Here is a 144179-nt window from a genome sequence, read left to right on the forward strand (position 1 = left end):
TCAACATTCACAAATATACATTTCTGACATTCAAAAACAAAACAAAAACAAATCAGTGACCAATATAGCCACCTTTCTTTGCAAGGACACTCAAAAGCCTGCCATCCATGGATTCTGTCAGTGTTTTGATCTGTTCACCATCAACATTGCGTGCAGCAGCAACCACAGCCTCCCAGACACTGTTCAGAGAGGTGTACTGTTTTCCCTCCTTGTAAATCTCACATTTGATGATGGACCACAGGTTCTCAATGGGGTTCAGATCAGGTGAACAAGGAGGCCATGTCATTAGATTTTCTTCTTTTATACCCTTTCTTGCCAGCCACGTTGTGGAGTACTTGGACGCGTGTGATGGAGCATTGTCCTGCATGAAAATCATGTTTTTCTTACCTTGCAGACTTCTTCCTGTACCACTGCTTGAAGAAGGTGTCTTCCAGAAACTGGCAGTAGGACTGGGAGTTGAGCTTGACTCCATCCTCAACCCAAAAAGGCCCCACAAGCTCATCTTTGATGATACCAGCCCAAACCAGTACTCCACCTCCACCTTGCTGGCGTCTGAGTCGGACTGGAGCTCTCTGCCCTTTACCAATCCAGCCATCTGGCCCATCAAGACTCACTCTCATTTCATCAGTCCATAAAACCTTAGAAAAATCAGTCTTGAGATATTTCTTGGCCCAGTCTTGACGTTTCAGCTTGTGTGTCTTGTTCAGTGGTGGTCGTCTTTCAGCCTTTCTTACCTTGGCCATGTCTCTGAGTATTGCACACCTTGTGCTTTTGGGCACTCCAGTGATGTTGCAGCTCTGAAATATGGCCAAACTGGTGGCAAGTGGCATCTTGGCAGCTGCACGCTTGACTTTTCTCAGTTCATGGGCAGTTATTTTGCGCCTTGGTTTTTCCACACGCTTCTTGCGACCCTGTTGACTATTTTGAATGAAACGCTTGATTGTTCGATGATCACGCTTCAGAAGCTTTGCAATTTTAAGAGTGCTGCATCCCTCTGCAAGATATCTCACTATTTTTGACTTTTCTGAGCCTGTCAAGTCCTTCTTTTGACCCATTTTGCCAAAGGAAAGGAAGTTGCCTAATAATTATGCACACCTGATATAGGGTTTTGATGTCATTAGACCACACCCCTTCTCATTACAGAGATGCACATCACCTAATATGCTTAATTGGTAGTAGGCTTTCGAGCCTATATAGCTTGGAGTAAGACAACATGCATAAAGAGGATGATGTGGTCAAAATACTCATTTGCCTAATAATTCTGCACGTAGTGTACAAGAGTAGAGCTCACTCAGACACGACCGTTCATGTCCGTGGCTGGCCACGCCCACTAGGAAATCAGTTAACTTTCTTTCTGCCTCTCCCCACTCCTCTAAAATGATTTCTTTTAAATTAGCATTGACCGGAAATAATTTTCTTTTCTTGGCTCTTAAACCGCAAAACATCTTGTCCTGAAGAGATCTAGATGGCTGCACATCCTCTATCTCCATAGTCTCTCTTACTGCATAAAGTAAGGAATCCAGATCCTCCAAAGAAAATAAATACTTTTTAGTATCATCTGAAGTAACAGGAGGTTGATCTGCTTCATCAATTTTGCCTTCAGAATAACACGGATCTTCCATGCAGATCTGAATCTGATTCTACCTCCATTCGCATTCTCTTTGGGGCGGGAGTGGAGAGTGGAGGAGGAGGAGAAGGGGTTAAAGAAGATACTGTCGCTTGCACTTCTTCGCGAACCATGCTTCTAAGATCCGTTAGGAAGGACGGTTGCTCTTCCATAAGAAGTCTGGCTATACAGTCTGAACATAGCTGTTTCCTGTATGCCTCCTGCAATTTTTTACCGCAGGTTGCAAATTTCTTCGGTCTTTTCTTAGGTTCAGAGAGGGATTTTTGAAGAAAGAACCGAAGATGCCATACTTTTAATAAATGTTAAAAACCGAGTAACTACACAGGTAGCAGAAGTAACACTTACATGCCCCTGGGCAGAGGTGTCAGAGACTGTTTCTGTCTTGGACGACATCAGGGCCTCTATAGTAGGAATCACAGCCTAACCTGGAGAGGTTTCTTCCCCTTTTATGTGACTTACCTTACTTGCCCCTCCTCTGCAGCCATGACGCCTCTCCTTCTTTTCTAGGGGACTCAACCCCCCAGGGGGGACAACCCAGATGCGAGACCGCATCAGCCGGGTCTCCAGCATCTACAGGGTGCCGCTATCTTACTTCTGCCGATGCCGGAAGGGACGTTAGCTCTAGCCCCACAGATCCCCAGGGGGGTAGCTTTCTTTATCTTCTTATCTCCATATATGGGAGCTCACTCCCTATCCCTGTAGGGACAGGAAGACACTGGAGACGGGGAGTGGGGGAGGGACCTTTTAAACTTATCTCACTTACTGTCCCTACAGAGATGGGGATGGACATCTGCCCATGTGCTGTCATGGGGGACGTCCTGGAAAGTGGGGATAAGAAAGACACCAAGTAGTGTTATATAGGAGGGGCATTGTGGAAAAATGGGACATGGGGTCACAGAGACCCAAACATTTAACTGGACCTGTTTCTGTGCTCCCTGTCCCCCACCAACAGTTTACCATGTGAGAATCAGTCACTGTCACTAGAGCTTCTAAAGCTCCTCTTGCACCTGCTGCACACTGCTGGTCTTCTGGTGGGCTGACACTTCCCTCCACCTTATGATTTATACTGGTGGTTCATCATTACAAACAATAATTTGAAGACCGTCAGCCTACTCAGTCAACATTGGCCATGGGTCACCTTTTTTGTCAGCATCACTTCTCTGAAGCTGTAGAATACAGGACATTTTATTGTCCTTCAGCAGAGGTTCTGTTCAGAATAGTGTGCAGTCAGAGCTAGAAGTGACCACGTGTTTGCATAATGAGATCTCCTTTTTGCGGAGGTGGTGATCTACTAGGGGAGCAGAGACAGGTACACATAACAGATGGTGAATGCTGCTGCATGCTCCTTTTTGAGATGCTCATAACCATGAGTCAGTTACCTTTGCACTTGCCCCACAGCCAGGTCTTCCTTATATATAGCCATGCTGCTGTGGCTAAAATGTACATTAGCCACCAGAGATTTTGTGAGACTCACACGTGATTGAGTCTTGAAATACGGTAACTGTTTTTGCTGTGAATATTTTGCTACAAAATGGTGAGAATGACGCCCATGAAAGGTTGAAACAAGGCAAATGTTTGATGAATAAAAAACCCTTCTGGTTTTTGTATACTCTGATACGGTGCTGCAGTCCCTTCGAAACGTTTTGATGACTTTCATCAAATTATGGATTTATTAGTTAAAATTGCATTTTTGTGGTTTTAATAATGAAGATTACATGTAAACACACTTAACATTACATGGTCAGCATTACAGGTACTATGCGCACTGAATATACGTTATGGAGCCGTCACTATGTCCGGAACTGGAAGACCTTTAAGGATGTCAGACGCACTTTGTACAATTTTTTCACAAATTCTTCTTTTTGTCTGATATGTTGCATTTCCAATATGCGGTGTCACAATAATATTCTTTGCTGTCAGCAAAGGATGATTTCTGGAGAAAGAGATTTAAAACATTGTAACTCTCATACCTAATATTTTTGAACTTCCTCAGAAATAATCAGTGGTGGAAGGGTCCATGCACACAAGCGAATTTCACATGCAGGTGCCATTCGTGTTTGAAAGAGACAGCACCCACAATTAAAAGAAACCCATTAAAGATTGCCCTGCATGAAAAAACATGCAGCAAGTTCTTATTTTGCATTTCTCATATACAACTTCTGATTCAAATCAGTGGTTCAGTGAATAAAAACTGAATCACTCTGAAGGATGGTCAGTTTTTGGCCTCATGCACACGACCGTTGTGTGTTTTGCGGTCCACAAATTCGTATAACACGGAAGGCATCCGTGTGCGTTCCGCAATTTGCGGAACGGCACGGACAGCCATTGATATAACTGCCTATTCCTGTCCGCAAAACAGACAAGAATAGGACAGGTTATGTTTTTTTTTGAGGACCACGGAACAGAGCAACAGATGTGGACAGCACACAGGTGCTGTCCGCATCTTTTGCGGCCCCAATGAACTGAATGGGTCCGCATCCAAGCCGCAAAAACTGCGGCTCGGATTCGGACCAAAATAGCGGTCGTGTGCATGAGGCCTTTCAATGATGGTTTTTAGGACATGCTGTATGTTATGCCTCATGCACACGAACGTTGTTTTGGTCCGCATCCGAGCCGCAGTTTTTGCAGCTTGGATGCGGACCCGTTCACTTCAGTGAGGCCGCAAAAGGTGAGGACAGCATCTGTTGCCCGCAAAACAAATATAACCTGTCCTATTCTTGTCCGTTTTGGGGACAAGAATAGGTAGTTATATTAATGGCTGTCCATGCCGTTCCGCAAATTGCGGAACGCACACGAACGCCATCCGGTCGTGTGCATGAGGCCTTATTCTTCCGTTTTTTTCACACGCGGGAAAAATGTGTGAAAACTGAAGACAATCCACGTGAAAAATAAAAAATGCAAGAACCAGAATTGCAGAAAACACAGCTGCAAAACTGAGTCCAGTTTTCAGTAGCAGAACTTTCACAGATATAACATCACTCGTATGCATGAGCCCTAACTGTAAAACAAAAATAATAGTCACATATTTACACAGTGGCAAAAAAGATTGCGTTATCATCGTTGCCCATTATCCTTGCACTTCTGGTCGGATTACAGTTGGCTGATTTAAAAGTCATACCTTGGCAGTGGTTCTGGGTATGTGACATCTAAAGCGGCAGCCTTAATTACTCCTCTGTTTAAGGCATCTACCAGGGCATCTTGGTCAACTACCTGACCTGAAATACATTTGTAGAATATCAGTTCTGATTATTATAAATATTACATGTGGTCATTTATCTGCCTCACAATTGAAGAAACAAATTATTAGTAGGGGACATTTGATTTTGGTTATATATATATATATATTTTATATATACAGTATATATACACATACCTTTCCTCCTGCCTTATTTGCTAACAACTAGCAGATGCCTGTTTACACGATAGGATATGACATAGACAAGTTATAGTTTTAGGTCATCAGAACACTTATTTCACATGACCGATCTTTCCATCCCCATGCATTTAGTTTTTAAAACAGACAGCATCCGGACTGAACACTGACCTATTCATTTCAATAGTATACGCACCGTCTGTCCTTTTAGGAAATATTGCAGCATGTTCTATCGTTACCATTTTTTTCATACAGAACTGGTCCATTGAAGTCAATGGGTCAGGGAAAAAACCTGACTGCACACAAACGGGATCTGTGTGTGGTCTGCTTTTCACAGGTGTTTGCTAGGAGAAACTGTGTGTTATTCTTCAGTTTTTCTTCACATGCATGAAAAATGTGTGACAGATATTATAATGGCGGAAAAAGTAAAAACTGAAGGCAGTTGCAGACATAACCGATTCAACTTGCATGTAGAATCATCCATTTTTCACTGAACAGTCTTTAACCGCCTCTGGACCGCCTAACGCAGGATCGCATTCCGGAGGCGGCTCACTCAGGCACAGTCATGCATCTATGCGTCATCTCGCGAGACGCGAGATTACGCTCACAGCCGGCCCGCGCATGCGCATCGCAGGCTGGCAAAAGTTAAAGGACAAGTTCGTCATCAGCCTGCCAGCCAATGATCGTCGCTGGCAGGCTGATGATTTTCAAAAAAAACAATCAGAAGCCAGTTAACACATTATATTTATAAATATACCGTATTTTTCGCTTTATAAGACGCACTTTTTCCCCCCCAAAAGTGGGGGGAAAATGGCCGTGCGTCTTATAAAGCGAATACTTCGCTGGCCGCTATGCTGCACAGCGCGGCCAGCGAAGTATCAGTGACAGTGTGGAGGGAGGAGGCGGAGACACTCATGGCGGGGCCCGGTGCAGTGACTCTACTCTAATACACCGGGCCCCGCAACTGTTAAACATTCAATCTGATCTATATCTAATAGTATATGCTCTGTACGGCTCTTACTGTAGTACCGTAAGTATAGCGCAGACCGGCATCTCCCTCGGTCATGCGCCGCTTGCCGCACCTCCTTCCTCATGCGCCGTCTGCTCCAGCTCCCTCTGTCATGCGCCGCCTGCCCCAGCTCCCTCTGTCATGCGCCGCCTGCCTGTTCATTCATAAAGTGAGATAAGCAGGCAGGCGGCGCATGAGGAGGGAGCTGGGGCAGGCGGCGCATGACAGAGGGAGCTGGAGCAGACGGCGCATGAGGAGGGAGCTGCGGCAGGTGGCGCATGACCGATGGAGATGCCGGTCTGCGCTATACTTACGGTACTACATTAAGAGCCGTACAGAGCATATACTATTAGATATATATCAGAATGAATGTTTAACAGTTGCGGGGCCCGGTGTATTAGAGTAGAGTCACTGCACCGGGCCCCGCCATGAGTGTCTCCGCCTCCTCCCTCCACACTGATGCATCTGATGGGGGATCTGTAGATGACACTTAGGGGGATCTGTGGATGACATAAGTGTCATCCACAGAGCCCCATAAGTGTTATCCACAGATCCCCCCCCCCCCCCGTTTAATGCACAGATCCCCCCTCAGTGTCATGCACAGATCCCCCCTCAGTGTCATGCACAGATCCCCCCTCAGTGTCATGCACAGATCCCCCCTCAGTGTAATCTACAGATCCCCCATAACAGTGCGTCATCCACAGATCCCCCATAACAGTGCGTCATCCACAGATCCCCCCATAACAGTGCGTCATCCACAGATCCCCCCATAACAGTGCGTCATCCACAGATCCCCCCATAACAGTGCGTCATCCACAGATCCCCCCATAACAGTGCGTCATCCACAGATCCCCATAACAGTGCGTCATCCCCAGATCCCCATAACAGTACATCATCCACAGACCACCTTTAGTTCAAAAGCTACCAAAAGCACACCTTTTGGTTCAAAATATTTTTTTCTTATTTTCCTCCTCAAAAACCTAGGTGCGTCTTATCATCAGGTGCGTCTTATAAAGCGAAAAATACGGTAATGTGTTAAATGGCTGCTGTGCTCCTCTGCTGGTCCTTTTCGTCGGTTGGTCTCAGCAGAGGAGCACAGATCACAGTGAGTACACAAGACACAACACTTAGCCCCCAGATCACCCCCCATCACCCCAATTAACCCCTTGATCGCCCCTGTCAATCACCCAGTGAAAGGGAAAAAGTGATCAGTGTACACTGTCACTTTTTTTTCACTGGTATTGACTGTTAGGTTTAGGATAGTTTAGGCCCCTTGGTTAGGTAGTTAGCGATCGTTTAGCGCCCAGCCCACCGCACCGCAGTCACTGATTCGCTGATTAGCGTATCGCTAATCAGCATTTGTACTTTTATAGTATCTGTAAGTGATCAGAACTGATCACAGTCAGATCTATAATAGTATTAGTGTCACCCTAGCTCGCCCTCCACCCAAAACGCAGTGTTTGCCCGATCAGGCCTGATCGGTCGCCCACACGTGCGTTCACCCACGCCCACCCCGCCGCAGTGACAAAAATTTTTTAATTTTTTGATCACTGCACAAACACTATACAAGCACTGCGGCGAAAAAAAAAAATCAGTTTTGATATTTTTTATCAATCGCAGCGGCCTCCGGTACTTCGCTAGCCTCCCATTTGTAAGACAGGCTTGCTTTTTTTCTTGGGTAGTCTCAGGGAATACCCCCTAAATTTAGTAGTCCAAGTGGCAAATAAGGGGTATTCTTCTAAAGAGGCCTACAGGCTTCTGACCCAGTGGGATGAGGAATGGGAACCCTCATCTGACGAATTCAGCGGGTCAGAATATGAACCTGTAGAAAGCAGTGGCAGTCTAACCCAAAGTTCGGACGAGGAGGTTGAGGTCCCTGATACCACCAGGCGTAACCGGCCCCGTGTTGCTAGACCACAGGTTGCGCAGGACCCGCTTGAAGGGCAGCAGAGTGGGGCTTGCGCTGTCGGATTACGTGGTAAGGCATACACCAGCAGCGCAGCACACCCTGGATCTAGTAGCAGCACAACATGGTGAAGTGGCGAGCACCAGAAGGGCAGTTGAAGCTGGTATGGTGGCACGTGCAGTAGTTCCCCTGCAGTTCGTCGCAGCCACCGCACAGACAGGCTTGTAGAGCCCCTAGAGTCCTTTAGGTGTTGGCAAACCCTGATTGGCAGCCCCCAACTTCAGCCACACCAGTAGTTCCCCCTTTCACCGCCCAGTCTGGAGTTTGGGTTGAGACAGCTCAGATCGGTATGGCACTGGGGTTTTTTGAGCTGTTCTTGACTGCGGAGCTGTTGGACTTAGTTGTGGCAGAAACAAATCGATATGCCACTCAATTTATAGCCGCCAACCCGGGAAGCTTTTATGCCCAGTAGAAACCCGTCCAAGTTTCCGAAATTAAAACTTTTCTGGGCCTTCTCCTCAACATGGGCCTAACCAAAAAGCATGAATTGCGGTCATATCCGTCCACGAACCCAATTCATCACATGCCCATGTTCTCTGCTGCCATGTCCAGGGCACGATTTGAAGCCATCCTGCGTTTCCTGCACTTTAGCGACAACACCACCTCCCGTCCTCTCTTGTTCTCTACAGTAAGGCTGGGAGAACAGGATCCTTCCTCAAATTTCAGGAAGAGATCATCGAGAACCTCCTGTATCCAGGAGGTTCCGTGGCCCCATCCACGAGTGTAGTGAGCCGTCTACACGAGCGACATTTCCCCAGTGTCGTTGCTGGTACCTCAACCCAACTGTCACCCCGAAAAAGATGTTGTGTCTGTAGCAGGAGTGGAATAAGGCGTGACACCCGCTATTTCTGTCCTGACCACCCTGCTCTATGCTTTGGGGAGTGTTTCCGGAAGTGCCACACAGAGGTACACTTAGCATAGGGATTGCGTTACACAGGACAGGCACACAGGGCTATTAGGGCCCTTTCACTCACAGCTGCTGTAAACCTCTCCTTTCACCTGGGACAAAGTGCATAATGTACTTCGCCACATCTTTGGGTGATTTGCACTTTGCACATTGTCCCATGGGGAAGGAGAGGTTTGTCCTATAAAGGTAAAAAAAAAATATCACAGGTAAGCAAAAAAGTTAACGTTCTGTTCAAAAAGTTAAATAAAGTTTATATGTTCTGTTCAAATGCTATTATAAAGTTAATAAATTTATTGTGTTGCGGCCTGTTTTTTTCTTTTTTGTTTAGTTTTTTTTTTTACCTTCCAGGTGGACCAACCGATCGACTAGTTGCAGCACTGATGTGCATTCTGACAGAAGCATTGCGCTGCTGTCAGATTACACAAAAGTCGGTGTATGCAGCGCTGCAAGACGAGATTTCTCCTCTGCAGTAAAAGAAACGTTTGCTGAGGCATATGAGCTGAGGAGGTGGCGGTGTTCATATGCTTTGGCAAACACTTTGTATATAAAAAAAATTAAAAATCCCGGCAATGTTTTATTCATCCACATCGATTGATGTAAATGGAGAAATCGGTTTTGCCAGGGCATACGAGCTAAGTGGGTATGGATGTTGGGCGGAGCTCCTATGTCCTGGCAGACGCCTTTCCCCTCCTTTTTTTTTTGGCAGAGATTTTTTCATCCACATTGATCGATGCGAATGAAGAAATCTGTGCTGTTCATTTTTTCTTTCAGCCCAGAGGCTGAACAGAAAAAAAAAATCTCATTACCCGTATGCTCAATATAAGGAGAATAGCAGACACTCCTAATGCTGGCCATAGATGTAATGATTGCGGAGACCCTCAAATGCCAGGGCAGTACAAACACCCCACAAATGACCCCATTTTGGAAAGAAGACACCCCAAGGTATTCGCTGAGGGGCATAATGAGTCCATGAAAGATTGAAATTTTTGTCCCAAGTTAGCGGAAAGGGAGACTTTGTGAGAAAAAAATAAATAAAATCAATTTCCGCGAACTTGTGCCAAAAAAAAAAAAATTCTATGAACTCGCCATGCCCCTCATTGAATACCTTGGGGTGTCTTCTTTCCAAAATGGGGTCACATGTGGGGTATTTATACTGCCCTGGCATTTTAGGGGCCCTAAAGCGTGAGAAGAAGCCTGGGATCTAAATGTCTAAAAATGCCCTCCTAAAAGGAATTTGGGCCCCTTTGCGCATCTAGGCTGCAAAAAAGTGTCACACATGTGGTATCGCCATACTCAGGAGAAGTTGGGCAATGTGTTTTGGGGTGTCATTTTACATATACCCATGCTGGGTGAGATACATATCTTGGTCAAATGCCAACTTTGTATACATTTTTTTTTAAAGTTGTCTTTTGCCGAGCTATTTCTCTCACCTAGCATGGGTATATGTAAAAAGACACCCCAAAACACATTGCCCTACTTCTTATGAGTACGGCGATACCACATGTGTGACACTTTTTTGCAGCCTAGGTGGGCAAAGGGGCCCACATTCCAAAGAGCACCTTTAGGATTTCACAGGGCATTTTTTACACATTTTGATTTCAAAATACTTCTCACGCATTAGGGCCCCATAAATGCCAGGGCAGTATAACTACCCCACAAGTGACCCCATTTTGAAAAGAAGACACCCCAAGGTATTCCGTGAGGGGCATGGCGAGTTCCTAGATTTATTTATTTTTTGTCAGTCACAAGTTAGCGGAAAATTATGATTTTTTTACTTTTTTTTTTCTTACAAAGTCTCATACTCCACTTACTTGTGACAAAAAATAAAAACTTCCATGAACTCACTATGCCCATCACGAAATACCTTGGGGTGTCTTCTTTCAAAAATGGGGTCACTTGTGGGGTAGTTATACTGCCCTGGCATTTTAGGGGCCCTAATGTAAATGTGTAAAAAATGCCCTGTGAAATCCTAAAGGTGCTCTTTGGAATGTGGGCCCCTTTGCCCACCTAGGCTGCATGTGGTATCGCCGTACTCAGGAGAAGTTGGGCAATGTGTTTTGGGGTGTCATTTTACATATACCCATGCTGGGTGAGAGAAATATCTCGGCAAAAGACAACTTTTCCCATTTTCTTTTCATACAAAGTTGGCATTTGACCGAGATATTTATCTCACCCAGCATGGGTATATGTAAAATCTTAAAAATTTTTACACATTTTGATTTCAAACTACTTCTCACGCATTAGGGCCTCTAAAATGCCAGGGCAGTATAACTACCCCACAAGTGACCCCATTTTGGAAAGAAGACACCCCAAGGTATTTCAGGATGGGCATAGTGAGTTCATGGAAGTTTTTATTTTTTGTCACACGTTAGTGGAATATGAGACTTTGTAAGAAAAAAATCATCATTTTCCGCTAACTTGTGACAAAAAATAAAAAGTTCTATGAACTCACTATGCCCATCAGCGAATACCTTAGGGTGCCTACTTTCCGAAATGGGGTCATTTGTGGGGTTTTTCAACTGCCTGGGCATTGTAGAACAGCAGGAAACATGACAGGTGCTCAGAAAGTTAGAGCTACTTCAAAAAGCGGAAATTCACATTTTTGTACCATAGTTTGTAAACGCTATAACTTTTATCCAAACCATTTTTTTTTTACCCAAACATTTTTTTTTATCAAAGACATGTAGAACAATACATTTAGAGAAAAATTTATATATAGATGTCGTTGTTTTTTTTTTTTTTATTTTACAACTGAAAGTGAAAAATTTAATTTTTTAGCAAAAAAAAAAAAATCGGTAAATTTTGATTAATAACAAAAAAAGTTAAAATGTCACCAGCAATGAAATACCACCAAATGAAAGCTCTATTAGTGATAAGAAAAGGAGGTAAAATACATTTGGGTGGTAAGTTGCATGACCGAGCAATAAACGGTAAAAGTAGTGCAGAAGTGTAAAAATTGGTCTGGTCATTAAGGGTGTTTAAGCTAGGGGAGCTGAGGTGGTTAAAGGTCATCTCACTTCAGTAAGTGGCATTTATCATTTAGAGAAAGTTAATGCAAGACACTAATGTATTGTTATTATCCATATAGCTTCCTTTGCTGGCTGGATTTATTTTGCTTTTCTTTTTTTCCATCACATTATACACTGCTCTTTTCCATGGTTACAGAGCACCCTGCAATCCATCAGTGGTGGTCGTGCTTGCACAATATAGGAAAAAGCACTAGCCTATGTGCACTCCCATGGTCCCGGCCACACTTTTTCCTATAGTGTGCAAACACGACCACCACTGATGGATTGCAGGGTGGTCTGTAACCAAGGAAACGAGCAGTGTATAATGTGATGGAAAAATTAATCCAGCCAGCAAAGGAAGCAATATGGATAATAGCAATATATTAGTAAGTGGCTTGTATTAACTTTCTTCACATGATAAATGCAACTTACTAAAGTGAGGCAACCCCTTAGTGACCAGCCTGTTTTAGGCCTTACTGACCAAGGGTTTTTCTTCAGTTTTTTTATCATCGCGTTCCAAGAGCTAAAACTTTTTTTTCCCCGTTTATATAGCTTTATGAGGGTCTTGTTTTTTTGTGGGACAAGTTGTAGTTTTTAATGGCGCCATTTTGGGGTACACAACTTTCTGATTAACTTTTATTAACTCTTTCTGGGAGGAAGATGGGGAAAACTGAAATACTGCCACTGGGTTTTTAAGTTATACATTTTACGGTGTTCATTTTTCGGCATGAATAACATAATATCTTTATTCTCTGGGTCAGTACGATTACAGTGATAGCAAATACATATATATTCTTTTTTACATTTTACAACTTTTTTTGCAATAAAACCCCTTTGTTTAAAAGGAAAAAAAAGTTTTTGCATTGCCGCTTCCCAAGACCCATAACCTTTTTAATTATATTTCTATGGAGTTGTGTGAGGGCTTGATTATTGCAGGACAACTTGTATTTTTCATTGGTATTATTTTGGAGTAAATTGCGTTTTTTGATCGCTTGGTATTATGTTTTTTTCAGTGGCAACTAAGAATAAATGAGCAATTCAGTTTTTTTTTTTTATATGGCATTTATGGCATTCACCATAGGGGATAATTTACATGATATTTATGTAGTCCGAGTCGTTACGGATGCGGCAATGCCAAACATATTTGAAATTTATTTATATATATTTTTTTTCATTGAAAAGCGTTTTTTTTTAAATTGAATAAATGAGTTTTCTTTTTTTTACCACTTAATAGTCCCACAAGGGGACTATAACAGACAGCTTTTTCTTTGCTTTTAAAATGCAATGCACTATCCTTACAGGGAGTGCAGAATTATTAGGCAAGTTGTATTTTTGAGGATTAATTTTATTATTGAACAACAACCATGTTCTCAATGAACCCAAAAAACTCATTAATATCAAAGCTGAATATTTTTGGAAGTAGTTTTTAGTTTGTTTTTAGTTTTAGCTATTTTAGGGGGATATCTGTGTGTGCAGGTGACTATTACTGTGCATAATTATTAGGCAACTTAACAAAAAACAAATATATACCCATTTCAATTATTTATTTTTAGCAGTGAAACCCAATATAACATCTCAACATTCACAAATATACATTTCTGACATTCAAAAACAAAACAAAAACAAATCAGTGACCAATATAGCCACCTTTCTTTGCAAGGACACTCAAAAGCCTGCCATCCATGGATTCTGTCAGTGTTTTGATCTGTTCACCATCAACATTGCGTGCAGCAGAAACCACAGCCTCCCAGACACTGTTCAGAGAGGTGTACTGTTTTCCCTCATTGTAAATCTCACATTTGATGATGGACCACAGGTTCTCAATAGGGTTCAGATCAGGTGAACAATGAGGCCATGTCATTAGTTTTTCTTCTTTTATACCCTTTCTTGCCAGCCACGCTGTGGAGTACTTGGACGCGTGTGATGGAGCATTGTCCTGCATGAAAATCATGTTTTTCTTGAAGGATGCAGACTTCTTCCTGTACCACTGCTTGAAGAAGGTGTCTTCCAGAAACTGGCAGTAGGACTGGGAGTTGAGCTTGACTCCATCCTCAACCCGAAAAAGCCCCACAAGCTCATCTTTGATGATACCAGCCCAAACCAGTACTCCACCTCCACCTTGCTGGCGTCTGAGTCGGACTGGAGCTCTCTGCCCTTTACCAATCCAGCCACGGGCCCATCCATCTGGCCCATCAAGACTCACTCTCATTTCATCAGTCCATAAAACCTTAGAAAAATCAGTCTTGAGATATTTCTTGGCCCGGTCTTGACGTTTCAGCTTGTGTGTCTTGTTCAGTGGTGGTCGTCTTTCAGCCTTTCTTACCTTGGCCATGTCTCTGAGTATTGCACACCTTGTGCTTTTGGGCACTCCAGTGATGTTGCAGCTTTGAAATATGGCCAAACTGGTGGCTCTTGGCAGCTGCACGCTTGACTTTTCTCAGTTCATGGGCAGTTATTTTGCGCCTTGGTTTTTCCACACGCTTCTTGCGACCCTGTTGACTATTTTGAATGAAACGCTTGATTGTTCGATGATCACGCTTCAGAAGCTTTGCAATTTTAAGAGTGCTGCATCCCTCTGCAAGATATCTCACTATTTTTGACTTTTCTGAGCCTGTCAAGTCCTTCTTTTGACCCATTTTGCCAAAGGAAAGGAAGTTGCCTAATAATTATGCACACCTCATATAGGGTGTTGATGTCATTAGACCACACCCCTTCTCATTACAGAGATGCACATCACCTAATATGCTTAATTGGTAGTAGGCTTTCGAGCCTATACAGCTTGGAGTAAGACAACATGCATAAAGAGGATGATGTGGTCAAAATACTCATTTGCCTAATAATTCTGCACTCTCTGTATAGTGCATTGCATTTTAATGGCAATGCTATTCTGACATTGACCAGAAGGCTGAGCCAGAGAGGCAAAGCCTCCTGAAAATTCATGAAGGCTGGCCTGCAGCCTACATCAGACCCCAGGCAGCCTTCACACAAATATGATTGCGGGGTGCCGATGGGAGACAGAGGGAGTTTGCTCCCTCTGTCAGCACTTTACATGAGGCGGGCGCCATCTGCCAAATCGGGCTGTTAGAGCAGGGCCTCAGCTCTCATATGAGAGTCGGGTCCCTGCTGCATGGGGGACCTGTGCAGAGCTTAGACTGGGCCGCCGTAAAAAAGCGGCAGCTCAGCCTAAGGCCCCTTAGTGACCGCCGTAAAAACGCGTATGGGTGGTCACAAAGGGGTTGTCTTGCCATTTACTGTATATTGATGACCTATCGTCAATATCCTACACCAGGCACCCCTGACGATCAGTTGTTTGAAGTGGAGACGATGCCTCATGCGAGTGCTGCTTCCTGTTCATTACACTGCCCGTTGTTTCGGAAGTTAGGACGGTGTAGTGTAATGACAAGTACTCGCTCCATTCACTTGAATGGAGCAAGAACTTGTAATTACACTAGGGTTGTCCGATACCAAAATTTTGATTCAGTTTCAATACTCAATACCATGCGAAAAATATTTAAAAAACACCAAAGAAAGCTGCGCACATTCCGCATTTTATGGAATGTCCAGCTCATAATAGAACAGTTTTATTGATTTAGTTTTTTTTTTTTAAACGTTTTATTTAATAACGATTTCCCCCTTAGGGGCTAGAACCTGGGATATTTTAATCCCTTGTCCTATTCACCCTAATAGAGCTCTATTAGGTTGAATAGGATCTCACACGTTCCCTGCTGCCCTGTGCATAGTACACACAGCAGCAGGGAGATTACCATGGCAGCCAGGGCTTCAGTAGCATCCTGGCTGCCATGGTAACCTATCGGAGCCCCAGGATTACACTGCTGGGGCTCCGATCAAAAGCTGCCACTGAGGAGGAGGGGAGGGTACCCAGTGGAGGAGGAGGGGAGGGGACCCAGTGGCCACTGCCACCAATTATTTTAATACTGGGGGGGTGGGGGGAAGGGGGCGCACAGCGCCACCAATGATAATTAACATTTAATACAGGAGGCAGGTGCGGCACCTGAGGGGTTAACTGCCGCTGATCGCAGCTCCCTGCCAGCACCCGCTTCCTGGATTTGTATTAAACGTTTACTTACATTGGTGGCGCAGTGTGCACGCCCCTCTCTCCTCAGTGGTGGCAGCGGCATAGGGGGGAGGGAGAGAGTGCTTCCTTCTCCCCTGTGCTGCTGAGTAGAATACAGAACGCGCTGAGAGCAGAGCGCTCCATGTTCTCTGATACTAGACTGCGCAATAGCAAAGCCTAGTATCGGAAAAAAGGCAAATCCCGGTATCGAGGTCGATACCAGACAAAAGTATCGATTGGGTATCAAAAATTTGATACCCAAAACAACCCTAAATTACAATATGCTGCACTACAGGGGAGACAATGAGTAATATAATGAGCAGGAAGCAGTGCTTATATGGAGTGCCCTCTCCATGTCAAATAGCTGATCGGCAGTGGGCGCTGGGTGTTGGACCCCTGACGATCAGACATATATAGCCTGCACAACCCTTTTAACAGATTTGCAGAAAACAATGAAGCACACTAAAGCAAAACTTAGGAAAAATGTCTGTTTTGGATCAGTCATGTGAAAGGGGCCTGAGGCTAATTGTACTGGGTGATTATTTATTCCCTTTAGGCCGAATGCATACGGCCGTGTTCCGCGGCCGTGAGCGGTCCATGGTAACCCGGCCTGGATTCCTGCTGACAGCAGGAGGGCACGGCGTCATTGGTTGCTATGACTTCGTGCACTTCCTGCCGCCGCTACACTACAGTAATACACTCGTATGATCTAGATGAGTGTATTACTGTAGTGCGGCGGCAGCATGAAGCACACTGCGTCATAGCAACCAATGACGCCGTGTGCTCCTGCTGTCAGCAGGAATCCAGGTCGGCATACCTTGGACCGCTCACGGCCACGGAACACGGCCGTGTGCATTTGGCCTTAATAAAAAGTCTGATTTTTGAATGTCAGGTCTTCCTTCAGAAAATACTATGCATATATGTGCATGCATTTTACTTCAGCTGCCCATCTGGAAACCACAAGAAGCACATAAGATATACAGTGCTTTGAAAAAAGTATTCATACCCCTTGAACTTTCCACATTTTTTCACGTTACAAAATAGCAAGTACAGTATGTGTGAAGTAAAAAAAACATGGTTTTTAAAATCCAGCCTCCTGTACTCTGATACCCCTAAATAAAATCCAGTGTGACCAATTGCCTTCAAAAATTACTTAATTAGTAAATAAAGTCCACCTGTATGTACTGTAGTCTCACTATGACTACAGCTGTTCTGTGGAGGCCTCAGAGGTCCGTTAGTGAACATTAGTGATCAAACAGCTGTCACGGCAGACAGGATACAAGATACACAGGATATAAACAAACAAGTGTCTAGGCAAGAAGCTGAGGATAGAGGTCACCTCCTGACAAATCCCTACCAGCTCTCCCTAGACTTCTATGCCCACGTTCAGACCCTGAAGGTGGGAAAAAACATGTCCTCGTGCCTAGGCTGAAGATTCCCTAGGATCCCTAAGATGGTGAAAGGGGGAAAGAGGCAGCCTGCTCCCTCCGGACCTGGAGGGTGCAGGCGTCTCTCTAACAGCCTAGACAGACAACCACAAGAAAACAAAACCAACTTATCTTTACTGAGCAGGAACAGCAAATCCTTCCTTCCTTTCTCTGAGCCAGACAGAAGCTATAACCCACACAGGACACTGGGAGTGGGCATAATTTAAACTCAAACCAACGACCCCACCCAGTGCATCTAAAGGGAGGCGGCTATAGCTCAATTCCAAAACAAAAAGGCTACACACGTGCTGCTAACTTGGCAGACCTCCGCACATAGCCTGAGCAGGGCACAATGAAAACCAAGGAACACACCAGACAGGTCAGGGATAAAGTTGTGGAGAAGTGTAAAGCAGGGTTAGGCTACAGAAAAATATCCCACGCTCTGGACATCTCATAGAGCACTGAAAATGTAAGGAGTATGGCACAACTGCAAAACTACCAAGACATGGTCAGCCTCCTAAACTGACAGCCCAGGCAAGGAGAGCACTAATTAGAGAAGCAGCCAAGATGCCTATGGTCACTCTGGAGGATCTGCAGAAATGCACAGCTAAGGTGGGAGAATCTGAAAAAATCTGGTCCTATGTGTGGCATAAAACTAACACACCGTCCCCACCGTGAAACATGGTGGTGGCTGCAGGGACAGGGTAGCTGGTCAGAGTTGATGGGAGCTAAATGCAGGGCAATCCTGGAGGAAAACCTAGTAGGGGCTACAAAAGACTTGAGGTTCACCTTCCAAAATGGCTGTGTGAATAGCCACATAGACTTCAACTCGTACAACAAAAAGGGCTGTGTGATGGCCTTTACTTAAACGGCCATCAAACAGCCATTTTTTCCATTCGAGTGCATAAAGCCTTACTGTAGACAGTTGTCTGACATAATTGTGAAAAGAGGGAGGGGAATGGGGGATATCCTGGAACTCACACAGACATAATGTTCTATGTTGAAGTAAAGAAGGAAGGTCCTGGAGACAATTGAGATCCTCTTTTTAGCTCTTCTTTATTATTCAATGGATAAAAACGGACATTAACCACTTCTTACATGACAAAACGTTGACGCGTTTCGGGTGAGTACCCTTAGTCGTAACAATTTGTCAGACTGTGGCCCCACAATTTAAAAGGGCTTGAAGACCTCCTCCTCCAAAATCTGTGAGCGAGTCCTCAGTCCCATTGGTTGCCACACAATGACACACCTTTTACTTTCATTGCTTCAATCACAGGTGTGATGGAGAACACATTGAGCGACCATTCTCTAGATATATTAACCCTGGCATTGCCACAGTACATAATCATTGAACAGAAAAAGTCGCAGAATGTGAACACTCATCACTTTCCAAATTAAAAACATATGATAATAACAACGAATGGCCTTTTGTTCTATCGCAAGCTAAGAATCATAGCGTTGTAACACGTTACATTACATTTGGTTACAATACATTTGATGGTTACAGCCTATAAATACAGGTACTTGCTGTTAAACCGGACTTCGTTGTTATTATCATATGTTTTTAATTTGGAAAGTGATGAGTGTTCACATTCTGCGACTTTTTCTGTTCAATGATTATGTACTGTGGCAATGCCAGGGTTAATATATCTAGAGAATGGTCGCTCAATGTGTTCTCCATCACACCTGTGATTGAAGCAATGAAAGTAAAAGGTGTGTCATTGTGTGGCAACCAATGGGACTGAGGACTCGCTCCCAGATTTTGGAGGAGGAGGTCTTCAAGCCCTTTTAAATTGTGGGGCCACAGTCTGACAAATTGTTACGACTAAGGGTACTCACCCGAAACGCGTCAACGTTTTGTCATGTAAGAAGTGGTTAATGTCAGTTTTTATCCATTGAATAATAAAGAAGAGCTAAAAAGAGGATCTCAATTGTCTCCAGGACCTTCCTTCTTTACTTCAAGCCTGCCAAGGGAACACTCCCCTAGGGCCCCAGGAGCCGGGATTTCATTACATACCGGACAGGTGAGCTGGATTCAAGTTCCTTACAAATATAATGTTCTATGTATTACAGTAGGACACTACAGTGTAGCTGACAATGATGCTGCAAGGTTTGTTCAGCCTCATGGTATAGGTAAAAATGTCAGAATGCTTGACATTATGTCTCAAATAGCATTTGGATGCATTTTATGTGCATTATATTTGAGAAACAGACTTTCATACCTCTGCTAATGTTGATAAGAGTGGCTGTGGGCTTCATTAATTGAAATTCCTCTCGACCAATCAAATTGTGTGTGTCTGGTGTCAGCCTGACAACCACCATTACAAAGTCAGACTGCTGAAGCAAATCAGCCATGTTACTACAGTATTCAGCTCCGACTTCCGTTTCTTCTTCCACAGTTCTGTTTGAAAATCATAGTAGTACATTTATGTTAGTGCCAGGCACAAAAAATGATAATCAGGTCACGTTCACAGCCTGCCACAGTTCACCGGATCAGTCATTGCCGGATTCAACAGCAGATCACTATTGACTATAATGGAATCCGGTGGTTTCGGCTGGACAAAAACCTTTGCATGCAGCGGTTTTTGGTCCGACCGACAGCCGGTATTTGTGCCGGATCCTCTTGCTGCAGATGCAAACAAGACCTGAGGGTCCTTACACACATGAATTTGGCTCTGGCATTATGGAGGAATGAGAACAAGCAGGTTTTTCTAAGCACCTGTGTTTTTATGCTGTGGTTTTCGTGTTGTTTTATTGCTGCGTTTTTTCTGCACATAGCGTGGCTTACCACTAGTGTTTTTCGTCACAGTGTTTTTCCCTTATAGATAAGGTGTTGGAAAAGCGCCTGAAAAAACTCAAAGACCTACAGCATAATAAAGACAAAAACCTATTTAACAAAAATTCCAGGAAAAAAATAAAGCTTGTGTGTCCTGCATTTCATATTCCCCACAGATCTAGAGCTGGCTTTTTTAGAGCTGAAAAATGCTGCAAAAAATTCAGGTGCAAAAAAAACACCACTGAAAACGCACAAGTGCAGAAAAACACAGCTACAAAACTACTTGTGAAAGAGTTTTTTTTTTTTATATCATTTTTATAACTTTTTTTAACACACATTTTATAAATTACAATTCCCACCCCCCCCATAAACAATCCCGCTCCACTGTCCATGCACTAAGAGATTTCAGATGAACAAGAGATATAAGATACAGTTTAAGGTCCATTCACACGTCCGCAAATGGGTCCACATCCGTTCCGCAATATCGGGAACAGGTGCGGACCCATTCATTCTCTATGGGGCCAGAAGAGATGCGGAGAGCACACTATGTGCTCTCCGCAGCCGCATTTCCGGGGCGCGGCCCCGAACTTCCGGGCCGCGGCTCAGAAAAAAAAATAGAACATGGGGAGTGCCGGCCGGGTGTATTGAGGATGCACAATACACTACAGACGTGTGAATGGACCCTTACTGAATGCAGTATCCAATATAATTCAAACCGATACCAGTCAGATTCTACATCTTATGCTGATCAACTCTGTGGATCCACCCTAAATCTGACTAGGATTTGTGTTGTTAGTATTTTTCCCTTTGTGGTTCGCATTAGGACCATTTTTTTTACATCAGATATCTTTTAATTGAGTTTTATCCATAAACAAATAAAATGCACATCATGTTTACAGGGTCCAAAACAGTTCTGACATAGTAGGATAGAGTACTGACATGACAATAATTGTTGACTCAGAAGTGTTAATCAAGTGCAAGTCCACAACTAACTCCCCCCTTCCCCCATGAGACAACCACAGTAACAGCTGGCTGCCAAAAATCAAAGAATAGGAGAAATAAAAATTCAGGGTTGACTCCCTAAAGAGAAGAAGAATGAAGAGGCTCCCCCGGGGTAGCAGCAAGGAGCAGCCATCGGCATATACCCCTAATTGGATGTAGGTGGACACCACAATGTCATAACTTCAGGCTCCCTATTATCATACTACCCCTCAATTATGAATGTATAAGTCCCCTCGTAAGTGCCAACCACGGACTGCAGACACCGGATCCATCAATCCAGGGGCCCCATATAGCCTCAAATTTCGAGAGGCAGTTTCGATTGAGACAGACACCCCTTTCCAGTCTTATAACAGCATTCAGTCGTGCTATATACTCTGCTATAAAAGGAGGCAGTGGTTGTACCCACTTGGCTGCCAGCGTTCATGCCTGGTACAACATCTTATTTATTCCTATAATAATAGGCATCTGCAGTTGATCAGATACAAAAATGCCCAGTAGGCACATTTTAGGATCGAGAGGGAAATCTGCACTATATACTTTATTGATTAGCTGTATACCTCTCTCCAATATTTCTATTATTGCACAGCAGCTCCATAGCATATGTAACAAGTCAGCCTCTGACTCGCCACATTTTTGGCAACAGGAGTCTTCTCTATATCCAATTTTAAGCAGGAATAGCAGGGTTTTGTACACTCTATGGATAAAAAACTGCTGGGACAGTCTAGCAGCTTTACTCAGGGATAGTTTGGGGGTCAATGCAAGCATCTCCTCCCATGGAGTATCAGTAATACTCCCAACATCCTTTTCCCATTGTGCCTTTACCCTAAGAGGAAAGGCCTTCAGATACTCACCATGCAATGATGGGTAAATTCTCGAAATAGATCCCCTCGCAGATCCTACTGCCACTCAAGCGCCTGTAGTGGCGGTAGGATGTAGATTGCAGCGATAGTATTTTGGATTGGGCATCTAATGCGCATCTTAGCTATAGGTACCTTTAGAAATGATTGGAGGGTAGAGCAAACTCTGAGCACAATTGCTGAAATAGTTTCAGGAGGCCTTGGGGGTACAATTGTTCAATTTTCCAAATCCCTTTTCGTTCCCATATGGAAAATCCTTTCAGTTGGGAAAGTTCTCGTAAGACAGGATTGTTCCATATAGGAGACATATTTAGAAGTTCTGAGACCCCAAAAAGCACTTTAACCTTAGCCCACACTTTCCTCAGAAGTTGGGGCAGATCCTAGTTTTGAATCCACTCCCCCTTCCAAGGCCACCAGGGGCTGAGAGCGTCTCGATGCCCATTAAACTAATCTGCCACTTCTCCCTGTTCTTCCATCCCTTAAAATCCTGCAGCTGAGCAGATACAAAATATAATAATGGGTTGAACATTGCTAAATCTCCTGATTCCTTGTTTCTTTGCAGGGTTTCATATCTTATTTTACTTCTTTTAGTCTTCCACAGCAAAGAACTAAAAACTTGTTGGGTTTTGTAAAATTATTGCATAGAGATTGTGAGGGATAGAAGATCTTTTCTTGTCTTATGTCAGCTATCTTAAAAGGTTGAAGTGCTTGTGATTATTTTAAGATAATATTAAGGTTACATATTTCACATAGTTCCTCTTCTGTCTTTTTCATTTTTAAATGTCATTGCAGCTTTAGCTGTCTGCACCTGGTGTCGTTTCCTCTTATAATTTTCCGAGAAACTAGGTTCCTGATTTGTGGTAAGCTGATCTCTGCAATTCTGGTTTTCATATTTTCTGCTTATGTAAGCAAATGTGATCATGACCTTTATGAGACGTGTGTGGGTGGTTTTCTTCCTCCTTTCAAATCAGTATAATATTTTGTACATTTTGCTTTGAATAAACAGAGACTTGTTTGATCACTGAGTGTCAATCAATCCTCAATGGGTCCCATTACTAAATCTATAGGCAATGATGATTTGGAACTCAGCATAAATTAGAGTAAGGGGTCTTTGCCCCCACAATTTCTTTGGCGCCCAAACGTGGGGCTTGACCAGTGAACTCTGACCTTACGGTTCCGGCCGCAACAGGAGGAGACCCGGACTCACAGATACTACAAACAGCGCTGTAAGGTAAGAAGCTTATTCTTACAAAAATATATCTGTGTTTCCTGTGTCTTCACCTGGGGCCGGGACAGTGGGTCTATTGAAGTTTCTCCGACGGTCAAGCCTTTTAAAATGGTAAGAACCTATTTATGCTGAGATATGGACTTTCATTGGTCTTGGTCTTGGGAAACGTTTGGTTTGGTTATTGGTGTTGTGATTTATAAACTGGTTATTGTTTGGATTTTGTATCGTATCACAGAAAATGCCCGTAGAGGAAATAGTGAACCGTGGAGTCCTCTGAGAAAGTGAGAAGACACTATAGAGTTTTCCTACCTGTAGTATAGTTGATATATTAACAGGAGATTAAGGAGGAAGTCACTATAAGGAAGCAGATTAGGCGATTGCTGAAATTTAGTTTCAACTGTAGATATTTCAGACGTCTGGTAGAAAAATTCTTAACACATAGACATGGGCAATACACAGAGTATACCTGAGGGGGACAAATTAGCAAAACAGATAGTTGAAGATTCAGAAGGGAAGCAAGACAAGAAAAAGACACAGAAGATGTTACAGAAGGCAGGTATGAAACATGGTAACTTAGATTCTGAAGTTTGGGAAAGGTTCAAAAGAACACATAGTGGTTGGATGAAGGATCAGGAATGTGAGGAGGTTGTGGAATGTTGGTGTCGGGCAGCAGAGAAAGTGAAGAATGGAGAAATGGCCAAATGTAACATTTGGAGGAAATTAGCATTATGACACAAGTGTAAAACATGACAATGACAGTGAGACAGAAAAGAAAATATGTCCGCAATCTTCAGCTCCCCCACAGTCATATTCTGGGACGATGGATAGACCAGGCTGGACATGTACAATGTGTATAAACCAGAATCCTGACTGGACGGAAACTTGTAGAGTATGTGGGGCACCCTGACCTAGACTGCGTACAGGACTCTATCCGGTCACCATATGTACCGGATTCACCCCACAAGTCCCTCCACCAGTGGATGGAGGAGGGGGACCAGCAGACAGGAGAGATAATCAAGCCCCCCAGGCACCACCACCCGGTGGTCAAGTCCAATATGTGCAACAGCACATATTGCCTTACTCCCCATGGAGTCCAAAGGACCAAATGGGACTTTTAGGTAGAATTCCTGACCCATTGACAAGACCTATGCCTGCCCACCGTATGATACAACAGATACAAGCCACATATAAGGCGACATTGGCAGACTTAAATGACTTAGTGGCCTTAAAAATGGGAGAATCGCCATATAACCCTCTAAAAGAACAGTTACTGGCTGAAAGGGTAAAAACTGACCAGTCATCATGGTCTGACTGGAAAAAACTGACACATCAGGCATAGAATATTGCAGAATTTTTGGTAGATGGGCCAGGACAATAGAAGATGACAATGCCCATAGTTTAAAATACATAATACAGGAGACTAAAGAAGACGTAGTGGCATTTTAGTCTAGACTACCAACAGTGTGGACTGACATGGGTCAGGATACCACTGGACCCATGGGACAGAAGTTACTGCCATCTGCTTTCATGGAGGGACTGAGACCTGCCCTCCAGACAAAACTGAAGGCGTGTAAGCCTGAATGGAAGGCGACAGCACTACCTCAGTTGCTGTTGCTAAGGGTTTGGAACTAGACATGTCCACTACCAAATCCTAAAAAATCAATATGGTACAAGGACAACAGAGACCATGGTCTGGTCAACAGGGACAGACCAGACAGAGAGGAGCAGTGCCGAATGGGCAGGGACCCTAGGAAGTGTAATGAAAAATATGCCTACCCAGAGCCCTCTAATAAGACAGAAGAAGCCATTTCACAGGGAAGGTGATAAGGGAGGTGATAAGGGAGCCTTGGGGGTCACTCAGGTCTTTCACACAGTCTATCACCCACAGTCCAGTGGCCATGTGGAGAGACTCAACGGCACTATTAAATTAAAATCCAGAGGGGGCATGGCCAACTCCCGGCATGAGAGCACGCGTTTGAGAGCAGCTCCGCTTACCCTCTATAATCCTGCTCCATCCTGACAAACTGCCGACCCCAGGTACAGAGTGGACGGTGTGTAAACGCAGGAGAAGACCCCGCACAATGACGATGGGGCCTAGCAAAGCTCAGACTGCAGCGGAGAGGCTAAAAGAATTTGCCAGGTCTGAGGCCCAGAATGGCACCGTGACCGCATCACCATCGCGCGCGGCGGTCACCCGGGGATAGGCCGCTCAGCATGCAGAGACTGACGAACCCACCGAGCCTGAATTTACTCTCAAGGCTGCATATGATCAGCTGCTAGTGGCGATTTCATCATGTCAGTCCTCGCTGACCGGGAAGTTGGAGGTGTTGAGAGTGGATGTCAGCCTACTCCGCCATGATATGCAGCAGCTGCGGGATCGAGTTAAGACCACTGAGGACCGCGTATCAGCCCTGGAGGACTTGACCAGACCGATTGAAGGGAGAGTGCAAGACCTGGAAAGATCGTGGGTCAATGGCAGCAGAAATGCGACGACTTGGAAAATAGATCGCGTCGCAATAACGTGAGGATCTTGGGCCTACCTGAGAAAGCTGAGGGCAGAGATCCAGCAGCGTTCCTGGAGGCCTGGTTCAAGGAGCAGTTCCCTGAAGCACCGTTCACTCCAGCCTATGCAGTGGAGAGGGCACACCGTGTCCCTGCCAGACAACCACCACCAGGAGCCCCCCCAAGACCACTTCTGGCGCGTCTCCTGAACTGGAGGGATCGCGATCTTCTTCTTAGTCAAGCCAGGCACAAGCAAGACATAAGGCACGATAACGCGAGGATCTCCCACTTTCCGGATTTCTCGGCTGATCTCCAGAAGAGAAGGGCTACGTTTGTAGCAGTCAAGCGACGTCTCTGGGAGCTAAATTTGCAGTACTCCATGGCCTACCCAGCTCGCCTTAGAGTGATAGATGGTGACAAGACTATCTTCTTTAACGACCTCAGAGAGGCTGAGGACTGGGCCTCGAGAGTGGCTGTGCGCCCTCCTCCGCGCTGATTTGCCCCCTGTTCGCACAGCAAGTATTATCTGTTTCTTTATGTTCTCTTTGAGTGGGGCGTTCTTAGAGTTGCCATGACTTTTCTGCGAGTTATACTGATCCCATGCCATGTTATAAAGTCCATGATATTTTGTTGGCCTTAAAAGTTGGCAAGTCTTATATATAGGGGCTCTATGACTACATAGCGGGACACTGTGGTGTCAAGTTCTATTCCATTAAGCAAATGGTGGCAGTTTTCATGATCATGTTGCAACGAGGGAAAGGGGCATTACCTGTGTGGTATTACCAACCATCTACGCCATACAGGTCCCAGAGTTTAGGACCACTCAGTTAGCTGGTCCGGTACCTGACACACTCAGGTCTTTCATGTTATTGTTTGTTATATGTTATGTTGGTGCACGCTCATGTATACTCGTATCAAGTATGGCCAGACTTCTATAACCTTCTTGCAGGAACATTGCTATATTCGTGTGTTCAGATGCATGTACTGATGAGGCACGAATTGAATAAGGGGTTATATGTCCTAGATTCAGAAATTGCATCCTTATGGACCCCCTGAGAGTCATGTCATTGAATGTCAGGGGATTGGGAGACCCAAAGAAGAGGATTGCAGTATTCTCTCAGATTCAGTCTTTTAATCCTCACATTCTGGGACTTCAGTAAACCCATCTCACTCCGGAAACGGGAAATAGGCTTAAAAAACCCTGGGCCCAACACCTATTTAGCGCCTACGGCAGCGCACACTCTAGGGGAGTAGCACTCCTGTTTCATAGGAGCCTGAGATGTGAGATTCATCACTCCATGATTGACCCAGGAGGTCAATACATTTTCTTATTTGCACATATCGACTGTGTTCCTTATGTAATTGTCAATTTGTATAATTCTCCCCCTGCTTCTATCTCCCTGCTGCAGTCAGTTGTGGGCTTTGTGACTCATTACCCCAATGCTCGATTTTTATGTATGGGAGACTTTAATCAGGTCATGAGCGAGGACCTGGATAGATTTAGGTGCAGGGCTGATAGATTGGGGATGAGTGGTGAAGCTACGTCCCTTGCTAGGATCTCTCAGGAAATGGGATGGATAGACATGTAAAGGGCCAGGAACCCACATACCAGAGAATATTCTTGTTTCACACCCTCTAGAGGCGCTCTTTCTAGAATAGACTACCTGTTTGGCAACCCCATAGTCTACACAGACCTGGTAGACATACATCATGGTCCGCAGGGTCCCTCTGATCATGCCCCGGTGCTACCTGAGCTGGAATCCTCTAAATCTCCTGGAATAGGCAGTAAAATGCGCATTCACCCTTTCTGGCTCACCCTATTTGGCCCAACAGACAGAGTCCCTGATCAGCTAAAGGTGTTTTTTGAGGTCCAGGATGCTTCCACTGATCCCTTAATACTTTGGGAGACATTGAAGGCGTATCTTAGAGGTTGTCTCAAGTCTTCCATTTCATATGTCAAGAGAGAAGCGCAGCGTAAAGAGGAGGAATTACTTGCAAGCTGTAAGGTAGCTGAGAGGGTATTCACTGAGTCCCCCACGGAGGAGCATAGAGTTGAGTGGTTGACCAAAAGGTAGACAATATACGCTGCACTTAGAAGAGAAAAGTAAAAGAAAACTCCTCTTCCTTAAGCAACAGGAGTTTGAGATAGGCAATCAGGCAGGGAAATTACTGGCTCATATAGCGCGGGCTAACACTATGGCTCCACCAGTACTTCGCCTTCGGGAGACTGATGGTCGCATAGTGGAAACGATTCAAGATATATTAAAATGCCTCCATGCTTTCTATGCGGACCTATATAGGTCAGCGGTTAATTACACTGAGCAGGACTTGGCGATTTACCTTGCTGAGGTCTCATATCCCAGACTAAGTGATCTGGATAAGGGTATCATGGAAGAGGATATCACTTTGGAGGAAGTGGAAAGAGCTATTATGGACCTGCCCTCAGGGAAGGCCCCTGGACCTGACGGCATCCCGGTGGAAGTGTACTCTAGGTATAAGGAGGGTCTGGCTCCGCAGCTACTGAGGCTGTATGGGGCTGTGCACTTCAGGGGATCAATGCCAGATTCAATGTACGATGCTTCCATTGTTCTGATATTGAAACCTGGCAAGGACCCGCTGGACTGTGGATCTTATCGTCCAATCTCGCTTCTGAACTTGGATTATAAAATCCTGACTAGGATCTTAGCTAACAGATTGAATAAGGTGATAACATCCGTGATTCACTCTGATCAATCAGGTTTTATGCCGGGAAGGTCCACCTCGGATAACATCAGGAGAACGCAGGTGATTGCGCAAGTGGGCGCTGCAGGGAAAGAAAGGTGGGCCTTAGCTTCATTAGACACGGCCAAAGCATTTGATTCCCTAGAATGGCCCTTCTTAATAGCTGTACTGAGGAGCTTTGGCTTTGGTCCCAATTTTATTAGATGGATCACTATACTCTATAATGATCCCTCTGCAAGTATCCAGCTCAATGGCTCACACTTGGAAAAGATCTACACAGAGGAACCAGGCAGGGTTGTCCGTTCTCACCTCTTCTGTTCGCAATAGCGATAGAACACTTGGCAATAAGAATTAGACAGGATCCAGTATACACAGGGGTGTCAATGGGAAGCAGGGAGGAGAGAATAGGATTGTATGCGGTTGACCTGATACTATTTATGTCTAGTCCGGAGGTGTCCCTTCCAAGGGCGATTGAGGTCATTGCGTTGTTTGGGTGTTATTCAGGACTACACATAAACTGGGGTAAGTCTGCCATCATGCCTCTATGGGAACACGACTGGGCGGATTACCACCACAACTTACCAGTAGTTGATAGATTCAAATACCTTGGAGTAGTGATCACTAGAGTACCGCAGCTCTCCTATGTCCTGAATGTTGAGCCCCTGGAAACACTGTTCCAAGAAAAAATGAAAACGTGGGAGTCCCTTCCATTGTCAGCCATGGGCAGACTAAATTTGGTGAAAATGGTTCTGTTACCCAAAGGTCTATATTTATTGTCTCACGCCTACACCCAGATTCCCCAAGGTTTCTTTAAACGCATTCATGCCTTGGTCACTGCCTTTGTCTGGGGGAAGGCTAGAAGGAAACTTTCACTCCCGGTTCTTCAGAGGTCAAAGCTGCAAGGGGGTGCTGCCCTACCTGATTTTTTTTTTCTACTTTATCGCTAGCCAGCTGAGATTTCTGAAGAGTTGGGTTACCAAGGCTCCGAGGCCCAATGCAGAATATTACTTGCATGAGTATCTGCAGGTTACTACATTATGGCCCATACTGGAAGGTGTGGGACGCCTACAAAAGTGCACTCTTCCAATTCATAAATTAGCCCATCAGACATGGCAGGCCTCCAAGTTGAGTACGTATAAAGATCTTCCTAGTGGCATCCCCATTTGGGAGAACTGTATGTTTCCCCATCTGTCGGGACTAGACGGGGTAGTGGAGTGGAGAAGATACGGGATTCAAGCGCTGGGGGATATATACGAGGGCAATCAGCTGCTCACATTCTCTCAAATCCAAGACAAATTCTTGGTGCCGAGCACCTTTTTTTATAGGTACCTTCAGCTGCGTCATGCACTTCAAGCCCAGTTTAGGGGTGGAAGCAGATGTATATCCAAGTATCCTATCATTGGGATTCTGAAATCCCAAGGCCCTAGAGGAATAGTGTCAGTCCTCTACACTCACTTGCTCGATTGTCGCATGCTGGTAACCCCGTTGGCTGTTGAGGAAAGGTGGAAAAAGCTCATACCCTCCTTGACCTCTGAGGAGTGGGAGGAGGCTTTAATAGCTCCAACTAGAGTTTCCCCCTCTATTAATAACAGGATGATTCAGCTCTTTATTCTACACTACAGTTATTTAACTTCCACTAGGCTCCACAAGATGGGCAGGATGGATCACTCCAGGTGTCACAGATGTGGTGTGGAGGGTGCAGATTTTTGGCACATGATTTGGGATTGCCCATCTATTTATCAGTATTGGATATCGGTACTGGAGATTCTCAAGGCCCTGGTGCCTCCAACATTGCAGCTGTGCCCCAAGATGTGCAATCTAGGTATAGTGGATGAAGAGTCTTGGTCACATTATCACAGGATTTTCCTGGAAAGAACACTGTTTATGGCCAGAAAGGCGATTGCCCTGCGTTGGATGGGTGATACTCCCCCTACAAAGGGTCAGTGGCTTTCCTTAGTTAATAGCGCGGTCTCTATGGAGAATATAGTCTACAAGCATAGAGGATGCCCGCAAAAATTTGACAGGGTCTGGGGGGACTGGTGTTCGTCCCCACTTACCATGCATGAAACGCGCCAGTACTCGGCTGCCAGCAACCCTTACTAGCCCTCTCAAAGCAAGGGGTCGGGCTTGATGGATAGCTTTGTATGAACTATTTACGCTTAAGTGTTCACTTGTATGTGTTATGTACCTGTAAGTCTATGTTCCATAATAGTATCGTCTGTGCATCTATTGTGCATGTCGTGCCTAGGTGACTCTAGCTGATTGTTACCTTAGCCTCTAATGTGCATTGTATCTGCATTTATGAATGACTCCTGCGAGGGTCACTGTGATATTCTGTGTGCCATACTTGTCATATTACTCTTTAATAAAACGAGTTAAAAAAAAAAATTAAAATCCAGAAGGCTATGAAGAAAACCGGGAAGCCCTGGACAGAGTGCCTCCCCCTTGCCCTGTACTCCATCCGCACCACCCCAGGGAAAAGATCTGGCCTATCCCCATATGAAATCTTGTTTGGTTCTGTACCCAAACTGGGGCTGTATTTTCCTCAACAGTTGCAGCTCCAGACTGACAGCATGGTCAGTTACATGAAGGCCCTCACCCGCAGGTTGGAGCACAGTCATAAACAAGTGTTTGCTTCCATTCTAGATCCAGACTCAGTGGAAGGGACGCACCCCCTGGTGCCTGGTGAGTGGGTTGTCATAAAAAGGCACGCGAGAAAGATATTTGAGCACAGATTTGATGGTCCCTTCCAAGTTTTGTTAAAGACTGAGACTGATGAAAAAGTAAATGGAAAACTCAACTGGATACACACTTCTCACTGCAAGAAAGTCTTGTGCTTAAAGGCCATGTTTTATTATGCTGAAAAACTGTTGTTATATAAAAAGCATAGTATTGAGTATGTGCGGTCCAGATTCACTCTTACTTGTTATATTTATTCAAACAGTAGTACAAGTAGTGCTAATAATACTAGTCATTTACATTATAATCAAGCTTATGTGTATCAATAAAGTTTGTAAAAAGAAGAAGAAACAATATCGAGATTATTGAGAGTATCTGTGGTACTGTTTCTCCCATTGAAGGGATCCCAAAGGCCAGAATAGGATTAATTTGTTCTAAAGTACTTCTGGGCGGTGACAGTCCACTGATGTCTCAAAGATGGAGGGTCCATCTTGAATATTTGTATCAATGCTTGTTGTAATTTTGCTTGTAATAATGGTATATTGTATTCTGCCATGTATTAGAAGACTGCTTGAAAAGACTGTAGACAGAAGTAACTTTTTACCAATTCTGTAGTGAGACCATGGATGAGCTTGGAACCCTGGTTCAACTAAACTTTGCACGGCTGCCGGCAGATGTACATTTCATCCATGGGGTGAAACATCTGGGGTACGTCCGGCTAGAATTTACGGGCTCACCGTTGTCTCAAATGGGGGAAATGTGAGGGATAGGAGATATTTTCTTGTCTTATGTCAGCCATCTTAAAAGGTTGAGGACAAGAGATCTTTCCTTGTCTTATGTCAGCCATCTTAAAAGGTTGAAGTGCTTGTGATTATTTTAAGATAATGGTTACATATTATACATACTTCCTCTTCTGTCTTTTTCATTTTTAAATCTCATTGCAATTTTAGCTGTCTGCACCTGGTATTGTTTCCTCCTACAATTTTCTGAGAAACTAGGTTCCTAATTTGTGATTAAGTTGGTTTTTTCTGTAAGCAAATGTGATCATGACCTTTATGAGACGTGTGTAGGTGGTTTTCTTCCTCCCCCAAATCAGTATAGGATTATGTCAATTTTGCTTGCAATAAACAGAGACTTGTTCGATCACTGAGTGTCGGTCAATCAATCCTCAATGGGTATCCATTACTAAATCTATGGGCAATGATGATTTGGAACTCAGCATAAATTTGAGTAAAGGGTCTTTGCTCCGACAGGGATCTATACCGGTGAGTTAAGAAGTATATATAGGAGCTGCGGTATTAGCACCCTGCCTATTAGAGACAGTGGCAACTTATGCCAGGAAGCAGCTTTAAGCTTAAACTTAGCCAATAGCAGCACTACTTTGTCTTGTATGTATCTATGTGGATTAATAGATACCTCAACACCCAGATATTTAAAGGATGGCACAACTTTGAGATTAGCATGAAGAAGACAGAGACTCTGTGGAGGCGGGGACAATGGCAGTATCACTGACTTGCTCCAATTAATAAGCAACCCAGATTACTTGCCAAATTCAGAAATCAGAGATATGATAGGGTCTATTGATGAGGCCAAATCTCCTACATATAGCAGCACATCCCCTTTTAAAGCCAGCTATTAGTGTTGTAGTCCTGTGCAGACACGCTGGAGGCTCTATGGCAATGGCAAAAAGAAGGGACCCTTGCCTTCCCCTCTCTAAGGCCAGTGCCGGGGAAATGTCCCCATTGACCCGGATTTTAGCTCTTGGCTCATTATTAAGCAATTTCACCCACTTTAGGAAAATCGGGCCAAACCCTATTTTGGTCATAACTGCCCACAGTATTAATGACACTCAGTAACCTATTAGCTAGGACCTTGGCTAGTACTTTAATGTCCACTGTTAACAGGAAAATGGGCCGATAAAATCCACCTGTGTAGGAGCTTTACCAGGTTTTGGGATCACCACCACAAATTGCCTCTCTCATCGAACTGGGAAGGATGCCAGTCCGAAGAGAGTCATTTTAGACATCGAGGAGATGTGGGAGTAAAATCACTTAGAAAATTCTCCCGCCAAGCTGTCCCCACCAGGCGCCTTCTCAAGTTCCTCTAGCATTATCTCAAGTTCCTCCAGAGAAATTTCTATATCAAGCAGCTGTCTATGCTCCACAGAGAGAGTAGGCATGAAAATGGCTGATAAATAATCTCTGTCGAGTTAACTACTATAGTGCCTTAGACCTACTGTATATACATCCTTGAAATAAGCATGGAACACTCCCAAGATATCAGTAGCTCCAATAACCAATTCCCCCTCTACATTACTAATGGAGGTCACACAGTAAGTGACCAGCACTCTCCCCCTCAGTGAAAAACCTCTGGATCTTGAAAAATTGCTTATTTCCAGTTCTAACTTGAATGTTCTTTCAACAAGCCCTTGGCTTCCTTCCCGCTAGCTGCATTTTCCGGTGACGGACATTAAATAAATTTACACTCTGTGGACAAAACACTGTTGGAGAGCTCCACCATCAGAGCCTTGCATTTGGTCTTGTGCACACTAATACTTTTGATATATAATCCTCTGACATATGCCTTCATTGCGCCCCATACCATGGGTCCAGATGCAGACCCTATGTTGTGACTAAAAAAGTCTACAATGGCACTAGAAACTGTAGTAGCCATGTCCACTAGATGGAGCCAGAACGGGTTAAGACGCCATAGGGGTCTTGGACCTTGTCCCAAATTCCCTAGGCGCAGCTGTATCAGAACCAGGGAATGTTCAGAGATGCTGCGGGGAAGGTAAGTGACCTCCTGAGTTATAGCCATTAAGGATGGAGATCCAAACACCAGGTCTATTCTAGACCGCAAGTAATGTGAGGAGGAGTAGCATGAGTACTGTTGCTCCCCCTTATACATAACCCTCTATAGGTCATATAAAATCAATCTCTATCAGCAACCTAGCCAGTGGGGTGGGGGAGGTACCAGGGCCACGGGCAGCTGAATCAAACTCATCTAGGAACCTGTCCAAATACATATTAAAGAATCCTACCAACAGAATAGGTACATAAGGGCATTTAGCTGCGAATGCTATAAGTCTTTTCAGAATCTCACTAGAATACGGCGGGGAGATGTACACTGCCACCAATATCAGGTTAAAGTGGAGTATGGAGCATTTAACTCATACAAACCGTCCCTTACTATCAATACAGGTATCTCTAGCAACAAAGGGGAGAGTTCTATGTACCAGGATACTAACTTCCCGTGCATGTGTGCAGTAGGTAGAGTGAAACTCATGCGCCATCCACACCTTATGAATCAGATTGGTTTTGTCGAGAGTAAGATGTGTTTCAGAAAGAATATTGCCGATTGGTGTGTTTGCAAAGCGCGAAAGACAGCATGCCGTTTAGAGGTCTAGCCTAATCTCTGCCCATTCCAAGCAATAATCTTAAGGGAACCCATCATCAAACCATCTCCAGAAAAGAACTAGCCCAATGCTGCTTACCCCGAGAGAGCCATTGCACAGCCCAAAGTAAAACATATATAGTGTCTTGTCTGCCCCCCCAAACCCACCATTCCCACCCAAATAAACCCGCTAACAAAACAGACATTTCTCCATGCATTGGAGAAGCTGGGGTAAAAGAAATTCCTGATTCCTGATCCCTGAATGTAGATACAGACTAAGGGCTCTTTCACACTTGAGTTCTTTTCTTCCGGCATAGAGTTCCGTCGTCGGGGCTCTTCGCCGGAAGAATCCTGATCAGTTTTATCCTAATGCATTCTGAATGGAGAGAAATCCGTTCAGGATGTCTTCAGTTCCGTACCGTAACGTTTTTGGGCCGGAGAAAATACCGCAGCATGCTGCGCTTTTTGCTCCGGCCAAAAATCCTGAACACTTGCCGCAAGGCCGGATCCAGAATTAATGCCCATTGAAAGGCATCAATCCGGATCCGGCCTTAAGCTAAACGTTGTTTCGGCGCATTTCCGGATCCGACGTTTAGCTTTTTCTGAATGGTTACCATGGCTGCCAAGACGCTAAAGTCCTGGCAGCCATGGTAAAGTGTAGTGGGGAGCAGTATACTTACCGTCCGTGCGGCTCCCGGGGCACTCCAGAGTGACGTCAGGGCGCCCCACGTGCATGGATGACGTGATCGCATGGCACGTCATCCATGCGCATGGGGAGCTCTGACGTCAGAGCCGCACGGACTGTAAGTATACTGCTCCCCCGCTACCCACTACTACTATGGCAACCAGGACTTTAATAGCATCCTGGCTGCCATAGTAACACTGAATGCATTTTGAAGATCCGGCGTGTAATTCCGGCAAATGGAGTACACGCCGGATCCGGATAACGCAAGTGTGAAAGAGCCCTAACAGAAATAGCATAGTATATGCTCTAACAGTGCTACTACAGCATTGGGACCTGGCACAACTTAATGTTATGACTTTCCGCAGTACAGACTAAGGCTACTTTCACATCAGCGTTTTTGCAGGATCTGCATGGAAGGCAGCGCGATGCCTAAGGAAGGCATCGCGCTGCCTTCCGGTGAAGAGCCTGTGAGATCCAGCCCCCTGGATCTCACAGGCCGGAAGCTGTATGAGTAATACACACAGTATTACTCATACAGCCAATGCATTCCAATACAGAAGTATCGGAATGCATTGTAAAGGATTAGACCCCCAAAAGTTCAAGTCCCAAATTGGGACAAAAAATAAAGTGAAAACAAAGTTGAAAAAATAAAGTTTCCCCCCAAAAAATACTTCAATTACTCTTACCGGTAATATGTTTTCCATGAGCCCATGACAGCACCTGTGAGAGAGATCCTCCCCCCTCCAGACAGGAAACAGGAACTTCCCAGATCTTTAAATTGGTCCCTTGCCTTCCACTGCTCAGTATTTGACAAGATTCCTGGGACCAGCAATGCACCTATATATAGTGAAAACTAAAAACACAAGCGAGAAAGCATACCAGAAAAAAACTCTGCGCCAAATATATGCCAGTCATACCTCCTCTTTGGCACAATACTAAAGAATAGATTTCTCTCTTTTTTTATATTTTATTATTTAAGGGAGGGAATTATGTAGGTGCTGTCATGGGCTCATGGAAAACATATTACCGGTAAGAGTAATTGAAGTATTTCCATTACGCCCCATGACAGCACCTGTGAGAGACTAGACTAGATAACTATTAGGGAGGGACTACAGCCTGCAGTACCTTTCTCCCAAAAGACATATCCTGTACAGAAGAAAGGTCCAACCTATAGTGCTTGTAAAACGTAGAGGGGGAACTCCACGTTGCAGCCTTACAGATTTGTTCGATGGTAGCGCACCCTTTTTCTGCCCAGGAAGAGGCTACTGCCCTGGTGGAATGGGCTGAAAAATCTAAAGGGACCTGACAATCTGATAGTGAATATTCCAGACCTATCGCTCTCTTGATCCATCTGGCTAAGGTACGGCTTGTAACTTTCAAGCCCCTGTTCTGACCCTGAAACTAAACAAAGAGTTGCAGGGTTTTTCTAAAGCCCTTCGTAGACTCTAAATATGCACAGACACACCTTCTAACATCTAAAGTATGAAAAGATCTTTCTCCTTCATTCTTTGGGTCCTGACAAAAGGAAGGGAGAACTATTTCCTGAGACTTATGGAATACCAACACTACTTTGGGTAGGAATGCAGGATCCGGTTTGAAAACAATTCTATCCTCCAAAATCTGAGTATATGGTGGGGAAGAGGACAAAGCGGATAGTTCTCCTACTCGTCTGGCAGATGTAATGGCCACTAAAAATACGGTCTTATAGGACAGCATCTTTAAGGGGATGTCCCCCAGAGGCTCAAACAGGGCCTTGGTTAGAGCAGAAAGAACCAGGTTAAGGTCCCATGGGGCTGACTTAGATCTAACTATAAGACATAGTCTAGAGGATCCCCTAATGAACCTTTTGACCCAAGGATGAGTAGCCAATCGAAAGTCAAACAGGACACTCAGTGCCGAGACCTGTACTTTGAGAGTGCTGGGTTTAAGCCTTTTGTTAAGGCCTTCCTGTAAAAAGTCTAAAATTAACGGGATCTTGGGTGAGCTCAAGTCTAAGCCTGGACCTGCAAACCGAAGGAAGGTTTTCCATACCCTCAGATAGATTTCGGAGGTGACTTTTTTCCTACTAGCTAGGAGAGTCCATGACTTGTTCTGATAGGGCTCTAGACCTGAAGAATGTCCTCTCAAAATCCAAGCTGTCAGGTGGAGGTTCTTGACTTCCGGATAATGTAGAGGGCCCTGATATAATAGGTTCTGTCTCTCTGGAAGCACCCAGGGATCGGCTATTGATAGTCTCCTCAACCAAGCAAACCAGACTCTTCTTGGCCAGAATGGTGCTATTAGTATCACTGTTACCTGTTCCCCCCCTGATCTTCTGGATAACTCTGGGCAATAAGCTGATGGGAGGGAAAGCATAGACTAGGCCCTTCCCCCATGTCTGTGAAAAGCGCATCCGTGCCCATCGACTGATCCTCCCTGCTGAGAAAAAAGAACTTTTCGCACTTAGGCGAATAGATCTATCGTAGGGGATCCCCATAGGACCTGTATTTGGTGAAACACTTCCTGATTCAGACACCAATTCGCCTGACTGAATCTGTGTCTGCTGAGAAAGTCCACCTGGTGATTCTCTGAGCCTTTCAAATGAACCGCTGAGAGAGAAAGAGCTTTCCCCTGTATTAACAAGAAAATCCTGGATGCCAGCTGCATTAGTTGATAGGATCTTGTTCCCCCTTGTTTGTTTACATAAGCTACCACCGAGGCGTTGTCTGATAGGATCCGGACATGTTTTTGAGACAAAGATGGGAGACTTTCCTTTAGTGCGCACAGGACTGCTCTCAACTCCCTGGCATTTTGGGACTGAGCACTCTGGGTACTTGACCAAGGACCTCCGAAAAAAAAAAAAACTGAATGGGCCCCCCATCCCCAAGGACTTGCATCGGTGGTTATTATTAAGGGGTCGTGTCTCACCCACTCTACCCCCTGACTGAGGTTTGAGGTTCTTAGCCACCAAGCTAGGGACCAGGTTACTGACCCTGGGACCACAATCTTGTGATCCAGGGATAGCGACCTCCCGTCCCAATTGACTGGAACAAGGACTGCCTTTTCCAGGAGGTTGTTTATTTCCTCCGAAAGTGCCACATGTTTTGGAGAATTTTGGTTTAATGAAGTAATTTTGAATGTCCTGGGTGGTAGTCTCTTGAAGTCTAGGCAATAGCCTTCCTTTATAATATCCTTTACCCAGGCGCTTGCGGTAATATTTCACCAGGCCGGAAAAAATAAAGAAAGACGATCGCCTACTTGGGGTCTGGCGTCATTGTTGAGTGGAACTTGATGTTTGAGGTCTGGATTTAAACAGCACACTTTTTGATTTATCAGATTTCCACTCCCTCCTTTTCTTTTGATCCCCAAACCCTTTCCTTCTTTCATTACTCCGAAATGGCTTCCCCTGTTTAGGAAAGGACTGTGCTGGAAATCATTTTTTCTTATCAGATGCTTTATGTAAAATATCATCTAATGCTGACCCCAAACAAAAAATCTCCTTGGCAAGGGAGGGCACAAAGCTTAGATTTTGAAGCTACATCGCCCTTCCACCCCTTCAACCATAACGCCCTTCTGGCTGAATTGGACAGTGCAGCCGCCCTAGCGGAAAGCCTCAATGCGTCAGTGGAGGCATCAGAGATAAAGTCCACTGCACTGGACATAGTTGGTATAGCCTCCAGCAGCTGATCCCTAGGAGTCTTGTTTTCTACATGAGACTCTAATTCCTCCAACCAGAGCTTTAATGACCTTGTCACCGAGGTAGTCGCTATATTCGGTTTAAAGGCAGAAGTGGAAGCTTCCCAATTCTTCCTTAAGTATGCATCAGCCCTTTTGTCCATGGGATCTTTAAGGGACCCTAAATCCTCAAACGGGAGAGCTGACTTCTTATTTATCTTAGCTACGGGAGCGTCTACCCTCGGTACCTCCTGCCAAGCTGACACTGCCTGATCGTCAAAGGGGTACTTTCTCTTGACCGCTCTAGGGATAAAAAAAATTATATCGGGCTTCTCCCATTCACGTTTAATCAGGTCCTTGATACAGTCCTGAATAGGGAACACCCTAGACTTTTTAGGCTTTAGGCTCTCAAACATTAGCTCTGGTCTAGACCTGGACTCCTTTTCTTCCTCAAGCTCCATCGTGGATCTAACCGCCTTCAATAGTAGATCCGCATCTTCCGCTCTAAATAATGGCTTCCCTGTCAAATCCTCATAGGAGGAATCTGAGTCTGCAATAGCTCCCTCCTCAGACCCAGAGTCCATAGTATCCTCCACTATCGCCTGGGCCCTCTTATGTCTGGATGAGCTAGGCAGGGATTTTTTAAGCTCCTCCACAGAAGAACGGACTTCATTTTTAACTAAATCCTGGATACTTTGCAATAAAGATGGCGACTCCTCTGCCACTAACTTATCCAGACATGGTTGACAACATGTTTTGGGGTAAGACGGATCCAACTTCCGCTTGCAAATTCCACACTCCTTAGCTCTCGTTTTGTGTGAAGCTTTTCTTGGGGCTTCTTTAACCTGCATTTAATAAAACAGCCTAATCAGTCGGTCACTTCCGATGCGACGCGCACGCCCAGCTCAGCCAGCCTCAATGAGAGGAGAAGACGTACCTCCCCCCCTCACGCCGCAACTTCGCCGGCAGGCAGGGTCACAAGGCAGCTACAGGCATCCCCCCATGGCTCCGTAGAAGGGCTTCTCAGCGGCTCCTAGTGGAGACTTACGCCGACCGGTACCTCCACTAGGTTTCCCTTTTAACCCTAGAGGTCCTGCAGCCTGGAAAGAAATCCTCCTGTCCCTGGACAGGAAAGAGGAAAGAACTGAGCAGTGGAAGGAAAGGGACCAATTTAAAGATCTGGGAAGTTCCTGTTTCCTGTCCGGAGGGGGGAGGATCTCTCTCACAGGTGCTGTCATGGGGCATAATGGAAATTAAAAGTTTCAAGTAAAAATAAACAAAAACGTAATTTCCCCCAAATAAAGTAAAAAAAAATGTGGTAAAAAATAGGGGAAAAAAATAAATAAGTATATTAGGTATCGCCGAGTTCGTATAGACCGGCTCTATAAACATATCACCTAACCCCTCAGAGGAACACCGTAAAAAATAAAAAATGAAAACTGTGCTAAATAAACCATTTTTTTGTCACCTTACATCACAAAAAGTACAACAGCAAGCGATCAAAAAGGCATTTGCTCACCAAAATAGTACCAATCTAACCGTCACCTCATGCTGCAAAAAATGAGCCCCTACCTGAGACAATCGCCCAAAAAATAAAATAACTATGGCTCAGAATATGGAGACACAAAAATATATATATATATATATATTTTTTTTAAAGCTGTTATTGTGTAAAACTTACATAAATAAAAAAAAAGTATACATATTTGGTATTGCCGCGTTCGTATCAACTGGCTCTATAAAAATATCACCTAACCGCTCAGATGAACACCGTAAAAAAAAAAAAAATTCTCGCCCAGTTTCCTTGGGGGACACAGAAGACCTTGGGTATAGCTCATCTCCATAGGAGGCGTGACACTAAGTGAAAACTGTTAAGCCCCTCCTCCACAGCTATACCCTCAGCCTGGAGAGAGAGGCTGCCAGTTTTTTGCTTAGTGTCCAAGGAGGCAAGACACTCCCTGCTACTGCAGGGCTGTTTTCTCCTTGTTTTTAATTTTGATTTTTACTTTTTCTTTTCTTTTTGTTCCAGACATTACGGGACAACAGAGTCGCACTAGACTTCTCTGTTTCTCCCGGGGTTGAGCTGCGCCAGTGCCGGTCATCCGCACTGCTGCCTCCCCCACAGAAGGCAAGGTGGACCAGGGCAGCCCAGCTCCCCTGCATCCCGCCAGCGCAAGGGTCGCCCGCACGCCAAGTCCCTCTTCCAGCGTCCTGCCACTACGGTGCCAGTAGCTGAAGGGGCGACCCTGCTGGAACGGACCGAGGGTGAAGACGGCTGTGGTGAGAGAGTGGCTTCTCCAGCCCTACGACCCCCTCCCCCCACCCAGGTCTCCTGCGTGACTGACCCCCATATTGGTCCCTGCTGGTCCTAGGCTGGCCCCATCCTAGCTTGTTTTATTAGCTCCCTCTCCTCCCCTCCACAATAGGTGCCCACTGAGGGGTTATGCTGGCGTCCCTATCATGCCGCCCAGGGAGCTGCCTCTATACGGGCACCCAGTCACAGGGTTCCCCCCCCCCCCCCCCCCCTTATCGCCTTACCGGTGCGCTGCTCAGGGCCAGAGGCCCTCTCCTGACGGCTGCAGCGTAGGGCCCTTGTTTCCGGTCCGCGGGGTGGGCACCCGCGGCCGGAATGACTGGTGCGGTGTCCCAGCAGACCCTGGCCGACCACTGCTGCTCTCAGAGGCTGTCTTTCCGGTCGGCCGGGCGCCGCAGAAAGATTCTTTCCACAGGATTCCGGCTCCTTCCCGGGCCCCCTGACTGTTCCGGCCCGCGGGGTGGGCTCCCGCGGCCGGTATTATGCACGCGCCGCTCCGCTCCCTCCAGGTCCCGGCCGGTACCTCCGGGCACCGCGAAAATTTAGGCCCCGGCTTCGCGGCCGCGAAAATTTAGGCCCCGGCTTCGCGGCCTAGTAGGCCGCAAATTTCCGGCCTCGATTGGAGGGGGCGGGCACTCTCCAGGCGCGAATTCTTCCCGCCGGAGGTCCCCCCGCCCCCAGGGCATCGCTGCACCGCTCTCAGGTCGGATCCCTGTTAACCTCTTGGATGCCGACGGCTCCCATCTGGAGGAGACCCTAGGATGGCTAGCCTCTCAAAGAGGCTGTGCCCTTATATGGTGGCCCCTTCCTGCCTCAAAGAGGCTGTGTTTTAGAATAAAAAAATAAATAAAAAATATATAAAATAAAATAAATATATATATATTTTTAATAAAATTAAATAAAAAACAAATACAGAAATAATATAAGAATTAACAGTATGTGTGTGTTTATATATATATATATATATATATATATATATATATATATATATATATATGAGGTATCTGTATTTTTTTGTTGGCTGCGCAGGATGCTGCAGCCTGACCTTAGAGCGCTGGCCGTAGGCCTGCCCCTATTCCATAGGCGGCATGTTGCGCTCCGTGGCACTGGCCAGGTATACATGTTCCCCTTCTAGGCGGACCCTTGCCCTCTCCTGGGATACGGCGCTGGCCAGGTGCAGGCCGCCCTTTTCTATAGGCAGAATTAGTCGCCTTCTCCAGTCACGGTACTGGCCATGTGCATGACCCCCCCATTATAGGCGGCATACTGCACTCTCTCTGGCTGCGGGCTGGCCTTGTGCATGACCCCCTTCTGTAGGCGGAATACTGCCCTTTTACCGCATACGATGCTGACCATGTGCACGACCCCCTTCCTTAGGCGGAACGCTGCACTCTCGCTGGGTTTGCTACGGCCATATGCGTGACCCCCTTCCATAGACGGGACGCTGCACCCTCGCTGGATTCGCTACGGCCATATGCATGACCTCCTTCCATAGGCGGAACGCTGCACTCTCGCTGGGTTCGCTACGGCCATATGCATGACCTCCTTCCATAGGCGGAATGCTGTACTCTCGCTGGGTTCGCTACGGCCTTATGCATGACCTCCTTCCATAGGTGGAATGTTGCACTCTCTCTGGCTTCGCTGCTGGTCATACGCATGACCTCCGTCCAGAGGAGGGCTGCTGCGCTCCCTCTCTCTGGATTCGCTGCCGGCCATATGCATGACCTCCGTTCATGGGCAGAACGCTGCACTCTCGCTGGATTCGCTGCCGGCCATATGCATGAGCCGGCCATGTGCATTGCCTCCTTCCGTAGGCGGAATGCTGCACGTTTTGGATTCGCTGCCGGCCATACGCATGACCTCCGTCTGTAGGCGGAATGCTGCACTCTCTCTGGATTTGCTGCCGGCCATGTGCATGAACTCCTTCCATAGGTGGTTTGCTGCACTATCACTGGATTCGCTGCCGGCCATGTGCACGACACCTTCCTTGGGTGGTGTGCTGCACTCACTGGAATCGCTGCCAGCAATGAGCATGTATCCTTTCCTCAGGCGGCATATGCACAACGCCACTGACTGTGGTTGTTTTCTCGCCAGTGCGTTGCTGGCCATGTGCATGTCCCGCATCCTTGGCGGGGTGCTTGCATTTTTGCTGGATGCGATGACGGCCGTGTGCATTACCCGCCCCTTTCTGGGTGGAATACTGCTCTTTCGCCGGATATGTTGCGGGCCATACACGGCCCACCTCATCCATGGGCAAGAATTTGCACCCTCACGTGACCCATGGCTGTCCTTGAAATGCTGTGCGGGATTCTTGCTTGTTCTCCTTCGTTGTGGAGTAGTTGCACTCTCACAGTATTCGGTGTTAGGTGGGTTATTGCGCACTCGCTTTATGGTAAGATAACCCGTGCATGTCCCCCTTTCTCTGGGCGGACCTCCTGCGTTCCCGCTGGGTACTGTGCAGCCATGTGATTAGTCACCTTCTGGGCGAACTATGGTATGTTCTACTTCTCTGAAGTTGTTACTGGCCTTGGGCAACCCCCCTTTGGGACGGGCCTTTGCATTCTTACCAGCTGCAGTGTTGCCAGGTACATTTCCCCCTTTTCTGGGGGGCCTGCCTGCGTTCCCATCGCATGCCATACTGATGTCTTGTGCATCACTCCCTTTCAGGTTGCACTTTGCACTTCCGTTGATACTGTTGGGCTCTGTGGCTGATCCCCTTCACTGGGTGACTATTTTTTTGCAGTGAGCGGAATTTTCTGGTGCGCTCTGTCCGTTGTTTGGGCCGTGTATGCCTTCTCCTCCCATAGGTGGGTTGGCCTTCTCACTGCTTGCGGGGCTGTTCGTACGTATGCCTCACTTCCTCCTGCGACATACCCTTTTTTCTCTTGGGATGTGGTGCTGTCACGGGCCTTGCACTCTTCTCTAAAGAGATCATTCTGTCCACCTGTATGACCCTTGGGTGCTGTCATACAAGCATTACAAGTATGCCGTTGTATTCAAAGGTGTATTCTTTAGATATGAGTAGATGGGCTCTACTTGCTCTCTACTTCGCCGAGCTGGGTGGTGCTCGTTTTCTGGTTTGGCCTGTATATTGTGGTCCCGTTGTTTCGGCATCCACCATGTCCGTTGGCCTTTCCACTTGGGGAGTGTTCGTGGTTCTTTGATACGTACCCTTTCGTTCTCCCGTGCACTCGCTTCCCGGCGCAAGTGGTCACTGGGTCGAGAGTGCCGTTTGCAGTGCCACTCGATTTCTGCGTTAGCTCTGGCGGGACTGCTGTTCCCTCGCCTGCTACTGTTTTCCTCCTCTTCGGGTGTCGTGCAGTATGAGTTTTTTCTTTTGGCGCCCCCTCTGCGCTTTAGGCTGGTCCGCTACCGGGTTCGGGCCGCTTTTCTCGGGATGGTCACCCAGCTGCTCTTGGGTGCTCACTTACCCAGGTCCGTAGGACCTCCACCTTGGGTTCTTCAGGGTACTCGCCTTCTGCGTGGCAGTGAACCGGGCGTCTCGGTGAGCGGGGTTCTGCCTTTGAGCTGTCCTATGGCTTCCCTGTTGCCCACTCCTCCTTTCAGTTGTAGGGTGTTATGCCGGCCTCTGTCTCGACTGCCTTTTTTCGCCGGCTCTGCTTGGCTCCCACTCGGTTTGGCTCGGCTCCCTCCGATGTGGCTTTTGCCCCGGCCGCGCTTCAGTGGCTGTTCCTTCGCTGCCCTTCCCTCTGGGGAGAGCTTGGTTGTTCATGTGGATGGTTCTGATGTTCCTCTTGGCCTCGTACTGTCTCCCTTGGTCACTCTGGCTGTAACTTGGGAGGACCCCCATTCGGTCGAGATTGTCATTAGATCTCCCACACCGGGACTGTAGGACGTCTTCCTGTGGTGGCTACATCGGCATGGATTTTAGCCTGTCTTGTCCTGGCGGTTGCTGGGCGGACCCTTCGGTTCCTTTCCGTCTGTCCTTCTGCTCCCCCACTCCGGGTGGTTACAGGACTACGTTGCTCGGGGGCCGACGGGACCAGTTTTGCCGACCGTTCTGCCCGTGTTACTGGTCTGCGCCTGTTCGCATTGGGTTTCACCCGCTTGCCCAGGCGACTCTAGCGGGCTCGCTAGTGTTCGCTCCTGGCCGTGTTTTGTCCAGGATCTGTTGTAGGACTTAGGGGTTTTACCGGGGGTTCTGTGGGAAGCTGGGCGTTCCCCCACTCTGCCTTTCGGCGTTCCCCGGCCCTCTGGGCCTGTCAGGACCCTTTTCCGTGGAGCGGCTTTGGGGTTCCCTCGTACTGCCCCTGGGTACCGCCCTGGGCGTTGCATACTGGGCTCTTGGCGCTCCAATCTTTCCCTTGGAGCCGTTACAGGAGTTCTCTCTACTACTTCTGTCCTGTACGGTTATGTTTCCGTAGCCGTCGTGTCTCTGGCGGGTGCCTGGGTGGCGGCCCTTCTTGTTCCGAGCCTTCTCTTTCCTCGGGACGGGGCTGTTCTCCATCCCGTCTCTTCCTTCCTTCTGAAGGTGGTGTTTGTCTTTCATTTTAACGGGGCTTTCGTCCTCCCCTTCCCACCCCCGGGAACGGACACTTCACCGATTTGGGAGTTGTTTGGGCCTTGCGGTTTTTACTTGGAGATCTCCGACTCTTGTTGACGTTCGGTCTCTTGGTTTTCCAGGAGGTCCGCGCAACGGGTTGGTGGCCTCCGGGGGGGCTTTCCTCCGCTTTCTCACAGTGGTTGTTGCTGTGGTTACCGCGCCAGGGGCAGGGTTCTGCTTTTGGTGTCACCGTTCGTTTCACCGGAGCGGTCGGTGCCTTCTGGGCCGGTGGCATTTGGTTTCGGCCATGCGTCTGTGCGCGGCGGTCACTGGTCTGCCTTACAGCGTTCTACAGGGTGCATACTCTGGCTTCGGCAGATGCTGCCTTGGGCCGCCTGGTCTGCGGGCGGCGGTTTCTTGATGCCTTCGGGTGATTCGCCTTGGTGCTGTGGTCCCTCCCCCTTTTGGACTGCTTTTGAACGTCCCAAGGTCTTCTGTGTCCCCCAAGGAAACTGGGCGAGAAAACGAGATTTTTGTATAACTTACCAGTAAAATCTCTTTCTCGCTCTTTCCTTGGGGGACACAGCTCCCACCCATTCTTTGTTTTTTCTCTACACGGTTTCCGAGTTGTTTTACCCGTTGGGTAGTTGGCTTGTTGGTTCCACTTTTGGACTTTGCCTTTTTTTCACTACTTGGACACGCAACTGGCAGCCTCTCTCTCCAGGCTGAGGGTATAGCTGTGGAGGAGGGGCTTAACAGTTTTCACTTAGTGTCACGCCTCCTATGGAGATGAGCTATACCCAAGGTCTTCTGTGTCCCCCAAGGAAAGAGCGAGAAAGAGATTTTACTGGTAAGTTATACAAAAATCTCGTTTTAAAAACTGTGCTAAATAAACAATTTTTTGTCACCTTACATCACAAAAAGTGTAATAGCAATCGATCAAAAAGTCATATGCACCCCAAAATAGTGCCAATCAAACCGTCATCTCATCCCGCAAAAAATGAGACCCTACCTAAGATAATGGCCCAAAAACTGAAAAAAACTACTCTCAGAATATGGAGACACTAAAACATGTTTTTTTTTTGCTTCAAAAATTAAATCATTGTGTAAAACTTACATAAATAAAAAAAGTATACATATTAGGTATTGCCGCATCCGTGACAACCTGGTCTAAAAAAATAACACATGATCTAACCTGTCAGATGAATGTTGTAAATAACAAAAAATAAAAACTATGCCAAAACAGCTATTTCTTGTTATCTTGTCTCACAAAAAGTGTAATATAGAGCAACCAAAAATCATATGTACCCTAAACTAGTACCAACAATACTGCCACCCTATCCTGTAGTTTCTAAAATAGGGCCACTTTTTTGGAGTTTCTACTCTAGGGGTGCATCAGGGGGGCTTCAAATGGGACATGGTGTCAAAAAAAACAGTCCAGCAAAATCTGCCTTCCAAAAACCGTATGGCATTCCTTTCCTTCTGCGCCCTGCCGTGTGCCCGTACAGCTGTTTATGACCACATATGGGGTGTTTCTGTAAACTACAGAATCAGGGCCATAAATATTGAGTTTGGTTTGGCTGTTAACCCTTGCTTTGTAACTGGGAAAAATGGATTAAAATGGAAAATCTGCCAAAAAATTGAAATTCTGAAATTTCATCTCCATTTGCCAATAACTCTTGTGAAACACCTAAAGGGTTAACAACGTTTTTAAAATCAGTTTTGAATACCTTGAGGGGTGTAGTTTCTTAGATGGGGTCACTTTTATGGAGTTTCTACTCTAGGGGTGCATCAGGGGGGCTTCAAATGGGACATGGTGTAAAAAAAACAGTCCAGCAAAATCTGCTTTCCAAAAACCGTATGGCATTCCATTTATTCTTCGCCCTGCCGTGTGCCCGTACAGCAGTTTACGACCACATATGGGGTGTTTCTGTAAACTACAGAATCAGGGCCATAAATATTGAGTTTGGTTTGGTTGTTAATCCTTGCTTTGTAACTGGAAAAAAAAAATATTAAAATGGAAAATCTGCCAAAAAAGTGAAATTTAGAAATTGTATCTCTATTTTCCATTAATTCTTGTGGAACACCTAAAGGGTTAATAAAGTTTGTAAAATCAGTTTTGTACACCTTGAGGGGTGTAGTTTATAGAATAGGGTCATTTTTGGGTGGTTTCTATTATGTAAGCTTCGCAAAGTGACTTCAGACCTGAACTGGTCTCTAAAAATTGGGTTTTTGGACATTTCTGAAAAATTTCAAGATTTGCTTCCAAACACTTCTAAGCCTTGTAACATCCACAAAAAATAAAATATCATTCCCCAAATGATCCAAACATGAAGTAGACATATGGGGAATGTAAAGTAATAAATATTTTTGGAGGTATTACTATGTACAGTTGTATAAAAATATATTCCCCATACAGCAAACAGCAAAACGGAAAAAAGCGTTCAAATAGCCAATTCGCCGTTTTTGGTCGCTTGATTTTCTACCAAATTTTTTTTTTAATTGAGTTTGCCCCGCAAAAAAAAAGTTCAGATCGCCCCGCAAAAAATGAGCCCCGTACAGCTCCGTACACATAATTACAAAAAAGTTATAGGGGTCAAAATATGGCGACAAAAAAAAAAAAAAGATTCTTCCCACTTTTTAATTTTTTTATCGCTATCAAAACGCATGAAAAACTATACATACAATGTATCGCCGGATTCGTACTGACCTGTAGAATAAAGGGGTTAAAATAACCAAGACGGATCCGTCATGAACACCATTGAAAGTCAATGGGAGACGGATACATTATCTTTTGTGTCAGAGAAAACAAATGGTCCCCATTGACTTACATTGTGAGTCATGACATATCCGTCTTACTCTGCACCACATCGCGGACAGAAAAAAAATGCTTTCAGCGTTATTCTGTCCGCAATGGTGACGCACCAGAATGCATTCTGTTTAGTTTAGTTTAATTTTGTCCCCATTGACAATGAATGGGGACAAAACGGAAGCGTTTTCCCACGCTATTGAGATCCTATGATGGATCTCAATAACGGAAAGGGAAAGCGCAGATGTGAAAGTAATCTAAGGCTCCATTCACACATCCGTAATGTGATTTGCGGATCCACGGATCCGTAAAACACAGACACGGCAATGTGCATTCCACATTTTGCGAACCACACATCGCCGGCACTAATAGAATATGCCTATTCTTGTTCTATTTTTTTTCGGGAACGGAAATGCGGACCCGGAAGTGCGAAATGAATGAGTCCGCAATTCCGTTCCGCAAAATGCGGAACAAAATTGCGGACGTGTGAATGGGGCCTAATAGGAACTAACGACTGAAAAGAAGGTCATAATAAAACTCCCCCTGCCAAGTGCAACATTTATCTAACAGAGTCCTGCCAGGAACTGGTATGTAACCAGCTAACCCGCAAAGTATTGTACCCAGCGCAAATACCACATAGAGTCCAGACTGTCCTCAAGTGTTGCCACTCAGATCCTTCTCATGGGAGTCTAGCCACTGGCACGCTGCTGCTGGATTTTCAAACATATGCGTCGCATCTCCTGCCACCACACGCAGTCTGGCGGGATAGATCATGGAATAGGGTAGCTGTAGAACGTCGTCTTTTGACATGTAGGAAGTGTGCTCTTCTATTTTGTACCTCCGAAGAAAAATCAGGAAACAAGGATACACGATTGCCATTTATAGTAAGATCTGCACAGTCTCTTGCGCCTCTCAAAATTGCATCCTGATCTCTAAAATGCATAACTTTGATTAGAAGAGGTCTCAGCAGCGCAAATAGGGGAGATAGTCTCTCTCTCTCTTTCAATTTTATCAGGCAGCCATATCTCCATAAAAGTAACAGCATCAGCTCCTTCTGCATGTTCAGGCACACTAATTATTCAGACATTGTTATGTCTCAGTTTATTCTCAAGATCATCAGATTTAGATATAAGGAGGGAGACGTTATGTATTGCACACTGAAAGTCTCTTTTTACAGGCGGTACCTGATCTTTCATTGTACTTAGTTGGCCCTCCATCTCACCAATCCACTCATTCACTTGCATCATGTATTGTCTGATAAGTAGAATGTCCTAGACTCCCATATGCGTATTTAACGAGGTAAGCGGCCTGTTGCACTGCGGCATGTTACACTGCGCCACCGCCGCGAAGACATCCTTGATGGTGGGTTCTATCTCAGGAGCAGCTCCCATGTCTAGCACTGTACTGACCTCCGTCCCTGTGAGTGGTATAGGGCAAGGACAGTTATTCCCAGTGGCGTCTTTAAGTTCAGATACCTTTGTCCACCTCCAGATCTGGGATGCTTGCTGAGAGTGTCAAAGAGCGGGCAAACTTTTTTAGCCGCGAAGCCACCCCCACCAACCCCGCCACTGGGTTTTGGAGTGGCCTGTTTGCTAGCCTCTTGCCCCAGGATTATGGGCCCTCTCATCAACCAGGCTTCCTTTGTTCACAAAGGACTTGTACTAACTTGAACGCCTGGTCTAATTCGTGCCATTCACCTAATAATATGCACTCAGACTTGAGCTATCTGGGGATATGTTAAATGTCTGTGTTTACTGTAAAGGTTGTGACATTGTATGTTTAAATGGTGATTTCTGTCCTGTTGTCCCCACGTGTGTATTGGCGATTTCCCTTTGTCCTGAGAGATAATTGAATTGCTCCTCGGTTGTCTCCATGGCAGAGAGGAGGAAACCATGATGCATTGTAGGGATGTATTGTGTCTGTGTATCCTGAATTGCTGCATATCTGTCATGTGTCACAGTCTTCCATCTGGTCCCCTAGGGGAGTGTCCACCAGATGAGGACCTGCATAAATACGGGCGGGTAGCCCTCAGTAAAGGTGATTATGATTTACCCTCAACATAGAGCCTCGTCTCATGTGTGTTGGGATTGCTTTATGTGTATACTCCCCTGGCTATTACTTTTAGCTCTTGTAAGAGCTGTTCCTGGTTCCTGTGGTGGTATCGGTGTCGGGCGGAGTGCTTGGAGTCCTCGGGAGGCACTGGGAGCAGCCATTAACGGAGGTACCCGGTCGGGGTGCAAGGAGATCCTTTACACCGACATCTTCACAGCTTGCACGGCCCCATGTTGTTTGGTCAGCGCAGCAAGGCCGCATTCTTTCCCCTCCTTTTCTTTGGACTTTGGGAGCGTCATATTGCCGCTGACAGGTACTGGGTCGCAGGGGGAGCAGTTCCCCACGGGCTAGTTGTAAGTTGTCCAATAAAACAGCAGGTAAACAGAGAATATACAGGAGACTTAGCCAGAAGCTCCACACCATGCTTCTGCTTACATGCCCGCTCAGGCCATGCCCCCCGCATTAGGACCATTTTACTAGTATTCTTCTAAGTCCTAAAAGGCTTAGGCTGAGTTCATACTTCAGCTATTTGGTCAGTTATTTCCATCAGTTATTGTGAGCTAAAATTAGGTACGGATCAAACATACAGGACAGGTGCAAATCTTTCAATTATACCTTGTCACTGATTAGGCTCCACCACTAGTTTTGGCTCACAATAACTGATAGAAATAACTGACCAAATAACTGAAGTATGAACCAGGGGCGGACTAGGAACTTAAAGTGGCCCTGGAAAAAAAAACTAATAGGCCCCATATTGTAGACGAGTCCAAATTGACAGAAAGCGAGGCAACATAAGTAGGAAGGGACAACACAAGCCACAAGTAAGCAGGGACAAAAGAAGTAAGTGGGGCCAGTAATATTTTACTGCAATGCCATGGTGCAGCACAAAATACTGCTGTATCACCAGGACGATGATACAGTTGAATTCAGGAGGGCACCTGCAGATGATGGCCAGATACATAAGTATCTAATGCACCTAGCATTAATTAATGCCGAGAGCATCACGGTGTCATGTACCTGGCCAGTGGCCATGAGGAGGGCTTGGGTGGCCCCCTGGGCATCGGCCTACCGGGAAACTCAGCCTTACTTGGTCGTCACATGCTGTCACAACCTGTTGGCAGTAGTGTGAAAAACTCAAACCTGTGGTACCATATGTACACATAACCTAATTAAATTAATGAAATGAAAAAATAAATGGAAAATACTGAACTAGGCTTAGTTAGTTAGTCTAGACCAGTGTTCCTCAACTCCAGTCCTCAGGGTGCACCTGCCGGTCATGATTTGAGAATATCCCACAGAATGAATACCTGTGGTAGGTCCTGATGCATTTACATTAATTATATCACCTACTCAATACTAAGGAGATTCTAAAAACATGACCGGCAGGTGGGTCCTTAGGACTGGAGGTGAGAAACACTGGTCTAGACCGCTAGAAATAATGGGCTAGACTTAGTAATGGGCTAGAACTATGGCTCATACTGTCAGAATTCTGTCGCAAAGACCATGCCCCACATTTCACAGGCACTTATTTTGCTTTTGCCGACAAGGTGAAGGAGAGAAACCGTGACTTTACACGCACCAAAATTGTGCCAAAATTCAAGTGTACAATTCTGGCATAAAGTAAGCGACCTAATAGGTGGTAAAAACTGAGATAAGAAAGTCTTAGGCCTCGTTCACACTTCAGTGTTTGGTCAGTGATTTCCATCAGTGATTTGTGAGCCAAAACCAGAAGTGGAGCCACCACAGACAGAAGGGAGAAGGGAAAGATCTGCTCCTGTTCTGTGTTTAGAGCCGCACCTGGTTTTGGCTCACAAATCACTGATGGAAATCACTGACTAAACACTGAAGTGTGAACGAGGCCTTAGGCTACGTCTACACGACAACAATAAGTCTCGAATGGATTTTCTGCGACTGTTGCGTCGCAGTCACAGCATGTTGCAGTGAGACACCATAGACTGCCATTATAAAAATTGTTGTGCGACATTAGTGCAACAAAATGACGCGAGACAAATGTCGTCATGTAGACGTAACCTAAAGGTGCCCCAGATTTATTATCCAACATCAGCCATTGTGATAAATCTGGCTCATTTTCAGACTGTCTAGTCTGAATCTGGCCATTCACATTACCATCTAATGTGCATGGTGGCCTCTCGACTCTTCCCCAGTGGCTGATGTCAAGAGACATAAGGATCGGACATGCTGGATTTCAATGCCCGATCTTTTTGTTAATGGGGAGATAAGCTGCTAACAGAGGGGTCTGGTAAAGGCTTTCTGCCCCCTCTCATTCACTACACGTATAAGAGATGACCCCACCATGAATAAGTATTTCAGTTTGAATTTACGTTTACTCTTTTACGTGCCCATTAATCAATTAAATGGTTAAAGGGGTTATCCAATTTCAAGAAAATCCACCACATGTGCTGGGCCCCTCACCGGCAATATACTTACCCCGCTCCCCGTGCCGCTCCTGGTCCCCACACCGCTGCTACTGCTTCTCCCTGCACATGGAAGAAAACATCTGGTGTCGGGGAAAAGGAGGGAGGGTCAGCCAATGGCAGGCGAGTACAGGGACGAGCCTCCCTAGCATCGCAGGTGACACTAGGGAGGCTCGTCCCCGTTCACCATTGGCTGCTCCCCTCGATACGGAATGTTTTCATCCGTGTGCAGGGAGAAGCAGCAGCGGCGGTGCGGGGACCAGGAGCGGGGCAAGTATATTACAGGTGAGGGGTCCGGCACATGTGGGGGGTTTTCTTGAACTTGGATAACCCCTTTAACTTTTTGAAGCAAGACATTCAATAGGTAGCCCCGTTGACCTTACCTCCTGTTCCTATTGTGGTAGAGAATCTTCATCCTGAAACCTTTGGCTCTCTGAGCGATGCAATAGCCAATGCCTCCCATTCCAATGATGCCCAGTGTAGCCTCTGTGATATCATCACCCACCCAGTTGAAATCAAACTCTTTGGTGTCTGATGAACATGATATTCTGTTCCCTGTAGGAGAAAATTTTTACTGACAATAAAAATGGAGGCTTTTTAGGGCCTATCACTGACCACACTGCTGAATTCTAGTATTGAAGAGCAAGCCTGGTAAATAGTGTTGAGCAAACGTGTGGTTTCAAGATCAGTGTACAAGGTTCGGGTTATCTAAGAATTCTGTTATGGATTCCACTACCACGGACCATAACTTATGGTCCGTGGTAGAGAAATCCATAATGGAATTCTTAGATAACCTGAACTTTGTACGCTGAACTTGAAACACAAGTTCGCTTATCCCTACTGTTAAGTCTATTATGATCCACAAAGCTACACGTAGGTGACCCCCATGACCAAACAGATTTACTGAATTATAATGAGTTTAGCAGATAATGAATTCAGTTTAGTATATAGCAATAGATTGTTAGGACATATAATGAGGATGGCTGAAATATAAAACCACCATATACAAAAAAAAAACATTAAAAAAAAAAAACCTGGAGCAAAAAGTGTGGACCAGTTGCCGATTGCAACCAGTTAGGCCCCCTGCACACGAATGTGTGCTGCCCGTTGCCGTATTGCGGACCATATTTGCGAATCCGCAATACACGGGTGCCGTTCCGTGGGCATTCCGCATCCCGGATGCGGACCCATTCACTTGAATGGGACCGCAAATCTGGAGATGCCGAATGGTGCGGAACGGAAGCACGGAACGTAACCCTACGGAAGCACTACGGAGTGCTTCCGTGGGGTTTCGTCCCATACTTCTGTTCCGCAAAAAGATAGAACATGTCCTATCTTTTTGCGATCAGCTACGGCTGCCCCACGGACTGTGTTCGTGCATTGCGGCCAGCATTTTGCGGGACGCAGCTCAACCACGGAGTGCACACGTTCGTGTGCAGGGGGCCTAAGATTACAAGGTTACATTTTTTTCTGATGGAAAATCAACTTTTAGGTCAGTACCTTATGAGGACGGTCAAGCCATTTTTTTAAGACTATCCCCAGCGAGACACACTTGTATACCACTGCAATTACTTACCTTCTACTACATTTTTAGCAGATGCCAACATTAAAGCCATTCCCATATCTGCTGTGGCATTATCTCCTACACCAGGTGTATTTATGACTGTTATACCATAACTTCTGATCAACTTTAGGTCCAGGTGATCTACCCCTGCTCCAGAGTTTGCTATAACTTTAAGACTGGGAAGAGAATCCAGAAGTTCTTTGTCAACTACAGGCAGGTGCCACCACACTAAGAGAGCTTGTATGTTTGGAGCATACATATTCTTATTATTGGAAAATTCTTCCAGGTAGAGTAGTTGGAAATGCCTCTTTACAATAGCTTCAAAGATTTTTGGAAATCCATGGGACCCGCCACTGTATGACATCAGAGCATATGGAAGTTCCTCCATTTTTTTCTACAAAATAATTGAGTACATTGTTGGCATTATAAAACAAACATTGAAACAAGTGCAACAACTGATGGCATTGAGCTCTTTGAATCTTTAAAATTGCTAAGGCTTCGTTCACATCACCGTTCAGCCTTTCCGTTCTCCTGCTCCGTTTAGGGGCAGGAGAACGGAAAGGACGGATAAGCACATAAACTGACACCAAACTGTGTCAAACGGAGCCCTTAGGACCCCATAGACTATAATGGGGTCTGTTATGTTTCCGCTCAGAAGATGATTTTTAAGTGGAGACAAAAGTCCTGCACGCACAACTTTTGTCTCCACTTAAAAATCATCTTCTGAGTGGAAACATAACGGACCCCATTATAGTCTATGGGGTCCTCAGGCTCCGTTTGACTCAGTTTGGTGTCAGTTATGTGCTTATCCGTCCTTTCCGTTCTCCTGCCCCTAAACGGAGCAGGAGAACGGAAAGGCTGAACGGTGATATGAACGTAGCCTAAGAGTGCTGTTCAAAAATAAAAGTAATACTCGCCTCAGGGATCCCCCATTTCTCTCTACTTACTGGTCCAGCGATGATGCAGTCACAAGGGCCTGTGATCTCTGCAGTCAATCACTGGCAGAGTGGTGATCTGCTACAGCCATGATTAGCTGCAGCTAATCTATTTCTGATCTACATGTGCTTTAGGCCTCATGCACACGGTCGTTGTTTGGGTCCGCATCTGAGCCGCCGTTTTGGCGGCTCGGATGCGGACCCATTCACTTCAATCGGGCCGCAAAAGATGCGTACAGCACTCCATGTGCTGTCTGCATCCGTTGCTCCATTCCGTGGCCCCGTTAAAAAAATATAACTTGTCCTATTCTTGTCCGCACTTTGCGGACAAGAATAGGCATTTATATTGAAGGCTGTCCGTGATGTTCCGCAAATTCCGAAACGTGCACTGTAGCCATCCGTGTTTTGCGGACTGCAAAACACACCACGGTCGTGTGCATGAGGCCTTACAATGATATTTCTGGCATTTTTTTAAACCATCATAAAACACTACACAATAAACACAGGGGGTCAATTATTAAAAACGGATTTTAGACACCGGTCTTAATAACCCCTTGCGCTGGCCTCTACATAATTTCAGCGCATCCACCACCAGCTTCCTTGCTACCTTAAATTTAGACCATTTTCTATGCCTAAAACAGGCATAGAAAATGATAAATGAGAAGTGCCTACCGACCCGCCCTCACCACACCCCTGGTGTGAGAGGGAAACACTGGCCACCGAAAACTGACTTATATCTAATAGTAAATGACCCCCCCCACTGTTTTTTTTTAGGTATTTAACATTTTACCACTGGCCAACATGTAACATTTGGATGCAGTGTTTTTCACTTTATAAAAAAAATAAAAAATGCAGCTATGCGAACACCCTTTTTTTTTTTTTTTTTTTTTTTTTTTAGAGCCAAAACCAGAAATGGGTTGGAAGGGAATGAAAAGTATAAAGAAACACTTCTAGTTCCTGCTGCAGTTTCCTGGTGGGCCAACGTTCAGATGACTGCTTGAGCCCTCCTTATGCTCTCAGCATTAATTAACGTACGAGTATCAGGTACTTATGCACCTGACCAAAAGTTGCAGGTGCCCTTCTGAATTCAACTGCATCGCCATTCTCAGGGCAGTGATACCATTGAATACTATGGTGAATGTGGCAGTATTTTATACTGCACTGTAGTATTTGGTTCTGCTGAGGCAGTATTTTTTTCTGCACTATGGTATTTGTTTCTGCTGGGGCAGTATTTTGTGCTGCACTGTGGTATTTGGTTCTGCTGGGGCAGTAGTTTCTGCTGCACTATGGTATTTGATTCTGCTGGGGCAGTATTTTGTGCTGCACTGTGGTATTTGGTTCTGCTGGGGCAGTAGTTTCTGCTGCACTATGGTATTTGGTTCTGCTGGAGCAGTAGTTTCTTCTGCACTACAGTATTTGGTTCTGCTGAGGCAGTATTTTGTGCTGCACTACAGTATTTGTGTCACGAGGGTGTCAAGAGCCACGTCTGACTCCGTTATACCCGGGGTCAGGAAGTCGCAGCGAGTGGCTGCGCGCTCTATGTCTAAAGATCACGCTGTTTCTTAATGATAGTTTTCTGTGTTTGCCTTACTATCCTTTTTGGCTCACTCAGGGATCCGTAGCTTCTCCACCTCAGCTGTTTCTTGTCTGTCACTCCCAATCTCCTTATATTCTCCTCTCTCACTTCTCTGGTTGCCAGATATAGAGCTTCCTGCCTGGACTTCTATACTGACCCACTGGAGCTGTGAATCCTGGTTGTTGTTCCAGAGCGTTACCCTCCGGATCCCTGTTGGGCTTTTTGTTGTCGCCCACCTGGGATTATATGTTTTGTCTGTATTGTTTGTCCTCTCCTTGGTGTTTTCCTTTAGAGTTAGTGGTGCGGACTAGTGTTCCCACCGCCCTATTCACTATCTAGGGCTCATCTCAGGGAAAGCCAGGGTTTTAGGCACGCGATCGGCGTACGGGTGAGGAACCCGTCTAGGGACGTCAGGGCAGTCAGGTGCCAGCCTCAAGGTGAGATAGGGGTCACCACCTTTCCCTCTCCCTTGGACAGAGCCTTTTCCCTTTTCCCTCCCTTTGTATCACGTATATGATAGGCACGCCGGTTGTGATAATTTGGTTCTGCTGGGGCAGTAGTTTCTGCTGCACTATGGTATTTGGTTCTGCTGGGGCAGTAGTTTCTGCTGCACTATGGTATTGCTGGCCTCACCTACCTCTGCACTGTTCTGTGCAGAAATTGGCCTGCCGTGCAGATTTTAAAATCTGCAGCATATAAATTGTTTGTGTGATCAGGCACCTTATGTAGGGTGGGATTGTTAACATATACAGAAAATCCCCTTCAAAATCCACACAAAAATCTCCCCTGATTTTCTGCATACAAATCTTCAAACAAAAAAAGCAATAATTATCAAGTGTTTGGTGCATAAATGCACAAAAATATGCAGGGAAATTAGGGGGGATCCTCTGCATGTTCACCTTATGGTCACCTGCACACGTTGCGGAACACGTGCGGTTTTCTGCGTGGATTTTCTTGTGTAAAAACTGCAGCGCAGTACAGTACCAGCAGAGTGTATGCAATTACACAAATCTCATGTACTCTTTGCGGATTGTGTCCGTACGGAAAATGACCTGCCGTGCAAATTTCCAAATCTGCAGCATGTTAACTATGTTTGCAGTTTTAGCTGCCGATTTCACCCTTTTCAATGGAAGGTTGAGATCTGCGGCAAAACCGCATCTAATCCATACGAAAAACCACAATTAGACATTGCAGATTTTGGTGTGGATATGGTGCAGCAACACACATAAATCTGCACGGAAATTCATGCAGATCTTATGTGCGTTCGCTGGCAGCCGTGTGTAGGTGGCCTACGGGTACCCACACACCACTTCAGATTTCAAAGCAGAAAATCTGCATGTTATTTGTGCCGTCACTATGATTCTGTAACAGTAAAGTTATGCAGAGGCACAAAGCATTATAAATCGGTATAAGGCCTCATGCACACGACCGTTGTGTGCATCCGTGTCCGTTGTTCCGTTTTCTGCGGACCCATTGACTTTCAATGGGTCCGTTAAACTCGAAAAATGCACCGTTTGTCATCCGCGTCCGTGATCCGTGTTTCCTGTCCGTCAAAAAAAATGACCTGTCCTATTTTTTTATTTTTTTTTGGGACGGACAACGGTTCGCGGACCCGTTCAAGTCAACATGGAGGCACACAAGATTGTCATCCGTGTCCGTTTTTTTCCTATCATATTCAAGGCAAACTTTTTTTTTTCACTTTTCTGGTCTGGTGATCCTCCAAAAATCAAGGAAGACACACGGAAGAAAAAACTGACACGGAATAACGGAACCCCGTTTTGTGGACCGTGAAAAAATACTGTCGCATGCATGAGGCCTAATGCAGTGCGCTCCAGCAAGAAGAGCAGGGTCCAGAACAGAGAATCGCGCTCCCACATGGAGCGTGATTCCCAAAGAGGACTCGCTCGTGTGAAACAGCCCTGAGGGCTCATGCACACAACAGTATTTTGCGTTCAGTATACTGGCCGTTTTTTTTTTTTTTTTTTTTTTTTTTTTTTTTTTAGCAAAAAAAAGCCCAAAAAACTGAAGTGTCTCCGTGTGCATTCCGTTTTAGTACTTCTGTACCGTGAAAAGATAGAACATGTCCTATTCTTGTCCGCAAAAAACAGACCGCAAAACACTGAAAAAGCCATATGGTCGTGTGCATGAGCCCTAAGGCTTCTTTCACACTACAGTTTTTTTCTTTCCGTTTTGCAGGCCATTTTTTTGCGTTCAGTATACGGAACCATTCATTTCAATGGTTCTGCAAAAAAACTGAATGTACTCTGTATGCATTCTATTTCCGTTCCGTTGAAAGATAGAACATGTCCTATTATTGCCCACAAATCACGTTCCGTGGCTCCACTCAGGTCAATGGGTCCGCAAAAAAAAAACACATACGGAAATGCATCCATATCTCCTCCGTATCCATACCGTTTTTGCTGAACCATCTATTGAAAATGTTATGCCCAGCCCATTTTTTTCTATGTAATTACTGTATATGCCGAACGTTAAAAAAAACTGAACAACTGATCCGTTAAAAACGGACCGCAAAACGCTGAAATAGCCATACGGTAGTGTGAAAGAGGCCTTGGGTGAGGCCACACAGGGTTTCCTGGTGCGGTTCTGGAAGCTATAATCATGAATAAATAAAAAAAGGGATAAGTAGTATCCTTCCTCAGCTTTAGGCCTCATGCACACAACAGTTGTTTTTCTTGGTCCGCAAAATGGGGTTCCGTGGTCCGTTTCCGTGTGTCTTCCTTTATTTTTGGAGGATCACCAGACATGAAGGAAAGTAAAAAAAAAAAAAGTCAAGTTTGCCATGCAAATGATAGAAAAAAAAGTACGCGGACGACAATCTTTTGTGCCTCTGAGTTTTTTCACAGACCCATTGACTTGAATGGGTCAGTGAAAAAAATAGGACAGGTTATATTTTTTTGACGGACTGAAACCACGAATCACGGATGCAGATGACACAGTGCATTAGCCGAGTTTTCAATGGACCCATTGAAAGTCAATGGGTCCGCAGAAAATCACGAAAAACAGAACGGACACGGAATGAAATAACGGTCGTGTGCATGAGGCCTTAGGGCTCATTCAGATGGCCGTAAACGATCCGCAAAAAATGCGGATCCGTTTTTTGGCAGATTACATGCTGACCCATTCACTTCTATGGGGTCCTTTTCTATTCCACGGTTCCGCAAAACAAATGAATCATGTCCTATACTTGAATACCGTGAAAAACAGAACATGGCCCTATTGAAGTCTATGGGTCCGCAAAAATACTGAATGCAATCTGCAAAAAAAACGGATAGCATTCAGTATTTTTGCGGACAGCATACGGCCGTCTGAACGAGCCCTTTATACTTTATCTCCTTTTAAGATCTACTCCTGATTTTGGCTTCCAAAACTTCAGCAGGAAAGCTGACCATGTGGTCGTACACTAAGATGCAATCAGCTGTAAAAAGTTAGACACCCAGGTGAGCAGTACTTACCACACACTTGACTTTCGCTTCTCAGACACACTTGGACTTAGTGGTGAAAGTTGCTTGCTGGTGAATACGTTAAATACTAGCTTGAAGAAAGAACCAGTTTTATGGATTAACTTCTTGGAATGTGCATATGTCATCACATCTACAGATCTGCAAACGAAGTACAATCCTGCCGTCCTCCGGACTGTAGTAATTATGTCAGTGACTACTCCTTCAGCGGTCATGTGAGGTAGGTGGGTACATCACAGCTGGAACAAGAGTGATGATGTGTCCAAATACTACACATGACCTTAAGCAGGTTAGTAAGGGTGCCTGCACATGACACACGTTTTTCCCACGCTGATTCTGTGCAGAAATACCACAGCGTAATACATTACCAACAAAGGGCCATATTTATCATTACACCTACATCTTACTCCACTTTTATATATGTCCAAAGTCCCTTTTGGCCAAGTCAGATTTATTAATGGTCCTTTTATACTGTGATACATGTGGTTTGACGGTAGCAGTTTATCCTTCAGTAAGCGGCTTAACAAAAGTCACACGTCTTTACGAAAAAGTCGCATGTTCTATAAGGCTACTTTCACACTCGCGTTTGGTGCGGATCCGTCATGGATCTGCACAAACGCATCCGTTAAGATAAATACAACCGTCTGCATCCGTTCAGAACAGATCTGTTTGTATTATCTTTAACATAGCCAAACCGGATCCGTCTTGAACACCACTGAAAGTCAATGGGAGACGGGTCCTTTTTCTATTGTGCCAGATTGTGTCAGTGAAAATGGATCCATCCCCATTGACTTACATTGTGTGTCAGGACGGATCAGTTTGGCTCAGTTTCATCAGACGAACACCAAAACTCTGCAGGCAGCGTTTTGGTGTCCGCCTCCAAAGCGGAAAGGAGAGGGAACGGAGGCAAACTGATGCATTCTGAGAGGATCCTTATCCATTCAGAATGCATTAAGGGAAAAACTGATCCCTTTTGGACCGCTTGTGAGAGCCCTGAACGGATCTTGTAAACGGAAACCAAAACGCCGGTGTGAAAGTAGGTTTAGATAAGCATGGTCCTCACTGCAGTGAAATTGCGCAATTTTTTTTGCTACTTTTTAAAACTGTCGCAATAGTAAATCTGTCTAGATTAATTTACATAAGAAAATATGCCCACTTTCAGAAAACTGGCAAGCATAGCGCAGAACCAATAAAAGTCGCAAATTTTTGCGTGGTTTTAGAGATTGCACAAAAATTTGCGACATTTTCACTCCATTATTTTGACTTGAGCTAATGATAAATCTGGCCCAAAGTGTATGAGATTAGACTCTCATTTTAACTTTGCTATTTTTCTTAGGACATTAACCTGTCGTGCAGGTTTAGAAATCTGCGGCATGTCATAGACTTCATTGGAGCTGTTAAAGGGCATCTGTAAGCAGATTTGTACCTATGAAACTGGCTGACCTGTTACATGTGCACTTGGCAGCTGAAGGAATCTGTGCTGGTCCCATGTTCATATGTGCCTGCATTGCTGAGAAAAATGATGTTTTTATATAAGTAAATGAGCCTCTAGGAGCAATGGGGATTTTGCAGTTACTGCTAGAGGTTCTGCTGCTCCCTCTGTAATTGCCGTACCCTCTGCACTTCGATTGACAGGGCCAAGCGTGATGACATTTACACTGTCTGGTAATGCCAATCAGGGTGCAGCAGTGGCAGAGAGAACAGAGCCTCTAGGTGTAATGGCAATGCCCCCATTGCTCCTAGAGGCTCATTTGCATATATTAAAACATAATTTTTCTCAGCAATGTGGGAACATGGCAACATGGGACCAACACAGATGCCTTCAGCTGCCAAGTGCACGTGTAACAGGTCAGCCAGTGTCATAGGTACAAATCTGCACCAAAACTGCAATGAATAATTCTGTTTTTGTGTGGATTTCATGCGGATTTTCTGCACATAAATATGCAAGTGTGCAACCACCCTAAGCCTACTGGGAATGGTAAAAATAAAAAAAAAACTGCTAGGAATGGTATGTTTTAAGGCCAATATGTTGGCCTGTATTTGTGGTAGGGGCCTATTGCCCTTATAAACCAGCATCTTACCATGGGGGGGGGGGGGGGGGGGCAGCGCTTTGTTTCGAGCGTTCGCCTGTTTATCTGTACTTCCGGTCACGTGCTTGTGAGTAGCGGTGTGGTGCGCGTTCGGCGGTGAGCAGCCTTGGAGGTAAGTAGCCGGTGTGTAACATCCTTCGTTCCCTTAGTCCGGCCGGCAGTGTCGGCTCCTATGGTAAAGTGGAGCATCACTGCACTGGAGCGGCCGGTCTGGAAGTCTAGTCTTGTTCGGCTTCCCACGTGACCGACACCTTAGGGTGTAGGAGTCAGCGAGTCTCCGTGTCTAAGTTTAGGAAGGGGGGGGGGTCAGCTACAGAGGAATGAAAGTAACTCAGAGTACAGCTTATGAGCGTTTTGGTGTCCGTCTGACGAAACGGTTGTATTATCAGACAGTTGTATTATATGAACGGATGCCTTTGTGCAGATCCAATGTGAGTGTGAAAGTAGCCTTAGTCCTGCCCTCTCCATTCATGCACAACCCCTTTTCAGGGCTCATGCACACAACCACGGATACACAAAATACTGGTACCTTAGGTTTGCAATCCACATTTCTCTCATTCCCATCACTACAAATGACTATTCTAGTCCACAATGTGGACAATACGAGGACATGTTCTATAACTTGCGGAAAGGACACACTGATGTGGATGCACAGAGATGGCATTGGCGTGCTGTGTTTTGCGGACCCGTAAAAATGAATGAGTCCATGTGCTATACAGAAAAAAATGAAGATGGGACACAGATGCCAAATACAGTAGTGTGCATGAGCTCTTAGGTGCAGCTATAGAGCGTCACAGAATTCTGTGTATAATAATAACAATTCAGTTCTTAACCCCTTCAAACCTGGCCCTGTTTTCACCTTCCTGCCTAGGCCATTTTTTTTTGCACTTTATGTGATGATAACTTTAAAACGCTTTTACTTATACAGGCCATTCTGAGATTGTTTTCTCATCACATATTGTACTTCATGACAGTGGTAAAAATAAGTTAATAAAAATTATTCATAAAAAAAATACTAATTTTCCCCAAAAAGTTGAAAAATTAGCAAATTTCAATTTCTCTACTTTCTTAATAGATAATAAGTAATACCTTCAAAAATAGTCATTACTTTACATTCCCCATATGTCTACTTCATGTTTGGATCATTTTGAAAATGACATTTCAGAATTTCACTTTTTGGCAGATTTTACATTTTACTCCATTTTTTTCCAGTAGCAAAGCAAGGGTTAACAGTCAAAAAAAATCAATATTTATTACCCTGATTCTGCGGTTTACAGAAACACTCCACATGTGATCGTAAACTGCTGTACGGGCACACGACGGGGCGCAGAATGAAAGAAACGCCATATGGTTTTTGGAAGGAAAATTTAGCTGAATTGGTTTTTAGATGCCATGTCCCATTTGAAGCCCCCCTGATGCACCCCTACAGTAGAAACTCAAAAAAAGTGACCACATTTTGGAAACTACGGGATAAGGTGCCAGTTATATTGATACTATTTTGGGCTACATATGATTTTCTTAAGAAAAAGTAGACGCACGTGGCAATACCTAATATGTCTACTTTTTCTTATTTATTTAAGTTTTACACAATAATAGCATTTTTGAAACTGAAATTATGATATTTTAGTGTCTCCATAGCCTGAGAGCCATAGCTTTTTTATTTTTTGACCGATTCTCTTAGGTAGGGTCTCAATTTTTGCGGGCTGAGGTGACGGTCAGATTGGTACTATTCTGGACGGCATACTCCTTTTTTGATGAATTGCTGTGGCAATTTTTGTGATGTAATGTGACAAAAATAGCTTTTTTTTTTTTTTTTTTACGGTGTTCAGTGGTTAGGTCATGTGATATTTTTATAGAGCTGGTTGTTACAGACGTGGTGATACCTAATAAGTATACTTTAAAAAAAAAAATTCACTTTAGCACAATAATAGCTGTTTTAAAGCAAAAAATAATCATATTTTAGTGTCTCCATAGTCTGAGAGCCACAGCTTTTTTATTTTTTGACCGATTCTCTTAGGTAGGGTCTCATTTTTTGCGGGATGAGGTGATGGTCTGATTGGTACTATTTTGGGGGGCATACAGCTTTTTGATCACTTGCTGTTGCAATTTTTGTGATGTAATTTTTATTTATTTTTTTACGGTGTTCATCTGAGTGGTTAGGTCATGTAATATTTTTATAGAGCTGGTTGTTTCGTACGTGGCGAAACCTAATATGTATTTTTTTTTTTATGTATTTCACTTTAGCACAATAATAGCAGTTTAGAAACAAAAAAAATGATGTTTTAGTGTCTCCATGTTCTGAGAGCTATATTTTATTTTTATTTTTTGGGCGATTGTCTTAGCTAGGAGCTCATTTTTTGCGGGATGAGGTTACGGTTTTATTGATACGCCTTTTTTATGGCTTGGTGTTGCACTTTTTGTGATGTAAGGTGACAAAAATGGCTTTTTTTACACTGTTTTATTTCTTTTTTTTTAGGGTGTTTATCGGACAGGGTTGATCATGTGATATATTTATAGAGCTGGTCATTACGGACACGGCGATACCTAATATGTTTTTTTTTTTTATCTCCTCGGCTCCCTTAGAAGGCAGTTCCCGATGCCGTGCAAGGCATTGGGCAGCCTCTGCGTGGCATCGGGCTGCCTTGTGTCGCATCAGGTCCCTGCCACAGCAGTGCGGGGACTCGATGGGATCGTTCACCTGACACAAACCTCTTCTATGTTGCGGTCAGCGCGGACCGAGGCACTGAAGGGGTTAATCTGCCGGCATCGGCTTTTACAGCGATGCTACCACGGACTGCCGGGCCCCTGCAGTGATCGCGTGCACACCGCTCCAGTGATCGCGCGATCACTATCACGTACTATTACGTCAAATTGCGGGAACTCAGTGCAGTTGAGACCTTAAAATATCTATAATCTGATGATTTATGAGCTAATATTTAAATGGATATTGAAGTGCCAGAAAACAAATAAAGGAACTTATACTCACCTGACCGATCCCCAGCTACTGCATTTCTGACAGTCACTAATTATGCTTTGGGCGGAGTACGGGGTGTGGCCTAATATGGGGGAAAAAACATTCGCACCACGTATATCGTCCCTTTCGAAATTTTCAAAAGTTGAGTACACAATAAACTTTGAGCGAATCGACTTTGGATGTTTTATCTGAAGTCGATTTGTTCATCCCTAATTATATGTTAGTTTAGTAGATGGGTATGAAAGGCACACTCTCATATGTTGCTGCACGGAATAAATACAGAGACGGTGATAGTATTAAAATAGTGTGTGTGTATGTATATATATATATATATATATATATATATATATATGTAGATGGGGGTGGGGAGTCTTCTTTGTGTGTTGGATGACTGTTAGGATTTAGGACGGATATTCGGCTGGGATATATGGGAATAAGGTGTTTAGTTGCGATTATATGTCATTCACCTTCACTGAATACATCAAATACATAAAGTGCCAATTGCTCAATTAAGTGCTGGGTACATAGATAAGCTGAGTACATAGATATATCAAAGGTAAACTTGTGCTGAATAGATTTGGCGTGTATATATGGTGCTGAGTACATAGATTTTCTGGGTATATGGATATATATATGTTATACCGGATACATGTAGTGACAAATCTTGGCTGAGTATCAATAAAGTGCGTCGCATATGAAACAAAGAGTATTACATGCGCATGTCTGGTAAAGAGATCCATATCACAACACGAACATTTATGGTGGCGCATTTGAATTGTCCCCTTGCAAATATATAGCGACTATTTGTTTTTTTTATTGGGTATATTGCTATATGTATGGCTTTATGTATTTTATGCAATAAATGTGTGATTTGTGTTAGCCCAAGCCTGATGTTAGATTGCTCGCCCCAACACATACCTAATTTATTTTGAAGTTAGATATTTCTCCAAAGGTGGAAAAAAGATCCAAAATCAAAGGAAAGGCTTGTCTGGGGTTTGTGACTAGTAGAATTAAGTCGTCAGCAAATGCTGCACATTTATGTTCAGTAGGCCCAACCTGCAGACCTCTAATCAATGAGTTATAGCGAAATGCTTGTAGTAAAGTTTCCATAACCATTATGAACAGGGACGGGGATAATGGACATCCCTGAGTACATTGACTTGTACTCTGGCGCTGGGTGTGCTATAAAGAGACATTATCGCTTGTATGAACTCAGAGGGAACTCCAAACCTATAAAGGGTATGCCTGCTCGGCGTCTGTACTCAACATCACAAGAGGTTGTGATTTAAGTTTAGATCACAGGATGGCGTTAATGAGACGACATGATTGGAAGTGACCCTCTCTGCCCATCACGAAGCCTGCCTGTTCCTTATTAATAATCTTGGGTATCAAAGAGGACAGCCTGGAGGCTAGAAGTTTGGCCCAAATTTAACAACGAGATCGGCCTATAATTGCCACACTCTTTTGCGTCTTTACCTTCTTTATGAATGATTGTGATTGTGGCCTCTAGAGCCTGGTTAGGGAGAGGTACACCCTTCGCCAGCGCCTGACACCACTTTGTCAACTGGGGCAAAAGGGATGGGAGAAACTTCTTATAGTACCCTATCGGTAGACCATCAGGGCTTGGTGCTTTGCCCAAAGGCATTCCCTTGATCACCTTTTTTACTTCCTCTTCTGAAAAAGGTTCCATCAGACTGAGGCCATCATCCCTGCTTAGGACTGGAAGTTTCAAGGCTGTTAAAAATAATCCTATGTGGTGTACTCTTTCAGCCCCTCACAGCCCCTGTGAGGTTGTGTCACCACCAGATCTTTGAGAAGTTCTGTTAGACGTTCTTCAGTACCTTCTGCATGATCTTCTTTTGTTTTGACATCTCTCCTCCCTCTCCCAGCTGTCATCTATTAGCAGTGATTGCCTCCCTATATATCTCCTCCCCATACTCCCTTACCTTGCGGTTTATACAACTTCCTGGAGTGTGCTGATGCTAGAAGCTGTTACTGCTGCATCCACAAGATAAGTCTGTTTCTTTATTTCTGTTTTCCTGTGGGCTTGATCCTAGGTGACCCTGACTCCCTCCGTATTAAGTGTAGGGAGCCAGTGGTCATGTCCCCTCACTATTATAGGGTGTTCAGGTGTCATACAGTCGAGGAACGAGGGTATGCAATTTTCTACCATTGAAATTTTTGCATAGGCTGAGCAGTAAGAGAGGGAGCTAGGGCTGTTACAGGGCTTACCCTTTTGTTCCTTAGTTTTGGATCAAGTCAGTCGGATCTTCATTTGTGTTTTCAAGTTTTCTGTAACACCATCCGTGACAGGTTGTTCCCGAAGAGGTCCCAACTTAGATTGTATAGCTTTTTGTAAAAAGAGCAAAATTCTGCCGCTATTTTAGAAGTGTTGGAAACATACCCACCTCCCGAGGATTTAATGGAGGAGATGAATTGTGCATCTCTCTTTGATTTGGTGGGGCATAAGTTTGCCTCCCTTGTTTCCATGTAAGTATTGTTTAAATTTGGCATAAGGATACGCTTTTGCGCACTTAACGTTAAGTAGCTCCTTTAACTGCCTCCTTAAGGATTTGAGCTCATCTTGAGCATGGGTAAGTTTGGACTGTTTCTGAATAGATTCAATCGTCACTATTTGGCTTAACAGTGAATTCAGTTTCTTTTGTCTTTCTTTTTTAACTTTAGCACCTAATGTAATGAGTTCTCCGCGGATAAAGGCTTTGTGAGCCTCCCATATAATTGTCTGGGACGTATCGTTTACCCTGTTATAGTGGAAATAATGGGACAGTTTGATAGACAAGTCAGAAATGTGTGCGTCTGCATCAAGCAAAGTTTCGTTTAGGTGCCACAACCATTCCCTTACGGGGAGGTTGGCGAATGAAAGCGTATATATCTGTAAAGAATAAATCAAGGCAACTGGACGTACTGTAGATTTCTTGAAAACGTTTCACTCGTTCTTCCAACGAGCTTTCTCAATTCTGAGTGATTGTACAAAAAATTCTGGGAATAAATATGTAACTGAATCCACATCTGGTAATTAGACCCAGCATTGGGTCAAAGGTGTTGATTCCATTATCCTAATTGGAGTCAGTAGGTGATAAAGACTTCCCAGAAAAAGGTGTCAAGACAGCATTATACGTGGCAGACAATAGATGTCTAACCCCCCCCCCCCCCCCACCTCTATTCAAGCTTGGCTTCTCCATTTTTACGTAGAAGAACCAAAACCTCTGGTCAAGATTCAGCCGTGTACTTACATCTAAAAGGAACAGGTCACACCTTTGAAGACAGTCAAGTACGTGTTTTGGATAAGGAGGCCGATTGGTACAAACGAGGCGTGAAGGAGGCCATCTACGTAAAAATTGAGAAGCCAAGCTTGAATAGAGGTTGGGGGGTTAGACATCTATTGTCTGCCACGTATAATGCTGTCTTGACACCTTTTTCTGGGAAGTCTTTATCACCTACTGACTCCAATTAGGATAATGGAATCAACACTCACCGAGGGCACATCCGGGCTGAGCACACGACCACCATACGAATCACGTTGAGCAAAAATAAAACCATAAGCATATAAAAATAAAAGAATACGGCCAAGGTTATACACCAAGGCTGCAAGGTGGGGGGATAACTGTATGACCGGAGGAACATCCTAACCCGAAACCTCCCTCCCCCCACTTTAAAGGGTTAACTGAAACCTTACCTGGTACACAAGACCAGGACCGGTGTTAATAACTGGAATACACAATTTGAGAGTTATAAAAAGACATAAACTCTACAGATGGAGATATCTAAATCTCCTGAAGGCATGGTATAGAAATAAACAAACTCAGAAGGGACAACATGAAAGCTGAGAACAGCTAGCAGATGGAGCATTCAGAGTTAATCCTACTGGAAAAGAAAATTGGACACAGGAACTCCAGGGGTTAACGTGGGCTCTACAATCCGGCATCTTTCTGCTGGTAGAGGATCTCTTCCGCGACACTGCCTCTCAAGGGTCTGAAGACGGCAATTGAGGCAGAGATATCAATCACCAACCAGGAATCTATTTCCAGCGGAGCGATTTCCAGGACTTTCCATGCGGCCCGCAAGTCCTGGGGTGATCTAACTGAACATCTTCTGCCGTTCTTAGCAAATGTGATCCCAAAAGGGAATAGCCACTTATACATACATCACTTTCTGATTTCTCAGATGATCCGTGAGCGGCTTCAAGACTCTGCGTTTGGCCAATGTAGAGGAGGCTAAATCTTGATAAAGAGATATGGGTGAGTCCTCATAGGTTAAGGATGGCTTTTTCCTAGTGGCTTGAAGGATCACAGCCGTGTCCCTGTAGCTTAAGAGGCCACATATGACATCCCTCGGGGGGTCCTCATTTTTAGGCACTGGGCGTAATGAGCGATGGATCCTTTCTACAATAATGGCGGATGCCCTTTCATCTCCGAGCAGGTTTGAAAAAAGGGCTAAAGCAGTCCGGTCTAAGTCTTCATGTGTCACAGACTCTGGTAGTCCCTTCATACATATATTCTTTCTCCTGCTCCTATTTTCCCCCCTCGCCTATGACAGCACCCATGGATAGCATCTGCCCCCTTCCTCAGGACAGGAAACAGGAAGCACAGCTTCTTCAAAAGGGAGGTACAACCCCCATCATGCCAGTTCTGTTTCCTGTCTTAAGGGACAGGGTGGAATGCACAGCATGAAGAGACGGAGCTGCGGGAGCCCCTTGGTTTGTTACCCGTGGGAGGAGGGCCTACCTGAGCGGCGTAAGCCTTCTTCGGAAGCCGCTGCTGAAGCCTGGACCTCTGGACTCCCCTCTCGTTCTGATCACTCCCCCGTCGGGGCTTCCCTGTGTGTCCCCAGCACGGCGAACCTCTGCGGCCGTGCCGTAGGTTCGGCTGCGGTCTGGCGTTCGCGCAGGTTGCGCAGCGCCGTCACTTCCGGGTAGGTCAGGCCGGTGCTGACGTCATTAGTCAGCGCCGGATCCTGGCCTCCGGCTTTCAGCAGTGGGAGGAGGCGTGGCCTTGGACCGGAAGGGGAGGGTGCCAGTACGCGCCCGGCAAGTTCAAATCCAGCCAGCTCTCACTGCAGGCTGGTGTTTTGGCCTGCAGTGACCTCCATAGACGAAAGCCAGTGGCAGAAAATGGAGCTCACACAGCGCGCAGAACCCACTGAAACCACCAACGAATCCTCGGTACCAGTGGGGGTAAGAGGGGTGAATGCCCTGCCTTTTCCATTTAGCTCAGTATCCTGATGGAGGTCTTTGTTTTGTGTGTTTAGACTTCCAAAGAGAGAAGGGGGTCAAGGTCCAAGGAGCGGGGCTGCGCTATTTGCAAGAGAAAGCTACCGTCCGGTTGGGGTAAACCCGCCTGCCAGACCTGCGTGGGCAAATTATTGAAGGATGAGGCCCCTTCTCTCTTATCAAGCCTAAAAAAGATTATCAAGGGTGAGGTTAAAGAGTCAGTGAAGGAATCCTTGAGTAATCTGCTTGAAGATCGCCCTTGCACTTCCGCTGCTGTCTCTATTCCCGCTTCAAGTGATCAGGAGTTGTTATCGGGATTAGAGGAGGAGGGAGAACTTCCGTCCTCGGATCACTCCCAGGACGAGCAACTGGCAGGGAGACCTCTGTTCCTCCCAGAGAACATTAATTCCCTAGTCGGGATCGTCAGGGCAACTATGGGGCTTGATGATCAAGCAGAACCCCAGTCCATGAGGGATTCCATGTTCGAGGGCCTAGGTCCTAGGAGGCTGAAGTGTTTTGATGTACATGAAAACATAACTTCGGTAATTAAGAATGAATGGAGTAGGCCGGATAGAAAATTTTTCGTGCCCTCTGCCTTAAAAAGGAAGTATCCCTTCAAGGACAAAGCCTCAGCTGATTGGGACAGAGCCCTGAAACTAGATGCTCCGGTAGCGAAAATCTCCAAGAGAGCAGCCCTCCCGTTTGAAGACTCGGGAACTCTTAAAGACGCAATGGACAGAAGAGCCGAGGTCTATTTAAAAAAGAACTGGGAGGCGACGGCTGGCTCTTTCAGGCCCGCTATAGCCGCCACTTCTGTTGCCAGGTCTTTAAAGGTCTGGATGAAGGAGATGGAAGAGCAGATAAAGAAGGGAGCGCCCGTGGAACAATTGCTCTCGTCATTTCCAACTCTGTATAGTGCCATTGATTTTTTAGCAGATGCCTCAGTGGACTCCCTGAGGCTGTCAGCGAGAGCCGCAGCTCTTTCAAATTCCGCCCGCAGAGCGATTTGGTTAAAAGATTGTAAAGGAGATGCAGGTTCAAAAGTGAAATTGTGTGCTATTCCCTGTCAGGGGGAATTTCTCTTCGGGCCCACGTTAGACAATTTGCTGGAAAAGGCTTCTGACAGAAAAAAGGGTTTCCCTTCTATACATCAGCAGCTTCCTAAGAAGCCTTTTCGTTCTCAGTCATCTAGATTTAACTTCAAGAGAAGAGAAACTCCCAGACAGTCTGGTAATGCGGCCAGAAGGAACAAAGGTTTTCTTTTTTCAGGCGGAGAGGCCTCTAAAAAGCCTCCGCAATGACGCCAGATCCCCGGTTGGAGGTCGTCTCTCCCTCTTCACAGAGCAATGGCGGAAGATCTCGAACAGCCCCTGGATTCTTTCAGTCATGTCAGAGGGCTATTGCCTGAACTTCCTAAGAACTCCTCCAGAAAGGTTCGTTTTGACAGACTATCGCTCCAGCCCAGAGAAGCTAGAAGCATTACGTCTGGAGATTTCAGATTTGCTGAAGAAAAGGGTCCTGCAGGAGGTTCCAGCTCAAGAGAGGGAGACGGGCTATTATTCGACGCTTTTCCTTGTAAAGAAGCCGAATGGCACCTTCCGTACCATAATAAATCTGAAGCTGCTCAACAAATACCTGGTGTATGAGAGATTTCGTATGGAGACTATCAGTTCCATAGTCCCAAATTTATTCCCGGGCTGTTACATGGCGACCCTGGATCTCAGGGACGCTTATTACAACGTCCCAATCCATCCCAGTCACCAGAGGTACCTAAGAGTAGCAGTTCAGTTCCCGGACAGACTCCTACATGTACAGTTTCGGGCCCTGCCGTTTTGGGTTGTCTCAGGCACCCAGGCTTTTCACAAAGATTGTAGCAGAGATGATGGCTCATCTGAGGGAGAAGGATCTGATTGTCATTCCCTATCTAGACGATTTCCTCCTTCTCTCTCGGGAACCAGGTCAATTAATCAAATGGATTTCCTGGTTCAGGGAGGTGCTGGTAAAGTTGGGTTGGGAGTTAAATCTCCAGAAATCCAGTCTTGTGCCAAGCCAGATATGCACCTTTCTGGGGCTACTCCTGGACTCCCAGAAACAAATGTGTTTCCTTCCAACACAGAAAGTATCTCTACTAGTCTCCAGGGTTCAGGACATTATAGCTCGCCACTCCATCTCTCTAAGAGAAGCTATGTCAGTTCTAGGCCTAATGACGGCCGCAATCCCGGGGGTGGAATGGGCCCACTTCCACTCAAGGTCACTTCAGTTGCAGATCCTGGGGGTTTGGGACAAAGATCCCCACTCCTTGGATTCTCTCTTCTCCCTTTCAACTCAAACGTTAAAAGATCTAGAATGGTGGACGGTGCCTTCCAACCTTCGAAAAGGAGTCCCTTGGTCAAGGAAGGATCCCCTCTCTCTGACCACAGACGCAAGCCCTTGGGGTTGGGGAGCTCACACAGATTCTCTACTTCTGCAGGGGCAGTGGAATCAGGAGATAGTTCCAAAATCTCACAACTTCAAGGAACTTCTAGCGGTCCTCATGGCCTTGAAAAAGAGCCTCCACCTCTTAAAAGGCAGAAATATTTTGATCTACTCAGACAACATGACGGCAGTAGCTCATATCAATCGTCAAGGGGGGACCAGATTTCCAGACCTAATGTCTCTCACCAAAGGGATTTTCGAGCTAGCAGAGGGTTTCCTTCCATCAATCAGGGCAGTACACTTAAAGGGAAGGGAGAATGTGATGGCAGATTTTCTGAGCAGGCATTGTGTTCGGCAGGGGGAATGGTCCCTGAATCAACAGGTCTTCAACAACATTGTGGCTCTTTGGGGTCTCCCGGTGGTAGATCTCTTTGCCACAAGGGAAAACAGAAAAGTGAAAAGATTCTTCTCTCTATCCCCATTAGAGCAACCCACGGCGGTGGACGCATTGGCCCAATCATGGAGAGTAGGCCTCCTGTACGCCTTCCCTCCTATAAAGCTACTCCCGAGAGTCCTGAAGAAGATTTGGGAGGAGAAGGCCCTAGTAATTACTATAGCCCCCTTTTGGCCCAGGAGGGTCTGGTTTTCCTGGCTAAGGAGGATGTCAGTAGCAGATCCCTGGGTACTTCCTGTCTTCCTGGGGCTACTAGTGCAGGGGCCGATACTTCATCCACAGTTGGAGAGCCTGCACTTGACAGCTTGGCTGTTGAGAGGCAGATCCTAGAAATGAAGGGTCTTTCTGGGGAAGTGATAAACACCCTTTTGTCCAGTAGGAAAGCTGTTATCTCTAAGATCTATTTGAGGATTTGGAGGGCCTTCCTTAGATTTGCAAATAAGCCAGTTAATGTCTTGGAACCCCTGGAGTTGCCTCTAGTCCTTAGCTTCCTCCAGGAAGGCTGGAATAAGAAACTGAGGCCTAGTACTTTAAAGGTCCATATCTCTGCCTTAAGTGCTCTCTTTGAGTATAAGTTAGCAGACCACCCCTGGATTAAAAGATTTGTCATTGCAATTTCAAAACTTGCTCCCGTCCAGAAGTCCAGAGTTCCCCCCCTGGGATTTAAATCTAGTCTTGTCTGCCTTAACCAGGGATCCCTTTGAGCCCATTGAGGATATCCCAATTAAGATCTTAACCTATTAATTAGTTTTCTTGCTAGCCATTACTTCAGCTAGAAGAGTGAGTGAGATATCGGCCTTCTCAATCGAGAGACTGTATCTTAATATTTTAGAAGATAGGGTTATTTTATCTCCTGACCCTGCCTTCCTTCCAAAGGTTTCATCATCCTTTCACCGGTCTCAGGATATAGTTTTACCTTCCTTCTGTTCCTCACCCAAGAATCAGAAGGAAAGGGAATTCCATTGCCTCGATGTTAGAAGGTGTCTAATTCAATACCTTTCTGCCTCTCAGGACTGGAGGTCGTCCTCTAAGCTAGTGGTTTCCTTTCAGGGACAGAAGAAGGGCTCCCCTGCTTCCTCTCAGTGTTACGACCAGAGGATGTGGATCCTCTGTGTCAGCTGATAGAGGACTGGGAATTAGTCCAATACTGCTGACTGCTGACTCTCAGAGACAGGACCCTGGTGTCTGCACCTGTTACCTTGAATGCAGCTACCTGCAGTAGTGTGAACAGAGTCCAACAAAGGCAGAATAAAGGAACAGATGGTCTTTACTGGCAGACAGTATTCAAAAGTCACTTGATAGATACAGGCAACACAAAGTTCAGAGCAATATAGCATGCAGATATAAGCAGTCTCAGAGGCAGCGCAGGGTCTGGATCCAGGCAGACTTTACATGGACAGATGCATAATCAGGCAGTGCAGATATAAGCAGTCTCATAGGCAGCACAGGGTTTGGGTCCAGGCAGACTTACAGGAAGAGATGGACAGATGCGTTGTCAGGCAGTGCAGAGGTCTATAATCCAGGAGGTCCAATAAACAGACAGCAGGCAGATGCGTAGTCAAATGAAGCGGAGGTCAGAATCCAGGAAATCCAATAAACTGACACAGTGGAATACTTCAGCGGGAGTCAAGAGGTACAACAACCACGCTTGGGCACTTCATGATGAGTGAAGCTGCCTTAAATACAAGATAGTCCCGCCTCCGGGTGGGGATGGTAATCAGGAACCAGCTGCCTACTCCTATAAGAAAGGGAGAGGTGCACGCGCGCGTGCTATAGCTCATCAGATGACACCTGGCAAAGAGGACGGATGCGGCGGTATGCTGGCGGGCACCTGCGTCTCCTACAAGGTAAGCCAGTACTGGGACCCATAGTGCTGCAATGTGTAGACAGTGATCTGCCACCCTGCTGTGGAGATGCAGATCCCATACTGACACTCAGTCCATTGCCAGATATATAAAACAGGCTATTTATCTTGCATATTCCTCTAAAGGGGTTCCTCCTCCTGCCGGGTTTGGAGCACACTCAACGAGAGCGGTGTCTACATCCTGGGCAGAAAGAGCTTCCGCTTCTATTGACCAGATTTGCAGGGCTGCTACATGGAGTTCTTCTCATACCTTCTTTAAGCACTATAGGCTGCAGCTTCCTTCACAGGAAGGTTTAGGGTTTGGGCGTAAAGTCCTCCAAGCAGTTGTCCCACCCTAGATTATCTCACCTAGATATCCATGGGTGCTGTCATAGGCGAGGGGGGAAATATGGGATTACACTTACCGGTAATCGTTTTTCCTTGAGCCTATGACAGCACCCGCCTAATTCCCTCCCAAAAAAAAATATATAAAATGGTTAAAGGAAAATAAATAAATAAAAAAAGTTGAAAAAAATAATAATAATAATATAATAAAATTTATATATATATATATATATATATATATATAATTTTTTCAACTTTTTTTTATTTATTTATTTTCCTTTTTTAACCATTTTATATATTTTTTTTGGGAGGGAATTAGGCGGGTGCTGTCATAGGCTCAAGGAAAAAAAAAAAAATATATATATTTATATATATATATATATATATATATATAGAGAGAGAGAGTTATATACGTGTGTGTTTGTATATACATCTATATACACACGGATATAAGCGTTCTGTTGTAGATTTGTTGTGGTGTAGTCTGTTTTTTGTCTCCTTAGTTCTTGGGGGTTGTAGCTCCCTTTTGAAGAAGCTGTGCTTCCTGTTTCCTGTCCTGAGGGAGGGGGCGGATGCTATCCATTGGTGCTGTCATAGGCTCAAGGAAAAACGATTACCGGTAAGTGTAATCCCATATTTCCTGGTCCTCAATCATGAGGAAAGCATTTTTTAGGGCAGTAATTTGATCTTTTGAGATGTCTGATAGAGCTGTGCTGTGAGCTATTACTTGCTCTTGGCGGGACTCCAGCAGCTAACTCGGGATCCCAGGGCCCGCATGTCATGGTGCAAGTCTCTTACCTCCTGTAACAGAGGAGCCAGGGTCTGTGACAGCGACTCTGTGAGGAAGGACTTAGGGATGTGTTCGGCATCATTCTGTGGATTGACCTCCGCTGCATAGTCCAGTTCCTCATGGGCCTCTCCGCCTGACTCCTGCTCTTTGAGCTTGGGCGCCATCTTGGCTAGGCGTGCAGGAGACTGCATGGATCATTTGTGTACAAATTTATCCAGATCAGCTTGGATTTTCTTCCCCCTTGGGGTGTCAGGGGCCTCTCTGGAACGTTCTCTGCCGATCTTCCCCATTTTAGTGTGTCAAAGAGTGTGCAAAAGCTGTAAAGTGGGGTTTATGGAGGAGAGAGCTCTCACTCACAGCTCCGTCCTGCACAGCGGTTAGGCTCCGCCCCACCTTTAGGAAATATTTAAAGCATACTACCTCAAAAAGTCAAAGCAAATATAAATATAAATATATATATATATATATATATATATATATATTATTACTAAAGTCCAGTTATACTCAGCACTTTATTGATACTCAGCCAAGATTTGTCACTACATGTATCCGGCATATATATATATATATATATATATATATATCTCCATATACCCGGCAAATCTATGTACTCAGCACCATATTAAGCACTAGACATTTTATTCAGCGTATACACGCCAAATCTATTCAGAAATCTATTCAGCACAAGTTTACCTTTGATATAGCTATGTACTTAGCCTATCTATGTACCCAGCACTAAATTGAGCACTTGGCACTTTATGTATTTGATATATTCCGCGAAGGTGAATATGACATATAATTGCAACTAATCACCTTATTCCCCTATATCCCAGCCGAATATCCATCTTAAATCCTAACACAGTCATCCAACACACAAAGAAGACTCCCCACCCCTATCTACATTATCAACCAATTTTCTAAAATATATACAAATACACTATTTTAATACTATCTCCGTCTCTGTTTATTCCGTGCAGCAACATATGAGAGTGTGCCTTTCATACCTGTCTACAATTTCTTCTTTTACATTTAACAGCTTTTGGGTGTGCCGATAATAGAGAACCTCATTCCATAATACTAGACTGGTGAGCCACTGCATAAATATATGTTAGTTTAGTGCTCTCATTAAGGCCTCATGCACACGGACGCTGTTTTGGTGGCTCAGATGTAGACCCATTCACTTCAATGTGGCCCCAGAGACATGTTAACAGGGCAAATTTCCGTTATCCCCAAGCCAAATAAGGACCATTCACTCTGTTCAATCTATAGACCAATATCGCTTCTTAATAATTACCTTAAATTATATGCAAAAATGCTAGCTAACAGGTTAAAGGTATACTTGCTAGACTTTATATCAGCAGAGCAAGTCGGCTTCATACCTGGTAGAGAAGGGAAAAACAATATACAGTCCTGATCAAAAGTTTAAGACCACTTAAAAAATGGCAAAAAAATCCTATTTAGCATGGCTGGATCTTAACAAGGTTCCAAGTAGAGCTTCAAAGTGCAACAAGAAGAAATGAGAGAGACAAAAAAAATTTGAGCATTCAATTTAATGAAAACAACGAATAAACTGAAACGGGCTGTTTTTCAGCTGATCAAAAGTTTAGGACCACACCTTAAAAAAAAACTAAACCCCCCCCAAAACAGAAATCCAACTTCCAAACATGAACTCGGTAATGAGTAGCTTCGCCGTTATTGTTTATCACTTCCAAAATTCGTTTCGGCATGCTTGATGCAATCGTTTCCATGAGGTGAGTGGGAACATTTCTCCAAGTGGTGAAGACGGCCGCACAAAGGCCATCTACTGTCTGGAACTGTTGTCCATTTTTGTAAACTTCCCTTGCCATCCATCCCCAAAAATTCTCAATTGTATTTAGATCAGGGGAACACGCAGGATGGGCCAAAAGAGTGATGTTATTCTCCTGGAAGTCCCTTGTCCTGCGGGCATTGTGTACTGTAGCGTTGTCCTGTTGAAAAACCCAGTCGTTACCACATAGACGAGGGCCCTGGACATAGCCATTGGCCGTTTGACGCCCCTGCACTTCCTGAAGCTCCATTGTTCCACTGAAGGAAAAAGCACCTCAGACCATTATGGCGCCCCTTCCACTGTGGCGCGTAGAAAACATCTCAGGTGGGATCTGCTTGTCATGCCAGTAACGTTGGAAACCATCAGGACCATCAAGGTTAAATTTTTTCTCATCAGAGAATAAAACTTTCTTCCACCTTTGAATGTCCCATGTCTGGTGCTCTCGCATAGTCCAAACGGGCAGTTCTGTGGCGTTCAATGAGACGAGGTCTTTGAAGACGTTTTTTTGTTTTTGAAGCCCTTCAGTCTCAGATGCCGTCTGATGGTTATGGGGCTGCAGTCAGCACCAGTAAGGGCCTTAATTTGGGTCGAGGATCGTCCAGTGTCTTGACGGACAGCCAATTGGATCCTCCGACTCAGTGCTGATGACATTTTTTTGGGTCTTCCACTTGACTTTTTTTGTTCCATAACCCTCAGGATTCCAAATGACTGTCTTACTGCGTCCCACCTCAGCAGCGATGGCGCGTTGTGAGAGACCCTGTTTATGCAGTTCAACAACCCGACCACAAAAAGGCAGAGTTTTTTTGCCTTTGCCATCACATCGTGTGACTACCTGACAGAAAATGACAATGAATCCACATCTTTGCACAGATTTGGCCTTTTAAAGGCATGTGGTCCTAAAATCTTGATCAGCTGAAAAACAGCCTGTTTCAGTTTAATCGTTATTTTCAATTAATTTAATGCTCAAAAAATGTTTTGTCTCACTCTCATTTCTTCTTGTTGCATGTTGAAGCTCTACTTGGAACCTTGTCAAGATACAACAATGTAAAATATGATTTTTTGCCATTTTTCAAGTGGTCTTATGCCTCTTTCACACTTGCGTTGTCCGGATCCGGCGTGTACTCCACTTGCCGGAATTACACGCCGGATCCGGAAAAACGTAAGTGAACTGAAAGCATTTGAAGACGGATCCGTCTTCAAAATCTTTTCAGTATTACTATGGCAGCCAGGACGCTATTAAAGTCCTGGTTGCCATAGTAGTAGTGGGGATCAGGGGAGCGGTATACTTACAGTCCGTGCGGCTCCCGGGGCGCTCCAGAATGACGTCAGAGCGCCCCATGCGCATTGGATGACGTGCCATGCGATCACGTCATCCATGCGTGTGGGGCGCCCTGACGTCACTCTGGAGCACCCCGGGAGCCGCACGGACGGTAAGTATACTTCTCCCCTGCTCCCCACTACACTTTACCATGGCTGCCAGTACTTTAGCGTCCCAGAAGCCATGGTAACCATTCAGAAAAAGCTAAACGTCGGATCCGGCAATACGCCGAAACGACGTTTAGCTTAAGGCCGGATCTGGATCAATGCCTTTCAATGGGCATTAATTCCGGATCCGGCCTTGCGGCAAGTGTTCAGGATTTTTGACCGGAGCAAAAAGCGCAGCATGCTGCGGTATTTTCTCCGGCCAAAAAAACGTTCCGGTCCGGAACTGAAGACATCCTGATGCATCCTGAACGGATTTCACTCCATTCAGAATGCATTAGGATAAAACTGATCAGGATTCTTCCGGCATAGAGCCCCGACTACGGAACTCTATGCCGGAAGAAAAGAACGCAGGTGTGAAAGAGCCCTTAAACTTTTGATCAGGACTGTAGTTAGAATTGTAGTTAGAAGTATGGATGATGAAAAAGCATTCGACAGAGTGAATTGGTATTTATGTCTCATGCACTGACCAAATTTGGTATTCCACAAAAGTATATAGATGGGGTTATGGCGATGTACCATTCTCCAACAGCGTGAGTCCTGGTGAACGGCACTCTCTCTCCCTCATTCACTATATCAAACGGTACTCGTCAGGGCTGTCCTTTATCTCTCCTGCTATTTGTTCTGGTTATAGAAACTCTTCTGCAGACTTTTAGACATTATGCGGATTTAAAGGGAATGACTGTTGGGAATACAACACATCATACAGCTGCATTTTCAGATTATGTATTATTGATCATAACGAATGCAGCTAAAGCATTCCCGGAAGTCATGTCAAATCTTCAAACTTTCCATGCCCTATCTAATTTCTCAGTAAATTTCTCCAAATCCATAGTTTTAAATGTTTCCCTTCCACTAAGTGAGCAATCCGGTTTACAAGCTACTACTCCTTTTCAATGGATTGACCACTCTGTTACGTTTCTAGGTATAAAACTTACTCCTGAATTTACACATCTAGACAGTTGGAAGACTACTGGAAGAGCTGATAAGTTCCAGGGATATCCCCTTTGTTTCATGGTTTGGCCGTAGATCTCTCATCAAAACAATACTCTTGCCGACTGTCTTGTATCATCTTCAAGCCCTTCCTATTCCAATCCCCAAGACCTTTTTTAGGAGAATACAGAAAATATTCATAAAAATTTCTCTGGGGGGGGGGGGGGGGGACAAGCTAGAATACCTTCGAAATATATAACCTTACACTCCACTAAAGGAGGACTAGGTATTCCAGATCTATATAGTTATCACAGGGCTATTTTATGTCTTAGATGTCTGGAATGGTTGCAGCCATACACAGGTCGATTAGATATACTAGCGGAAGAAGCTATGGCTAATCTCCCGTTAAGATCCCTGATCTTTTTGGACCGCTCTCACAAAGACAAAATGCTAAAGACACACAGCTCTATAACCAGATACTCCATCGAACATTGGATCGACTCAAACCTTCTGGAGAACTTGATGCCCAATCGTTTAGCTCTCATACAAGTTAGAGATATACTATGCCATTCCTCTATTTACTTTTGGAAAACACTTCCTGAACAGGCAAAATTGATAGATACCCCGGTTCTGTCCCTATGCCCGGACGATGATACCCCTTCTTAAGCGGACTTAAGAAATCATCCGGAGTTAGCCAGTCTATCTACTTTTCAGGTTGCTCACTGCTTGCAATTTATCAAACATCTGAAAAATGTTCCTAGTCAAACTGATCACTCTGTGTTTAAAAAAATGATATTGCAAACAAGAGAACCGAAAAAGAAAATCTCTCAATTACAAACCGGATTCCAAAAAAGGTGGGACACTAAACAAATTGTGAATAAAAACTGAATGCAATGATGTGGAGATGGCAAATGTCAATATTTTATTTGCAATAGAACATAGATGACAGATCAAACGTTTAATCCGAGTAAATGTATCATTTTAAAGGAAAAATACGTTGATTCAAATTTTCACGGTGTCAACAAATCCCCAAAAAGTTGGGACAAGTAGCAATAAGAGGCTGGAAAAAGTAAATTTTAGCATAACGAAGAGCTGGAAGACCAATTAACACTAATTAGGCAACATGATTGGGTATAAAAAGAGCTTCTCAGAGTGGCAGTGTCCCTCAGAAGCCAAGATGGGTAGAGGATCACCAATTCCCACAATGTTGCGCAGAAAGATAGTGGAGCAATATCAGAAAGGTGTTACCCAGCGAAAAATTGCAAAGACTTTGCATCTATCATCATCAACTGTGCATAACATCATCCGGAGATTCAGAGAATCTGGAACAATCTCTGTGCGTAAGGGTCAAGGCCGTAAAACCATACTGGATGCCCGTGATCTCCGGGCCCTTAAACGACACTGCACCACAAACAGGAATGCTACTGTAAAGGAAATGACAGAATGGGCTCAGGAATACTTCCAGAAACCATTGTCAGTGAACACAATCCACCGTGCCATCCGCCGTTGCCAGCTGAAACTCTACAGTGCAAAGAAGAAGCCATTTCTAAGCAAGATCCCCAAGCTCAGGCGTTTTCACTGGGCCAGGGATCATTTAAAATGGAGTTGTGGCAAAATGGAAGACTGTTCTGTGGTCAGACGAGTCACGATTCGAAGTTCTTTTTGGAAATCTGGGACGCCATGTCATCCGGACCAAAGAGGACAAGGCATTCCCCCCCCCCCCCATGGCAAATTCTTGACCTAACCCCTTACCTTTAGCCAGAGGTGTAACTTGAATAGCATGCACTTTCTTTAATATCATTGTCTTCACATGCGGCACAAGGGTCTTTGGGGCCCCCTCAGGCTCCTGGGCCCGGTAGCGACTACTACCTCTGCACCCCTATATCTACGCCCCGGGACACAGAGCCATATATGGTGGACATGCTCAAAAATCAAACATATTGCCAAAGTGTCTGTAAGACTCTTTCAAATATATGCGTTTCACACATTCCAGTCTCTCCGAGAGTATGTCTATTTGGAGTCTTCGGGGATCTTAAAAGCTCTAAACAAACACAAAATCTATGTAAAATGCTATTTGCATCGGCTAGATTACTTGTTGCGGTGCACTGGAAACAACCGGAGCCCCCACCTATGCAACAATGGTTTCAGAGATGTGATCAACTCTATCGATTGGTACAAATTGCTCACTGAGATTCCAGAACACCCCAAACATTCTCAAGCATATGGAGTCCTTGGCAAAAATTTAGACGTTTCACTGTATGACGAGATCAACACTGACTATTAGTCCCTTGATTCACTTAGGTACTTTAAACATTGCAGTACATATGTTACATATGCGGTCATAATCTCTACTTGTACCAAGGTAGATGAAAGAAGGAGTTTCACAGCAGCATGTCCGGTGTGACTTTTTATTTGGGGACCAAAAGTGCACACCCAAAATGCACGACGTTTCGGCTACGCAGTAGCCTTTTTCAAGTATACTGGTACAAAATTCAACAGACATATAAATACTATAATAGGCCCCCCATGTGATAACTTAAGCCAATGAAAAATACATGTTACTTAATATCACCTGTGTATTAATTAAAATCATCCAAACTGCCAATAAAATGTTGCCTCAAACAATCAAGGGTACCTGTTATTCATTAGGTAATTCCTAATGTCATCATCATGTTGGTCATGACTGTCGGTGTCTCCACGATCCCACAGCGCATATCTGTGATGTCCTCACGTGACAATCACATGACACACGGAAGGTCCTACAGACACAGACAGGACATAAGAGTTGATCGAATGCATATTAGATGTCAATCTGTGCTAAAGCCGCACTTATGGTAATGTCATCACAACCTAAATACATCCCTATATCAAATACATATCAAGAGCGGATTACCTAAACAAACTAGGTAATCCGCTCTTGATATGTATTTGATATAGGGATGTATTTAGGTTGTGATGACATTACCAAGAGTGCGGCTCTAGCACAGATTGACATCTAATATGCATTGGATCAACTCTTATGTCCTGTCTGTGTCTCTAGGACCTTCCGTGTGTCATGTGATTGTCACATGATTTGTGATGCGCCGGACATGTGACCACTAACGGCGTTATGCATTGGCTCACATGCGGCGTCAGTCCCTGGAGAAGCGGCCATTCGGCTGACATTGAGGACTGCATACCGCCCTCTCTCCTTACGTGATGACATCACAGATATGCGCTGTGGGATTGTGGAGACGCCGACGGTCAGGACCAACATGGAGATGAGGTTAGGAATTACCTAATGAATAACAGGTACCCTTGATTGTTTGAGGCAACATTTCATTGGCAGTTTGGATGATTTTAGTTAATACACAGGTGATATTAAGTAACATGTCTTTTTCATTGGCTGTAAGTTATCACATGGGGGGCCTATTATAGTATTTATATGTCTGTTGAATTTTGCACAAGTATACTTGAAAAAGGCTACTGCGTAGTCGAAACGTTGTGTATTTTGGGGTGTGCACTTTTGGTCCCCAAATAGTCACACCGGACATGCTGCTGTGAAACTCTTTCTTTCATCTACCTATACTTATGGAATGGCGTTGTATTGGCGATTCCACCACGGCTGATGCATTCCGGACAGGTCAAGAGATCCATTATGTGCTGCTCTACAACTGCTTTTTGAAACTAGTTGTACCAAGGGTTCTGGTTAGCTTCTACAGTGGTCCAACCCCCTCGCCCCACCTCCTACCTTCCCCTCTGACTTCCCTCGTAATCCCTCTGTTCTTTTGTTCTACTATTACGATTTATTTTCAATGATATATGGCAAGTTATTACAGTGTAGACCTCATTTAATCCTGTATAAGATGATCACTGTACCAGCACTGTATACTTCTCTCCTTGGTTATGATGCCAATGTTTGAGCTCATGTACTATTGTTCCTTGTATATGTCTTCTAAAAGCATTAAAAACTAATTTTAAAACACACTTCAATGGGGCCCCAAAAGATGCGGACAGCACTCCGTGTGCTGTCCGCATCCGTTGCTCCGTTCCGTGGCCCTGCAAAAAAAAAAACTAAAAAACTGTCCTATTCTTGTCCGCGCTTTGCAGACAAGAATAGGCAGTTATATTAAAGGCTGTCTGTGCCGTTCCGCAAATTGCGGAACGCACACGGACGCCATCCGTGTTTTGCAGATCCGCAATTTGCGGACCGCAAAACACACCATGGTCGTGTGCATGTAGCCTAAGGGTACTTTCACATTTGCAGCAGGACGGATCCGACAGGCTGTTCACCCTGTCGGATCCGTCCTTCCGCTATTTTGCCATGCCGCTGCTCTGTCCCCATTGACTATAAAGGGGACCGGGGCAGGACTCCGGCGCAGTACGGCAGTGCACGGCGAAGGGCCGCCGGACTAAAAGTCCTGCATGTCCGACTTTTTAGTCCGGTGGCCTCTGACCGCCAACTGCCGTACTGCGCCGGCCCGTCCCCATTATAGTCAATGGGGACGGAGCAGTGGTCCAGCGGCACGGCGAAATAGCACAAGGACGGATCCGACAGGGTGAACAGCCTGCCGGATCCGTCCTGCCGCAAGTGTGAAAGTACCCTAAGAGAAACAAAATAAGAGTATTGCAGGTTTGCTAGCCATGTAACATGATTACTTCTATTTTTGTTAGCCATTAAAAGGTATCAAACCTGCAATACTCTTATTTTGTGTCTCTTACTTTGTTGTCTCTAAACTAGTTTTTGGCTATTGGCTAACACGGTACCAGACTTTTTCCTTTTATCCCTAATTATATGTAACGTTATTGCTCTAGTGCGCCATCTGCTGATCGTGAACGAAAGTAGCTTGTTTCTTCTGGTAAGGTCTGAACAGTCAAACCAGCCGATCGCCTATCTACAGGAGGGCTGCCATGAGGATGTCTGCTGTCGTTTTGTCCGGACTCCTCCGTGTCACTAACTGTAGGAAGGCATCACTGTGCCCCCGCTCACTCGCCAGGCCCGAGCGGCCATCCGCATGTTGGCACAGAAGAGGTGTTCACCTCTCGCCAGCCCTGTCCGCTAAGACCCTGCTCCATAAATTCACTACCAAATCCAAGTAAGCAGAGCGCCACCTGCCGGCGTCAGTGAGTTTTGCTGCGGTTGACATACTGTCCTTTACATCCGATGTCGTGTAACCCTTTGTTTTCTTCACCTCTGTCTGGACAGAAAGAAGCCTTGGTATGACAGTCCCTCGTTTCCCAGGCCGGTAAGTATTGTGTGGTTACATTTCTGCAGGGGCCACAATTACCAAAGTGTAACCCCCCCCCCCACAGTAAAGAAGGGTCGATGTGCTCTGTGTTTGCCCTATGCTTCCCAGTTGGTGCTTTTCTGACACAGTTGGTACTGTGTGGATTTCCAGTTGCAGATGGTCTTTATCAGAGTCTGTTCACATGGAGTGAATGCGCTGCAGTTTTTCTCTCTGGACTTGCAGCATGTTACAGTAGTAGCAAAGTGAATGAGATTTTAACCTGCGGTGCAATTCTTTCTGTGGACTTTGCAGTGCATAATGCGACATCCATGGTAATTCTGCCTGTAAAATTGGATTTTCCCTGAATTTCGTTACACATTGTTCTGCAAATTTGCGCAACAGGCACTGAAGCTCTAATTCGGCATTGGGAGCAGCGGCTGCACATACATAACTGTAGCAGCGCATGCGCAGCTGGTGCTCCTGAAGCTGAATTTGAGCAGCTTTGCAGGGTCCATATTGTCAAGGCCGTGGCGAGTCGTCCAGTTCTGTCAGTCAGGTGGGCGCTGTTTTACCGCGTGGACAGCCCCTTACAGGTGAAGACCTCTTAATGAGAGATTGAATCGATTCACTCATCCCTACTTTAAAGGTACGGCAATCTGTCAGCCTGATTTTGCATTATAATCTACAGTAATATGTGCGTAATACTGCAGAAAAGGAGTCCAGATCACTATTTTTATTTCCTTTCTTACTGCCCCCGGTTCCCCCACTGTCTGCGCTCCGAGCTGCACTGAAGTACACAGTCCGGACCGCTGTGCTGCTCTGACATTATGGAGAGGACTCGTGCGCATGCAGTCCTGACAACTCTGAGCAATGACAGCGGAGGATTGGGGGGGGGGGGGGGGGGGCTTAAAAAAATGACCTGGACTCCATATCTGCAGTACTACTCATGTATTGCTGTAGATAATAGTCCAAAATCGGGGTGACAGATTTCCTTTAAAGGCTATGTACACCTTCGGGCGCAGTTATTTTTTTTTATGATTGTATTTTACTCATTTTGGGCTAAAAATAATTTTTTCAGTTGGTCATTATTAAAAATATTCAGCCATACTGTCACAGAGGCTTAACTGTTTTTCTAGCAGTGTGAATTGTACTTTTTACTTTTACTTTGTGCTGGTCATGTAATAAATAAATCTCTAAACTACTAAGAGTTAGGCCTCTTTCACACGGGCGTCATGTTTTTTGCCCGGATAAGAGGCGGGTGCGTTGCGGGAAAATGCGCGATTTTTCCACGCGAGTGCAAAACATTGTCATGCGTTTTGCACTCGCGTGAGAAAAATCGCGCATGTTTGGTACCCAGACCCGAACTTCTTCACAGAAGTTTGGGCTTGGGATTGATGTTCTGAAGATTGTATTATTTTCCCTTATAACATGGTTATAAGGGAAAATAATAGCATTCTGAATACAGAATGCTTAGTATAATAGTGCTGGAAGGGTTAAAAATAATAAAAAAGTTAACTCACCTTCTCCTCTTGATCGCGTAGATGCCGGTCTGTTCTTTAGCTGTGGGCTTAATGACCTGAGGTGATGTCAGATCACATGTTCCAATCACATGGTCCATCACCGTGGTGATGGAGCATGTGATCTGACATCACCACAGGTCCTTTAGCCCACAGCTAAAGAACAGACCGGCCTCTACGCGAACAAGAGGAGAAGGTGAGTTAACTTTTTTATTATTTTTAACCCTTCCAGCACTATTATACTAAGCATTCTGTATTCAGAATGCTATTATTTTCCCTTATAACCATGTTATAAGGGAAAATAATACAGTGAATAGACTGTCACCTAGAACCCATGCGTGAAAATCGCACCGCATCCGCACTTGCTTGCGGATGCATGCGATTTTCACGCAACCCCATTCATTTCTATAGGGCCTGCGTTACGTGAAAAACGCACAAAGAGGAGCATGCTGCGATTTTCACGCAATGCACAAGTGATGCGTGAAAATCACCGCTCGTGTGCACAGTCTCATAGAAATGAATGGGTCAGGATTCAGTGCGGGTGCAGTGCGTTCACCGCACGCATCGCACCCGCACGGAAAACTCGCCCGTGTGAAAGGGGCCTTAGGCCTCTTTCACACGGCCATTTTTTTTTTTTTTTAGTTTATGGGCCTTTTTTTGCGTTCCGTATACGGAACCATTTATTTCAATGGTTCCGCAAAAAAACCCTGAATGTACTCCGTTTCCGTTTTTCCGTTATGTTGAAAGATAGAACATGTCCTAATATTGCCCGCAAATCACGTTCCGTGGCTCCATTCAAGTCAATAGGTCCGCAAAAAAAACAGAACACATACGGAAATGCATCCATATGTCTTCCATATCTATGTCTTCCAAACCATCTATTGAAAATGTTATGCCCAGCCCAATTTTTTCTATGTAATTACTGTATACTGTATATGCCGAACGGAAAAACGGAAACACAACGGATCCGTAAAAAATGGACCGCAAAACACTGAAAAAGCCATACGGTCATGTGAAAGCGGTCAGTGTTTTGCGGGACATATTATTCCAGATACGTTTTTCCGTTTTTTGTTTCCGTTTCGATTCAGTTTCTCCGTTCCGTTTTTCTGTATGGCATATACAGTAATTACATAGAAAAAATTGGGCTGGGCAGAACATTTTCAATAGATGGTTCCGCAAAAAACGGAACAGATACGGAAGACATACGGTGGCATTTCCGTATGTGTTCCATTTTTTTTTTGTGGACCATTTGACTTGAATGGAGCCACGGAACGTGATTTGCGGGCAATAATAGGACATGTTCTATCTTTCAACGAAACGGAAATACGGAAACGGAATGCATACAGAGTACATTCCGTATTTTTATTTTTTTACAGACCATATACAGAAAGCAAAAAACGGCCTGTAAACGGAAAAAAAAAAACGGTTGTGTGAAAGAGGCCTTATACTCTCCTCTACTTTCGCTATTTTAGTTGTTCTGCTCCTGTAACATAGCGGAACAACAGAAATAAGTAGCGGTGATGTAAATGGCGCCTTAGACTTGTAAAGTTGCATTTGTATTAATCTAATACTACAAGAATTTCAACTCCCCTTCTAGATATGGAAGGATAAGTGTGATTCTTTTTTCAGTGACATTTTTGCCCATCTGCAGGATTTTCCGATGGTGCTTTTCAGAGTCTGTAGAAGTTTTCTACCTGCTGGCTTTCTCCATAATCCGCTGTAGGGTTAAAGGGCTCTTTCAGCCATAGTAGATCATGTCCTATTGCTTGGACCCTCATGGATCGGTAGAAGTTCCATCTTATACTTCATTCATGTAATATAATTTATACTGCAATTTGTTTTCATTGGGTTGCTTTGCAGGATGATAGGCCGCATGGGTTAATGAGTTTGATGAAGGCACAACAGAAAGAAAATCGGGGAAATAATGCTCGTGTTAAGATTCTGAATTCAATCCTGTACAAAGCGTTGACCGGTCTGCTGAGCACGGCGGAAGTCAGCGAGGAGGTTTTTGATCTTCAAATTGAACTATCAAAGGTAAGCAGCTCCTTTTTTAACCCCCTTCCGCAATTTTATGTACATGTATACCATGGAATGTGGTTAGTTGCAGTATTGTCACATACATGTATGCCATGGAGATCCCCCGCAGAAGCCTGGCTATACTTGACAGATGGGGTCCTGCAGCAACAGCCGGGATTAGAGATAACCCATTAGATGCCGTTGATAACATCCACAATGACTGACCTCTCTGTTTCCCCCCCTACCCCCTGCACAATGTAGTCACAGAATGAATGGGTTGCTAAAGCAGCCAAAGGCCCAACATTGGCTTTCAGGCCTCCAAGGTGCCTGAGGCAGGGTCTATTTGGTTGCCCGTAGGCAGGGGCGTAGATAGAAATCATTGGGCCCCATAGCAAGAATTTAGATTGCCCGTTCCTAGTCCCTCCCACTATGCGGCCTGGCTCCCCTCTCTACCCTCTCTAACTTCTCCCCTGCCCCACCTCATGCAGCAGTATTTTGCTCTACAAAATGGCAGTACTAATGCCGGAACCCAACAGACCCATTATAGTAAATGGGATCTGGTAGGTTCTGGCGGTGTTCAGCATATTTTGACAAGAATCTGGGGCATTAGATGATGTAATACCACCCAACTTTCCTGCTGTCCAGCATGGCACATGCGCAGAGACATGAGAAAAGTGTGAGGAAGTGAGTGCCCCCCTTCCCCCATCCTCTATGTCATGCAGGACAGCTGGGAGACACTGACATTACTTGCTATCCTGTATGACACATGTGCAGAGACAGGAGTCTCTGGGAAAGCTGGGTGAACCCCTCAGTTACTATTAGACTGACTTACCCCATATTTAATAAGATTCAGCCCTTAGCAACCAGTCTGCATAAAACTGCAATTTCCCTTTTCAGTTAAGATGGCCGCCACTGCCCTCCCCCTGAGGCTAATCCCGTCTGCCCTCACTAGCCAGTAACAATAGCCCCCCAAAAGTGTCAGTAACCACAGGCCTCCCCCTAAAGGGTTAATCTCCTGCAGCACAAAGGGATATAGAAAAGGTAGGAGGCCACAGCAGCATATCCACGAAATCCTCTTTATTCAAACGAGCGCCTCACGACAAGGCATAAAATTAACAGCGACGTTTCGGCTATGACTAGCCTTTATCAAGCTTTATCTCACATGCTTGATAAAGGCTAGTCATAGCCGAAACGTCGCTGTTAATTTTATGCCTTGTCGTGAGGCGCTCGTTTGAATAAAGAGGATTTCGTGGATATGCTGCTGTGGCCTCCTACCTTTTCTATATACCTTTGGATCACGTTGGATCTGTGACCCCTTGCCCAGCTATTGCAAGACCACTAGATCGCCCTTTACAAGCCGTTTGCTGTGCTGCTCCTGACCCATTTTTCTTCACTGCAGCACAAAGGGGTCCTCTTACCACATGTTTCTTTCATTTATACACTGAGCAGATCTCCCTTCCCTGCTCTGCGCTGCTTCCACTCTGCATTGTCCCAGTCTGCTGAGTGAGGGAGCGTCTGCCAAGCGCAGGGACAGGGAGAAGTGCACACAGCCCAGGCACTGTTATCAGCTGCTGGGGAGGACCTGGCTTTAATCATTTACTTACAGTCCCTGGCTGTCAGTAATGTGACCTTGCACACTGCGTGCTCCCTATCAACACATAGACGGACCCTGCCTAGCAACCTGATTTTAAGCACCGGTAAAAGTAGGCAGTACAGGGAACAAAACTGTGGAATTAAGGGGTAATTGAATACACAGTGAAAAGTTTAAATAGGGCCACCAAGGAGATATTAATAACCACAATCCAATACTCCCAAAAAAAAAAAATATGACAGTTATACTTTAATAATTTTTATTTTTTTTTATAATTTCAGGTGTCTGTAACGGTGGACTTTTCAGTCTGTCGTGCCTATTGGTTAACCAGCGGCAATAAAGAAACTGATGCTGAGATTGAAACAGTTCTTCAGAAATGTGCTCCTTGTTTTCGGTACTGCATTTTTATTTTTTTTGCCTCCTTTGTATTTTTGTGCAGTATTTTATTTTAAAGGGAGTCTATCAGCAGTTTTGACCATGCAAAACTGCTGACAGCATTAGGTAGGGGCTGGGGAGTGCAGAACAAGCATATTATCAGGAGTAGTGTAAATATTAACTTTTATTCTGCCAGGCACTGCACCTGCAAGTGCACTGGAGGTGGTGCTTTGTTGGGCAGTGCTTTCTGCACTAAGCTGCTTCACAGCCCCTCCTACCTACTCTGAGTGACAGCTGTAGTCATCTCCTGGTTGAATGCCACAGCTGTCACTCAGAGCTGAGGGGAGGGGTGGTGAAGCGGCTTAATACAGAGAAGAGAGAGCACTTCACAGTGAAGCTGCACCTCCTGGACACTTGCCGGAGCAGAATCTGGCAGAATAAAATTCATATTCACACTACTACCTATAAAAAAGCTCCACAAAAGGTATTATATAGATAGTGGCTCACCCTTCCTGTTATCGCAGATAGGTGCTCTCACTATGCTGTGGTTCACCCCAACCACAATGGATTAAAGCAAGAATGTGTTGTATAGTGGGCACTCAATATCTGGCGCTACACATTGGGTACAATGTGGACAATCCACAAAAGATACGTTTGTCCTTCTCTCCCCAGCGGCCCTACTCCTCTTTAATTATATATGCATATATTATGACATCAGGCGGCCCACTAGGTATCGGCCCTTCGGGAAGTTTCTCAATGGCTTCTATGGCCAGTCAGCCCTGCCAGTGGTGAGGTAGCCATATACAGCCATATACATATACAGCAATCGGCCATCATATTAAAACCACAGAAAGATGAAGTGAATAACATTGTTTATCTTGTTACAATGGCACCTATCAAGGAGGGGAATTTATTACACAGAAAGTGAGAAGTTAGTTCTTGAAGTTGATGTTTTGAAAGCATGACATTTGGTCGAGCAAAGGGAAAATGGCTCTTTTCAAAGTCTATGGGGCTCACAGAAATGGCTGTGAATAGGAGTTAAATGTATTTGCTGGACAACCCAGTTATCCCTTTTCTGACCCCCTCATGCATATACAGGTCCTTCTCCAAAAATTTGCATATTGTGATAAAGTTCATTATTTTCTGTAATGTACTGATAAACATTAGACTTTCATATATTTTAGATTCATTACACACCAACTGAAGTAGTTCAAGCCTTTTATTGTTTTAATATTGATGATTTTGGCATACAGCTCATGAAAACCCAAAATTCCTATCTCAAAAAATTAGCATATCGTGAAAAGGTTCTCTAAACGAGCTATTAACCTAATCATCTGAATCAACTAATTAACTCTAAACACCTGCAAAAGATTCTTGAGGCTTTTAAAAACTCCCAGCCTGGTTCATTACTCAAAACCGCAATCATGGGTAAGACTGCCGACCTGACTGCTGTCCAGAAGGCCATCATTGACACCCTCAAGCAAGAGGGTAAGACACAGAAAGAAATTTCTGAACGAATAGGCTGTTCCCAGAGTGCTGTATCAAGGCACCTCAGTGGGAAGTCTGTGGGAAGGAAAAAGTGTGGCAGAAAACGCTGCACAACGAGAAGAGGTGACCGGACCCTGAGGAAGATTGTGGAGAAGGACCGATTCCAGACCTTGGGGGACCTGCGGAAGCAGTGGACTGAGTCTGGAGTAGAAACATCCAGAGCCACCATGTACAGGCGTGTGCAGGAAATGGGCTACAGGTGCCGCATTCCCCAGGTCAAGCCACTTTTGAACCAGAAACAGCGGCAGAAGCGCCTGACCTGGGCTACAGAGAAGCAGCACTGGACTGTTGCATGTCATTCGGAAATCAAGGTGCCAGAGTCTGGAGGAAGACTGGGGAGAGGGAAATGCCAAAATGCCTGAAGTCCAGTGTCAAGTACCCACAGTCAGTGATGGTCTGGGGTGCCATGTCAGCTGCTGGTGTTGGTCCACTGTGTTTTATCAAGGGCAGGGTCAATGCAGCTAGCTATCAGGAGATTTTGGAGCACTTCATGCTTCCATCTGCTGAAAAGCTTTATGGAGATGAAGATTTCATTTTTCAGCACGACCTGGCACCTGCTCACAGTGCCAAAACCACTGGTAAATGGTTTACTGACCATGGTATTACTGTGCTCAATTGGCCTGCCAACTCTCCTGACCTGAACCCCATAGAGAATCTGTGGGATATTGGGAAGAGAAAGTTGAGAGACGCAAGACCCAACACTCTGGATGAGCTTAAGGCCGCTATCGAAGCATCCTGGGCCTCCATAACGCCTCAGCAGTGCCACAGGCTGATTGCCTCCATGCCACGCCGCATTGAAGCAGTGATTTCTGCAAAAGGATTCCCGACCAAGTATTGAGTGCAGAACTGAACATAATTATTTGAAGGTTGACTTTTTTTGTATTAAAAACACTTTTCTTTTATTGGTCGGATGAAATATGCTAATTTTTTGAGATAGGAAATTTGGGTTTTCATGAGCTGTATGCCAAAATCATCAATATTAAAACAATAAAAGGCTTGAACTACTTCAGTTGTGTGTAATGAATCTAAAATATATGAAAGTCTAATATTTATCAGTACATTACAGAAAATAATGAACTTTATCACAATATGCTAATTTTTTGAGAAGGACCTGTATATGTCGGAGGTTGGCACTTCAAATATGCACGCAAGTTTTAAATGGGGTTGGGGGACGCTGCATAGCCTGACTCCAATGTATTGGAGTCTATCAGAAAAGGTATCTAATGATTTCTTGTTATAGTTCCCTAGGGGAGCTATTAAAAAAATAAAATAAAAATGTGTTTTATATATATTTCAAATCGCCTCCCTTTCCCCAAAATTTAAAATAAAAAAAGCATAATAAAAAAAAATAAACATGAGCATCACTGTGTGTGAAAACGCCTGTAACTATTAAAATATATTTTTAAAAATGTGATGGGGTACCAGTAAGGAGAGACTAGTTGGGACCTGGGAAATGTTGGAGCAGGGAATCAATGAGGTGAGTATCACTTTTATTTTATTTATTTTTTAACTCCATTATGACCTTTTTTATTTATTTTTTATATAAAAATAAAAAAATTACTGGCCAGACAAAACATTTGAATGTTTAAGTCTACTTTCACACTTGCGTTTTTCTTTTCCGGCATAGAGTTCCGTCCTAGGGGCTCTATACCGGAAAATAACTGATCAGGCATATCCCCATGCATTCTGAATCGAGAGTAATCCATTCAGGATGCATCAGGATGTCTTCAGTTCAGGCTTTTTGACTGATCAGGCAAAAGAGAAAACCGTAGCATGCTATAGTTTTATCTCCAGCCCAAAAAACTGAAGACTTGCCTGAATGCCAGATCCGGCATTTTTTCACATAGGAATGTATTAGTGCTGGATCCGTCCTTCCGGTCTGCGCATGCGCAGACCAAAATAAGGTGAAAAAAGTAAATGCTGGATCCGTTTTGCCGGATGACACCGGAAAGACGGATCCGGCATTTCAGTGCATTTTTTTTGACTGATCAGGAGCCTGATCAGTCTTACTAATGCCATCAGTTGGCATACGCTTTGCCGGATCTGGCAGGCAGTTCCGGCGACGGAACTGGTTGCCGGATCTCTCTGCCGCAAGTGTGAAAGTAGCCTAATGAAGCTATTTTGTATGCAAAGTACCGATACATTAAATACATCTGATTCATATTTTACAGACATCTTCTTATAACTCATTAAGTTCTTGGAAATGTTCCGACGATTGTGTTTTTAAAAGACCAAGAGGATGCAAAAAGACAAGAGGTATGTGTAATAATGTTTTCTGAACAAGGCCTATGGTGCCAGTGATAAGAAGTGTGAATTGTCCCTAATAAGATGCTTTTGCAAGACTTATTTAAAGAGGTATTCTGGTTAAATCCTGTGGCTAGGGGATAACTAATAGATCGGTGGAGGTCTGACTGCTCGGAGGTGCACCATTTGTGAGAACGTGGGCCCTCAAAATGAATGGAGCGACAAGCCTGTAAATAGGGGAAAATGTGATATAACCGGCTTTTTAAAGCAACTTTACAAACAGTCTAAATTGAAAATATCCTACCATTTAGAGTGTACACAACCTCAGCAAACCTATGTGTATCCATGGTAACAGACGGCAAACAAACCCTGTGTAGTCTGATCCTGCAGTCATCTCTTCATCTGTCCCCTGTTTTTCCTAACCTACATTTGGTAGATTAGAAAGAAGTAGGGGATAGATGGAAGAGAATGCTGATTCTTTGTTTCGATTGAATATTAGAAGGGGTCACAGAAGAGACTTATTCATGTTACCAAGACAGCCCCAGAACAAGCAGTAACTAATACACACATTACTGCAGCCCTATTTGAAATGTACATATAATTATTTTCTTTTATAACTTGCATCCTTTTATAGTTATAAATATGAAACCTTAAATGTTATTTTCAAATATAGATTGAAGACTTATTGGCAACTCTAGATTTTGGAGACAGTAATGACCCTGCAGTAAAAAGCAGTGATATATCCAGGTATTCTCATTTTTGTTTACTTCTTTATTTTTCAGATGCTTCTTAAGATAGAAGTAGAGAAATATGTGTATGTGACATTACATTTCCTTTTACATCATGTAAAATTGTGCCTGTGGCACCAACAGTGGGTGTCAGCCGCAATATATGGCCAATATCCCAGTGCAGCGGTCTGGATTTCCCTAAGTGGTTTTCCCATAACTAAAGCCCCAGGCTTGCAATGTCTTTGAGGGCATTAGGTATTCAGATCCACAAAAGTTTCCACGGTAAAAAAAAATAATTATAAAACGTTTTCTCTCCATAAAAAATGTCCTCATTGTGTGCAGTTTTCAGGCTACTTTCACACTAGCGTCTTCATTTCCGTTATTGAGGTTCGTCATAGGATCTCAATAGAGGAAGAAAACACTTCCGTTTGGTTGCGCTCCCATCGCTGTACGCAGCGTTTTTATGTCCGCGATGTGGTGCAGATCCGTTTTCTCTTACACAATAGAAAACTGATCCGTCCCCCATTGACTTTCAATGGTGTTCATGACGGATCCGTCATGGCTATAGAAGACATAATACAACCGGATCCGATCATGACAGATGCAAACGGTTGTATTATTGTAACGGAAGTGTTTTTGCAAAAAACTCCAGTGTAAAGTAGCCTTAATTTCCCACGCCGTCCCGAATACTAAACGGACTGCGCAGGCGCAGGATTTACTGGACAAAGGAGAACTCGCCATTCAATCAACTGGACCTGGGCGTGCCAAAGTGTGCGTAGACAGAGCCTCTAGGTGCTGAAGCAATGCCCTCATAGCACCTAGAGGCTCATTAGCATATTTTAAAAATCTTTATTTAAAGAGAACGCGACAGGCAGGGAGATATAAAGCACACTGTTATGTACTGCTGACATTAGCCCATCACTAATGTCAGTCAGCTGCATAACGTCATTTCTGAGGACAGAAACCCTTTAACCCCTTAAGGACACATGACGTACCGGTACGGCATGTTTCCCGAGTCCTTAAGGACACATGACGTACCGGTACGTCATGGCTTTAAATAGCGATGCCGGCGCCGCGGGGGTTAATCGGAACGGGATGCCGGCTGAAATCATTCAGCCGGCATCCTGTAACAATGCAGGGGGGGGTCATTTGACCCCCCCGCATCGACGATCACAGAAAACCGCAGGTCAATTCAGACCTGCGGTTTTCTGCGTTTCCGGTCCATTCGGGTGTCCTGTGACCCGATGAACCGGAAAAAGACTGCGATCGGTGGCGTAATTTTACACCACCAATCGCAGTCCGAGGATTTGCAGAGGCGGAGCTGGCCCTGGTGCTGAACGCCGCTGTCCAGGGTGCTGATTGGTGCAGGGGAGAGAGGCGCGAGATTCAAACTTCCTGCGCTCCTCTCTCCCCTCCTCTTCCTGTTCTGCACGAGCACCCGGCAGCATCGTCCAGCACCAGCTCCTGTGTCCCCCTAATCACCATCCATCACCCTCCTGCACCCATCGCCACCCAGGTAGGTTAGGGTCAGTGAGGGAGAGGCACCTTTAGGCAGGAATAGAAGGGAAAAGTTAGAAAAAAAAAATTAAAAAAAATCACATTTATTCCAAACTTTTTTTTTTCAGCTACCAGACCCCAGACCCCCCTGCCACTTGCCCCCCCCCACCACCAGCCCCCCCCCCCCCCCCACCAGACCCCCCCCACCACCACTTTTTTTTTTCTGCGTGCGCTGACTGGCCGGCACTTTTTAGCGTCCGTCCACTGTTAGCGCATCGCCCGCCCCACCGCCCCACCACCCCACCGACCGCTGATCAGCGTTGAACCGCTGATCAGCAAGTTTGAACTTTTTTTTTTTTTTTTTCTAACACTTGCCCATTTTTTTTGCCTGGACTTTTAGTACGTGAACACCCGTGCCCCCACACACACGCACATAGAATAAAGGTTTACACGCACGCACATACACACGCACACACACACACCCATGGCCCGCCGGGTGTTCTCGGCCGAGGAGGCATATGCCCAGATTGCCTCCGACTCTGAGAGCCCCAGTGAGGATGAGGATGACCCCACGTTCCTTTTGTCATCCGCATCCTCCTCATCATCATCGGATGACGATGAGCCACCAAGGCAGCGGAGACGCCGCCAGGCGGAGCCAGGGGCCACACATGCTAGGGATCCTGTGGCCCACCCTAGTACGAGCCGCCCTGGGGTTCGTACTGGTTTCCCGGCCCACCAAATAAGTTCACCGGAGCCCCCTGCCGATGAACTTAGCTGGTGTCCCCCAGTGGACTTTGAGCCTGAGATTCCGGATTTCGCTGGCAATCCTGGAATCCAGATTCCCACAGTGGGGTTTACTGAAATAGACTTTTTTAGTTTTTTTTTCAGTAACCCACTGGTGAATCTGATGGTGGAGCAGACGAATCTGTACGCCCAACAGTTCGTCGCTCAAAACCCGGGCTCATTTTTGGCTAGACCCGGTGGCTGGACGCCGGTCAGTGCAGCCGAGATGAGGACATTTTGGGGCCTCGTGCTGCATATGGGTCTAGTGCAAAAACCCAGTGTCAGGCTGTACTGGAGTGGGGACGTCCTATACCAGACCCCACTGTACAGTACGGCCATGACACGCTCCCGGTTTGAGGCCATCCGGAAATGTCTGCATTATTCCGATAATGCAGCATGTCCCCCCCGAAGTGATCCTGCCTATGACCGGCTGTACAAGATACGGCCGGTCATCGATCACTTTGGGGCCACATTTCAGCAGGCCTACGTACCTGGAAGGGAGGTCGCGGTTGATGAGTCTCTCGTTGCGTTCAAGGGGAGACTCAGTTTCCGCCAATACATTCCCACAAAGCGGGCGAGGTATGGCGTGAAGCTATACAAAATTTGTGAGAGTACCTCAGGGTACACTTACAAATTTCGTGTGTACGAGGGGCGAGATTCCCGGATTCAACCACCAGAATGTCCCCCCACTCTGGGTGTTACCGGGAAACTCGTGTGGGACCTTATGTACCCACTGCTGGATAAGGGTTACCACTTGTACGTGGACAACTTTTATACCAGCATTCCCTTGTTCAGGTCCCTTGCCGCCAGATCCACGTTCGCTTGTGGGACCGTGCGGAAAAATCAACGCGGCCTCCCTGCCCACCCCCTCCAGGTACCTATCCCCAGGGGTGAGACCCGTGCACTTACCAGTGGAAACCTGTTGCTGGTCAGGTATAAGGACAAGAGGGATGTCCTTATGCTGTCCACAATCCACGGTAACAGCACCACCCCAGTCTCTGTGCGAGGTACCACGGCAACGGTCCTCAAGCCCGATTGTATCGTCGCCTACAATCGGTATATGGGAGGAGTTGATCTCTCTGATCAAGTCCTCAAGCCATATAATGCCATGCGCAAAACCCGGGCATGGTACAAAAAAGTTGCGGTCTACATGGTGCAGGTTGCCATGTACAACTCTTTTGTACTATCCCGAAGCGCTGGCAGCACAGGGACATTCCTCCAATTCTATGAGGCAGTCCTCAAAGACCTGATCTTTTCGGACCGGGAAAGAGCAGGCCGGAGTACCTCGGGAACTGGAGGCGCCCGGATCGTCCCTGGCCAACACTTTCCAGGTGTGGTCCCCCATACTGGAAAGAAGGGACGAACCCAAAAAAGATGCAGAGTGTGTCACAAGAGGGGGATACGGAAGGACACCACTACTCAGTGTGACACTTGCCCCGATCATCCGGGCCTCTGCATTATCGATTGCTTCAGGGAGTATCACACTTCCATGGAGTACTAAATTTTTATAATCTCCAACAGTCCCCTAGAGAACATAAAACACTATGGCTCTCAGACTTTGGAGACACAGAAACAATTTTTTTTCCCCCAAAAAATATTAGTTTTAGTGCAGGCATCCTCAAACTGCGGCCCTCCAGATGTTGTAAAACTATAACTCCCAGCATGCCCAGACAACCTACAGCCATCAGCAGGGCATGGTGGGAATTGTAGTTTTACAACATCTGGAGGGCCGCAGTTTTAGGATGCCTGCTTAGTGTCTCCAAAGTCTGAGAGCCATACATATTGGGCATCGTCGCGTGCGTAAAAGTCGTCGCTATAAAAATAACATTTGACCAAACCCCTCGGATGAACGGTGTTAAAAATATAAAATAAAAACGGTGCCAAAACACCCATTTTTGGGCAAAATTTCCATTTGAATCCTTTTTTTCCAGTAATAAAGCAAGGGTTAACAGCCAAAAAAAACTCAATATTTATGGCCCTGATTCTGTAGTTTGCAGAAACACCCCATATGTGGTCGTAAATGGCTATATAGCCGCACGGCAGGGCATAGAACGAAGGGAACTCCATATGGTTTCTGGAAGGCAGATTTTGATGGACAGTTTTTTTTTTTGACACCATGTCCCATTAGAAGCCCCCCCTGATGTAGCCTAGACTAGAAACTCCAAAAAAGTGACCCCATCTAAGAAACTACACCCCTCAAGGTATTCAAAAGTTACTTTATAAACTTTGTTAACCCTTTAGGTGTTCCACAAAACTAAATAGCAAATGTAGAAAAATTTTAGAATTTAATTTTTTTGTTACCTTGCCTCAAAAAAGTGTAATATAGAGCAACCAAAAATCATATTTACCCCTAAAATAGTACCAAATCAACAACCACCTTATCCCGTAGTTTCCTAGATGGGGTCACTTTTATGGAGTTTCTACTCTAGGGGTGCATCAGGGGGCTTGAAAGGGTACATGGTGTAAATAAACCAGTCCAGCAAAATCTGCCTTCCAAAAACCGTATGGCGTTCCCCTTCTTCTATGTCCTGCCGTTTAGCCAAATAGTAGTTTACGACCACATTTGGGGTGTTTCTGCAAACTACAGAATCAGGGCAACCCATTTTGAGTTTTGTTTGGCTGTTAACCCTATTTATTTCAGTAATAAAGTAAGGGTTAAAATGGAAAATTTTCCAAAAAATAGAAATTTCTAAATTGTTTCTCCATCTGCCATTAACTCTTGTGGAACACCTAAAGGGTTAACAAAGTTTGTAAACCCAGTTTTGAATACCTTGAGGGGTGTACTTTCTTAGATGGAGTCACTTTTTTGAAATTTTATTCTAGGGGTACAACAGGGGGCTTCAAATGGGACATGGTATAAACAAAACCAGTCCTGCAAAATCTGCCTTCCAAAACCCATATGGTGTTCCCCTCCTTCTATGTCCTCCCGTTCGGCCAAACAGTAGTTTACGACCACATATGGGGTGTTTTTGCAAACTACAGAATCAGGGCAACCCATTTTGAGTTTTGTTTGGCAGTTAACCCTTGTTTTACTCCTGGAAAAAATTGATTATATTGGAAAATTTTCCAAAAAATAGAAATTTCTAAATTGTTTCTCCATCTGCCAATAACTCTTGTGGAACACCTAAAGGGTTAACAAAGTTTGTAAACCCAGTTTTGAATACCTTGAGGGGTGTACTTTCTTAGATGGAGTCACTTTTTTGAAATTTCTATTCTAGGGGTGCAACAGGGGGCTTCAAATGGGACATGGTATAAACAAAACCAGTCCTGCCAAATCTGCCTTCCAAAACCCATATGGTGTTCCCCTCCTTCTATGTCCTCCCGTTCGGCCAAACAGTAGTTTACGACCACATATGGGGTGTTTTTGCAAACTACAGAATCAGGGCAACCCATTTTGAGTTTTGTTTGGCAGTTAACCCTTGTTTTACTCCTGGAAAAAATTGATTATATTGGAAAATTTTCCAAAAAATAGAAATTTCTAAATTGTTTCTCCATCTGCCAATAACTCTTGTGGAACACCTAAAGGGTTAACAAAGTTTGTAAACCCAGTTTTGAATACCTTGAGGGGTGTACTTTCTTAGATGGAGTCACTTTTTTGAAATTTCTATTCTAGGGGTGCAACAGGGGGCTTCAAATGGGACATGGTATAAACAAAACCAGTCCTGCCAAATCTGCCTTCCAAAACCCATATGGTGTTCCCCTCCTTCTATGTCCTCCCGTTCGGCCAAACAGTAGTTTACGACCACATATGGGGTGTTTCTGCAAACTACAGAATCAGGGCAACCCATTTTGAGTTTTGTTTGGCAGTTAACCCTTGTTTTTTTCCAGGAAAAAATTGATTATATTGGAAAATTTTCCAAAAAATCTAAATTCTAAAAATGTATGTCCATTTGCCATGAAGTGTTGTGGAAGACCTAAAGGGTTAACAAAGTTTGTAAAAACAGTTTTGAATACCTTGAGGGGTGTAGTTTCTAGAATGGGGTCATTTTTGGGTGGTTTCTATTATGTAAGCCTCACAAAGTGACTTCAAACCTGAACTGGTCCATAAAAAGTGGGATTTTGAAGATTTCCGAAAATTTCAAAATTTGCTTCTAAACTTCTAAGCCTTGTAACATCCCCAAAAAATAAAATATCATTCCCAAAATGCTACAAACATGAAGTAGACATATGGGGAATGTAAAGTCATCACAATTTTTGGGGGTATTACTATGTATTACAGAAGTAGAGAAACTGAAACTTTGAAATTTGCAAATTTTTCAAAATTTTTGGTAAATATGGTATTTTTTTATGCAAAAAAATTAACTTTTTTGACCCAATTTTAGCAGTGTCATGAAGTACAATATGCGACGAAAAAACAATCTCAGAACGGCCTGGGTAAGTCAAAGCGTTTTAAAGTTATCAGCACTTAAAGTGACAGTGGTCAGATTTGCAAAAAATGGCCTGGTCCTTAAGGTGAAATAGGGCTGTGTCCTTAAGGGGTTAAGGCTGTAATGTAACAAAATACGGAATATATTTTTATACTATGGGCGTTTTTTTTTTTTTTATAGTTTCCATAGGGAACTATAACAAGCAATCATTAGATTGCTATTCCCATAGACCCCAATGCACTAGCATTGGAGTCTGTGAGAAAATTGCTCACTACTAGTTTCCTATGGAACCCTATTACAAGCAAGCTCCATAGGAAATACAATGCAGCAGCCTCCTGTCATTCACAAAGACAGGGGCTGCTGCATACAAGCTCCGGGCTCCTCCGATCGCCGCAAGGGGGAGCCGGAGCATTACCAGAAGCGCGCGCTTCTGGTGTTTCACGCGCTCAGATGCCTTGGTCAGGATTGACCACATCATCTGAGGGGTTAAATGTCCCCAATCGGCATTACTGTCGGTTACGGACATTAGCCGCAGGTGTTTGCTACAAGAAACAGCAGGCCTCCTGCGGCTTTGGCACCCTCTCCGCTCAGGAGTGGGCGCTATCTTTAGACCCAGCCAGCGCCGTACCATTACAGCACTGGTCGGGAAAGGGTTAAAGGGGGTTATACCATGATTAATGTAAAAAATGAAAATTGGACATCATACAGTACATTACTAACTCTTTCTAACAAAGCTAGAACCAGCCGTGTACCTCACATGGATCCAGAGATCTCCCCATTCATTGCTCTGCTAGATTTATATCAAGCTGACAGCTCAGGCTGTGTGTATTTTCTGCTGGAGCTAAGGGAGCGCTGAGACACGCCCCCTCTCACAGCTCAGGAGGCAAGTGAAGGATGAAACTGAGCATGTGCGGCCATCTCAGTGAGCGGGACAAAGAAATAAGAGGAAAACAAACAGCAGATAGCGTTATGCAGATACATTTCATTGGATAACTCGGTGGCTATGGTCAATTTTTTATTAAATTCAATTACAAAAGAATTCAGATCAAGGTGCTGGTTTAAAAACTATAGAATATTTTCTGTGGGACAACCCCTTTAATCACTATTTAATTCATCTTGGGTACAGCAGTTGACCATAATAAGAGAAGTCTCTAATGCATAAAACATTCTGTTTAATACTAAGACAATTTACTGCCTTGACCTTGTAAAATGATGGTTTCTGTTGTTTTCCATTAACATCTGGAACAATAGCATTTATTTTTTTCATGTCCATTAATCTTTTTTACATTTAATAAATCTTATTTGTTTCAGGAAGCATGATGCTACACCCCTTGCCGAATTGTCAGCGCCCTCAGCTCCTAGTATGTTTGGAATAGACCATAATGAATTTAACAAGAAAATTGCAGAGTACAAGAAAAGAGTGAAGGAGAAGCAAATCGAAAATGAAGCCACTGAATTCTCACAGCAGCAACAAGAACAGTTGGCAGAGATTAAAAAGCAAAAGATTCGAAAGAAAAAATTGAAAAAGCAAAGATGGACTGAGCTCAATAATGAGAACCCACAATACTATTTAATTGCCTCAGACAATGACTTGTCCTATGACGATCAGGAGGAGTATGATGCAGAACTTGAGGAGGACACTGAGGACAAAGATGATGGCAGCAGAAAGTTACACTAACCACTTTCCATTTGAACAGTGTATAAATAAAAGTATACATGTGTATAGATCTTCCACGCTATCCATATTGTCTGATTTATAGTAATAAAGTAATTGTTAACTAACTGAAAGTGGACTTCTAAGAACATTTAGTAAATTCCTTGTGGAAAGTGCTTAAAGAGGTTTTTCCAGGACTTGGATATCGATGATCTATCCTCAGGATAGGTCAACAATATTAGGTTGGTGTGGATCTGTCACCTGGAACCCCTGTCAATCAGCTCTTTTGGGACTGTGCTGGAAACTATACAGTGGATGGAGCCTTCTGCTTTTATTATTTCAGGCGGCTGCCTGGAACAGCTAATTGATAGAGGTGTTGGAACCCAACAATCTGGTATTGAAGACCTATCCTGAGTACAGGTCATCCATATCTAAGTCCTGGGAAATCACTTTAAGGGTCCATTCACACGTCCGTTGTTCTGCAATTTTGGGGTCGCAAAAGATGCGGACAGCACTCCGCGTGCTGTCCGCATCTGTAGTTCTACTCTGCGGCCCCGCAAAAAAGATAGAGCATGTCCTATTCTTGTCCGCAATAACGGACAAGAATAGGCATTTGTATCATTGGGTTGGCCATGTGCAGTCTGCAAAACCCAAGTCTAAGGCAAATCCCACAACACATTTGTCCACATCGTCCACAATGTCGCCCTATGAGTAAATATTATAGAATTATCAAATAGTAAATGTAAAATATCCATTAGCACTATACAAATTGCCACATTTCTTAATCCAGAAAACACTATTGGTAATCTATTCTACACATATACACATGCAGGCTTAAAGCAGGATGCTCTCAGACAGAAGTGGCCACTGAGTTTAGAGTGTCACTAAGTGTCATCAGCAGGTTGCAACAGAGAGACTGGAAGAGTCACAGAAAGGCATAGAAGGGGATGTCTTTTGGCCATATCCCACACTGATGACCACTTCATTGTAAACAAAAGGTATACATCTTAGGTATCGCCGCGTCCGTAACAACCAGCTCTATAAAAATATCACATGAGCTAACCCCTCAGTAATACACCTTAGAAAAATAAAAACAGTGCCAAAAAATGCATTTTTTTGTCACCTTACATTACAAAACTTGCAACACCAAACGATCAAAAAGGCATATGCTCCCCAAAATAGTACCAATCAGTCACCTCATCCCGCAAAAAATGAGAACTTGCCTAAGACAATCTGTCAAAAAAAAAAAAAAAACTGACTGAAAATGGAGACACTAAAATGTTTTTTTGTTTTCTTCAAAACTGCTATTATTGTGTTAAAGGGGTTGTCCAAGTTATATTTATTGATGACCTATCCTCAGGATAGGTCATCAATATCAGATCGGCGGGGGTCCGACACCCGGCACCCCCTCCGATCAGCTGTTTGAAGAGGAGACTCGCACGGTGTCAGCGCTGCCTCCTCTTCACTGTTTAACTTCTAGCCGTTGCATCTGCAGTGGTGAGCAGGTGTAATTACACCCAAGCTTTCCTATTGAAATGAATGGGACGGCTTGGGTGTAATTACACCTGCTCACCACTGCAGATGCAACGCCTAGAAGGTAAACAGTGAAGAGGAGGCAGCGCTGACACCGCGCACGCCTTCTCTTCAAACAGCTGATCGTCAGGGGTGTCGGACCCCCGCTGATCTGATATTGATGACCTATCCTGATAAAGGGTCATCAATAAATACAACTTGGACAACCCCTTTAACCACCTCCGGACCGCCTAACGCAGATGTGCGGTCCGGAGGTGGCAGTCCTGCGCACAGTCACGCATATATGCGTCATCTCGCGAGACGCGAGATTTCCTGTGAACGCGCGCACACAGACGCGCGCGCTCACAGGAACGGAAGGTAAGCGAGCTGATCTCCAGCCTGCCAGCGGCGATCGCTCGCTGGCAGGCTGGAGATCCGAATTTTTTAACCCCTAACAGGTATATTAGACGCTGTTTTCATAACAGCGTCTAATATACCTCCTACCTGGTCCTCTGGTGGTCCCTTTTGTTAGGATCGACCACCAGAGGACTCAGGTAGGTCAGTACAGTCGCACCAAACACCACACTACACTACACCCCCCCCCCCCATCACTTATTAACCCCTTATAAACCCCTGATCACCCATGATCACCCCATATAAACTCCTTGATCACCCCCCTGTCATTGATCACCCCCCTGTAAGGCTCCATTCAGACGTCCGCATGATATTTACGGATACATGGATCGGATCCGCAAAACACATGCGGACGTCTGAATGGAGCCTTACAGGGGGTGATCAATGACAGGCGGGTGATCACCCATATACACTCCCTGATCACCCCCCTGTCATTGATCACCCCCCTGTAAGGCTCCATTCAGACGTCCGCATGTGTTTTGTGGATCCGATCCATGTATCCATGGATCCGTAAAAAATCATGCGGATGTCTGAATGGAGCCTTACAGGGGGGGTGATCAGTGACAGGGGGGTGATTACCCTGATCACCCCCTGTCATTGATAACCCCCCTGTAAGGCTCCATTCAGACGTCCGCATGTGTTTTGTGGATCCGATCCATGTATCCATGGATCCGTAAAAAATCATGCGGATGTCTGAATGGAGCCTTACAGGGGGGGTGATCAGTGACAGGGGGGGTGATCACCCTGATCACCCCCTGTCATTGATAACCCCCCTGTAAGGCTCCATTCAGACGTCCGCATGTGTTTTGGGGTGTCATTTTACATATACCCATGCTGGATGAGAAAAATATCTTGGTCAAATGCCAACTTTGTATAAAAAAATTGGAAAAGTTGTCTTTTGCCAAGATATTTCTCTCATCCAGCATGGGTATATGTAAAATGACACCCCAAAACACATTCCCCAACTTCTCCTGAGTACGGCGATACCACATGTGTGACACTTTTTTGCTGCCAAGGTGGGCAAAGGGGCACATATTCCAAATTCCAAAGTGCACCTTTTGGATTTCACCGGTCATTTTTTACACATTTTGATTGCAAAGTTCTTCTCACACATTTGGGCCCCTAAATTGCCAGGGCAGTATAACTACGCCACAAGTGACCCCATTTTGGAAAGAAGACACCCCAAGGTATTCCGTGAGGGGCATGGCGAGTTCCTAGAATTTTTTATTTTTTGTCGCAAGTTAGTGGAATATGAGACTTTGTAAGGAAAAAAAAAAAAAAATCATCATTTTCCGCTAACTTGTGACAAAAAATAAAAAATTCCTGCTGATCTGACCATCTAAAACATTATGGGTGAGGGCCTGCTGCCACTATGGTGACTCTAGATAACCTGGGCCCGATGGCACGTCTCCGTGACGGCGACGATCCATTCGGATGTCTGCCCTATCAACTTTCTGTGTTATTTTCAGTGCAAACCACGGTGCCGATGGGTAACGGGGAATCAGGGTTTGATTCTGGAGAGGGAGCCTGAGAAACAGCTACAGTTACCACTTCCAAGCAAGGCAGCATGCGTGCAAATTACCTATCAGGTATAATAAGGTGAGGGCCTGCTGGTGAGCTAACCCTCTAAAAAATTACATGCGAGGGCCTGCTGCTGAGCTGACCCTCTAAAACATTATGGTTGAGGGCCTGCTGCTGAGCTGATCATTGAAAACATTTACAGTGTTCAAAGCAGGCTAAATACATTAGCTAGGAATAATGGAATAGGACTCTGGTTCTATTTTGTTGGTTTTCCCAACTGGGGCCATGATTGAGAGGGACGGCCGGGAACATCCGTATTGGGCCCCTAGAGGTGAAATTCTTGGACCGGTGCAAGACGTACCAAAGCGAAAGCATTTGCCAAGAATGTTTTCATTAATCAAAAATGAAAGTCGGAGGTTCTAAGACGATCAGATACCATCGTAGTTCTGACCATAAACGATGACGACCGGCGATCCGGCGGCGTTATTCCCATGACCCGCCAAGCAGCTTCCGGGATACCAAAGTCTTTGGGTTTCGGGGGGAGTATGGTTGCAAAGCTGAAACTTAAAGGAATTAATGGAAGGGCACCACCAGGAGTGGAGCCTGCGGCTTAATTTGACTCAATACGGAAACCTCACCCGACCCAGACACGGAAAAGGATTGACAGATTGATAGCTCTTTCTCGATTCTGTGGGTGGTGGTGCATGGACATTCTTAGTTGGTGGAGCGATTTGTCTGGTTAATTCCGATAACAAACGAGAATCCTCTGTGATAACTAGTTACGTGACCCCCGGCGGTGAGGATTGTGTTGACCAGACTCCTGGATAATGAGACTGGACTTGTAGGTGAGGGCCTGCTGGTGAGCTGACACTCTAAAAAATTATATGCGAGAGCCTGTAGGTGAGCTGACCCTATAAAACATTATATGCGTGGGCCTGCAGGCCAGCTGACCGTGTAAAAGATTGTAGGTGAGGGCCTGCTGGTGAGCTGACCATCTAAAAAATTATATGCAAGGGCCTTAAGGTGAGCTGACCCTGTAAAGGATTGTAGGTGAAGGCCTGCTGGTGAGCTGACCCTGTAAAACATTATATGCGAGGGCCTGCTGGTGAGCTTACCCTCTAAAAAATTATATGCGAGGGCTTGCTGGTGAGCTGGCCCTGTAAAACATAGAAACATAGAATGTGTCGGCAGATAAGAACCATTTGGCCCATCTAGTCTGCCCAATATATCTGAATCCTATGAATTGTCCCTGGCCCTATCTTATATGAAGGATAGCCTTATGCCTATCCCATGCATGCTTAAACTCCTTCACTGTATTTGCAGCTACCACTTCTGCAGGAAGGCTATTCCATGCATCCACTACTCTCTCAGTAAAGTAATACTTCCTTATATTACTTTTAAACCTTTGCCCCTCTAATTTAAAACTGTGTCCTCTTGTGGTAGTTTTTCTTCTTTTAAATATGCTCTCCTCCTTTACCGAGTTGATTCCCTTTATGTATTTAAAAGTTTCTATCATATCCCCTCTGTCTCTTCTTTCTTCCAAGCTATACATATTAAGGTCTTTTAACCTTTCCTGGTAAGTTTTATCCTGCAATCCATGTACTAGTTTAGTAGCTCTTCTCTGAACTCTCTCTAGAGTATCTATATCCTTCTGGAGATATGGTCTCCAGTACTGAGCACAATACTCCAAGTGAGGTCTCACCAGTGTTCTGTACAGCGGCATAAGCACTTCACTCTTTCTACTGCTTATACCTCTCCCTATACATCCAAGCATTCTGCTGGCATTTCGTGCTGCTTTATTACATTGTCTTCCCACCTTTAAGTCTTCTGAAATAATTACTCCTAAATCCCTTTCTTCAGATACTGAGGTCAGGACTGTGTCAAATATTCTATATTCTGCCCTTGGGTTTTTACGCCCCAGGTGCATTATCTTGCACTTATCCACATTAAATTTCAGTTGCCAGAGTTCTGACCATTCTTCTAGTTTTCCTAAATCCTTTTCCATTTGGCGTTTCCCTCCAGGAACATCAACCCTGTTACATATCTTTGTGTCATCAGCAAAAAGACAAACCTTACCATCGAGGCCTTTTGCAATATCACTTATGAAGATATTAAACAAAATTGGTCCCAGTACAGATCCCTGTGGAATCCCACTGGTAACATGACCTTGTTTTGAATGTTCTCCATTGACTACAACCCTCTGTTGTCTGTCACTCAGCCACTGCCTAATCCACTCAACAATATGGGAGTCCATGCTCAATGACTGCAGTTTATTGATAAGTCTTCTATGTGGGACAGTGTCAAAAGCCTTACTAAAATCTAGATATGCGATGTCTACTGCACCTCCACCGTCTATTATTTTAGTCACCCAGTCAAAAAAATCTATAAGATTTGTTTGACATGATCTCCCTGAAGTAAACCCATGTTGTTTTTCATCTTGCAATCCATGGGATTTTAGATGTTCCACAATCCTATCCTTTAGTAGGGTTTCCATTAATTTGCCTACTATTGATGTCAGACTCACTGGTCTATAGTTGCTCGATTCCTCCCTACTACCTTTCTTGTGAATGGGCACGACATTTGCCAATTTCCAATCTTCCGGGACGACTCCTGTTACTAATGATTGGTTAAATAAATCTGTTAACGGTTTTGCCAGCTCACCACTAAGCTCTTTTAATAATTTTGGGTGTATCTCATCAGGCCCCTGTGACTTATTTGTCTTCACTTTAGACAGCAAACTTAGAACATCTTCCTCTGTAAAGACACCTGCATCAAACGATTTAATAGTTATCCTTTCTAGTGGAGGTCCTTCTCCTTCTTTTTCTTTTGTAAAAACTGAACAGAAGTATTCATTAAGGCAGTAGGCTAGCCCTTTATTCTCTTCTACATACCTTCCGTCCTTTGTTTTTAATTTAGTTATTCCTTGTTTTAATTTCCTTTTTTCATTTATATATGTGAAGAATGTCTTATCCCCTTTTTTCATAGACTGAGCTAGTTTTTCTTCTGCCTGCGCTTTAGAAGTTCTTATAACTTGCTTGGCCTCTTTCTGCCTAATCTTGTAGATTTCCTTATCTTCATTGCTCTGTTTTTTTTTTATAATTACAAAATGCTAGCTTTTTATTTTTAATGATTTGGGCCACTTCTGCTGAGTACCACAGTGGTCTCTTCCTTTTTTTGCTTTTACTGACAAGTCTAATGCAATTTTCTGTTGCCTTCAATAATGCACCTTTTAAGTAGTCCCATTTTTTTTTTTTTGTATTGTTTCCACCTTCCAGCCTACCTCCTGACAGTCTCCTGCAATATCTCTTCACTGTACTTAATGTAGTACTTGAAGGTAGAACTTGCAGCTAATGAATTAGGCCAGCTAATGAGTCTGTCTCTATATATACACACACTCCTTCACAGGCTCCTCCCCCAGCAACAAATGTAACACCTCAATGAGCTAGGCTCATTAGCAAACACACAATAGCAAACACCTGACCAACTTCCTTACCTCTTCTCAAGCAATGGTTAGCAACAGAAACACAGATGAGCCAGTTGCAAACTCCAAGCCAATCTCTTGCAGTATCTCTTCAGTCTCCTGCAATATCTCTTCACTGTACTTAATGTAGTACTTGAAGGTAGAACTTGCAGCTACCTTCAAGTACTACATTGTAGGTGAGGGCCTGCTGGTGAGCTAACCCTCTAAAAAATTATTTACGAGGGCCTGCAGCTGAGCTGACCCTGTAAGACATTATATGCGAAGGTCATATATGCGAAGAAGAAGCATGTTGATATGATGGAAGAGGAGAAGTAGGATGAGAAAAGGAAGATTCAACCATATACCCTTGTTTGTGGTGGAAGGGGTGCATGGGAATACAGTGTATTCAGTATATTATAAACAACACATTTAAAGTGCCTTTATGCACATCAGCTTTCCTCTGGTGGAGTCTAGAAGTCATGGCCAATCCAGGCCTTGTTCATTTTTATAAGAGTCAACCTGTCAGCATTTTCAGTTGACAGTCAGATACGCTTATCTGTTATAATGCCACCAGCAACACCAAATACCCGTTCAAACAAAACGCTGGAGGCAGGGCAGGCCAGCACCTCGAAGGCGTAGAGTGCCAGTTCATGTCACGTATCCAGCTTGGACACCCAGTAGTTGTAAGGCACTGAGGGATTATTGAGGACGCTGACACGGTCTGCTATGTACTCTTTCACCATCTTCCAAAACTTTTCCCTCCTTGTGACACTAGCCGTGCATCAGGGTGAGGGTGCTGGGCAGGGTGTCATGAAACTGTCCCAGGCTTTGGAGAGTGCTGCCCTGCCGCTGTTGGAACTGCTGTGTGTCGGCTGGCCAAGGAACTACAGACTCTGCCGCCAGCGTTGTCAGATGGAAATCTTTTGATACCTTTTTCAACAAGGTTTCACCAGAGGAATGAGAGATGAGACGTTCTCTTTGTAGCGGGGGTCGAGAAGGGTGAACAACCAGTAATCTGTGTTGTTTAAAATGCGTATAACGTGGGAAAGGCAGCCTAACATGAAGTCAGCCATGTGTGCCAGAGTACCAACAGGCAAGACTTCGCTGTCGTCATCAGGAGGATCACTCTCAATCTCCTCATCCTCTTCCTACTTTTCTGCCCACCCACGCTGAACAGATTGAATTAAACTTCCATGGGTACTACCCTCTGTAGCTGAGGCAACGTCTCCTGCTCCTCCTCTTCATCATCCAATTCGCTCTGAGAAGACGAACTGAGTGTGGTCTGGCTATCACCCCGTGTAATGTCTTCCCCTATTTCAGCCTCTTCCACATGGAAAGAGTCGTTCTTAATTGTGAGCAGCAAACGTTTGAGTAGGCACAGAAGTGGGATGGTTACGCTGATAATAGCGTTATCGCTGCTCGCCATCTGTGTTGATTCCTCAAAGTTTCTAAAAATACTCAGAGGTCAGACATCCATGCCCACTCCTCGCTTGTGAATAGCGGAAGCTGCCTGGAATGGCGACGACCATGTTGCAGCTGGTATTCCACTACTACCCTCTGCTGCTCACAAAGCCTGGCCAACATGTGGAATGTCAAGTTCCAGCGCATGCTCACGTCGCACAACAGCCGGTGAGCTGACAATTTCAAGCGCTGCTGCAGCGTTGACAGACTGGCTGAAGCTGTTGATGACTTGCGGAAATATGCACAGACGCGGCGCACCTTCACCAGTAGTTCAGGCAAATTCGGGTAGGTTTTGAGAAACCGCTGAACTACTAAGTTTAAGACATGGACTAGGCATGGGATGTGTGTGAGCTTGCCGAGCTCCAAAGCCGCCACCAAGTTGCGGCCATTATCAGACACAACCATGCCTGGTTCTGGGTTGAGTGGCAAGAGCCACGGCCCAGTCTGGTCTCTTATCCCCTGCCACAGCTCTGCGGCGGTGTGCTTTTTGTCTTCTAAGCATATCAGCTTCAGCCTGACCTGTACACTGCTTCCAGCTACCGACTGATGACTGACTGGTGCTGCACGTAGGTGCTGGCGGAAACCCTGATTGACGTAGGGCCCGCAATCCTTGGCGTCGGTAGCACCTGTGCCATCCCAGGGTACGACTCGCTCCCGCCTTCCACAACATTAACCCAGTGTGCCGTCACGGAAATGTAGCGTCCCTGGCCGAATGCACTTGTCCATGTGTCCGTGGTTAAGTGGACCTTCCCAGTAACTGCATTGGTCAGGGCACATGTGATGTTACGGGACACATGTTGGTGTAAGGAGGGCACGGCACACCTTGAAAAATAGTGGCGGCTGGGGACAGCGTAATGCGGGACGGCTGCCGACATGAGACTGCGGAAGGCCTCAGTGTCCACAAGCCTAAATGGCAACATTTCCAGGGCCAGTAATTTGGAAAGCTGCACATTTAGTGCTATGGCCTGTGGGGGGGGTGGCTTGGTATTTGCGATTGCGTTCAAATGCCTGGGGTAAAGACATTTGTACGCTGCGCTGGGACACAGAAGTGGATGTGGTCGCTGATGGTGCTTGCGAAGGTCCAGGTGCAGGGAGGGAGGCATCCGGGCCTGCGCCTTCAACAGGGGATTGGCCAGCATGTAACACAGGGGAAGAGGAGGCAGTGGTGTGCCCCGCAGACACAGATTGTGGACCCAGGCGTTTGGCCCACCTATTACGATGCTTTGATGCCATGTGGCGGATTATGCTGGTTGTGGTGAGGTTGCTAGTGTTCATGCCCCTGCTCATTTTTGTATGGCACAGGTTGCAAATTACAATTATTTTGTTGTCCGCACTTTCCTAAAAAAAAGCGTCAGACTGAGGAACACCTACCCCTTGGCAAGGGAGATTTCCGCAAGGGGGTAATCCTAGGAACAGTTGCGGTCCTGTTTGATGTGGCCCGCCTTCTCCCTTTTGCCACCCCACTTCCTCTTCCAGCCTGTTGCAGTGCAGCAGATCCCTCCCCCTCTGTACTGCTGTCCTTGCTCGGCTTTCCACCTTCCCAGGTTTGGTCAGTGACTTCATCGTCCACCATCTCCTCTTCCACTTCCTCACTCTGCTCATCCTACTGACTTGTTGATCTAACCCCTACCTCACTGATTGACAACTGTGTCTCATCTTCTTCCTCAACCTCTTGATCTGTCCCTCTTCAAGCGTGCTTGGCGAGAGCACCAAATCAAGGAATGGCGCTGAAAAGAGCTCCTCGGAATATCCGAGTGTGGGATCACTTGTTTGCCCAGACTCTCTATGGTGGGAGGAAGGAGGATCAGGGTGAGGATTAGGTTGAGCAGACTCTTGGCTACTGAGACTGGACTTGGTGGAAGACAGGGTGGTGCTTAACCGACTGAAAGCATTATCTGCTGCAATCCAACCAACCACCTGGTCGTACTGGTCTGACTTCAAGAGTGGTGTCCTGCGCCGCTCTGCAAACTGGGACATGAAGCTAGGTATCATGGATGATTGTTTTTCTTGTTCTCTGGCAGCACCGCACCCAGGGCCACAGCCTCTGTGTGGACAATTAGCATCACGGCCCTTACTGCTCGCCTTCTTCATATTAAATGTTATATATGATTGAAAATCTGTCACACGTACAGTACTGTAGGATTCGGAAGTGTATGCACAAACAAATTTAAAAAGGTATTTGAGATGTGGAAACGTCACACAGGAGATATCTCGCAGATAATGTCAATGCTGTCACCAGCGGCTAATTAAAAATTACAGGGAATGTCACAGGTATTTGGGATGAGGAAACTTTATACAGGAGAGGTAACACCGGTAATGTCACTGTACGCAGCGTGTGGCGCAGCTAATGTCACTGTCCGCAGCAGACACCGTCTACTGAAAAAGTACACTGTATGTCACAGATAAATTTTAGAAGCACACACGTTACACTGCAGATGTGGCGCTGGTAATGTCACTGTTCGCAGCAGCCGCCGTCTACGGAAAAAGTACATTGTGTAAGGGGTTACACTCTCAGGCAGGGCGGCGATGACAGATTCTCTTGCAGACCACATGGTTAAAGTCCAAACGTTGCTTTATTTATAACACTCCGGCAATACAGGCAACCCGTTATAATTCACTGGGTAAGGTGAAGGTCCAGTACCACAAAACATAAACCAAACCAATATAAACCCCTGCCCGTCTGGGCTCTGGCTAATACAGTGAAGATCCTAGCTCACCTATTGAACACTGGTCACACAGAGAATTTGGCTTCTCTAGCCAGCAGCACAGCCATCTTCCCAGACTTTCTCCAGGCTCTCCCCAGACTGACAGCCTGGACTGTGCTTTATTTCCCCTTGACGATCCCAGCTGGCTTCAGCTGGGGATCCATCAGGCTAGGAGAAAACCTGTCCCGGAATGGGGTGGACTGTCCCTCTACCAATCCTACCTTCTCCCAGTCCAATAAAATCCAGCCCATAAACTTAACAAAACTGTCTCAGCAACCTACACATTGCTGAGATCATTTTAGCCTTCTGGATTTTATTTACCTCACCCAGTTGAGGAAGCTGGGTGGGATATACACCCAATCCAGGACTTTACCATACACGTTTCTGTTCACCTTACCACATATCCTGTCATATATCTTCTATATGAAAGAATCTTCAGAAAAAGAGAGGATAAAAAAAAAAATTAAAATTATATTATCCTTCAGGCGGACATAAAAAAACGCCTCTAAGTTCTTTTTATCAAGTATCTTAATTTGATTTGTGCAAGCAGTGAAACAAAGGAACAATTGTATATGCAAAAATATATAATCGTTTATTATAAAACCCAAGAATATAAAAACAATACAACTGCAAAACAAATGATGAAGTTACAAAGTAACACCCAAAATGTACCACACGGTGGTGTTAACACACCCCTATCTGATCAGCACAGTATGACTTAATGATTTATGACAACCAGTGTCATACTTTTAACAAACGGACTCATATACCAAGAGAAACTTAGGATCTTCTGTTATCAAACAGGCTATAACAATAAAACACGGATTTACAGGAAAATAACTTATCCCTTGACTCTGTTTTCCTATGACCAATCAAAAATATATGATATTAATATGATAAAATATTCAGCTCGGCAATCAAACTAAGGAAAATAACTTTCCAAGGGTTTTGTCCTCTTTTCAAATAATGTAAGATCTTCCATTAACAATATGCATCTTTGCTAAGAGAATAATCAGCATTATGGAGGCACCTAAGACTATATATTCCCACAGTATGGGAACTCTTGGCTATATACCGAGAGAAATATCCTATTAATATCATGAGTAGTAAACAAAATAAACGTTACCGGGTCAAAGGTAGACAGAGTTCAGATGAGACCAGTTCTGAAGAACTTTCCTAGTAATCCAAAAAGAATAATCCAAGTTTCTTCTGATAAAGTTTTCTTTTTGATTGAATGGATGGATCAATGGATATATGGATCTTTTTTTCCTCTCTCTCTAGCTCTCCCTTGCTACCCCGCACACGAGTAATTATTCCCCCCCTTATCTAAGAATCATCCCCTTTAGATTAGGGATTCACAATCAGGTAAGGTGAGTGTACTTGCATGCTAATAACACCATGATGTCATATCAACTCCTAATATGGTATAGAACAAATAATGAAATAATATAATATTGTCCATCTGCCTCCAGATGGCACTGCGGTATTGTAAATGAACATCACAACTTTTAAGCATTAAAATTAAATATCTAATAATATGTTCTCATGACCTTCTTGACCTATTTAAATATAAATAAATGAGGAAGGTCTTTTCCTGACACTTTTAATTACCTATATCCCGGACTTGTTGGAGTAGACTGTCTTCTCCTATCTTTTTGAAATATAGGTTGACTTGATGAAAATTTTATATAACGGCTTTGATGCTTGGCATTGGAACTTGTACATTTCACTTATCTACATCCATGAATAACTATTGTTTTGAAATGGCATTTACTCTTCCCAGAAATCCAATTAACATAAACGTACTTGTTTTTGTACCTTCTACAATACCTTCTAAATGGTAAATACATGGTATGACATATATATAAATCGATACATTGTTACACATAGATAATACATTATATGAATTATTGATTAATATATGTTGTAAACTAAATATACCATGCAGAGATATATATAATATAATTATGAATATATAAATTGAATCTCATATAGCAGGTGTGCCTCAAGGATATGAGTCCTTATCAAGTAACCTTGTTCCCTCCGGACAGAGGGAAGTTGACTTACTTCCTTACAGATAGTCCCATACCTTTAGCAATAACTTTTAAACACAATGTCCGTTTATGTTCACAATTATTTTTTTATAAACTTAACTTGCCATGAACTCATGCCATGAACTCATCTTGGTTCCCTCAGCCACATAATAGAACTTTGGTTCAGGCTGATTTGATTCTTAAAGGCAATGAGATGAGCATACATTTTGATTATAATGTCATTAGATAATATTGCATACGTATGAAAATACACAACAATCCCTCCTCTTCTCCAGACCGGAGGTCTGGATATTTTTAGCCAACAAGCAGTGTATCCTGGACAAAGCATCTGCGTTCCCCTGTAATTTCCCCGGCCTATGTTCAACCTTGAAATGAAAATTTTGCAGGGAGAGAAACCACCTGGTCACTCTTGCGTTTTTCTCCCTGTTTTGTTTTATCCAAGTTAAAGGAGCATGATCTGTTACTAACTGAAATTGCCTACCCAGCAGGTAATATTTAAGTGACTCCAGAGCCCACTTAATGGCTAGACACTCTTGTTCCACTATGGCATAATTTTTCTCTGCCAGGGTCAACTTCCTACTTAGGTACATCACTGGGTGCTCCTCCCCATTTATCACCTGTGATAGGACCGCTCCCAAGTCTCTCTCAGATGCATCAGTAGGCTTTAGGCTTTGAAAGGCCTTTTCTGCCTCTGGGGTCCACTTCACCAATACTGACTTCGGGTCTTTTGTTAAGGCTACTTTCACACTTGCGGCAGTGTGATCCGGCGGGCAGTTCCGTAGTCGGAACTGCCCGCCAGATCTGCCGCTGACTGAAAGCATTTGTCAGACGGATCCGTCTCACAAATGCATTGCAAGGACGGATCCGTCTCTCCGCTTGTCATGTGGACAGACGGATCTGTCTTGTATATTTTTTCACCGGTCTGCGCATGCTCAGGTCGGAAGGACGGATCCGGCATTCCGGTATTTTGAATTACATTCCTATGGCACTAATGCGGCACTAATACATTCCTATGGGAAAAAATGCTGGATCCGCCATTCAGGCATGTCTTTAGTATTTTTCGCCGGTGATCAGTCAAAACGACTGAACTGAAGAGATCCTGATGCAAACTGAACAGATTACTCTCCATTCAGAAGGCATGGGGATATGCCTGATCAGTTCTTTTCCTGTATAGAGCCCCTGTGACGGAACTCTATGCCGGAAAAGAAAAACGAAAGTGTGAAAGTACCCTAAGTCAGTCAATGGTGCTGCCATCAAGGCAAAATTCGGTACGAACCGGCGGTAGTACCCTGTCATGCCAAGGAAGGCCCTGACTTGTTTCTTTGTTAAGGGCCTAGGCCAGTCTTGTATCGCCTCTACTTTATTGATCTAGGGTTTAACCAGCCCTTTACCAATAATGTAGCCCAGATATTTTGCTTCCTCTAGACCCACTGCACACTTCTCAGGGTTTATGGTTAGGCCAGCATCACTAATGGAGTCTAGAACAGCCTGTACCTTCCAGAGGTGACTTGTCCAATCAGATGAAAAAATTACCACATCATCAAGGTAAGGGGCAGCATAGTCACGATGTGGCTTCAAGATCAGGTCCATCAACCTCTGAAATGTAGCAGGGGCTCCATGTAACCCGAACAGCATCACTGTGTACTGGAACAGCCCCTCCTGAGTGGAGAAGGCCATCTTTTCTTTTGCATCATCTGATAATGGTATCTGCCAATACCTTTTGTAAGGTCAAGGGTCATGATGCACCTTGCCTTCCCAAGCCTCTCAATTAGTTCATCTACTCTGGGCATGGGGTACGCATGGAATTTTGACACCTCATTTAGCTTCCGGAAATCATTACAAAATCTCCATGTCCCATTAGGCTTCGGGATTAAGACAATAGGGCTTGACCACTCACTGGTAAATTCCTCAATGACCCCTAACTCAAGCATGTGCCTGACCTCAGAGGATACTGGTTTTCTGCGTGCTTCTGGTATCCTGTAGAGCTTTAGCTTCACCTTACTGTGGGGCTCAGTTCTCACAGAATGTTTTATCAGGTGGGCACGGCCTGGTAGGTCAGAAAACCTTCCTCTATTTTTCTGTAGAAACTCCTTTACCACTGAAGACGGACACAAAAGGAATTCTGTTCTCAGTCCCTGTCCGTGTGGATCCACTCAAAACCGTTTCACGATTGACTGCTAAAACTTTACTCCTAGTCTTCTGTAGTAAGGTGCGCAGATAACCCTCTTCGGTGGTAATAGTGGTGCGATATCCAATATCCTCAGGAAGGATTGGCACATCCACCATCGAGGAATGCCGGACACGAGGGAGTTTGCATCACCCCCGATGATGGCATACAGAAGGAGTGTCTGCATATGGGACAGACTAGTCAAATCCGTTGTGGGTGGAGCTAGGACAGAAAACAGACCCTATTGGCACCTAGGAAAACAGGTCATTTTCCATGTTTATCATGCTGTAACTGTAGTGGGATCATAAAAAGGTGATGTGTTCACCCATCCATATAGTGGGAAAACCTTCAAGATTAGGGAATACTACACCTGTAGATCTAGAGACGTAGTCTACATGATACAGTGCCCTGTAGCTACATTTATGTGGGAGAAACCACTATGGAGCTCAGGGAGCGAATAAATAAACACAAGAGTACCATTAGGAAGGCCATGATAGAAAACCCGGTAGCGAAACATTTTATTGACTGCGGGCACTCCATTAACCTGCTCAGTTTTCATGCAATAGATTCTGTGGGGCCACTAAGGAGGGGTGGTGATAAAAACAAATTACTCAGGAGGAAGGAATTGAAATTGATTCATACTTTGAGATCATTACAGCCCTACGGGCTGAATCTAGAGTTTAATGTAGCCAGTATTGATTAGGTTGGTGGATGATCCACATCAGTGTTCTATATAGGTAGTGTTTTTATGATATTCTATAGGGGGCTGAGGCAATGGCAGATCCAGGGGGGGGGGGGGGGCAACGGGGCAATTGCCCCCCCCCCCCCGAGAATCCCTCCCCTCCGCGATGGGTCTCACACAGACACACACACTGTCAAATTCAAACTTCATTCAGACTTCAGACTAACTACTAGTGTAGCGCAGCGCAGGTTGCGCATGCGCAGCAGGCAGGTCTGACTGGCCAGAGCAGCAGCTGCGGGGCGGGCAGCAATGTCTGGCGGCATCTCTGCTCTGCAATGTCAAGAAGGGCAGGCTACGTCTACGTCACTCACTTCGTCAGGTATTATGTCCGGCCAAAACGCCTGACAGTGACTAAGGGTACTTTCACACTTGCGTTTTTCTTTTCCGGCATAGAGTTCCGTCACAGGGGCTCTATACAGGAAAATAACTGATCAGGTATATCCCTATGCATTCTGAATGGAGAGTAATCCGTTTAGGATGCATCAGGATGTCTTCAGTTCAGTCGTTGTGACTGATCAGGCAAAAGAGAAAACCGTAGCATGCTACGGTTTTATCTCCGGCGAAAAAAACTGAAGACTTGCCTGAATGCCGGATCCGGCATTTTTTCCCATAGGATCTATCCTCTGGATAGATCATCAGCATCTGACTGGCTAGGGTCCGACACCCGGGACCCCCGCCGATCAGCTGTTTGAGAAGGCAGCAGCGCTCCAGCAGCGCCGCGGCCTTCTCAGTGTTTACCGCTGGCCCAGTGACATCACGACTAGTATCAACTGGCCTGGGCATGGCGCCATGGCTATGCTCCGTTCACTTGAATGTTTAGGAAAAGAGACCTGTTATGAGGCTGTTGTATTATATCTATAATGAATACATCTGTGGCAAGCTTTACAGTTCTATTGTAGATGAAAGGTGGCCACTGATTTCTATTTTAATTTTTAGGATAATGGGATGCTAGTGCTACGAATTGTAACTTACACAGACCCACACCAGCATTGTGCAGTGTACTCAGGAGGTAGGTGATGCTTTCTCTGTGTCACTGCTATAAGTCAGTGAGTAAGTTACCCCCAGGGCTGGCTTAATTGCAATGTTCTGCTTTTCAGGCTCCTCAGACACTGTGTCTTACTTGGAGTAAAAGGAAAAGACATCCTGTATGTCGGGGACCACATCCTTAGAGAAATTTTGAAATCCCAAAAAAGGCAGGGCTGGAGAACGTTTCTAGTTGTACCTGAACTGGCCAAAGAGCTCAACGTCTGGACTGAGAACAGTGGTGAGTACCTTCCTGCCTAGAGAGGCTTTCACAGATTGTGGTTTTACTTTTCTCTAGTGCAGGCATGCCTAACCTGTCGCCCTCCAGCTGCTGCAAAACTACAACTCCCAGCATTCTCAGACTGCCTACAGCTATCAGCCTACAACAGGGCATGGTGGGAGTTGCAGTTTTACAACAGCTGGAGGGCCACAGGTTGGACATCCCTGCTTTAGTGTATTAAACCTAAAGGGGTTTCTACTCCATAAAGTTAGAGCCACTGACTGGCCATAGTCTAAAGCTTCAATTTGCATGTGGTCACGCCATCCATTAGGCCATAGTGACACTATGGCCTAATGGCCGGCTGTCACCACCAGACATCTGAGAAGCTCTGACAGATGTTTTTCAGAACTTCCTACTTGAGGTTCCTTTTGTTTTGCTTTCGTTTTCTCATCTCGTTAGCCTCTCTCAGCTGTCATATAGTTGCACTGATTGCATCCCTTTAAATCCCTTCCCATACTGCATCACTTTGCGGTTTATACAACTTCTTGGAGTGTGCTGATGCTAGAAGCTGTTACTACTGCATCCACAAGATAAGTCTGTTTTCTTTATTTCTGTTTGCCTGTGGTCTTGATCCTAGGTGACCCTGACTCCTTCCGTATTTAGTGTAGGGAGCCGGTGGAGACATTACTTCAGGGAGAAATTTGTCTCTGGCTCACAAAGTGGAAAAGGGAGTTATCCCAAAACAATGAAATTTCACAAACAGTCCTTGAAGTTTAGATGTGTCTTTCCAACTATCAGAAGTTTACTTCTGATCTTAGCAACTCTACCTGTAAGCGTGGCCTCTGCAGAGAGATCATTCTCAACCCTCCGTCGTGTAAAAACATGGCTTCGGTCACGAGGAAAAGATTAAATGGATTGAGTTTGCTTTACATTCATAGAGATGTTCCTGTGAATACTGACCGAATAATTGAGCTATTTGCAAAGCAAGGAAAACGCAGAATTGAGCTAATTCTGTAAATTATTCATGTTATTTAATGTACAAATGTGATGTGTCTGTTGCTTTTAGTGTTTGGAAAGTGACACTGTTATCAGTATATTTCTACCTTTTTACACATAATTGGGCATTGTGTGTTACTGTTTTGTCTGGGAATATTCTGTTCTATAATCAGTATACAAACTCCTGATGAAAAGGTCTCCAAAACTGTTAAATAAAGTTACATGTGGTTAAATATCACCTATTTGTTTGTAATTTTTAAAATCCGTAATTTGGAAAGATAAATGTGACTTTTTAAATCAGGTTAGAGCTGTACGATAGGTTAAATAAAATAGTCTGTTCTGTAAGCAACACATTATTTTCTGTCCGCCCCACAAAACAATCTAGAAGTGCCCCTCCCGAGACCAGGCTCTGGATCCGCCATTGAACCAGGCATGTAGAGTCCATCCGTTCACCTTTTCTGCGTCGCACAAAGACACGGTGGTTGGAACCAAAGTTCTCAAATTTGGACTTATCAGACCAAAGCACAGATTTCCACTGGTCTAATGTCCATTCCTTGTGTTCTTTAGCCTAAACAAGTCTCTTCTGCTTGTTGCCTGTCCTTAGCAGTGGTTTCCTAGCAGATATTCTACCATGAAGGCCTGATTCACACAGTCTCCTCTTAACAGTTGTTCTAGAGATGTGTCTGCTGCTAGAACTCTGTGTGGCATTGACCTGGTCTCTAATCTGAGCTGCTGTTAACCTGCGATTTCTGAGGCTGGTGACTCGGATGAACTTATCCTCCGCAGCACAGGTGACTCTTGGTCTTCCTTTCCTGGGGCGGTCCGCATGTGAGCCAGTTTCTTTGTAGCGCTTGATGGTTTTTGTGACTGCACTTGCGGACACTTTCAAAGTATCCCAATTTTTCGGACTGGCTGACCTTCATTTCTTAAAGAGGATTTTTCACCGATAATTACACTGTGAACTAAGTATACAGACATGGAGAGCGGCGCCCGGGGATCTCACTGCACTTACTATTATCCCCGGGCGCCGCTCCGCTCTCCTGCTATGCCCTCCAGTATCTCCGGTCACAAAGTTATGGTAGGCGGAGTCTGCCCTTGTTCTTCTGTAGCGCTGGCCAATCGCATTGCAGAGCTCACAGTCTGGGAGAAAATAACCTCCCAGGCTGTGAGCTCTGCGCTGCGATTGGCCAGCGCTAGAGCAGAACAAGGGCAGACTCCGCCTACCATAACTTAGTGACTGAATTCTCCGCCTACTATAACTTAGTGAGCGGAGATACCGGAGGGCATATCAGGAGAACGGAGCGGCGCCCAGGGATAATAGTAAGTGCAGTGAGATCCCCGGGCGCTGCTCTACATGTCTGTATACTTAGTTCACAGTGTAATAATCGGTGAAAGGTCCTCTTTAAAGTAATGATAGCCACTCGTTTTTCTTTACTTAGCTGCTTTTTTCTTGCCATAATACAAATTCTAACAGTCTATTCAGTAGGACTATCAGCTGTGTATCCCCCTGACTTCTCCACAACGCAAGTGATGGTCCCAACCCCATTTATAAGGCAAGAAATCCCACTTATTAAACCTGACAGGGCACACCTGTGAAGTGAAAACCATTTCAGGTGACTACCTATTGAAGCTCATCAAGAGAATGCCAAGAGTGTGCAAAGCAGTAATCAAAGCAAAAGGTGGCTACTTTGAAGAACCTAGAATATGACATATTTTCAGTTGTTTCACACTTTTTTGTTATGTATATAATTCCACATGTGTTAATTCACAGTTTTGATGCCTTCAGTGTGAATCTACAATTTTCATAGTCATGAAAATAAAGAAAACTCTTTGAATGAGAAGGTAAGTCCAAACTTTTGGTCTGTACTGTATACTGTCATCCATTGTACAGGGCCAAGGTGGGAAATTTACATACATTCAATATAGATTACACCTGATTGGCTGCCTCTTCCGGCCACTTTATGATGTCACAGAATACTGTGCTGTTGGCTCCTCCCCACACATTCTGATTGGATGCCTCCTCCGGCCTCTTTATGATTTCATAGAATATTGTGCTTTTGGCTCCTCCCCGCAAATTCTGATTGGCTACCTCCTCCGGCCTCTTTATGATGTCACGGAATACTGTGCTTTTGGCTCCTCCCCACACATTCTGATTGGCTACCTCCTCCAGCCTCTTTATGATGTTATGGAATGTTGTGCTGTTGGCTCCTCCCCCGCACATTATGACATCACACACATTATATAAGGGGCTGCAGAGCTGACACTCCTCTGAGGGTTGTAGTTGGTGCTGGAGGTAAGTCTGCTGTGTCCTCATCTCCTGATGTGTCTGTCATCTTCTTCTATCATGTCTCCTCCTCTTCAGTAATGGCCGCTTCTTTCCTTTTCCTCTTCTACAGCTTTGGTTGGTGAATTGCGTAGAGTCAGGTAAGTCCATCTTTCCTGTAAGTGTACAATATGTCTGATTACTCTCAGCACCTGAGTATAACCGCATGTAGAATCTTCACAGATGGACCCAGTAGAAGGGATGCGGGTGGCAGAGGTGTACCTACCGCAGAGAGAGACTTGGTGACTGCTATGGGACAGGGGCTGCTATATGCATTTGCTTTTTCTGCTTCCTGTTGTGTTTTTTCCTGCAGTGGTCACTAGGGGGAGCTCACTGTACACAGCTCACATGCCGTTTGATTGTAGTTTTATAAATCCGTGTGCACTGAGCTCCCCCTAGTGGTGGCTGCCAGCTGCTTTTTTAGGGAAATAGGAGATTTGGAAAGGACACTCTGTGTTTTGCTATGTGGATCAGGAATATAACTGCTGGGTTTGCAGACATTTCAGTTGCTAGGTGGTCAAACAACTGAAGGCCCATTTCCAGTGAGATATAAGGTGCAGTTAATGGTGACTATAGTGGATGGAAGGGGGTGTGAAAAATAGAATGTGGCCCCGTTCTCAGTGTTATTATAGATGCCCCATGGTCATCTCTGCTGTGTGCATCATTCCTGTGCCTGAACTTCATTATGTTTTCACCTATACAGAGTCTCTGTACTGTGACATCACTGTGTTTATTATCTCTGTATTACCCCAGTACTTATTGTGTATCGGTAACAGTAAGTGGGTCCTCAGGGTTTTGAGTGCTGGGGAGTTCCTCAGTCGCTGCTATAGGTTAGGGTTTTGATGGTCAGATAAGGGATAAAATGCAAGGACCAATAAGTGAAGGCTAAAGATTTGAGGATAGGTCTTGAAGTTTAGATAATACATAAATATTGATAGAAATTTTTCGTTATAGGCTTAAATCCTGAGGTATGAGTACAAGTTGAGGATAGATCTGGTAAATGGGGCTTGTCCATTACTCATTTCCACACGACTATTCATCATTTCTATATCAATAGAGCACATAGAGCATGTCCTGGACTCTCATTGTCTTATCTAATTTTAGATTGGAGGAAGTCAAGGAGGAGAAAAAGGAGGAGGAGGAGATTAAGATTGAAGAGAAGGAGATGGAGGAGATTAAGATTGAGGAGAAGGAGATGGAGAAGATTAACATCGATGAGGAGGTGGAGTATGGTAACATCAAGAAGGAGAATGAGAAGATTAACATCTTGGAGGATATAACCATGGAGGATGAGATAGAGGAGATTAACATCGAGGAGTTGCAGGAGATTAATACTGAGGAGGAGTTGGAGCAGATAAACATCAGGGAGGTTGTGGAGGAGATTAAGATTGAGGAGGCAGAGGAAATTAAGATCATAGAGGCAGAGGAAGTTAAGATCGAGGAGATGGAGGTGATTAAGATCAAGGAAGTGGAGATTAAGATAGCGGAGGTGGAGGAGATTAAGATCAAGGAGGTGGAGGAGATCAAAAATATGGAGAATAAGATCGAGGAGGTAGAGAAGGTTATGATCAGGAAGGAGGAAGAGATTAAGACTGAGGAGGAGATAAACATCGAAAAGCATGGGAAAGTGGAGGACAATACAATCAAGGAGGTAGAGGAGAAGAACATCAAGGAAGAAGAAGTACTGGAAGTGATGGTGGAAGTCATCAATACTGGGGAGGAGAATGAAGGTGCAGTGGTGGAAGAGGAAAAGTCAGAAGAAGAAAGTGAGGAGGAGAAATATCAGGCTCTCATGTAAGTACATCAATGTAAAGTTCTGTATATTGAGTTAGGACAGTGATTGAATTGATTAATCAAGAATATGGCAAAGAACCTGTGGAGCAGTTCTCCATAGCAGCTAATCAGGTCACAATTTACATTTTCCAACTGGCTTTCAGAGCTGCAATCTGATCTTGCAGTAGTTTGATAAATCTTCCACACTGTGTAGAAGAATTACTAATCTACAACATGCAACATTTATTGTCCTGAACATCACCCCACATTCTACCTATAGGTAAAGCACCCCAAGGTCAAGAGGTCATATATAATCTATAATATTTCTATCGCTAGATCTGAATATTAATAGATCAAAGTATTCTTCATCCACAGCTCCACCTTCATATATGAGACGTCCATAGTGGAAAGGACACAGTTTAAATCTCCATGCGTTGCAGAGTGCACAGAAAACACACATCAGGCAACCACAAAACATTTCATACAGTCATCAGGCCTCATACATAAAAATGCGGGAAAATTAACACAGAGCTCTAATTGGCTGTTACTATGGAAATCTCAAATGATGTCATATTATATCATGTCTATGAATGAGAATATTCCTAACCTGTAGATATAATCTCATTGTATTTCCCTAACAGGTGGTGGTGGACGGTGGAGGGCTCCGAGCTGCCAGTAAGGTGATTATATCATAGAATAATAGGGCGATATAGGCATCTGCCTTACAAGGTGATCCACGAGTTGTCCCCCACCATATGTGACATGTATATTTATAAAAAAGGACAATCTCCTGTGTCCTCTATAGGAAGGTAGAAGGAAAGCTTCTGAATATGATATCAGTATATTTTTCTGAGAGACTCGCTATATAGACGACATTCTCATCATAAAACATTCCAGATGCAAGGGGTTAATTATGTTGTGATGTCATGGATATTAATTATTACTAGTAAATGTGATAATGATCACTGGAGACACCAGTCTTGCCATATCTTATATTTGGGGTGTATATTGAGCAGTTCCAGTAACCAGAGCTGTTTTCTATTATAGGATACGAACAGTGAAGAAATTGGAGCCACCCTTTAAGATGGACACTATGTAAGTGTATAAACCGGGCAGTGAGGAACTAGCAATGCTGGAGCCTGGGCAGCGGGGGGGACTTTTTTACCTTAAAACCAGACCATAGAGCATCACACTGAGGATTATTGAGGTTTATCCCATTCTGTAAGAGGAAAAAATATCCCATCTAAATTCCTCCCCTAATAATGGTGAGAACAAAGTCCTGATATAATGTATGTTCTATGTCTAATAGCAAGGAGGACATAGAACTGGAGGAAGAAGAGGAGGAGAAGAAGGTGGCGGAGGAGGAAAAGGCAAGAGAGGAGGAAGTAAAGGAGAAAAATGCTAGAGAGGAAATGGAAAAGGAAAAGGTGGAAGTAAAGGAAGTAGAGGAGAAAGAGACTGTAGTGGAGGAACACGCTGAGAACACAGCAAGGTGAGTACAGAGTCTATATATAATGAGCTGATAATATTTCCAGATATAGGTATATATATAATATATATATATATATACATTTTAGTGGTCACATACTTTCCTGCTTTGAGCTCTGCCTCATTTAGTGTCCACAGGACAGTCTCCATGTACAGAACTGTACAGACTGATCCTGTCCTCACATGGAGCTGATCTTATCTACTTTAATCTTTCCTTTAGGACAAGACGCGGTTGGTGGACACCAAATTGCCTGAGAAGACAAAACAAGAGCAGCAGGTAAGTAATAATTTACCTTCAGTCTACTTGTAACTGCCACTTGAAGGAGCTCACTGCATAGGGGTTTACACAGTGAACTCTATGATACATCAGTATGCAATGAGCTCCCCCTATTGGCCACAGAAATAATTGATTTAATGCATTAAACGTTCATGAACTAGGGAGGGGGCAAGATTGTTTTTTGGGGCACTAGGGCCCCACTGTGTTTGCCGATGCAGGGAATCTTTTTATAAAATCTATTCTTACTTTTCCAAGCAGCATCAGAAAGAGCAGCAGGAACAGACTAACAAGGTAAGTACACAAATTAACATGACCCCCTGTACTCCTTCTATGAGGGCAAATGCAGAAAATATTTGAGGGCCCCCCCGTCAGCATCCTCTCTATCATCCCGAGCAGAGAGGCATCACAGAGGGCCACTCTGTGGCTATACGAGGACATTTCCTACCCTATGGTGAACACTTGACTTTCCCAGAAGAGTTCCCTAAATGTTTCCTCCAGTGATACCAGCTGATTGTGGGGGGACTCAGCAGCAGTACTCACCGTTATCAGCTCTTATCTCTAGGACCTACTACCCCTCTCTTCATCAGTCCCCACTGTCACCACTTAACCTGTCCACTCTCATGACCCCCCTCCGGTCTTATCTCCTGCAGATGCCTCAGATTCTTCTGCTGCTGCAGTTATGATGACACCAGCGAATAAGCGGAATATGAGAAGTCTGGTCCTCATGGCGTCCTCAGCAACACCATGAACTTCACCTGAAGATCTCAGCAAAGAGGAGAAGAATATGAAGATGGTGCTGGGTCCTGCACTGGAGGAAACTGCTGACATCAGAGGAAATCACTTCAATACAGGCGGCTGGAGGGCAGGCAGAGGACACACCAACCGTGTCTTCCCTGCATCTCTGTGCACAGATATTATCTGATGGCTGCCCTGAGTCCCCTTTATATGGGGACATACATCCTGCTGCCCGGACATAGATATAAAAAGAAATACATGTAATAAAAGATAGAATATAGAAATCTAATAAATGGAGAAAAACAAAAATAAAGGATAAAAAGTATAACAGTCCGTTATCTCTCGTTTAGAAAGAAGGAGAAAGAGTTTGATAAAATACATAACTCCTGGTTACAGGCCCGAGGTGCGCTTGTCTTATCCCCTTCTACGGAGACACCACAAGAATACTTCATGGCTGAACATATTCTGGACTCTTTTATATATAGTCTCATTGTCAGATTGTATAATAGTGCTGGAAGGGTTAAAAAAAATTAAAAAGTTAGTTCCCGGTCGGTCTCTTCTTTAGCTGTGGGCTAAATGACCTGTGGTGATGTCAGATCACATGCTCCAATCACATGGTCCATCACCATGGTGATGGAGCATGTGATCTGACATCACCACAGGTCCTTTAGCCCACAGCTAGTAAAGCAGAGACCGGGAACTACGCGATCAAGAGGATAAGGTGAGTTAACTTTTCTATTTTTTTTTTAACCCTTCCAGCACTATTATACTAAGCATTCTGTATTCAGAATGCTATTATTTTCCCTTATAACCATGTTATAAGGGAAAATAATACAATCTTCAGAACATCAATTCCAAGCCCGAACTTCTGTGAAGAAGTTCGGGTTTGGGTACCAAACATGCACGATTTTTCTCACGCGAGTGCAAAAAGCATTACAATGTTTTGCACTCGCGTGGAAAAAACACGCATTTTCCCGCAACGCACCCGCCTCTTATCCGGGCAAAAAACATGACGCCCGTGTGAAAGAGGCCTTAGACTGGCCGTCGCGTCCATAGTACTGGCCCAAAACCCAGCGCAACAACCTACTATGCTTATGGGTTCTTGACAGGGCCAGCTCCAGGTTCATGTGGGCCCTTGGGCGATAAATCCCAGTGGGCCTCCATGAGGCATTTTTTTTACATTGACATGTCCCCCTGTGGCTCCCACACGGTATAATGACCCCCAGTGGCCCCTATACAGTATAATGACTACTAGTGGCCCTTCACACAGTATAATGACTACTAGTGGCCCTTCACACAGTATAATGACTACTAGTGGCCCTTCACACAGTATAATGACTACTAGTGGCCCTTCACACAGTATAATGAACCCCCAATTCCCCCCCCCCCACTGTATAATGACCACCTGTGGCCCTGCTTGGTGATCATTATACTAAATGGGGGACACTGGGGGTCATTATACTATGTAAAGGGCCCTCACAGTATAATGACCCCACAGTGACCCTCTGTTGAGGAAGGGTTGAGACGTATGCATATATGCATATATATCCATGCATGCCTGCAAACACGTGCGGGCATGTATGGTATATATGTGCATACATTAACCACAGCATCATGGGACGATGTGCGCAGATGTGCCCAGCATCTGCGCACGTCTGCCCATGGTGATCCCCAGGGGCTCATGGTGGCCCCTGTGGGAAATATGTGCCTCCTTTAGACCGTGCCCCTTATAATATATATATGGCTGTGGCCCCTTATAACATATATATATATATATACAAACCGGATTCCAAAAAAGTTGGGACACTAAACAAATTGTGACTAAAAACTGAATGCAATGATGTGGAGATGGCAAATGTTAATATTTTATTTGTAATAGAACGCAGATGACAGATCAAACGTTTAATCCGAGTAAATGTATCATTTTAAAGGAAAAATACGTTGATTCAAATTTTCACGGTGTCAACAAATCCCAAAAAAGTTGGGACAAGTAGCAATAAGAGGCTGGAAAAAGTAAATTTGAGCATAACGAAGACCTGGAAGACCAATTAACACTAATTAGGTCAATTGGCAACATGATTGGGTATAAAAAGAGATTCTCAGAGTGGCAGTGTCTCTCAGAAGCTAAGATGGGTAGAGGATCACCAATTCCCACAATGTTGCGCAGAAAGATAGTGGAGCAATATCAGAAAGGTGTAACCCAGCGAAAAATTGTAAAGATTTTGCATCTATCATCATCAACTGTGCATAACATCATCCGAAGATTCAGAGAATCTGGAACTTTCTCTGTGCGTAAGGGTCAAGGCCGTAAAACCATACTGGATGCCCGTGATCTCCAGGCCCTTAAACGACACTGCACCACAAACAGGAATGCTACTGTAAAGGAAATCACAGAATGGGCTCAGGAATACTTCTAGAAACCATTGTCAGTGAACACAATCCACCGTGCCATCCGCCGTTGCCAGCTGAAACTCTACAGTGCAAAGAAGAAGCCATTTCTAAGCAAGATCCACAAGCTCAGGCGTTTTCACTGGGCCACGGATCATTTAAAATGGAGTGTGGCAAAATGGAAGACTGTTCTGTGGTCAGACGAGTCACGATTTAAAGTTCTTTTTGGAAATCTGGGACGCCATGTCATCCGGACCAAAGAGGACAAGGACAACCCAAGTTGTTATCAACGCTCAGTTCAGAAGCCTGCATCTCTGATGGTATGGGGTAGCATGAGTGCGTGTGGCATGGGCAGCTTGCATGTCTGGAAAGGCACCATCAATGTAGAAAAATATATTCAGGTTCTAGAACAACATATGCTCCCATCCAGACGTCATCTCTTTCAGGGAAGACCCTGCATTTTTCAACAAGATAATGCCAGACCACATTCTGCATCAATCACAACATCATGGCTGCGTAGGAGAAGGATCCGGGTACTAAAATGGCCAGTCTGCAGTCCAGATCTTTCACCAATAGAGAACATTTGGCGCATCATAAAGAGGAAGGTGCAACAAAGAAGGCCCAAGACGATTGAACAGTTAGAGGCCTATATTAGACAAGAATGGGAGAGCATTCCTATTTCTAAACTTGAGAAACTGGTCTCCTCGGTCCCCAGACGTCTGTTGAGTGTTGTAAGAAGAAGGGAAGATGCCACACAGTGGTGAAAATGGCCTTGTCCCAACTTTTTGGGGATTTGTTGACACCATAAAATTCTGATACAACATATTTTTCCCTTAAAATGGTACATTTTCTCAGTTTAAACTTTTGTTCCGTGATTTATGTTCTATTCTGAATAAAATATTAGAAGTTGGCACCTCCACATCATTGCATTCAGTTTTTATTCACGATTTACATAGTGTCCCAACTTTTTTGGAATCCGGTTTGTATATATATATATATATACAGACGTGGACAAAATTGTTGGTACCCTTTGGTCAATGAAAGAAAAAGTCACAATGGTCACAGAAATAACTTTAATCTGACAAAAGTAATAATAAATTAAAATTCTATAAATGTTAACCAATGAAAGTCAGACATTGTTTTTCAACCATGCTTCAACAGAATTATGTAAAAAAATAAACTCATGAAACAGGCATGGACAAAAATGATGGTACCCCTAACTTAATATTTTGTTGCGCAACCTTTTGAGGCAATCACTGCAATCAAACGCTTCCTGTAACTGTCAATGAGACATCTGCACCTCTCAGCAGGTATTTTGGCCCACTCCTCATGAGCAAACTGCTCCAGTTGTGTCCGGTTTGAAGGGTGCCTTTTCCAGACTGCATGTTTCAGCTCCTTCCAAAGATGCTCAATAGGATTGAGGTCAGGGCTCATAGAAGGCCACTTTAGAATAGTCCAATTTTTTCCTCTTAGCCATTCTTGGGTGTTTTTAGCGGTGTGTTTTGGGTCATTGTCCTGTTGCAAGACCCATGACCTGCGACTGAGACCAAGCTTTCTGACACTGGCTAGTACATTTCTCTCTAGAATTCCTTGATAGTCTTGAGATTTCATTGTACCCTGCACAGATTCAAGACACCCTGTGCCAGACGCAGCAAAGCAGCCCCAGAACATAACAGAGCCTCCTCCATGTTTCACAGTAGGGACAGTGTTCTTTTCTTGATATGCTTCATTTTTTCGTCTGTGAACATACAGCTGATGTGCCTTGGCAAAAACTTCGATTTTTGTCTCATCTGTCCACAGGACATTCTCCCAGAAGCTTTGTGGCTTGTCAACATGTAGTTTGGCATATTCCAGTCTTGCTTTTTTATGATTCGTTTTCAACAATGGTGTCCTCCTTGGTCGTCTCCCATGTAGTCCACTTTGGCTCAAACAACGACGGATGGTGCGATCTGACACTGATGTTCCTTGAGCATGAAGTTCACCTTGAATCTCTTTAGAAGTCTTTCTAGGCTCTTTTGTTACCATTCGGATTATCCGTCTCTTAGATTTGTCATCAATTTTCCTCCTGCGGCCACGTCCAGGGAGGTTGGCTACAGTCCCATGGATCTTAAACTTATGAATAATATGTGCAACTGTACTCACAGGAACATCTAGTTGCTTGGAGATGGTCTTATAGCCTTTACCTTTAACATGCTTGTCTATAATTTTCTTTCTGATCTCTTGAGACAGCTCTTTCCTTTGCTTCCTCTGGTCCATGTCGAGTGTGGTACACACCATATCACCAAACAACACAGTGATTACCTGGAGCCATATATATAGGCCCAATGGCTGATTACAAGGTTGTAGACACCTGTGATGCTAATTAGTGGACACACCTTGAATTAACATGTCCCTTTGATCACATTATGTTCTGTGTTTTCTAGGGGTACCATCATTTTTGTCCATGCCTGTTTCATGAGTTTATTTTTTTACATAATTCTGTTGAAGCATGGTTGAAAAACAATGTCTGACTTTCATTGGTTAACATTTATAGAATTTTAATTTATTATTACTTTTGTCAGATTAAAGTTATTTCTGTGACCATTGTGACTTTTTCTTTCATTGACCAAAGGGTACCAACAATTTTGTCCACGTCTGTATATATATATATATATCTATATCTATAATCCCCCTTAGAATATATTATGCCCCTTATATATGTGTATATATATTATCAGGAGGACATATATGTGTATCTGCCATGGCTCTCCCCCAGGTGTATATATATATATATATATATATATATATATATATATATATGGGCCTATAACTGCTCATGTATGCCCCCAGGTTTATAATGAGTATATATATGTATATAGATGCGCCCCAAGTATCTATATACATATATATACACTTAAATTTCCCCAGCGTTCAGCGAGTTCCTGCAGGGGGTGGATATGTCTCCAGGTGGCTGGTGACTTCAAAGGCTAAGGGATCAATTGATTTGAGGCACTTTGTTGAGTTTATGAGCCTATTTACTATGCGGCCCCACCTTGTGTTTGTGACATGGCTGGGCGTGTGCTGCTGCTAGCCTCAGGGGGCCAACTGGCATGCATACGTCACAGTCACACTATGATGTCACATCCCTGAGGAGGGGGGAGGTAGGCTGGTTTTGAGGCTGATATAGGAGCCTGAAACCAGGAAGAGGGTCTCTTGCAACCAGACTAGAACCAGAGACACATGAGGACTGCTGCCTGAAGGAAGAGAGGCCCATTTGCCCCTGGAGATGGCTGAGTATACGCTGGGATGGCATTGTACCTCTGCCCTTGCAGTGCCAACCATATTCACCCTTTCCCTGCCTATCCCTTCACTGCTGCCTGCTTACTCCAGTAGCAGCTGAGTGTGTGTTTTGGGGTGGGCTGCTAAGGAATGTATGTACAGCTAGAGTGTGGGGTGGAATTGGGAATTGTCTAGTTGTAGCTAGATTTGTATTGTGGTGTGTACATATATATGTATATATATATATATATATATATATATATATATTATATATTATATATATATATATATATATATATATATATATAAAACCATTGATCTATAAATATATATAGATATAGCGTATAATTAGATTACGATTATCCCCCCCCGGTTTACCCTTTTCCTACCCTGATTAACCCCTGGTTGTAACCCCTCCTTAAACCCTGCCCCCCCCCCCCCCTCACTGTACACTTGCAGGGTATTTATCCCCTGCATTGCTGTACAGTTCTGTTAATCCTTTGTGTTTATGGTCGGCCTACACCCCTGTAAGACCACCGTCAACCCTCGGTGTACCCCGTAGGGACAGTGCAGACGGGTGGGTTATTGTTAACATTACTTGTATGTGTGTATTGTATAGTTAGTTTGTGGGTGGAATTTGGGAACGTGTAGTGTAGTTGAGTACTGTATATTTAGTGCTGTATTGTTAGTGTATTGTGTGCGTAGTGTATTGTAGTAATAAATACTGTGTTACTTGTACCTATCTGTGTAACGTGTAGTTATTGGCGATAGTTAGTACAGTAAGGCGCATGCAGCTAGTGTAGCGATTAGCATAGGCGTGCGCAGCCTATTGCATTAGGGTGTGCACCCTAAAGCACAAACACACACCGCGTGCGTGTGTGTGTGTGTGTATATATATATATATATATAGATATATACACACAAATACCCTAAGGGGTTTCAGAGTACATTATTCATTATTATATAGGGGTAATATAACTAAGGGGTATCAAGGTAAATTATACAGGAGTAATATAACTTATATTATATAAGTTATATTTCCCCTTCATCATGTCGCCTGAGATAGCCCTCCTCAGTTATATTACCCCTGTATAATAATGTACCCTGATACCCCTTAGTTTTACCCCCTGTATAATTTACCCTGATCCCTCAGTTATATTACCCCCTGTATAATATCCCCGATAGCCCTCCTCAGTTATATTACCCCCTGTAATTTACCCTGATACTCCTCAGTTATACGGCATCATATAACTGAGGGGTATCAGGGTACATTATACAGGGGTGTAAATGACGGGGGGTAGCAAGCAGCAGGGAACATACAGGGCAGAGTTCCAGTGGCTTAGAGTGAGTTCGCACAGATAACAGTGATAACTGAGTACAGATAATGTAGCAGATGTCACCTGCAGTCCTATGTAACACCACAGATGACACAGTGGTAACTCTGAGTACAGATAATGTAGTAGATGGGTGTGAGGCCCCAGAATTCAGAACACACACAGTGTGACCTGAAGTCTGGGGCCAGGCTTAGACAGTGTGGGCCAAATCCTAGAGCCCCCCCCCCCCCCCAAACAGATATGTGGATGGACATTACATATAATGGTACACACTATACAGTAGAGTACAGCAGCACATACCCGTTACATCCAGTGACGTCTCCTGTGATGTAGACCTTCCTCAACGTCTTCATTCGGAGAGAAGACCGCCATGATACCTTCTTTCAGCCGCGACTCTGCAGAGTTTCACAGAAAAATGTTTAGATTTCTCACTTTACTATCATCGTCAGATAACAGACCTCCCCTCCCCCAGTAGTGCCCTCTGTATAATTATAATATATACTGGCCCCTCTGTGTTATTATTATTCTTAATATTATAATGGCCCCCTCTGTATTAGGCTCCATTCACACGTCCGCAGAATGTGTCCGCATCCATTCCGCAATTGTGCGTAACGGGTGCGGACCCATGCATTCTCTATGGGGAGGGAATGAATGTGGAAAGCACACAGTGTGCTCTTCGCATCTGCATTTCCGGAGCGGCCTGCCGAACTTCCGGTCCGCGGCTCTGGAAAAAAATAGAACAGCTGCGGACAAGAATAGGCTGTTCTATGGGGGTGCCGGCCGGGTGTATTGCGGATCCGCAAAACACTACGGACGTGTGAATGGACCCTAATAGTAATAATTATGGCGCTCTTCAGCCCCTCTAGCATACAGTCCCATGTAAAATACATCACTCCTTGCCTTCAGCCCCTCCAACATACAGTCCCATGTAAAATACAAAACTCCCCCTGCCTTCAGCCCCTCCAGCATACAGTCCCATGTAAATAATATCACCCTTCCTCTCTTCGCTGCCTGCCTTCAGCCCCTTCAGCATACAGTCCCATGTAAAATACATCACTCCCCACCTTAAGCCCCTCCAACATACAGTCCCATGTAAAATACAAAACTCCCCCTGCCTTCAGCCCCTCCAGCATACAGTCTCATGTAAAATACATCACTTTCTCTGCCTTCAGCCCCTCCAGCATACAGTCCCCATGTAAATAATATCACTTCACCCCCCTCTCTTCAGACCCCTCTAACATACAGTCTCCAGTGCAAGGATTATTCCTCCTCCCTTCAGCCCCTGCAAAAAGCCCCCCAAGTACACAAAACAGCCAATCTTCTCCTCCACATACGGACCTGTAGCTTCTGCTCCTCTCTCCAACGTGCTCTGTTGAATCTCCTGCATTTCTTGAGGCCCCGCCCCCTGTATGACGAGACTCCGCCTCTTCCTCCGATCAGCATACCTCCCTGGAGCAAATCCATTCTAGGGCTCTACTGTCTCATAGGCTTCAGTACACTCGCCTGGAGCCTATGTAAAGCATGGGATCAGGAGTTGGCACTTGGCAGATGGCAGTGCTGCACGGAGGTGATGATTAAGGTGTGCCCAGGCACACCCGGCACACCCCGTGCGCACGCCTATGTCGATTAGTGTAAAGCATAGCGAAGGTATTGTGTTATTGTTATATAAAGGCATAAATAGGCGGAGTCATCACTAGACGGCTCCTCCTATTTATGAATATTAATTATCGATATTCGCACAATATTGGTGATTAATATTTCCCCCTTTACACCCTCCATTCAGAATAATGACCCCCAGTCGCCCCCACACTGGGGGTTATACTGTATGGAGGGGGCACGAGGGGTTATTATATTTAATGGGGGCTCTGGTGGTCATTATGCTAAATGGAGGGTCAATGGGGATCATTATACTAAATGGGGGGCACTGGGAGTCATTATACTGTGTAAGGGGCCCTCACAGTGTGATGAATGACCCCCCCAGTGGCCCCCTCACATACCTATCATTGCAGGGGAGCTGGTGGTCCTGTCATTCACTAACCGCAGCTCCCTGCGCTCCTTCTCTCCTCCGGCCCGCTGCATCAGTGAGCCAGGCCTGGAGGAGAGAAGGAGATGTGCAGTGATGTAGCTAGAACTGACTGGGCCCCACAGCAAATTTTAGTACGCCCCCCTCCCCCCCAATGTGTGTTCACATCACATTTTTCCTATCGGTTTGATGTATACAAATGTGCAGCATTCCACGTTTTTGTATCCTGCAGAGTCAAGTAAAAAATGCATACATTAACGTATATGTTTTTTTACCATGGAACTGTATGGTGAACGGACGCCACTGTACGGCATCAGTCTGAGGCATCTGGTAACACATATATTTTTGGTATACATTAAATGGATGGCACAAATGGGATGTGAACCCAGCCCTAGTGTCAGAATAAGCACCAGTACACAGCAGAACAGCGTGGCGGAGAGGGGAGGCCGCCATGTACTGACAGAGCGCTACCTGGTCCTGGTGGTCAGGGATGAGGACTGTATTTACCAAGGATCATTTTCTACTGGGAAATACAGGGCACAGTATAATACACTAGAATCTATATAATATAAAGATATTAGCCCTACCCCCGAATAATAATACAATTAGGTGGTCATTTATTATATAGAAATACATCTATATTAGGCGTATTTCTGGCACAGATTGTGGCGCAAAGGTCCTTAGCACTGCAATCTGTATCTTTTCCCGCTCATGCCAGGTCTAAAAAAAAGTGGTGTGGGCAGGGAAAGGGATACAGTTATGGCCATGCAGTTATTGGATACCACCGCCATATAGTGATAACACCGCCATACAATGATAAAACCACCATACAGTGACCGGATAAAAGGGTATAAGAGGGCACTGCACAAGGTGTGGTAAGAGGGCACAATGCAGGGTATAAAGGGGCACAATACGGGGTGGGGGGCACAGTCACATGACTCTGTGACGTTAGAAGGTCCTTATGGTGAATGCTGTTCAGATGCCACCATAATGAGGGGCAGAGGAGTGAGACAGGGGCCCTGAGTGGACAGGAGGGGTGGACACAGCAAGTAGGTGGAAGGGGTTCTGAGGGGGATTCATACAAGAAGTAGGGGCAGGAGGTTTGTGCAGGGCAGCAATAGGAGATAGGAGGGTGAAACAGGAGCTCTGGATACATGAGGGAGGAAAGGAGACAGCAGGGGCTCCATGCAGTGGCGGATCCAGGGGGGGGGGGGCAACGGGGCAATTTCCCCCCCCCCCGAGCTGGCGGCAGGCGGTGGCGGCGGCTGGGCACAGGGAGATGAGCGCTTCCATTGTGGAAGTGCTCATCTCCAGTCATCTGTATCGCCGTCCTCAGGACAGCGATACAGATGCCTGCCTGTGCTGCGGTAGGGGAGGGAGAGGCGTGTCCCTTTCCCTTCCTCTGATAGGCTGCCGGCCTAGTGCCTGCAGCCTATCAGAGGCCGGCGCAGGCGGCGCGATGACGTCATCGTGCCGCCTGAGCCATACAGCGTGGGACACAGGCCAGAAGAGGCCTGCATCGCATCACTGACATGGAGGTAAGTATGTGTTTTATTTTATTTTATTATATGCAATACTTTTACTGGCGGGGGGCTGTTATTACTGGCAAAGGGGGGCTGTTATTACTGGCAAAGGGGGGGGCTGTTATTACTGGCAAAGGGGGGCTGTTATTACTGGCAAAGGGGGGCTGTTATTACTGGCAAAGGGGGGGCTGTTATTACTGGCACCTGGGGGCTGTTATTACTGACACCTGGGGGCTGTTATTACTGGCAAAGGGGGGCTGTTATTACTGGCAAAGGGGGGCTGTTATTACTGACGTGGGGCTGTTATTACTGGCAAAGGGGGGGCTTTTATTACTGGCACCTGGAGGCTGTTATTACTGGCACCTGGGGGCTGTTATTACTGGCAAAGGGGGGTTGTTATTACTGGCGGGGGCTGTTATTACTGGCAAAGGGGGGCTTTTATTACTGGGGGCTGTTATTACTGGCAAAGGGGGGCTGTTATTACTAGCAAAGGGGGGCTGTTATTACTGGGGGCTGTTATTACTGGCAAAGGGGGGCTGTTATTACTGGCAAAGGGGGGCTGTTATTACTGGGGGCTGTTGTTACTAGCACAGAGGGGCTCTTATTACTGGGGCTGTTATTACTGACACAGAGGGGCTCTTATTACTGGGGGCTGTTATTACTGACACAGAGGGGCTCTTATTACTGGGGGCTGTTATTACTGGCACAGAGGGGCTCTTATTACTGGGGGCTGTTATTACTGGCACAGAGGGGCTCTTATTACTGGGGGCTGTTATTACTGGCACAGGGGGGCTGTTATTACTGGGGGGCTGCTATTACTGGCATAGGGGGCTATTATTACTGGCGGGGGGGCTGTTAATACTGGCACATGATTGGGGGCACTATAGGGGCATCTACTGAGGCCACAAAGAAGGGGTATTTTATATGGGCTCTCTGTACAGTACAATTTTATTCTGGAACACATTATGGTGGGTACTATGGGGAAGGGGGGAGAGGAGTACTATAGGGTCATCTACGGGGGGCACTAAGAAGGGGTATTTTATACTTGCAAATTATGGGGGACACTGAGGGCATCTACTGGAGCATTTTATACTGGTACATTATGGGGGGCACTAGGAGGAAAGAGGGTGTGGAGCACTATGGGGTCATTTACTAGGGGCACTATATAGGGGTATTTTATACTGGCACATTATGGGGGCACTATGGGGACATTAGCTCAACTGGGGGCATTACAAGGGGGTATTTTTTGCACTGTCACATTATAAGGAGAATTATAACTACTGGGGGGGCATTATGGTGGGCTTTATTACTCCCCCATGGTATGACCCCCTAGTAGCAGCACCGGCCTCTCCCTGTTCTGCTATCCCTCTGCCCCTTCTCCAAATCCTTATTATGAAATCTTTCTCATTAGGATAAAACAGAACATCAGCTCCACCGAGCCCCCGGCCAAAGTGTGGAAGTGGCGTCCGAGATCCCCAAGAGCCAAGCCAAGTAACTGTAAGTTTTCATGTGAAATATGTTTGTTATACACATATAGCATACACTGTGTAGTCTGTTCTATAAGCACCATTGTTTTGTGGCGGCGGACAGAAAATAATCTGAAAGTGCCCCTCCCGAGACCAGGCTCTGGATCCGCCATTGGGCTGAGGTCCCACCCATGCTATGATCTAAAAAGGGTCAGATTTGATTATATCATGCATCACCATTTAATATATCTATGTACATAGATGATACACCTGTTGCTTGATGCAGTGCAATATGTTCTATACAGCGCACAATCTGTATGATAATAGGATAAGACGCCAGCTATCTGCACTGTATTTATGGTTTGGTCAGTATCCACTGTGCTACGCTGTGGATATTGAGCATATATGTTTTCCCAAGGTTCTTCAGTTGTGGCCTATTATTATGGCTTGCTCCATACGCAGTCTCGACGCTTCTACATCCCCTAGGTAACGCGATGCCTAGCTCCATGGCTGCGCGGGCGGGGCAGAGTTTCTGTGATGCTGTGGTCAGCTGTTTCTGGAGTCGGCTATCACGGGACTTCACTTCGGGCGCGTGCGTGTGATGTGGAGCGGGGCCAGTCCATACATGGACATGCGCAGTGTGATATTGAGGACGCGGACCACAACGGAAGACATTGTGGATAAGGAGAGGGTAAGTACAAGTGATGACTGATTAAGATAAGTGATCAGTATGGAAGTCTGTGTGCAGATAGGTAATGGGATAGGTGGATTGTATGTCTATTTCTAATTTGTTCTGACAACTGTGGGTGGTCCTGGGTGTGGGTATTTATATGCAATTCTGCCATATGTTTTTTATGCTTGACAAAGGCTGTTGTACAGCCGAAATGTTGCTGATTTTGCAGATTTTTTGTATGCTGTGAAGTCCTCATAAAGATGGAATGATGGGAGATGCTGCCACCGCTGTTTGATTTTCACGTATTCTCTGGCTGATTGGATCCGCGGCTGGTGCGGGGCTCTTGCAACTCCCTATAACAGGGACGGACCGAGTGCTGCTCCTGCACATTTGTTTCTACCTCCTTACTCATGGTCTGTGCGGCCACCAATGACTCCCAAGCTTTCCATGGCTTAATCAAATTTCCGTGGTAAATATGGTAGGGTCTTCTCCTTCCTGGTTGGTGCACCTTATAGTTGACCTCGCCCACTTTTTCCACAACCTCGGGATTAAAGTCCCTTACCTTGGAAGACCAGTTATAAAATCTGCTTTGAGCCTCCTGAGCTCTTTGCAGATGTTCTTTAACAATGGGCATCACTGTCGCTATCCTGTCTTGTATATCAGCCACATGTTCAATGACGCTTTTATAGGGAGTAGCCTCAGCCCCCAAGGTTTCTTTAGCTACATCGAGTAAACACCTTGGGTGACGGACATTTAGTAACTCAAATGGTGAGAACCCTGTAGAAGCCTGAGGCACCTCCCTAACAGAGAACATAAGGTATGGTAGGAGGCAGTCCCAGTCCCGAACATCCTTTTCTACCACTTTTTTTAACATCTGTTTCAGCGTCTTGTTAAACCTCTCGACCAACCCATCTGTCTGTGGGTGGTACACCGAGGTACATATCTGGGTGATTTTGAACAACTTGCACAACTCTTTCATTTCGTGAGAATTTCTTTAGGGATCCCCGTGCGGGAGAACATGGAAAATAATTCCTGGGCAATATTTTTGGACGTCATGTTTCGCAAGGGTACCGCTTCCAGGTATCGTGTGGCATAGTCCAACACAACCAAGATATACTGGTGCCTCCTAGCTGACTTAACAATGGGACCCACCAAGTCCATGGCTATTCTTTCAAAAGGTACCTCAATTATGGGAAGAGGCACCAAGGGACTCCGGAAATGTGAGGTCGGGGCACTTATCTGGGAGGTTGGGCAGGACTCGCAGTATATTTCCACTTCCTTGTATACTCTAGAAAAATCTTTGTAGTACCCTCTCCTGTGTTTTGCTAACACCCAAATGACCACCAAGTACGTGGTTATGTGCGAGATCTAGTATCATACGTCTATAGGGTTTTGGCACCAGAAGCTGCTCCACAATGTTGCATTCATTAACTCGATGCAGCAGGTTTCCATTCATGGCAAAATGCAGACATTTCTGGTCAGCTTCTGGTACCTGTGGTACACCATCTATCACAGTTAGATTTCAGTGAGCACTCTTGAGAGTGGGGTCTCTCAATTGCTCTGCACCAAAGTTACCCCGAGACACCCCCAAGTCCAACATATTTTCCCCAGTTGGGGAAGCTTCATCTTCACCAGCTAACACCTGCAATGCAAAAGCCGGAATTAGACTTACCGGTAATTCAGTTTCCACGAGATCACTACAACGGCTACAAGGAGATTGACCCCTGACCTCTGTAGGGGCAGGAACAGAGAGAGGGTTTAAATCCCCCCCTCCCACCACCAACACCAGTGTGTCCAAAATTACAGAGACAGAAATAAGTGGTGATAAGTAACACAAATAAGTGGTGATAAGTAACACAAATAATAAGTCGAGAGGGTATTACTTCATAACCTCCTTGGTAAGACTAAATAAAGGGTAGGGAAAATATGTGCCGTCGTGGTGATCTCGTGGAAACTGAATTACCGGTAAGTCTAATTCCAGCTTCCCACCTCACCACCACGACGGCTACAAGCAGATATAACAAATTATAGCTATGGGGGGGGGGGGACCGCCTGAAGGACCTTACATCCAAAAGACAAGTCTGAACTAGATAGGTCTAGCCTATAGTGTTTTGTAAAGGTGTGAATGTTAGACCAAGGAGCAGTTTTACAGATATCCTCAAGAGAAGCTCCGGCCCGCTCGGCCTGGGAGGAGGA

General features: G+C 44.9%; 1 protein-coding gene and 1 pseudogene across 1 annotated transcript; one reads left to right on the top strand and one right to left on the bottom strand.

Annotated features, from left to right (window-relative positions):
* Window positions 1–3403: 3403 nt before the first annotated feature.
* On the bottom strand, window positions 3404–69695 carry LOC122939447 (glyoxylate/hydroxypyruvate reductase B-like). Its single transcript, XM_044295518.1, has 9 exons — window positions 69650–69695; window positions 69319–69350; window positions 67098–67185; window positions 60552–60568; window positions 54580–54961; window positions 53387–53558; window positions 19615–19793; window positions 4746–4842; window positions 3404–3560 (listed from the first exon to the last, which is right to left on the bottom strand). Exons 1-9 carry the CDS (start codon window positions 69693–69695, stop codon window positions 3404–3406), a joined length of 1170 nt encoding a protein of 389 aa, XP_044151453.1.
* A 16083-nt stretch (window positions 69696–85778) lies between these two features.
* Window positions 85779–104525, top strand: LOC122938546 (annotated as a pseudogene).
* The last annotated feature ends 39654 nt before the right edge of the window (window positions 104526–144179 follow it).

This window comes from Bufo gargarizans, chromosome 5 (assembly GCF_014858855.1).
Source record: "Bufo gargarizans isolate SCDJY-AF-19 chromosome 5, ASM1485885v1, whole genome shotgun sequence".
NCBI classification, from domain to species: Eukaryota; Metazoa; Chordata; class Amphibia; order Anura; family Bufonidae; genus Bufo; species Bufo gargarizans.

What these genes read in the sequence shown, in the direction of transcription:
- LOC122939447 (XM_044295518.1), bottom strand. Translation starts at nt 69,695, where the DNA reads ATGGAAAGTCCTGGAAATCGCTCCGCTGGAAATAGATTCCTGGTTG. An exon ending in TGCTAAAAATGTAGTAGAAG is followed by an intron (nt 53,559 to 54,579) that starts GTAAGTAATTGC and finishes TTTCTCCTACAG; the next exon opens with GGAACAGAATATCATGTTCA. An exon ending in TCTTATCAACATTAGCAGAG is followed by an intron (nt 4,843 to 19,614) that starts GTATGAAAGTCT and finishes AATGTATTTCAG; the next exon opens with GTCAGGTAGTTGACCAAGAT.